At 46.2% G+C, this 144,179-nt stretch overlaps 7 protein-coding genes and 1 long non-coding RNA gene across 8 annotated transcripts; 6 read left to right on the forward strand and 2 right to left on the reverse strand.

The window, feature by feature from the left end:
- The first annotated feature begins 630 nt into the window (after positions 1-630).
- Positions 631-17,360, forward strand: LOC118227514 (mucin-2-like). Its single transcript, XM_035418053.1, has 4 exons — positions 631-1,408; positions 1,802-4,968; positions 6,299-6,360; positions 17,219-17,360. The coding sequence occupies exons 1-4, from the start codon at positions 631-633 to the stop codon at positions 17,358-17,360; spliced, it is 4,149 nt and encodes a 1,382-aa protein (XP_035273944.1).
- An 817-nt stretch (positions 17,361-18,177) lies between these two features.
- On the forward strand, positions 18,178-18,801 carry LOC118227515 (threonine-rich protein-like; the record flags this gene model as incomplete). Its single annotated transcript, XM_035418054.1, has 1 exon — positions 18,178-18,801. A coding segment is annotated over one exon (624 nt), but the record flags the coding sequence as incomplete, so codon positions are not given.
- A 1,449-nt stretch (positions 18,802-20,250) lies between these two features.
- Positions 20,251-28,356, forward strand: LOC118227516 (mucin-2; the record flags this gene model as incomplete). The annotated part of the gene is made up of 6 exons (XM_035418055.1): positions 20,251-20,483; positions 22,760-23,174; positions 23,880-24,587; positions 24,777-25,553; positions 26,061-26,711; positions 28,333-28,356. Coding segments are annotated over 6 exons (2,808 nt in total), but the record flags the coding sequence as incomplete, so codon positions are not given.
- A 2,358-nt stretch (positions 28,357-30,714) lies between these two features.
- Positions 30,715-34,718, forward strand: LOC118228229 (mucin-2-like). The gene is made up of 6 exons (XM_035419577.1): positions 30,715-31,061; positions 31,233-31,294; positions 31,471-31,978; positions 33,349-33,413; positions 33,676-33,842; positions 34,324-34,718. The coding sequence occupies exons 1-6, from the start codon at positions 30,813-30,815 to the stop codon at positions 34,455-34,457; spliced, it is 1,185 nt and encodes a 394-aa protein (XP_035275468.1). The 5' UTR covers positions 30,715-30,812; the 3' UTR covers positions 34,458-34,718.
- A 2,039-nt stretch (positions 34,719-36,757) lies between these two features.
- Positions 36,758-63,079, forward strand: pcm1 (pericentriolar material 1). Its single transcript, XM_035420001.1, is given in 41 exon segments — positions 36,758-36,915; positions 38,997-39,116; positions 39,569-39,814; positions 40,247-40,540; positions 41,067-41,237; positions 41,691-41,789; positions 42,740-42,929; positions 43,374-43,483; positions 43,655-43,880; positions 44,925-45,105; positions 46,066-46,242; positions 46,425-46,576; positions 46,823-47,088; positions 47,272-47,390; positions 48,106-48,235; positions 48,682-48,810; positions 48,903-49,075; positions 49,409-49,588; positions 50,082-50,355; positions 50,590-50,735; positions 50,825-51,021; positions 51,474-51,637; positions 52,121-52,309; positions 52,311-52,476; positions 52,956-53,153; positions 54,325-54,381; positions 55,714-55,886; positions 56,151-56,288; positions 56,680-56,809; positions 56,891-56,983; positions 57,236-57,360; positions 58,081-58,215; positions 58,688-58,852; positions 58,966-59,025; positions 59,377-59,449; positions 60,056-60,216; positions 60,628-60,700; positions 60,802-61,016; positions 61,556-61,648; positions 62,178-62,301; positions 62,630-63,079. Coding segments are annotated over 40 exon segments (6,120 nt in total). The 5' UTR covers positions 36,758-36,915; positions 38,997-39,014; the 3' UTR covers positions 62,656-63,079.
- A 1,174-nt stretch (positions 63,080-64,253) lies between these two features.
- asah1b (N-acylsphingosine amidohydrolase (acid ceramidase) 1b) lies at positions 64,254-71,826 on the reverse strand. Its single transcript, XM_035419999.1, has 14 exons — positions 71,526-71,826; positions 71,135-71,181; positions 70,620-70,710; positions 70,137-70,223; positions 69,591-69,669; positions 69,420-69,494; positions 68,903-68,948; positions 68,548-68,692; positions 68,174-68,228; positions 67,776-67,857; positions 67,188-67,319; positions 66,676-66,799; positions 65,820-65,876; positions 64,254-65,706 (listed from the first exon to the last, which is right to left on the reverse strand). Exons 1-14 carry the CDS (start codon positions 71,598-71,600, stop codon positions 65,617-65,619), a joined length of 1,185 nt encoding a protein of 394 aa, XP_035275890.1. The 5' UTR covers positions 71,601-71,826; the 3' UTR covers positions 64,254-65,616.
- A 136-nt stretch (positions 71,827-71,962) lies between these two features.
- On the forward strand, positions 71,963-75,349 carry LOC118228468. The gene is made up of 2 exons (XR_004765499.1): positions 71,963-72,050; positions 75,111-75,349. It is a non-coding gene; the product is annotated as an uncharacterized LOC118228468 (long non-coding RNA).
- On the reverse strand, positions 73,076-81,530 carry frg1 (FSHD region gene 1). The gene is made up of 9 exons (XM_035420000.1): positions 81,349-81,530; positions 80,787-80,854; positions 80,449-80,571; positions 76,725-76,782; positions 76,510-76,624; positions 75,702-75,806; positions 74,932-75,023; positions 73,681-73,791; positions 73,076-73,404 (listed from the first exon to the last, which is right to left on the reverse strand). Exons 1-9 carry the CDS (start codon positions 81,405-81,407, stop codon positions 73,368-73,370), a joined length of 768 nt encoding a protein of 255 aa, XP_035275891.1. The 5' UTR covers positions 81,408-81,530; the 3' UTR covers positions 73,076-73,367.
- Between the last annotated feature and the right edge of the window lie 62,649 nt (positions 81,531-144,179).

Genomic DNA, 144,179 nt, shown 5'->3' on the forward strand with positions numbered 1-144,179 from the left:
TGATATTACAGGTGTTTCTAAAGTTTCAAAAATGTTAGCCACAATAACATTACTTGCATTCCAGCTGTGACCACCACTGCAACCCCTACCACAGGACATCCAACAACAACAGCTGCCCCCACAACTACTATAGCCGTAACCACAACCACTCTCCCAACTACTACTAAAGCCCCAACCACAACAGCTGTGCCCACAACAACTTCAGCCCCAACCACAACAGCTGCGCCAACTACTACCAAAGCTCCAACCACAACAGCTGCCACCACAACTACAGAAGCTCCAACCACAACAGCTGCCTCCACAACAACTTTAGCTCCAACCACAACAGCTGAACCCACAACAGCCTTAGCCCCAACCACAACAGCCTCTTCCACAACTACTTTAGCTCCAACGACAACAGTTGCCCCCACAACTACATTAACCCCAACCACAACAGCTGTTCAAACAACTACTGAAGCTCCAACCACAACAGCTGCCCCCACAACTACTTTAGCCCCAACCACAACAGCTGCCCCAACAACTACTAAAGCTCCAACCACAACACCTGCCCCCACAACTACTTTAGCCCCAACCACAACAGCTGCCCCAACAACTACTAAAGGTCCAACTACAACAGCTGCCCCCACAACTATGTCAGCTTCAACAACAACAGCTGCACCCACAACTACTTTAGCCCCAACCACAACAGCTGGCTCAACAACTACATTAGCTCCAACAACAACAGCTGTCGCCGTAACTACTTCACCTCCGGAAACAACAGCCACCCCCACAACTACTAAAGCTCCAACCACAACACCTGCCCCCACAACTACTTTAGCCCCAACAACAACAGCTCCCCCAACAACAACAGCTGCCGCCATAACTACTTCACCTCCAGAAACAACAGCCACCCCCACAACTACTAAAGCTCCAACCACAACACCTGCCCCCACAACTACTTTAGCCCCAACAACAACAGCTCCCCCAACTACTACTGAAGCTCCAACAACAACAGCTGCCCCAACTACTACTAAAGCTCCAACAACAACAGCCACCCCCACAACTAGTAAAGCTCCAACCACAACAGCTCCCCAAACTACTACTAAAGCTCCAACAACAACAGCCGCTTCCACAACTACTATAGCCCCAACCACAACAGCTCCCCCAACAACTACTAAAGCTCCAACCACAACAGCTGCACCCACAACAACTTTAGCCCCAACCACAACAGCTGGCTCGACAACTACATTAGCTCCAACAACAACAGCTGCCGCCATAACTACTTCACCTCCAGAAACAACAGCCACCCCCACAACAACTAAAGCTCCAACCACAACAGTTGCCCCCACAACTACTTCAGCTCCAACAACAGCCGCCCCCACATCTACTTTAGCCCCAACCACAACAGCTGCCCCAACAACTACTAAAGGTCCAACTACAACAGCTGCCCCCACAACTATGTCAGCTTCAACAACAACAGCTGCACCCACAACTACTTTAGCCCCAACCACAACAGCTGGCTCAACAACTACATTAGCTCCAACAACAACAGCTGTCGCCATAACTACTTCACCTCCGGAAACAACAGCCACCCCCACAACTACTAAAGCTCCAACCACAACACCTGCCCCCACAACTACTTTAGCCCCAACAACAACAGCTCCCCCAACAACAACAGCTGCCGCCATAACTACTTCACCTCCAGAAACAACAGCCACCCCCACAACTACTAAAGCTCCAACCACAACACCTGCTCCCACAACTACTTTAGCCCCAACAACAACAGCTCCCCCAACTACTACTGAAGCTCCAACAACAACAGCTGCCCCAACTACTACTAAAGCTCCAACAACAACAGCCACCCCCACAACTAGTAAAGCTCCAACCACAACAGCTCCCCAAACTACTACTAAAGCTCCAACAACAACAGCCGCTTCCACAACTACTATAGCCCCAACCACAACAGCTCCCCCAACAACTACTAAAGCTCCAACCACAACAGCTGCACCCACAACAACTTTAGCCCCAACCACAACAGCTGGCTCGACAACTACATTAGCTCCAACAACAACAGCTGCCGCCATAACTACTTCACCTCCAGAAACAACAGCCACCCCCACAACTACTAAAGCTCCAACCACAACAGTTGCCCCCACAACTACTTCAGCTCCAACAACAGCCGCCCCCACATCTACTATAGCCCCAACCACAACAGCTCCCCCAACTACTACAAAAGCTACAACCACAACAGCTGCCCCCACAACTACGTCAGCTTCAACAACAACAGCTGCACCCACAACTACTTTAGCCCCAACAACAACAGCTCCCCCAACTACTACTGAAGCTCCAACAACAACAGCTGCCCCAACTACTACTAAAGCTCCAACAACAACAGCCACCCCCACAACTAGTAAAGCTCCAACCACAACAGCTCCCCAAACTACTACTAAAGCTCCAACAACAACAGCCGCTTCCACAACTACTATAGCCCCAACCACAACAGCTCCCCCAACAACTACTAAAGCTCCAACCACAACAGCTGCACCCACAACAACTTTAGCCCCAACCACAACAGCTGGCTCGACAACTACTAAAGCTCCAACCACAACAGCTGCACCCACAACAACTTTAGCCCCAACCACAACAGCTGGCTCGACAACTACATTAGCTCCAACAACAACAGCTGCCGCCATAACTACTTCACCTCCAGAAACAACAGCCACCCCCACAACTACTAAAGCTCCAACCACAACAGTTGCCCCCACAACTACTTCAGCTCCAACATCAGCCGCCCCCACATCTACTATAGCCCCAACCACAACAGCTCCCCCAACTACTACAAAAGCTACAACCACAACAGCTGCCCCCATAACTACGTCAGCTTCAACAACAACAGCTGCACCCACAACTACTTTAGCCCCAACAACAACAGCTCCCCCAACTACTACTGAAGCTCCAACAACAACAGCTGCCCCAACTACTACTAAAGCTCCAACAACAACAGCCACCCCCACAACTAGTAAAGCTCCAACCACAACAGCTCCCCAAACTACTACTAAAGCTCCAACAACAACAGCCGCTTCCACAACTACTATAGCCCCAACCACAACAGCTCCCCCAACAACTACTAAAGCTCCAACCACAACAGCTGCACCCACAACAACTTTAGCCCCAACCACAACAGCTGGCTCGACAACTACATTAGCCCCAACAACAACAGCTCCCTCAACTACTACTGAAGCTCCAACAACAACAGCTGCCCCAACTACTACTAAAGCTCCAACAACAACAGCCGCTTCCACAACTACTATAGCCCCAACCACAACAGCTCCCCCAACAACTACTAAAGCTCCAACCACAACAGCTGCACCCACAACAACTTTAGCCCCAACCACAACAGCTGGCTCGACAACTACTAAAGCTCCAACCACAACAGCTGCACCCACAACAACTTTAGCCCCAACCACAACAGCTGGCTCGACAACTACATTAGCTCCAACAACAACAGCTGCCGCCATAACTACTTCACCTCCAGAAACAACAGCCACCCCCACAACTACTAAAGCTCCAACCACAACAGTTGCCCCCACAACTACTTCAGCTCCAACAACAGCCGCCCCCACATCTACTATAGCCCCAACCACAACAGCTCCCCCAACTACTACAAAAGCTACAACCACAACAGCTGCCCCCATAACTACGTCAGCTTCAACAACAACAGCTGCACCCACAACTACTTTAGCCCCAACCACAACAGCTGGCTCGACAACTACATTAGCTCCAACAACAACAGCTGCCGCCATAACTACTTCACCTCCAGAAACAACAACCACCCCCACAACTACTAAAGCTCCAACCACAACACCTGCCCCCACAACTACTTTAGCCCCAACAACAACAGCTCCCCCAACAACAACAGCTGCCGCCATAACTACTTCACCTCCAGAAACAACAGCCACCCCCACAACTACAAAAGCTCCAACCACAGCACCTGCCACCACAACTACTTTAGCCCCAACAACAACAGCTCCCTCAACTACTACTGAAGCTCCAACAACAACAGCTGCCCCAACTACTACTAAAGCTCCAACAACAACAGCCGCTTCCACAACTACTATAGCCCCAACCACAACAGCTCCCCCAACAACTACTAAATCTCTAACCACAACAGCTGCACCCACAACAACTTTAGCCCCAACCACAACAGCTGGCTCGACAACTACATTAGCTCCAAAAACAACAGCTGCCGCCATAACTACTTCACCTCCAGAAACAACAGCCACCCCCACAACTACTAAAGCTCCAACCACAACAGTTGCCCCCACAACTACTTTAGCCCCAACAACAACAGCTCCCCCAACTACTACAAAAGCTACAACCACAACAGCTGCCCCCACAACTACGTCAGCTTCAACAACAACAGCTGCACCCACAACTACTTTAGCCCCAACCACAACAGCTGGCTCGACAACTACATTAGCTCCAACAACAACAGCTGCCGCCATAACTACTTCACCTCCAGAAACAACAGCCACCCCCACAACTACTAAAGCTCCAACCACAACACCTGCCCCCACAACTACTTTAGCCCCAACAACAACAGCTCCCCCAACTACTACTGAAGCTCCAACAACAACAGCTGCCCCAACTACTACTAAAGCTCCAACACCAACAGCCACCCCCACAACTACTATAGCCCCAACCACAACAGCTCCCCCAACAACTACTAAAGCTCCAACCACAACAGCTGCACCCACAACAACTTTAGCCCCAACCACAACAGCTGGCTCGACAACTACATTAGCTCCAACAACAACAGCTGCCGTCATAACTACTTCACCTCCAGGAACAACAGCCACCCCCACAACTACTAAAGCTCCAACCACAACAGTTGCCCCAACAACATCTTTAGCCCCAACCACAACAGTTGGCTCGACAACTACATTAGCTCCAACAACAACAACTGCCCCCATAACTACTTCAGCTCCAGCAACAACAGCCACCCCCACAACTACTAAAGCTCCAACCACAACACCTGCCCCCACAACTACTTTAGCCCCAACCACAATAGCTGTCCCAACAACTACTGAAGCTCCAACCACAACAGCTGCCCCCACAACTACATTAGCTCCAAAAACAACAACCGCCCCCACAACTATTTTAACTCCAACCACAACAGCTGCCCCCACATCTACTATAGCCCCAACAACAACAGCTCCCCCAACAACTACTGAAGCTCCAACAACAACAGCTGCCCCAACTACTACTAAAGCTCCAACAACAACAGCCACCCCCACAACTAGTAAAGCTCCAACCACAACAGCTCCCCAAACTACTACTAAAGCTCCAATAACAACAGCCGCTTCCACAACTACTATAGCCCCAACCACAACAGCTCCCCCAACAACTACTAAAGCTCCAACCACAACAGCTGCACCCACAACAACTTTAGCCCCAACCACAACAACTGCCCCCACAACTACTTCAGCTTCAACAACAACAGCCACCCCCATAACTACTAAAGCTCCAACCACAACACCTCCCTCCACAACTACTTTAACCCCAACCACAACAGCTGCCCGAACAACTACTGAAGCTCCAACCACAACAACTGCCCCCACAACTACTTTAGCTCCAACAACAACAGCTCCCCCAACAACTAGTAAAGCTCCAACCACAACAGCTCCCCAAACTACTACTAAAGCTCCAACAACAGCAGCCGCTTCCACAACTACTATAGCCCCAACCACAACAGCTCCCCCAACAACTACTAAAGCTCCAACCACAACAGCTGCACCCACAACAACTTTAGCCCCAACCACAACAACTGCCCCCACAACTACTTTAGCTCCAACAACAACAGCAGCCCCCACAACTACTATAGCCCCAACCACAACAGCTCCCCCAACTACTACTAAAGCTCCAACCACAGCAGCTGCACCCACAACAACTTTAGCCCCAACTACAACAGCCGCCCCCACAACTACATTAGCCGCAACAACGGCAGCACCCGGAACTACAATAGCCCCAACTACAACAGCTGTCCCAACTATGACAGTAGCTCCAACTACAACAGTTGCCCCCACAACTACTTTAGCGCCAACAACAACAGCTGCCCCAACTACAACAAAAGCTCCCACTACAATGGCAGTCCCAACTACAACTACAGCACTGAAAACAACTGCAGCCCCAACTACAACTGCAGCCCCAACTACGACAACAGCACGAACAACAACAACCACTACAACCAAAGCTACCACTACACCTGCAGCCACACAAGTGTTGTCCCTGGTGTTCATCTCCTTCGACCCCTTCCAAGATGATTTGGCAAATCGTGAATCCCAGGCTTTCAAGTCCAGAGAAAAACGCATCAAGGATTCGGTGAGGCTTTACATTGCAGATAGTGCTGTCTTATATTTGCTTGTAAAAAAACAACCAAGCACATGTGTACCTTACATTGAGCTGTTGTTTCTTAGTTCAGTAATGAATACACCATGATTTAAAACAGTTTATGCCAATAGTTGTTAAATAACCAAACCTCTGTTTTCAGCTTGAACCCTTCTTCAGACGTTTTTATCGTTCCTTCTTCAAACTGATCATCATACGTTTCAGGTAATGTCAGATTGATCCATTCTTTGTCTAAGAATTACTGTTTGTGTGTGTGCGCATGTGTGTTTGGCTTTGTGTCTGTTTATGCATTCGATTTTCTGGTGGGTGTGAGTACATTCATCTGCTAAGATCCAAACCATGTGTAAATCATTACCATATGTGATTGACATCTGCATTCTTTTCTAGGAGAGGATCCACAATCACAGAAACAGAGATGATTTTCTCTAACACAACTTCAGAATCCCCGCCGACCGCAGAAAACGTGACCGATGTAATGATACAGGCAGTAGAAACATCAGCTGTCCCGGGGCTCAACATTACTGCCAACTCTATTAATGTCACTTCAACAGCAATTACTGCAGCCCCTACTACAACTACAGCACCCACAACAACCACAGCACCAACAACAACCACAGCCCCAACTACAACTACAGCACCGACAACAACTGCAGCACCTACTACAACTGCCGCCCCAACTACAGAACCCACAACAACCACAGCACCAAGAACAACCACAGCCCCAACAACAACCACAGCCCCAACTACAACTACAGCACCGACAAACACTGCAGAACCTACTACAACTGCCGCCCCAACTACAGAACCCACAACAACAACAGCACCAACAACAACCACTGCCCCAACAACAACCACAGCCCCAACTACAACTACAGCACCGACAAACACTGCAGAACCTACTACAACTGTTGCCCCAACTACAACTACAGTACCCACAACAACCACAGCACCAACAACAACCACTGCCCCAACAACAACCACAGCCCCAACTACAACTACAGCACCGACAAGCACTGCAGAACCTACTACAACTGTTGCCCCAACTACAACTACAGTACCCACAACAACCACAGCACCAAGAACAACCACTGCCCCAACGACAACCACAGCCCCAACTACAACTACAGCACCGACAAACACTGCAGAACCTACTACAACTGTTGCCCCAACTACAACTACAGTACCCACAACAACCACAGCACCAACAACAACCACTGCCCCAACAACAACCACAGCCCCAACTACAACTACAGCACCGACAAACACTGCAGAACCTACTACAACTGTTGCCCCAACTACAACTACAGTACCCACAACAACCACAGCACCAAGAACAACCACTGCCCCAACGACAACCACAGCCCCAACTACAACTACAGCACCGACAAACACTGCAGAACCTACTACAACTGTTGCCCCAACTACAGAACCCACAACAACCACAGCACCAACAACAACCACTGCCCCAACAACAACCACAGCCCCAACTACAACTACAGCACCGACAAACACTGCAGAACCTACTACAACTGCCGCCCTAACTACAGAACCCACAACAACAACAGCACCAACAACAACCACTGCCCCAACAACAACCACAGCCCCAACTACAACTACAGCACCGACAAACACTGCAGAACCTACTACAACTGTTGCCCCAACTACAACTACAGTACCAACAACAACCACAGCACCAACAACAACCACTGCCCCAACAACAACCACAGCCCCAACTACAACTACAGCACCGACAAACACTGCAGAACCTACTACAACTGTTGCCCCAACTACAACTACAGTACCCACAACAACCACAGCACCAAGAACAACCACTGCCCCAACAACAACCACAGCCCCAACTACAACTACAGCACCGACAAACACTGCAGAACCTACTACAACTGTTGCCCCAACTACAACGACAGTACCCACAACAACCACAGCACCAAGAACAACCACTGCCCCAACGACAACCACAGCCCCAACTACAACTACAGCACCGACAAACACTGCAGAACCTACTACAACTGTTGCCCCAACTACAGAACCCACAACAACCACAGCACCAACAACAACCACTGCCCCAACAACAACCACAGCCCCAACTACAACTACAGCACCGACAAACACTGCAGAACCTACTACAACTGCCGCCCCAACTACAAAACCCACAACAACCACAGCACCAACAACAACCACAGCCCCAACAACAACCACAGCCCCAACTACAACTACAGCACCGACAAACACTGCAGAACCTACTACAACTGCCGCCCCAACTACAGAACCCACAACAACAACAGCACCAACAACAACCACTGCCCCAACAACAACCACAGCCCCAACTACAACTACAGCACCGACAAACACTGCAGAACCTACTACAACTGTTGCCCCAACTACAACTACAGTACCCACAACAACCACAGCACCAACAACAACCACTGCCCCAACAACAACCACAGCCCCAACTACAACTACAGCACCGACAAGCACTGCAGAACCTACTACAACTGTTGCCCCAACTACAACTACAGTACCCACAACAACCACAGCACCAAGAACAACCACTGCCCCAACGACAACCACAGCCCCAACTACAACTACAGCACCGACAAACACTGCAGAACCTACTACAACTGTTGCCCCAACTACAACTACAGTACCCACAACAACCACAGCACCAACAACAACCACTGCCCCAACAACAACCACAGCCCCAACTACAACTACAGCACCGACAAACACTGCAGAACCTACTACAACTGTTGCCCCAACTACAACTACAGTACCCACAACAACCACAGCACCAAGAACAACCACTGCCCCAACGACAACCACAGCCCCAACTACAACTACAGCACCGACAAACACTGCAGAACCTACTACAACTGTTGCCCCAACTACAGAACCCACAACAACCACAGCACCAACAACAACCACTGCCCCAACAACAACCACAGCCCCAACTACAACTACAGCACCGACAAACACTGCAGAACCTACTACAACTGCCGCCCCAACTACAGAACCCACAACAACAACAGCACCAACAACAACCACTGCCCCAACAACAACCACAGCCCCAACTACAACTACAGCACCGACAAACACTGCAGAACCTACTACAACTGTTGCCCCAACTACAACTACAGTACCCACAACAACCACAGCACCAACAACAACCACTGCCCCAACAACAACCACAGCCCCAACTACAACTACAGCACCGACAAACACTGCAGAACCTACTACAACTGTTGCCCCAACTACAACTACAGTACCCACAACAACCACAGCACCAAGAACAACCACTGCCCCAACGACAACCACAGCCCCAACTACAACTACAGCACCGACAAACACTGCAGAACCTACTACAACTGTTGCCCCAACTACAACTACAGTACCCACAACAACCACAGCACCAACAACAACCACTGCCCCAATAACAACCACAGCCCCAACTACAACTACAGCACCGACAAACACTGCAGAACCTACTACAACTGTTGCCCCAACTACAACTACAGTACCCACAACAACCACAGCACCAAGAACAACCACTGCCCCAACGACAACCACAGCCCCAACTACAACTACAGCACCGACAAACACTGCAGAACCTACTACAACTGTTGCCCCAACTACAGAACCCACAACAACCACAGCACCAACAACAACCACTGCCCCAACAACAACCACAGCCCCAACTACAACTACAGCACCGACAAACACTGCAGAACCTACTACAACTGCCGCCCCAACTACAGAACCCACAACAACAACAGCACCAACAACAATCAATGCCCCGACAACAACCACAGCACAAACTACAACTACAGCACCAAGTACAACTACAGCACCGACAACAACTGCAGCAACTACTACAACCACAGCCCCAACTACAACTACAGCACCAACAAACACTGCAGAACCTACTACAACTGCCGCCCCAACTACAGAACCCACAACAACAACAGCACCAACAACAACCACTGCCCCAACAACAACCACAGCCCCAACTACAACTACAGCACCAAGTACAACTACAGCACCGACAACAACTGCAGCACCGACAAACACTGCAGAACCTACTACAACTGCCACCCCAACTACAGAACCCACAACAACCACAGCACCTACAACAACTGCAGCCCCAACTACAACTACAGCACCCACAACAACCACAGCACCAACAACAACCACAGCCCCAACTACAACTACAGCACCGACAACAACTACAGCACCCACAACAACCACAGCACCAACAACAACCACAGCCCCAACTACAACTACAGCACCGACAACAACTACAGCACCCACAACAACCACAGCACCAACAACAACCACTTCCCCAACTACAACTACAGCACCGACAACAACTGCAGCACCTACTACAACTGCAGCCCAAACTACAACTACAGCACCGACAACAACTGCAGCACCTACAACAACTGCAGCCCCAACGACAACTGCAGCACCCACAACAACCACAGCACCAACAACAACCACAGCTCCAACTACGACAACAGCACGAACAACAACTGTAGCCCCCACTACAACCAAAGCTACCACTACACCTGCAGCCACACAAGTGTTGTACCTGGTGTTCATCTCCTTCGACCCCTTCCAAGATGATTTGGAAAAACGTGAATCCCCGGCTTTCAAGTACAGAGAACAACGCATCAAGGATTTGGTGAGGCTTTACATTGCAGATAGTGCTGTCTTATATTTGCTTGTAAAAAAACAAACAAGCACATGTGTACCTTACATTGAGCTATTGTTTCTTAGTTCAGTAATGAATACACAATGATTTAAAACAGTTTATGCCAATAGTTGTTAAATAACCAAACCTCTGTTTTCAGCTTGAACCCATCTTCAGACGTTTTTATCGTTCCTTCTTCAAACTGATCATCCTACGTTTCAGGTAATGTCAGATTCATCTATTCTTTGTCTAAGAATTACTGTTTCTGTGAGTGTGTGTCTGTGTGTGTGTGTGTGCGTGCACAGGTATGTTAGTCTTTGTGCCTGTTTGTGCATTCTTTTTTTCTGGTGGGTGTGAGCACACTCATTTGCTAAGATCCTAATCATGTGCAAATCATTACCATATGTGATTGACATGTGTATTCTTTTCTAGGAGAGGATCCACAATCACAGAAACACAGATGATTTTCTCTAATACAACCTCAGATCCCCTGCCGACTGTGCAAAACGTGACCGATGTACTGCAGGAGGCAGTCGAAAACTCAACAGTCCCGGAGCTCAACATTACTGCCAGCAGTATTAGTGTCAGTGAAACGTTACCCAGCTCCACGACAACTGCTGCCCCAACAACAACTGCAGGACCCACTACAACCGCAGCCCCTACTACAACTGCAGCTTCCACAACAACAGCAGCCCCAACTACAACTACAACCACATCGCCCACTACAACTGCAGCCCCAACTACAACTGCAGCACCGACAACAACTGCAGCACCCACTACAACTGCAGCCCCAACTACAACTACAGTACCCACAACAACCACAGCACCAAGAACAACCACTGCCCCAACGACAACCACAGCCCCAACTACAACTACAGCACCGACAAACACTGCAGAACCTACTACAACTTCCGCCCCAACTACAGAACCCACAACAACCACAGCACCAACAACAACCACTGCCCCAACAACAACCACAGCCCCAACTACAACTACAGCACCAAGTACAACTACAGCACCCACAACAACCACAGCACCAACAACAACCACAGCCCCTACTACAACCACAGCACCGACAACAACTGCAGCACCTACTACAACTGCAGCCGCAACTACAGCACCAACAACAACCACAGCACCAACAACAACCAATGCCCCGACAACAACCACAGCACCAACTACAACTGCAGCCCAAACTACAAGTACAGTACCGACAACAACTGCAGCACCTACTACAACTGCACCCCAAACTACAACTACAGCACCCACAACAACCACATCACTAACAACAACCACTGCCCCAACAACAACCACAGCCCCAACTACAACTACAGCACCGACAACAACTGCAGCACCTACTACAACTGCAGCCCAAACTACAACTACAGCACCGACAACAACTGCAGCACCTACAACAACTGCAGCCCCAATTACAACTACAGCACCCACAACAACCACAGCACCAACAACAACCACTGCCCCAACAACAACAACAGCCCCAACTACAACTGCAGCACCAACAACAACTGCAGCACCTACTACAACTGCAGCCCCAACTACAGCACCCACAACAACCACAGCATCAACAACAACCAATGCCCCGACAACAACCACAGCACCAACTACAACTACAGCACCAAGTACAACTACAGCACCGACAACAACTGCAGCAACTACTACAACTGCAGCCCAAACTACAACTACAGCACCGACAACAACTGCAGAAACTACTACAACTGCAGCCGCAACTACAACTACAGCACCCACAACAACCACAGCACCCACAACAACCACTGCCCCAACAACAACCACAGCCCCAACTACAACTGCAGCACCGACAACAACTGCAGCACCTACTACAACTGCAGCCCCAACTACAGCACCCACAACAACCACAGCACCAACAACAACCAATGCCCCGACAACAACCACAGCACCAACTACAACTACAGCACCAAGTACAACTACAGCACCGACAACATCTGCAGCAACTACTACAACTGCAGCCCAAACTACAACTACAGCACCGACAACAACTGCAGCAACTACTACAACTGCAGCCCAAACTACAACTACAGCACTGACAACAACTGCAGCACCTACTACAACTGCAGCCCAAACTACAACTACAGCACCAAGTACAACTACAGCACCCACAACAACCACAGCACCAACAACAACCACAGCCCCTACTACAACTACAGCACCGACAACAACTGCAGCACCTACTACAACTGCAGCCGCAACTACAGCACCAACAACAACCACAGCACCAACAACAACCAATGCCCCGACAACAACCACAGCACCAACTACAACTGCAGCCCAAACTACAAGTACAGTACCGACAACAACTGCAGCACCTACTACAACTGCACCCCAAACTACAACTACAGCACCCACAACAACCACATCACTAACAACAACCACTGCCCCAACAACAACCACAGCCCCAACTACAACTACAGCACCGACAACAACTGCAGCACCTACTACAACTGCAGCCCAAACTACAACTACAGCACCGACAACAACTGCAGCACCTACAACAACTGCAGCCCCAACTACAACTACAGCACCCACAACAACCACAGCACCAACAACAACCACTGCCCCAACAACAACAACAGCCCCAACTACAACTGCAGCACCAACAACAACTGCAGCACCTACTACAACTGCAGCCCCAACTACAGCACCCACAACAACCACAGCATCAACAACAACCAATGCCCCGACAACAACCACAGCACCAACTACAACTACAGCACCAAGTACAACTACAGCACCGACAACAACTGCAGCAACTACTACAACTGCAGCCCAAACTACAACTACAGCACCGACAACAACTGCAGAAACTACTACAACTGCAGCCCCAACTACAACTACAGCACCCACAACAACCACAGCACCCACAACAACCACTGCCCCAACAACAACCACAGCCCCAACTACAACTGCAGCACCGACAACAACTGCAGCACCTACTACAACTGCAGCCCCAACTACAGCACCCACAACAACCACAGCACCAACAACAACCAATGCCCCGACAACAACCACAGCACCAACTACAACTACAGCACGAAGTACAACTACAGCACCGACAACATCTGCAGCAACTACTACAACTGCAGCCCAAACTACAACTACAGCACCGACAACAACTGCAGCAACTACTACAACTGCAGCCCAAACTACAACTACAGCACTGACAACAACTGCAGCACCTACTACAACTGCAGCCCAAACTACAACTACAGCACCTACAACAACTACAGCACCTACTACAACTGCAGCCCCACCTACAGCACCCAGAACAACCACAGCACCAACAACAACCATTGCCCCGACAACAACCACAGCACCAACTACAACTACAGTACCAAGTACAACTACAGCACCGACAACAACTGCAGCACCTACTACAACTGCAGCCCAAACTACAACTATAGCACCGACAACAACTGCAGCACCTAGTACAACTGCAGCCCAAACTACAACTACAGCACCGACAACAACTGCAGCACCTACAACAACTGCAGCCCCAACTACAACTACAGCACCCACAACAACCGCAGCACCAACAACAACCACTGCCCCAACAACAACCACAGCCCCAACTACAACTACAGCACCAAGTACAACTACAGCACCCACAACAACCACAGCACCAACAACAACCACAGCCCCTACTACAACTACAGCACCGACAACAACTGCAGCACCTACTACAACTGCAGCCGCAACTACAGCACCAACAACAACCACAGCACCAACAACAACCAATGCCCCGACAACAACCACAGCACCAACTACAACTGCAGCCCAAACTACAAGTACAGTACCGACAACAACTGCAGCACCTACTACAACTGCACCCCAAACTACAACTACAGCACCCACAACAACCACATCACTAACAACAACCACTGCCCCAACAACAACCACAGCCCCAACTACAACTACAGCACCGACCACAACTGCAGCACCTACTACAACTGCAGCCCAAACTACAACTACAGCACCGACAACAACTGCAGCACCTACAACAACTGCAGCCCCAACTACAACTACAGCACCCACAACAACCACAGCACCAACAACAACCACTGCCCCAACAACAACAACAGCCCCAACTACAACTGCAGCACCAACAACAACTGCAGCACCTACTACAACTGCAGCCCCAACTACAGCACCCACAACAACCACAGCATCAACAACAACCAATGCCCCGACAACAACCACAGCACCAACTACAACTACAGCACCAAGTACAACTACAGCACCGACAACAACTGCAGCAACTACTACAACTGCAGCCCAAACTACAACTACAGCACCGACAACAACTGCAGAAACTACTACAACTGCAGCCCCAACTACAACTACAGCACCCACAACAACCACAGCACCCACAACAACCACTGCCCCAACAACAACCACAGCCCCAACTACAACTGCAGCACCGACAACAACTGCAGCACCTACTACAACTGCAGCCCCAACTACAGCACCCACAACAACCACAGCACCAACAACAACCAATGCCCCGACAACAACCACAGCACCAACTACAACTACAGCACCAAGTACAACTACAGCACCGACAACAACTGCAGCAACTACTACAACTGCAGCCCAAACTACAACTACAGCACCGACAACAACTGCAGCAACTACTACAACTGCAGCCCAAACTACAACTACAGCACTGACAACAACTGCAGCACCTACTACAACTGCAGCCCAAACTACAACTACAGCACCTACAACAACTACAGCACCTACTACAACTGCAGCCCCACCTACAGCACCCAGAACAACCACAGCACCAACAACAACCATTGCCCCGACAACAACCACAGCACCAACTACAACTACAGCACCAAGTACAACTACAGCACCGACAACAACTGCAGCACCTACTACAACTGCAGCCCAAACTACAACTATAGCACCGACAACAACTGCAGCACCTACTACAACTGCAGCCCAAACTACAACTACAGCACCGACAACAACTGCAGCACCTACAACAACCGCAGCACCAACAACAACCACTGCCCCAACAACAACCACAGCCCCAACTACGACAACAGCACGAACAACAACTGTAGCCCCCACTACAACCAAAGCTACCACTACACGTGCTGCCACACAAGTGTTGTACCTGGTGTTCACCTCCTTCGACCCCTTCCAAGATGATTTGGCAAATCGTGAATCCCCGGCTTTCAAGTACAGAGAACAACGCATCAAGGATTTGGTGAGGCTTTACATTGCAGATAGTGCTGTCTTATATTTGCTTGTAAAAACACAAACAAGCACATGTGTACCTTACATTGAGCTGTTGTTTCTTAGTTCAGTAATGAATACACAATGATTTAAAACAGTTTATGCCAATAGTTGTTAAATAACCAAACCTCTGTTTTCAGCTTGAACCCATCTTCAGACGTTTTTTTCATTCCTTCTTCAAACTGATCATCCTACGTTTCAGGTAATGTCAGATTCATCTATTCTTTCTCTAAGAATGACTGTTTGTGTGAGTGTGTGTCTGTGTGTGTGTGTGTGTGTGTGCGTGCACAGGTATGTTAGTCTTTGTGCCTGTTTGTGCATTCTTTTTTTCTGGTGGATGTGAGCACACTCATTTGCTAAGATCCTAATCATGTGTAAATCATTACCATATCTGATTGACATGTGTATTCTTTTGTAGGAGAGGATCCACAATCACAGAAACACAGATGATTTTCTCTAATACAACCTCAGATCCCCTGCCGACTGTGCAAGACGTGACCGATGTAATGCAGGAGGCAGTCGAAAACTCAACAGTCTCGGAGCTCAACATTACTGCCAGCAGTATTAGTGTCAGTGAAACGTTACCCAACTCTACGACAACTGCTGCCCCAACAACAACTGCAGCACCCACTACAACTGCAGCCCCTACTACAACTGCAGCTCCCACAACAACAGCAGCCAAAACTACAACTGCAGTACCCATTACAACTGCAGCCCCAACGACAACTGCAGCACCCACAACAACCACAGCACCAACAACAACCACTGCCCCAACAACAACAAGAGCCCCAACGACAACTGCAGCACCCACTACAACTGCAGCTCGCACAACAACAGCAGCCTTGACAACAGCGGCAGCCCCAACTACAACTGCAGCCCCAACAACAACTACGGCACCCAGTACAACTGCAGTCCCAAGTTCAACTACAGCACCCACAACAACCACAGTGCCAACCTCAACTGAAGCACCACCAACAACAACAGTCCCAACTACAACTGCAGCACCCACTACAACTGCAGCCCCAACTACAACCACATCGCCCACGACAACTGCAGCCCCAACTACAACTGCAGCACCCACTACAACCACAGCACCAACAACAACCACAGCCCCTACTACAACTACAGCACCGACAACAACTGCAGAACCAACAACAACAGCCCCAACTACAACTGCAGCACCCACTACAACTGCAGCACCAACTACAACCACATCGCCCACTACAACTGCAGCCCCAACTACAACTGCAGCACCCACTACAACTACAGCACCGACAACAACTGCAGCACCTACTACAACTGCAGCTCAAACGACAACTACAGCCCTGACAACAACTGCTGCCCCAACTACAACCACATCGCCCACTACAACTGCTGTACCCACTACAACTTCAGCCCCAACTACAACCAGATCGACCACTACAACTGCAGCCACAACTACAACTGCAGCACCCACTACAACTGCAGCCCCAACTACAACCACATTGCCCACTACAACTGCAGCCCCAACTACAACTGCAGCACCCACTACAACTGCAGCCCCAACTACAACTGCAGCACCCACTACAACTGCAGTCCCAACTACAACTGCAGCACCTACTACAACTGCAGCCCCAACTACAACTGCTGCACCCACTACAACAGCAGCCCCAACTACAACCACATCTCCCACTACAACTTCAACCCCAACTACAACTGCAGCACCCACTACAACTGCAGCCCCAACTACAACTGCAGTCCCAACTACAACTGCAGGACACACTACAACTGCAGCCCCAACTACAACTACAGCACCGACAACAACTGCAGAACCAACAACAATAGCCCCAACTACAACTGCAGCACCCACTACAACTGCAGCCCCAACTACAACCACATCGCCCACAACAACTGCAGCCCCAACTACAACTGCAGCACCCACAACAACCACAGCACCAACAACCACTGCCCCACCAACAACCACAGTCCCAACTACAACTACCGCACCGACAACAACTGCAGCACCTACTACAACTGCAGCCCCAACTACAACCACATCTCCCACTACAACTGCAACCCCAACTACAACTACATCGCCCACTACAACTGCAGCCCCAACTACAACTGCAGCACCCACTACAACTGCAGCCCCAACTACAACCACATCGCCCACTACAACTGCAGCCCCAACTACAACTACAGCACCTACAACAACCATAGCACCCACAACAACCACAGCACCAACAACAACCAAAGCCCCAACTACAACTACAGCACCGACAACAACTGCAGCACCTACTACAACCACATCGCCCACTACAACTGCAGCCCCAACTACAACTGCAGCACCCACTACAACTGCAGCCCCAACTACAACTACAACCACATCGCCCACTACAACTGCAGCACCCACTACAACTGCAGCCCCAACTACAACTACAACCACATCGCCCACTACAACTGCAGCCCCAACTACAACTGCAGCACCGACAACAACTGCAGCACCTACTACAACTGCAGCCCAAACTACAACTACAGCACCGACAACAACTGCAGCACCTACAACAACAGCAGCCCCAACTACAACTACAGTACCCACAACAACCACAGCACCAAGAACAACCACTGCCCCAACAACAACCACAGCTCCAACTACTACCACAACTATAACTACAGCACAGACAACAACTGCAGCCCCTATTACAACTGCAGCAGCTAATACAACTGCAGCTCCAACTACAACTATTGCCCTGACTACAACTGCTGCTCCAACTACAACTGCAGCACCCACTACAACTGCTACCACAACTACAACTACAGCACCCACAACAACCATAGCACCCACAACAACCACAGCACCAACAACAACCACTGCCCCAACAACAACCACGGCCCCAACTACAACTACAGCACCTACAACAACTACAGCACCTACTACAACTGCAGCCCTAACTACAACTACAGCACCCACAACAACCACATCACCAACAACAACCACTGCCCCAACAACAACCACAGCCCCAACTACAACTACAGCACCCACAACAACTCCAGAACCTACTACAATTGCAACCCCAACTACAACTACATCGCCCACTACAACTGCAGCCCGAACTACAACTGCAGCACCCACTACAACTGCAGTCCCAACTACAACTGCAGCACCCACTACAACTGCAGCCCCAACTACAACTGCAGCACCCACTACAACTGCAGCCCAAACTACAACCACATCTCCCACTACAACTGCAGCCCCAACTACAACCACATCGCCAACTACAACTGCAGCACCCACTACAACTGCAGCCCCAACTACAACCACATCGCCCACTACAACTGCAGCCCCAACTACAACCACATCGCCCACTACATCTGCTGCCCCAACGACAACTGCAGCCCAAACTACAACCACATCGCCCACTGCAACTGCAGCCCCAACTACAACTGCAGCGGCCACTACAACTGCAGCCCCAACTACAACAGGAGCCCCAACTACAGCTGCAGTACACTCTACAAGTGCAGCCCCAACTACAACTGCAGCACCCACTACAACTGCAGCCCCAACTACAACTGCAGCACACACTACAACAGCAGCCCCAACTACAACTGCAGCACCCACTACAACTGCAGCCCCAACTACAACAGGAGCCCCAACTACAACTGCAGTACACTCTACAAGTGCAGCCCCAACTACAACTGCAGCACCCACTACAACTGCAGCCCCAACTACAACTGCAGCCCCAACTACAACTGCAGCACACACTACAACTGCAGCCCCAACTACAACTACAGCACCGACAACCACTGCAGAACCAACAACAATAGCCCCAACTACAACTGCAGCACCCACTACAACTGCAGCCCCAACTACAACTACATCGCCCACTACTACTGCAGCCCCAACTACAACTGCAGCACCCACTACAACCACAGCACCAACAACAACTACAGCACCCACAACAACCACAGCACCAACAACCACTGCCCCACCAACAACCACAGTCCCAACTACAACTACAGCACCGACAACAACTGCAGCACCTACTACAACTGCAGCCCCAACTACAACCACATCTCCCACTACAACTGCAACCCCAACTACAACTACATCGCCCACTACAACTGCAGCCCCAACTACAACTGCAGCACCCACTACAACTGCCGCCCCAACTACAACCACATCGCCCACTACAACTGCAGGCCCAACTACAACTGCAGCCCCAACTAACACCACATCGCCCACTACAACTGCAGCCCCAACGACAACTGCAGCCCAAATTACAACCACATCGCCCACTACAACTGCAGCCCCAACTACAACTGCAGTACACACTACAAGTGCTGCCCTAACTACAACTGCAGCGGCCACTACAACTGCAGCCCCAACTACAACAGGAGCCCCAACTACAACTGCAGTACACTCTACAAGTGCAGCCCCAACTACAACTGCAGCACCCACTACAACTGCAGCCCCAACTACAACTGCAGCACCCATTACAACTGCAGCTGCAACTACAACCACATTGCCCACTACAACTGCAGCCCCAACTACAACTGTACCTCCCACAACAACCACAGCCCCCACAACAACTGCTGCCCCAACAACTACAGCACTGACAACAACTGCAGTACCCACTACAACTGCAGCCTCAACTACAACCACACCCCCTACTACAACGGCAGCTCCAACTGCTACTACAGCACTGACAACAAGTGCAGTACCGACTTCAACTGCAGCCCCAACTGCAACTGCAGCACCCACTACAACTGCAGCCCCAACTGCAACTACAGCTCCGACAACAACTGCAGCCCCAACAACAACTACTGCACTGACAACAACTGCAGTACCCACTACAACTGTAGCTCCATCCACAACAGTTGCCCCTACAACTTCTGTAGCTCCAACCACAACAGTTGCACCCACAACTACTGTAACTCGAGCTACAACAACTACCCCGACTACAACTACAGCACCCGCTAGAGCCCCATACATTTTGTACCTGGTGTACGTCTCCTTCGACCCCTTCCAAAGTGATTTTGGAAATCGTGCTTCCGAGGCTTTCAAGAACAGAGAAAAACGCATCAAGGATTTGGTGAGGCTTTACATTGTTGTTAGTGCTATCTCTTTTTTGCATGTAGCAAACCAACCCAGAGGAAAAATATTTTGCTCAGGATAGTCTTTTCTTTAACTCTTAAGAAAGTAGTAAGATCTCAATTGTACATCTTTTTGAGATCACTTCAATCTGAATTGTTGCTCCTAAAACCCCCTTTGGAGAATGGATATGGAATTGAGATGCTGGTGTTTCTCATGAGGTCAATATGAGAAAACTGAGGCATATTTGAGGAGAATCATGAGATCCTAGGAGTCATAGCTGAGTTTTCTTCGTGCTCTTTCTCTGATCTCATGGTCCCATGTTCAGGAGACTTATTTAAGATCATTTAGAGATCTCTTGTTTTGATCAGAGTAAGACATAAATCAGATTATAAGCAGTTGTTTCTCTTGAGTTGAATTTGAGATGTAGGAGAAAAGCCTTTGTATTAAAAATAGTTCATTTGTGTTTAGGAGAAATGAAAGAAACAACTATGAGATCTCTTCTTGGATTTTGCTTTCCTATGGGAACAAGCCCAAATGTACCTTGCAATGTGCTGTTGTATTTTAGTTACATAATGAATGCACAAATATTTAAAACAGCTTGTGATAGTACATTTTAAAATAACCAAACCTCTGTTTCCAGGTTGAACGCGTCCTCAGGCAGAGATTTCAATCCTTTGTCAAACTGATCATCATACAATTCAGGTAATATCAGAATCATCCATTCTGTGTCTGGGAATTACTGTTTTGTGTGTGTGTGCGTATATGTTTGGCTTTTTGTGCATTTGTTCATCAGGTGGGTGTGAGCACACTCAAACGGTAAAATCCTAACCATGTGTAAATCATTCCCTTATGTGATTGACATATGTGTTTTTGTTTAGGAGGGGATCCACAATCACAGAAGCAGAGATGACTTTTTCTAATACAACATCAGAATCCCCGCCAACTGTGCAAAACGTGACCGATGTACTGTTAGAGGCAGTTGAAAACTCAACTCTCTCGGAACTCAACATTACTGGGGACCCTATTACTGTCAGTGAAACATTAGAAATTCCAACTACAACTGCAGCTTCCACAACAACTACAGCTCCGACAACAACTACAGCACTGACAACAACTGCAGTACCCACTACAACTGCAGCCCAAACTACAACTGCAGCACCGACTACAACTGCAGCCCCAACTACAACCTCATCGCCCACTACAACTACAGCCCCAACTACAACCATATCGCCCACTACAACAGCAGCCCCAACTACAACTGCAGTACCCACTACAACTGCAGCCCCAACTACAACCACATCGCCCACTACAACTGCAACCCCAACTACAACTGCAGCACCCACTACAACTGCAGCCCCAACTACAACCACATCGCCCACTACAACTACAGGCCCAACTACAACCATATCGCCCACTACAACTGCAGCCCCAACTACAACTGCAGTACCCACTACAACTGCAGCCCCAACTACAACCACATCGCCCACTACAACTGCAACCCCAACTACAACTGCAGCACCCACTACAACTGCAGCCCCAACTACAACCACATCGCCCACTACAACTGCAGCCCCAACTACAACTGCAACACCCACTACAACTGCAGCCCCAACTACAACCACATCGCCCACTACAACTGCAGCCCCAACTACAACCACATCGCCCACTACAACTGCAACCCCAAATACAACTGCAGCACCCACTACAACTGCAGCCCCAACTACAACCACATCGCCCACTACAACTGCAGCCCCAAGTACAACTGCAGCACCCACTACAACTGCAGCCCCAACTACAACCACATCGCACACTACAACTGCTGCCCCAACTACAACTGCAGCACCCACTACAACTGTAACCCCAACTACAACTGCAGCACCCTCTACAACTGCAGCCCCAACTACAACTGCAGCACCCACTACAACTGCAGTCTCAACTACAACTGCAGCACCCACTACAACTGCAGCCCCAACTACAACTGCAGCACCCACTACAACTGCAGCCGCAACTACAACTGCAGCACCCTCTACAACTGCAGCCCCAACTACAACCATATCGCTCACTACAACAGCAGCCCCAACTACAACTGCTGTAACAACTACAACTGCAGCACCCACAACAACTGCAGCCCCAACTACAACCATATCGCCCACTACAACAGCAGCTCCAACTACAACCACATCGCCCACTACAACTACAGCCCCAAGTACAACTGCAGCACCCACTACAACTGCAGCCCCAACTACAACTGCAGCACCAACTACAACTGCAGCACCCACTACAACCACATCGCCCACTACAACTGCAGCCCCAAGTACAACTGCAGTACACACTACAACTGCAGCACCCACTACAACTGCAGCCCCAACTACAACCACATCGCCCACTACAACTGCAGCGCCAAGTACAACTGCAGCACCCACTACAACTGCAGCCCCAACTACAACTGCAGCACCCACTACAACTGCAGCCCCAACTACAACCACATCACCCACCTCAATTGCAGAACCAACTACAACTGCAGCACCCACTACAACTGCAGCCCCAACTACAACCATATCGCCCACTACAACAGCAGCCCCAACTACAACCACATCGCCCACTACAACTGCAACCCCAACTACAACTGCAGCACCCACTACAACTGCAGCCCCAACTACAACCACATCGCCCACTACAACTGCAGCCCCAACTACAACTGCAGCACCCACTACAACTGCAGCCCCAACTACAACCACATCGCCCACTACAACTGCAACCCCAACTACAACTGCAGCACCCACTACAACTGCAGCCCCAACTACAACCACATCGCCCACTACAACTACAGCCCCAACTACAACCATATCGCCCACTACAACTGCAGCCCCAACTACAACCACATCGCCCACTACAACTGCAACCCCAAATACAACTGCAGCACCCACTACAACTGCAGCCCCAACTACAACCACATCGCCCACTACAACTGCAGCCCCAAGTACAACTGCAGCACCCACTACAACTGCAGCCCCAACTACAACCACATCGCACACTACAACTGCTGCCCCAACTACAACTGCAGCACCCACTACAACTGTAACCCCAACTACAACTGCAGCACCCTCTACAACTGCAGCCCCAACTACAACTGCAGCACCCACTACAACTGCAGTCTCAACTACAACTGCAGCACCCACTACAACTGCAGCCCCAACTACAACTGCAGCACCCACTACAACTGCAGCCGCAACTACAACTGCAGCACCCTCTACAACTGCAGCCCCAACTACAACCATATCGCTCACTACAACAGCAGCCCCAACTACAACTGCTGTAACAACTACAACTGCAGCACCCACAACAACTGCAGCCCCAACTACAACCATATCGCCCACTACAACAGCAGCTCCAACTACAACCACATCGCCCACTACAACTACAGCCCCAAGTACAACTGCAGCACCCACTACAACTGCAGCCCCAACTACAACTGCAGCACCAACTACAACTGCAGCACCCACTACAACCACATCGCCCACTACAACTGCAGCCCCAAGTACAACTGCAGTACACACTACAACTGCAGCCCCAACTACAACCATATCGCCCACTACAACAGCAGCCCCAACTACAACCACATCGCCCACTACAACTGCAACCCCAACTACAACTGCAGCACCCACTACAACTGCAGCCCCAACTACAACCACATCGCCCACTACAACTGCAGCCCCAACTACAACTGCAGCACCCACTACAACTGCAGCCCCAACTACAACCACATCGCCCACTACAACTGCAACCCCAACTACAACTGCAGCACCCACTACAACTGCAGCCCCAACTACAACCACATCGCCCACTAAAACTACAGCCCCAACTACAACCATATCGCCCACTACAACTGCAGCCCCAACTACAACTGCAGTACCCACTACAACTGCAGCCCCAACTACAACCACATCGCCCACTACAACTGCAACCCCAACTACAACTGCAGCACCCACTACAACTGCAGCCCCAACTACAACCACATTGCACACTACAACTGCCGCCCCAACTACAACTGCAGCACCCACTACAACTGTAACCCCAACTACAACTGCAGCACGCACTACAACTGCAGCCCCAACTACAACTGCAGCACCCACTTCAACTGCAGTCTCAACTACAACTGCAGCACCCACTACAACTGCAGCCCCAACTACAACTGCAGCACCCACTTCAACTGCAGCACCCTCTACAACTGCAGCCTCAACTACAACCATATCGCCCACTACAACAGCAGCCCCAACTACAACTGCAGTACCAATTACAACTGCAGCACCCACTACAACTGCAGCCCCAACAACAACCATATCACCCACTACAACAGCAGCCCCAAGTACAACTGCAGCACCCACTACAACTGCAGCCCCAACTACAACCACATCGCACACTACAACTGCAGCACCCAGTACAACTGTAACCACAACTACAACTGCAGCACCCACTACAACTGCAGCCCCAACTACAACTGCAGCACCCACTACAACTGCAGTCTCAACTACAACTGCAGCACCCACTACAACTGCAGCCCCAACTACAACTGCAGCACCCACTACAACTGCAGCCCCATCTACAACTGCAGCACCCTCTACAACTGCAGCCCCAACTACAACCATATCGCTCACTACAACAGCAGCCCCAACTACAGTTGCAGTACCAACTACAACTGCAGCACCCACTACAACTGCAGCCTCAACTACAACCATATCGCTCACTACAACAGCAGCCCCAACTACAACCACATCGCCCACTACAACTGCAGCCCCAAGTACAACTGCAGCCCCTACTACAACTGCAGCACCCACTACAACTGTAACCACAACTACAACTGCAGCCCCAACTACAACCACATCGCCCACTACAACTGCAGCCGCAAGTACAACTGCAGTACACACTACAACTGCAGCACCCACTACACCTTCAGCCCCAACTACAACCACATCGCCCACTACAACTGCAGCCCCAAGTACAACTGCAGCACCCACTACAACTGCAGCCCCACCTACAACTGCAGCACCCACTACAACTGCAGCCCCAACTACAACCACATCACCTACCTCAATTGAAGAACTAACTACAACTGCAGCACCCACTACAACTGCAGCCCCAACTACAACCATGTCGCCCACTACAACAGCAGTCCCAACTACAACCGCATCGCCCACTACAACTGCAACCCCAACTACAACTGCAGCACCCACTACAACTGCAGCCCCAACTACAACCACATCGCCCACTACAACTGCAGCCCCAACTACAACTGCAGCACCCACTACAACTGCAGCCCCAACTACAACAACATCGCCCACTACAACTGCAGCACCCACTACAACTGCAGCCCCAACTACAACCACATCGCACACTACAACTGCCGCCCCAACTACAACTGCAGCACCATCTACAACTGCAGCCCCAACTACAACCGCATCGCCCACTACAACTGCAGCCCCAACTACAACTGCAGCACCCACTACAACTGCAGCCCCAACTACAACCACATCGCCCACTAAAACTGCAGCCCCAAGTACAACTGCAGCACCCACTACAACTGCAGCCCCAACTACAACTGCAGCACCCACTACAACAGCAGCCCCAAATACAACTGCTGTACCAACTACAACTGCAGCACCCACAACAACTGCAGCCCCAACTACAACCATATCGCCCACTACAACAGCAGCTCCAACTACAACCACATCGCCCACGTCAACTACAGCCCCAAGTACAACTGCAGCACCCACTACAACTGCAGTCCCAACTACAACTGCAGCACCCACTACAACTGCAGTCTCAACTACAACTGCAGCACCCACTACAACTGCAGCCCCAACTACAACTGCAGCACCCACTACAACTGCAGCCCCAACTACAACTGTGGCACCCTCTACAACTGCAGCCCCAACTACAACCATATCGCTCACTACAACAGCAGCCCCAACTACAACTGCAGCACCCACTACAACTGCAGCCCCAACTACAACCACATCGCCCACTACAACTGCAACCCCAACTACAACTGCAGCACCCACTACAACTGTAACCCCAACTACAACTGCAGCACCCACTACAACTGTAACCTCAACTACAACTGCAGCACCCACTACAACTGCCGCTCCAACTACAACTGCAGCACCCACTACAACTGCAGTCTCAACTACAACTGCAGAACCCACTACAACTGAAGCCCCCACTACAACTGCAGCCCCAACTTCAACTGCAACACCCACTACAACTGCAGCCCCAACTACTACCACATTGCCCACTACAACTGTAACCCCAACTACAACTGCAGCACCCACTACAACTGCAGCCCCAACTACAACTGTAGCACTCACTACAACTGCAGCCCCAACTACTACCACATTGCCCACTACAACTGTAACCCCAACTACAACTGCAGCCCCAACTACCACCACATCGCCCACTACAACTGCAGCACCCACTACAACTGTAGCCCCGACTACAACAGCAGCACCCACTACAACTGCAGCCCCAACTACAACTGCAGCACCCACTACAACTGCAGCCCCAACTACAACTGCAGCACCCACTACAACTGCAGCCCCAACTACAACCACATCGCCCACTACAACTTCAGCCCCAACTACAACTGCAGCACCCACTACAACTGTAGCCCCAACTACAACCATATCGCCCACTACAACAGTAGCCCCAAGTACAACTGCAGTACCCATTACAACTGCAGCCCCAACTACAACTGCAGCACCCTCTACAACTGCAGCCCCAACTACAACCACATCGCCCACTACATCTACAGCCCCATCTACAACTGCAGCCCAAACTACAACCACATCGCCTATTACAACTGCAGCCCCACTTAAAACTGAAGTACTGACAGCAACCACAGCCCCAACTTCATCTGCAGCACCCACTACATCCCCAGCACCAACCTCTACTGCCGCAACAACAACCATACCTCCAACTACAACTGCAGCAATGAGAACAACCGCAGCTCCAACTTCAATTGCAGCCCCAACTACAACTGCAGCACCTACTACAACTGCAGTCCCAACTACAACCACATCGCACACTACAACTGCTGCCCCACCTACAACTGCAGTACCTACTACAACTTCAGCCCCAACTACAACCACATCGCCCACTACAACTGCAACCCCAACTACAACTGCAGCACCCACTACAACTGCATCCCCAACTACAACTGCAGCACCCTCTACAACTGCAGCCCCAACTACAACCATATCGCCCACTACAACAGCAGCCCCAACTGCAACTTCAGTACCCACTACAACTGCAGCCCCAACTACAACCACATCGCCCACTACAACTGCAACCCCAACTACAACTGCAGCACCCACTACAACTGCAGCCCCAACTACAACCACATCGCCCACTACAACTGCAGCCCCAACTACAACTGCAGCACCCACTACAACTGCAGCTACAACTACAACCACATCACCCACTACAACTGCAGCCCCAAGTACAACTGCAGCACCCACTACAACTGCAGCCCCAACTACAACCACATCGCACACTACAACTGCCGCCCCAACAACAACTGCAGCACCCACTACAACTGTAACCCCAACTACAACTGCAGCACCCACTACAACTGTAACCCCAACTACAACTGCAGCACCCACTACAACTGCAGTCTCAACTACAACTGCAGAACCCACTACAACTGAAGCCCCCACTACAACTGCAGCCCCAACTTCAACTGCAACACCCACTACAACTGCAGCCCCAACTACTACCACATTGCCCACTACAACTGTAACCCCAACTACAACTGCAGCACCCACTACAACTGCAGCCCCAACTACAACTGCAGCACCCACTACAACTGTCGCACTCACTACAACTGCAGCCCCAACTACCACCACATCGCCCACTACAACTGCAGCCCCAACTACAACTGCAGCACCCACTACAACTGTAGCCCCAACTACAACTGCAGCACCCACTACAACTGCAGCCCCAACTACCACCACATCGCCCACTACAACTGCAGCCCCAACTACAACTGCAGCACCCACTACAACTGCAGCCCCAACTACAACCACATCGCCCACCTCAACTGCAGCCCCAACTACAACTGCAGCACCCACTACAACTGCAGCCCCAACTACAACCAGATCGCCTACTACAACTGCAGCCCCAACTACAACTGCAGCACCCACTACAACTGCAGCCCCAACTACAACCACATCGCCCACTACAACTGCAGCCCCAAGTACATCTGCAGCACCCACTACAACTGCAGCCCCAACTACAACTGCAGCACCCACTACAACTGCAGCCCCAACTACAACTGCAGCACCCACTACAACTGCAGCCCCAACTACAACCATATCGCCCACTACAACAGCAGCCCCAACTAATACTGCGGTACCTACTACAACTGCAGCCCCAACTACAACCACATCGCCCACTACAACTGCAACCCCAACTACAACTGCAGCACCCACTACAACTGCAGCCCCAACTTCAACTGCAGCACCCTCTACAACTGCAGCCCCAACTACAACCATATCGCCCACTACAACAGCAGCCCCAACTGCAACTGCAGTACCCACTACAACTGCAGCCCCAACTACAACCACATCGCTCACTACAACTGCAACCCCAACTACAACTGCAGCACCCACTACAACTGCAGCCCCAACTACAACTGCAACACCCACTACAACTGCAGCTCCAACTTCAACCACATCACCCACTACAACTGCAGCCCCAAGTACAACTGCAGCACCCACTACAACTGCAGCCCCAACTACAACCACATCGCACACTACAACTGCCGCCCCAACAACAACTGCAGCACCCACTACAACTGTAACCCCAACTACAACTGCAGCACCCACTACAACTGTAACCCCAACTACAACTGCAGCACCCACTACAACTGCAGCTCCAACTACAACTGCAGCACCCACTACAACTGCAGTCTCAACTACAACTGCAGAACCCACTACAACTGAAGCCCCCACTACAACTGCAGCCCCAACTTCAACTGCAGCACCCACTACAACTGCAGCCCCAACTACTACCACATTGCCCACTACAACTGTAACCCCAACTACAACTGCAGCACCCACTACAACTGCAGCCCCAACTACAACTGCAGCACCCACTACAACTGCAGCCCCAACTACAACCAGATCGCCCACTACAACTGCAGCCCCAACTACAACTGCAGCACCCACTACAACTGCAGCCCCAACTACAACCCCATCGCCCACTACAACTGCAGCCCCAACTACATCTGCAGCACCCACTACAGCTGCAGCCCCATCAACAGCTACAGCACTGACTACAATTGCAATGCCCACTACAACTATAGTTCCAACTAAAACAGTTGCCCCCACAACTACTGTAGCTACAACCACAACAGTTGCCCCCACAACTACTGTAACTCGAGCTAAAACAACTACCAAGACTACAACTAAAGCACCCGCTAGAGCCTCAAACATTTTGTTCCTGATGTACGTCTCCTTTGACCCCTTCCAAGAAGATTATAATAATCGTAATTCCCAAGCTTTCAAGAAAAGAGAAAAGCTCATCAAGGATTTGGTGAGGCTTTACATTGTCGTTAGTGCTTTTTTGTGTTTGCTTGTAGTAAACCAACAAGCCCATGTGTACCTTACAGTGTGCTGTTGTTCTTTAGTTACGAAATGCCTATACAAATACTTAAAACAGCTTGTGACAGTACTTTATTTTAAATAACCAAACCTTTGTTTCCAGCTTGAACCCCTCTTCAAACGTACATATCCATCCTTTGTCGAACTGATCATCATAAGTTTCAGGTAATTTCAGATTCATCCATTCTGTATCTGAGCATTACTGTTTTTGTGTGTGTGTGTGTGTATGTGTTTGTGTGCGTGTGTGTTTGGCCTTTTGGTTGTTTGTGCATTTGCTTTTTGGGTGGGTGTGAGCATGTGTAAATCATTACCTTATGTGATTGACGTGTATTTTTCTTTAGGAGAGGATCCACAATCACAGAATCACAGATGATTTTTTCTAATACAACTTCAGAATCCCCGCCGACTGTGCAAAACGTGTCCAATGTAATTTTAAAGGCATATGCAAACACATCTGTCTCGGGTCTCAACATTACTGACAACTCTCTTAATGTCAGTGAAACGTTACCCATTCTCACGACAACTGCAGCTCCCAAAACTACTGCTTCAAGCACAGCAACTATGGTACCTATAACCCAACCTGCTACTGAATCTGCAACAACAGCAACTACCCGCAGAACTACTACCACAGCTACAACCACAAAAACCACTGTAAATCCAACAACAACATCATCAACAGTACCACCAGTGCCACCAGCCACTGCTCCAGCTACTGCTGCCTCTACAGATCCACCTATAAAGGAGGGTGTTCTCCTCCTGTCGTTTCGACTTTTTAGAGGTTTTACCCCACAACTGCAGGACCAGAGCTCCTCTGCGTTCCTGGTCCTGGCTCGTAATGTCACCACAGAGGTAACCGGTCATTGCTCACTTTTGTTTGTTTCTTTTCTTTTTTTTGGGTCTCCCTTAAGGCAGAACTTGTCTGAGCTAAACATGTTTTTCAAATTGAAATGCAGTCTTTTCTTCCACTGTGCCACAGCCAAATAGGTGAACCTCATTCAGAACATATATATAGAACAACATAACATAGAATAATACTGTATACAGCGATGATGTCTGGCAAATGTGCAGTATGAATCATAGATCAAAGAATTCAAGAGATTCTGTTTGCAAAAGCAAAAGCTGTAATTCCCCATTTAAGATCTCAAATGCACTTCTTTGAGATCAATGCTTGGTCTTAATCTCTAAACTCACTTGGCCACTTTCAGAGCAAATGGTATTGAATTAAACAAAACATGAGTGTTAAATGTTTCTTTATAAATGCAGTTTGATTGAAACCACAATGTTAATTTATAACAACTGGCTTGAGGTGAGCGCTTTTTTTTATATTTGATAATGCAATTGAATCAAACCAAAATGAATCAGATTGAATAGAGTTGCTTTGTTTTGGTTTGATTCAACTGCATTATCACTTTAGTGGTTTTGTGATTTTGACTGAATCCAGCGGACAGGTTTACACTTACATTCCAAATACAGAGCCCAAGATTCAAAAACCATTTGTCCTTAACTTTGATACTTAAATGTGATTATATATATATATATTTTTTTCTTTTCAAACACTACATGTTCAGCAAGTTCAGCAAATGCCAAAGTGAACTGTGCCAGTAAAAACCACTTAACTTGCAATTCCAAAGGACAAATATTGACTGAATCTCGGCCAGATTAACGTGACATGAAGTGTGGTGAATGCAGAGCACATTGCAGACATTACCAGCATTATCAAAAGTGTGGTTGCAGTATTAAACATCTTTAAGGAAGGAAAGATGATTTTTTAAAAACTTCTTTCCACGAATGCTGCTATTATATTTGACTATACTGAAAGTTGAGAGGGAAATAACATACAATTTGTTTTGTGTTTTTTTGTGCCATTTGCAAATTTATTATTATTATTATTGTGTATTATTTGCAAATCAGTTATAACAGCTTCTTTTTGAGGATGTGCTGCATGTTATGGGTGAGATTTTTGTTGCTATTAAGTTTAAGTTTGACACCCAGAATTGTTTTTTTTTTTTTTTTTTTTTTTACAAAATAATGTAGCTAAAACAAACATAAAATACTTTCATTCTTTCTGTATAAGAACATAGATGTAAAGATATTCAATGTCATCTTATGTTTTCATTTCATTTACTAGCAATTTATTTGCTTAAATATACAAAGCAAACATGATTAATAGTTGTATTGTACTAACTTGCATACCTTTATGTGTTCTTATTTTTCTACAGTTGAATCGTGGATACCGGAGGGCTTTCCCTCTAACCTTCCTGAGAAGCATTGTAATAGCTTTCAGGTAAGAGCAGAAGCTCCTTTTATTGGCTACAGCCATTGCCAAGGTGATGGGACACTTAAGCAGCCACTGCCCCAGGATGAGATATGGCATTTTCTACGAGTCGCTTTGAGATTGTGATTCCAGAAAGACCAAGAGGGCATCTAACCTTTCTTTTTCCCTTCCCTCTGTTCTTTCTTTTCATCCTTCTCTCCCTTTGTCTTTCCCTCACCATCACTCCCCCCCCCCACCCCCCTTTACTCCGTCATGACCCTCTCATGAACAGACGTGGACCTTCTTTCATCCGGGTGGACACCACACGAGTGGAGACAAAGCTGATCTTCAAGAATCAGTCTGTGGTTCCAAACATTACCATCGCTGTAAAAACCCTTGTTCAGGCCCTCGAAAATGCAGTTGTCTTTTTAAACATCATCCCAGGCACCATTAATGCAGGTCAGTTCATCTCTGTTCGCATAAGTTGCATCATACTTACTTACCCCTCTTCTACAAAGTGTGAACCATGCATATTTAAAGTGGTTCTGGTGTATTTTGGTCTTATTTATATATGTAATGCTGATCCTTTTATTTTATTTATTGCTTAATTCATTGCCATTACACCTTGCACGTTCAACCTCATCTCTGTGCTGCTCACACAGGATTGTGATAATAATAATAACAATAATAATATTATTAATAATAATAATAATAATAATAATAATAATAATAATAATAATATTATTAACAATAATAATAATAATAATAATAATAATTATTATTATTATTATTATTATTATATTGGCTTAAATTTGGCACAGTACTGTTGATATACATTCATTTTGCAAATACATCTGTTTTCAGTATTTTTGAGTAATGCAACAAGCTTTTGATATTTATTAAACAAAACACTCATTGTTCATCTTTTTTATTTAAACAGAAATTGACGGTGCCACCACTACAGCAAGCAGTGCCATGTCAACAAGCAAACCCCAGGAAGTCGTCACTTTCCTGTTTCCTCTTATTCTGGTCATTTACTCTCTGTCAACGAACATGAAGCTGCTTCAATTTTAGCCAAAAAAATAACAACCTTTATGCTTTTTGAAACATGATGCAACATTCTATGAGAAAAAATGGGTTTTATTTATGTTTATTTTTCATTTTATTCTGTTAGGTTTCTGTCACTTAAATTACCTACCTCGTTTAAAATGGTGAGGTTGTTCACAATTGCCTTTCTTAACTATTACTGTCTAGCCAAATAAATTTTTGTGTACTGTGATTTATTTAAATGAACTGAAGGCTTATGAAAAGTATGTTTAAAAACTATTTTTGAAAAGATGATTTCTATTATATAAATAAATTCTATCATATATTTGCATGATATTTGCTTCAGGCTGTTTTCTGAAGTTAGACATTATGGATGGATGAACAATGTTTACTGAACTCCAGCCATTGGTACTGGTTGGGGACAAATCAAGAAATGGCCTAAGGTATTAATAACCATCAGTATTTGAAATGAGAGATCCTGGTTCTAAATGACGAGGTTCATTTACTCTTTAATGAGAAATTAAAGTTTTAAATTCTTTATTGGGACTTGACTGGAAGACCAACGAGTAAATAGTATACATGCTGTCCCCCCACCAATGATACAATGTTGTCATCTTCAAGTTCTTTTGGGTGGGGGACAATTACTTCCCTTACATTGGTGGTATGAATACAGTTAAAAGTCCAACCAACTGAAATTAGTGAACTATTTGCTGATATGTTTTTTTTTAATAATTGTTTTGCATTCGCAGGCCAAAAATATTTTTTAAATGATTCTTGGCAAAAAACAAACAAACAACAAAAAAAAAACAAACAAATACATAGAAAGCATTCTGCTGAGGTTGGCTTGCATTGGAAACACCTGGTTTTCAGTGAGTGGGGTTCACTGTGGTCCAAAAGATACAATTCTGATTAAATCAAAATAATAAAAAAAATAGCAAAACTAATATCACATATGCAGAGTATGGCAGAATTAAAAAAAATCACAGTGGAATTTTGAAAATTTTACTGTAGATTCCTGAAAGGGCTGAATAGTCCAAGACCTACAGTGTTATGAGTTTGTCGCCACCTTGCGGTAGACATGCATAAGACTACAATGCGACAAACAAACGACAGTTCAGTGGAACGAACGAGCTGATGAAGACCGATGCATAGTCACATACCACCCACCCCCCACCACACTTTTTATAGGCCTACTGTATTTCATTCTGTTCCTTTCTCAGTTTCTTCAAATCTCTTTCCCCTCATAACCCTCCCTCACTCCCTCTATGTCATATGAAGGGAACAGTCCGTGATGAGCTCTAGTGCTCAGTCAAATCCATATTGGTAGCAAAATAGCAATGATGAAGTATCATTAATTCCACTTGAACTTGTTATTTTGTTGTGCCAATAGTGAAGGGGTTAAGTATCAGACCAACGTAATTTTTAGTATTGAACAAATCATAGCCCTTTGCCTGTTTTGCTAGTACAGTCAGTATATATGTTAATTGGTAGTGGCATGCAACATTTGTTTATAACTACAAAATAAATGTGAAAAACAGTGTCCATATATGATCTTCAGACAATACAGTACAATGCAAAAGTATTTATTTATTTTTTTTCTTGGCTCTGTACTCCAGCACATTGGATTTGAAATGAAACAATGAATATCACAGTGAAGACTGTCAGCTTTAATTTTAGGATATTTATGTTTACATTGGGTGATCCCTTTTCATACATAGCCCCTGTTTTCCCAGGAAGAGGTGGTGCATCAATGTTTAAGGAACAATAGCAATGGGAAAATTGACATGATATCATAACTTTAATAAACATTGCATCCTGTAGAACAAGTGCAGCAGCCCATATATTTTTCTTACATTTTATTTTAGCATTGCTAATAATTTACTGAATATAAATTAACTATATATATAATTATATATAAATAAGTTCAATATACCAGTAGCAGTAAAAGACATTCCAGTCATTCGACTCTATGTCAGAAAAGAAAAATTGTCACCTTGACTTTGTCTCAGCATACATGAATTTGGCCAGGAGCAAAAAAAAAAAAAAAAAAAAAAAAAAAAACTCATTTTAGGTCGAAATTCTTTTCTAGGCTGCCTCACAACCTCTCAAAAAAGGTCCGAGATACTAAATAGTTCCCCGCCGTCTGAGCTACATCATTAATTTGCAAGTTTTTTTTTTTTAAATAACGTTTTGCCTTAAAACTGAAATATTTGTGTACAGAATGTGTCTTACTAACATATGAACATACGATTTAAAGATGTGTAATTAATGCTTAATGTTTGTAAACCGGTAACTATTGGTAACAGCCATATCTTTCCGCATGCTTGCAGTGAAAGATGGCGGCCGATCTAGAGTTATGACATACAGCACGTTAGCTGAACAGGCACAGCAAGACGTTTCGAGAGATATATACATCTTCGTCTGATCACACTGTGGGATTTTATGATCTAGAGCTGCAGCCTGTTTTGTTTATATAATTAACTAGGTAATACATTTCACATTCGTACTTTATGTCAGCTTATTAATGCTAGCTAGCCAGCCAGCCGTTTGCGTCTGTAACGTTAGCTTACAAGCTATCTGCTAGGTCGCTGTCTACCTATATCGCAACTTCCAAATTCGATATCGCTACTGTGGCAGTTTTGATTTCAGGAAACACACCTCACTGCATTGTGGTCTGCCTCCACCGTAGCTGGTTAGTCTATATGTTTTTTTTATATTATGTATGTTATTAATAGAAATCGTATTCCGTTGTCAGGTACCAGCTCGCTCTATGGCTAGTGATCTGCACCGTTATCGATAGCTAATAGCTATCCTCTAACGTTACAATAGTGACAGAATGAGTGTTGGGGATTTGTGTAAACTATTTGGCTGTAGTCTACAGCTTAAATGTGCGTATGTTGTTGATGTGAGCTAGTCAGGCTATAAAATTAGGTACCTTATCGGCACACTCTTAATGGGAACGTGCTTGTCGTGTAAAAATAGATAACGTTAGCTAGCTGGCTAACGTTTTCTAAGAGGCCACATATTGTGTGTGCGACCCTCTGTTAACTGAGTCAGCATTAGCCGACATATGCTTTAATGAACTTTAGCTAGGCAGTTTAATTAACCATGTACCACATCTGCTGTAGGGGCGTGTGTGTTTTTTTTGGCGCAAGGTTGTAGTCTATTTGTTTGACGTTAGCTAACCACCTGAGAAGTTTTCAACAGACTGGCCCAGCAAGGGTTACCATGGTAACGAAGGTCAGCTCCCAGCAACTTTCCGAAGTGACATTGTGTATTATTAACCGGTGCATGTCGCTGAATAAAGTTTGTTCTCTTTTTGTTGAGTTATCTTGTTATAACCAACCATCAGTGCGAGTGGCAGTGCTCTTTCCCATCGACAGTCGTCACCATAATTGATGGAATTCTTGATCACACACTGAACATTGTGGTAACGTTAAGTTCACCAGTGGAACTATCTTACTTAGCCATCATTCAACCTGTTGAATCATGCGAGCTAGATATTCCAAAAGAGACGAAAATGACATGCAGAATAATTTTGTTCTTCGTGTTTGCTAACAAGAATCGATATCCAAGTAGCTAATTTAAGTGGCTAGCATCGTAAGTTAGCTGTCTCGTATAGCGTTAGTTTCGCCTTCGCTGGCGGGTAGTCTGGGACTTCATTGTTCCTTGTAGCTCATGTTAATTCAAGTTGGCCGTGGGTCACCGTTGGTGGGAGGCCGTTCTATTGTTTGAAAAGTTGGACTCGGTTGCTGACTGTTAGCTGTCGAGTTTGTGAAGTGGAGGGAATTGTGGTGTTTTACCGGGAAAACTAGCGGGATTATGAGCAACAGTGCCAGTTAACGGTACAAAGAGAAGGCTAAATAGCTGTTGTTTGTCGTCGCGTAGCCAATTTAACGTTTATCCATAACGTGCAGTTTATTGGGAAGATAAGTACATTCGATTGAGACGCGAGTTCTTCAGGTAAGAAAGTTATACCAGGAGGTCAGTATATCTAAACGTGGCTTGATTGGATCAATTTCACGCAGCTATGTTACTGCCGCGCTGACTTGTTTACTGTTTACCTCGTGTTTTTTTAATGTATTTTTTTTGGAATCGTTGTTTGTAAGGCAGATTTATAAATCGTCGATTTAGTTTAGACGTTAGCCAACTGAAGTAGATGATAAAGCTGACTGGATATATGTAGTTCATGGCTGTGTACCAAGCTTTCATTGACTTGAAAGGTTGCAGTGTTTGCTGTCATGGATTTATAAGATGAATTCCCACAGTATCAGAATGCTGCTGTTTTCGAAGTGGCATAAGTTTGCTAACTCCTGTTACAACATTAGTTGCTCGATTTGATTGTAGAAGTCTTTTGTGTTGCATTAAGCCCTGGGTGTTATGATCTCAAAATTGTTCAATTAACAGATTTACAGTTGTATTTGATTGCAGCCAAGTTATTTAAGAGTATATTAACGTTGAGCGCGTGCATGTATGTAAACAGTCCATCAGTAGCTACCGTTTGGCATTATGGTCAGCATGTGCAGAACACTTGTCACTGGTTAATGAGGATTTTATCCTCGACAGGTGCAGGGTGGTTTGAGGATGGCAACAGGAGGGACGCCATTTGACGACTGTGCAGATGATCAAGATCTGCCGAACTGGGCTACCAGCAACGGCAGCCTAGAAGACAGGTTAAACAATATGGTAATAACATATGTATTGGAGGGGTCGGTGTGTGTTTGACTGTATCATGACCTTATGAAGTTTTATTGTTTTTTTCTTAATGTTCTTTGCATGATACCATTCATTATACATATTGGAAATTGTAAAAAAAAAAATTGGTCTTTGGAAATGTATGGTACTTTGGTGCATTTTAATGATAAAATATAAGAACAGCCAGTCAAAATGCTGACTGACAGAAATGTTTGTGCGGTAATATATAGCCTACTAATTTCAAGGTAAGGTGTCTTATAGCTCTGTGTTTACTCTTAGTTGATCACCCTACTAAGCTGTAATAATTAAGACACTTGAGGTTGAACCGTGTGCATGGGTTGTGGTTCCACAGGAAGTATTGGTGTACAAGGTCTGTTCTGAATGTGTATTTATTTATTTATTTATAATTAGCATCTATAACAGGAAGTTTGTGTCTTTCTCAGGACTGGGGCGCCCAACAGAAGAAGGCCAACCGGCCCTCGGAGAAGAACCGAAAGAAGTGCGGAGCGGCGGTGGAGAGCCGGGTGACCAACGACATCTCGCCGGAGTCCACCCCGGGGGCGGGGCGAAGGCGGGGCCGCACCCCCCACTCCTTCCCCCACGCAAAGTACTCGACGCAGATGTCCGTGCCGGACCAGGCCGAGCTGGAGAGGCTCAGGCAGAGGATCAACTTCACCGATTTAGATGAGGTGGGTCTGAAATCCTCACGTTCCCAGCATGCCGTTTGATGAACTGGGCGTATAAGATGCAGCCCAGCTTAAGAGCAGTGCTGTTGAAATCACACCAGGGCCTACTCAATAATATGTAATATTCTTAAAATGCTTGTCGGTTTGCCATACTACACAAGCCAAATGTGAGCTTTCTATGTTTATATCAGACATACTATAAAATTGTGCTTGCAGATCACATAGGCACACACTAGAAATGTTATACTGTAGTAGGATATATTACTGGATTTGAAGGTGTAAACATCTGACTTGGTGTGTTTTCGTACACCTCAATGTCACACCTTAATCTTAGCCTGCCCTGCTCTACTTGGAATTATGAACTGCATCTGTAGTACTTCATGAGGTTAATGTGAGAAATGAATGAATATGCATTTTATCAAATGTGCTTTACAGAGAAGCATTGGGAGTGACTCTCAGGGGCGAGTCACAGCTGCAAACAACCAGAGACAGCTGGCCGACACCAAAAAGGCCTTCAAATTTTTACCGCTCCACGTGAACACGAACAAAAGCAAGGAGTCATCTGCCGCGGCCCCTTCAGCCGCAGTGCCACCGTCCACCAGCAGGGGCGCCAAAAAGCAGACCCTGAGCTTGGACCTGGCAGCCTGCGATCTAAGTAAGGAGGGCAGCAGGACAGAGCGAGGAGCAGGGGATGATGGGAGAAGAGAACCAGGGATTGACAGCAGCCAGGTAACCTTTGACCTTCTTTGATTATTAAAAATAAAAAAAATAAAAAACTTTCTGTTTGCCCATATAGTGTCTCTGGAGGATTGTGCAAGAGTTAACTGGGGGGGGGGGGGGGGGGGGGGGACATAAAACATATTTGACTTATGCTTTTGCCGAGTGTTTGATGTTCAAAAGTCAAGATGTCCCAGAAAACGCGCTAGCTGTGCTGTTGGCTGGTAGTAAAATGATTCCCCGTGGAACAACTTTGCACAAAGATGATTTTAAGCGAGCTCTTTAACGAATCAATACTGAGCAGATTCCAGGGTCTGTGAATCGGTGCTTGTCCAGTTGACGGGTGGATCGCCGCTTGCACGGGGCGAACCACGTCCCTTAGAGATCGGCACGCTCGTGCGCGTTCTGCGCGGAAAATCAGTACACAAAGATCAAGCCCGTTACCGAAGGCGGCGGAGAAATGCGCGGGATCAGCGCCGAACCTGCCGCGGCTGTCCGTGCCTAAAGCAGAATGTGTTGTGCTGTATGCTTCCCTCAGGTCGTCAGCAAGCTTGTTCAGATTAGGGAGTATATTGGCAAGGCCAGCACCATAAGGGACGACCTGGTGGAGAAAAACGATATCCCCGCCAATGTCGAGCGTTTATCGCACCTAATAGTGCACCTAAAGGAGCAGGAAAAGTCCTACTTGAGATACCTTCAAAAGATGTTGGTCAGTATACCGAGATTTCTTTTTTTTTTTTTTTTTTTTCCTATGCATGGGGGCTACTAACCAAAATGTGTTTTCATTGGCCGTTCTGAACCCAAACATTTTATGGAACGACGATTATTTCTCTGTCCACGCTGCGCTTCCTGTTCGCACGCTCGTCATGCTTTTACAGGTCTGTGTTGCGGTTAAGTTGGCATGGCCTCATTTTTGCCCTGTTTTTGTGGTTCTCCCTCCCCTCGAGCATGCCATTGCCAAAATCATCTTCACTATTTGCTGAATTTAATACGTTTTTTTTTTTTTTTTTTTTTTTTTTGCCTGGACGGCGCTGTAACACCTTGCAGTCGTGAACGTTTAACAGTGGAGCGAGGTTTGCAGGAGAACATAGCTGTTCGCCCGCTGCTGATGTCATCGCGGAAACGAGCCCCCAAGCTAACGTTCTCGTACCGCTCTCCGCAGGCCGGACAGAACGACGAAGACGAGGTCCGCCCCATGGACTTGGCGGCCGAGAGCCTCTCCCTGAACGTTGAGGCGAGGCCCGAGGGGTCTGCTGCTGTCGTAAGTGGGGCAGTCCTGACAGCCAGCCTCTCTCCCAAGCACCACACCCAGGGCTGGGTACCGAACCCCGGCACCGCTACAGCCACAGCTCCCATAGGCCGGTGCCTACCTTACTGAATCGCAATGTAGATTTCGGTGCCACACGCCTCCACTAGCTAGCGTTGCACTCAGTCGGTCGACTCGGTCAGCGACAGCAGGTACCGTTAGCGAGCTGGCTAACGTTAAACTCGGTTAAAATACGAAAAGCGAAACGTAAGTGTAAAGCATAATTTAGACAAATAAAACATTAAATTGCTCAGTTTCTTTGCCGTTGCGTTTAAAAAGACATGCTTATTACTGTTTGCTCTTTAGTTTAAAGAAGGTATTGGTTCAGGCATCGCTACCGTTTTTAAAAGTGTTGTTTTTGCACCAGTGTTGGAAAAATCTAAACGATAGCGATCCCTAGCAACCCTGTGTGACCCTGGTGTGCTAGAGCCATGTTTCCCAAACTGGACTTTGGGGCTGGTGTGAGTCACAAGATAAATACTGGAAAATATAGACTTGTATTTCACACACTTCACACTGGCATTCACACCAAGCAAATGCAACATTACACAAGGTGCATATGTTGGGAAACCAGTTTTGACATGCTGCAAATGTTTGTTGAGCTGTTCTAAATAAGAGGGTCACAGGAACTATATTTGCCTGTTTAGTGGGTCCTGATTTTAAAAAAAAACCATATAAATAAAACATTTTGACTAAAAAAAATTGTAAGTTCGGTTTGACAGTCAAAACGGATGACTTTCTTAAATATCTTTTAAAAAAAAAAAAAAAAAAAAGGCGAGAATAACTAAAAGCACCTAGTGGTCGACGAAAACGTTGTTTCAGGATTGGTTCCCTGGAGAAGGTGGTGGGGTGCGGGGGGGGTCTTTTTTGGACGTGGCTTCACTAATTGTCACTGCGTGTCTCAGGGCAGGGCCAGGCGTGCGGGGGCAAAGGAGGAGGAAGAGGAGGAGCTGGAGAATCTGCGCAGGCAGCAGGAGCTGCTGAAGCAGATGCTGATGCAGCAGGAGCAGCTGCGCGCTCTGCGCGGCCAGCAGGAGGCGCTCATGGCCATGCAGCACGGCGCCCCGCGGGCGGGCGCGGCCATGGACGACACGGGTGAGGCTCCCCAGCGCCGCTGGTGACATGCTAACACACGATGAAAGTGTGTGAAGTGAGAGCACTCGGCCTCGTGCAGGTCCTCCCTGCTCCCAGATCTGTGGTGAAAAGGAGTTCTCTTTCTCTGAGATAAAATCCTGCTGAAATGAAAAAATAATTAAAAAAAATAGCTGTTACATTATAGCCCACACCTAGCCTAAATAGTCAAAGCTATGGCAAATATGTTTTGTTTTTTCCCCCCCATTTCAGGGTTTGTACAAAAAGAACATGGCAGGATAATGTCTGAGTGAGAGAGATGCGCAAAGCCAAATGTTAATGAAAATGAAAATTGAAATAGCTTTTCAATTTTAACATGTATAGATTTCTGACTGCCTGTTTTGGCAGTATGGTGCTCGCTCCTGTCGTGTTTACCCTTAACTGACTGGTTTCTCTCCATGTCTCCAGTGATAACAGAAACGACAGGCAGTGTTTCTGGCCTCAGCATCACCTCTGAGCTGAACGACGAGCTGAACGATTTAATTCAGCGTTTCCACAACCAGCTTCATGACACACAGGTAGACTGGATCTTGGTGATTTGATTTTTATTTTGCTATTGTATTTATGAGTATTATTAGTATCAGTTGCCCAAGTCACACTCACTTTGTCACTGAATTTGTTTGGAGGTCTGCAACCTGCTGTGGTAACTTGTATAAGGAAAGAGCTTCACCACACATGTTTTTTGCCAGACAAAGGTGGTTCCAGACAACCGGAGGCAGGCGGAGAGCCTGTCCCTGGCCAGGGAGGTCTCCAGATTGCGGGCGCCTCCTCCGCCCCGCCCCCAGCCCGCCCCCGCAGCCGTGACCAGCGCTCGGCTGACCAAGCTCCAGGAGCTGCAGGACAAGAAGGAGACCATGGACAAGATCCTGGAAGAGCTGCACACCCTGAGGGACCACACGCTGAACAACAGATCCTGTGAGTGCTCTTACACTGAGAGACCACACACTGAACACCTTACTGTGAGTGCTCTTACACTGAGAGACCACACACTGAACACCTTACTGTGAGTGCTCTTACACTGAGAGACCACACACTGAACACCTTACTGTGAGTGCTCTTACACTGAGAGACCACACACTGAACACCTTACTGTGAGTGCTCTTACACTGAGAGACCACACACTGAACACCTTACTGTGAGTGCTCTTACACTGAGAGACCACACACTGAACACCTTACTGTGAGTGCTCTTACACTGAGAGACCACACACTGAACACCTTACTGTGAGTGCTCTTACACTGAGAGACCACACACTGAACAACAGATCCTGTGAGTGCTCTTACACTGAGAGACCACACACTGAACACCTTACTGTGAGTGCTCTTACACTGAGAGACCACACACTGAACACCTTACTGTGAGTGCTCTTACACTGAGAGACCACACGCTGAACAACAGATCCTGTGAGTGCTCTTACACTGAGAGACCACACGCTGAACACCTTACTGTGAGTGCTCTTACACTGAGAGACCACACGCTGAACACCTTACTGTGAGTGCTCTTACACTGAGAGACCACACACTGAACACCTTACTGTGAGTGCTCTTACACTGAGAGACCACACACTGAACACCTTACTGTGAGTGCTCTTACACTGAGAGACCACACACTGAACACCTTACTGTGAGTGCTCTTACACTGGTGGTGGAGAGACCATGGGTGAACAACAGTGTTTGCTTTTGCCCCGTACTTGCATATCACATGGTGTATATAACATTTGATCATGAGTGTATGTTGCAGAATGTAAAAATGCAGTCCTATAACGATGGCCTTTTTCCTTCCTGCAAAATAATTGTGTGCGCCTTGCATTTAACTGATGGCTATGGGCTTTGGTCCTGACCTGAATATTAACCATAAATGCTGAAGTCAGTGGCACCCATAGTGTAGGTTTATGGTCGTGTACTGTAGAGTTGCATGTTAAATGGGCGTCTCTTGTGGCTCGCCTTGATGTGCCGTCAGATGGAGGGATGATGTCCAGCTTCTGTCAGCGAGGGGCGGAGCCGAGGTCCTCTGTGGAACGCCCCTCTGCCGTCAACAGGGAGCTGAATGGCCGCGTCGGCGTGGTCATCAGACATGACCCCGCCCCCTCCTACCGCGAGCCGCAGCCGGAGGACGGCGCCAACCCCCCAGATAAACTCAGGTATGTTGGTTGGCCAGTTAATCAGTTAGCGACTGGTTTCCAGGCGATCGATCATTCGGCTGGTAATCAGTCAGTCAGCTAGCGTATCAGTCGACCAGTCTGTCAGATGAAGATGCAATCTGTTAAAAGCCCCAGAAAACAAAAATTAAATCAATCAAGAGGCCACACAGGCAGCCAATCACCGAAAAGTAAACAAGGTTGTCAAACTAACCACTCGTCTTTGTATGTAAGAGATTAAACTGAAAGCTCTTGACTGCTTGGCAGAAGTCTTCAGTATTGGCTGTTTGGGAGAGGATGTGCTTTGTAGGACCAGTGAGCTAGTGCTATGGCTTAGCACTTGGCAGTAGAAAAGGAGAGCTTTCCTACAGAGAGAGGAAGAGAAAGAGGAAGGGATTTCCCAGTCCTCATCCTGGCCTGGATCAGAGTGCTCTCTCCCAGGAGCCTTGTGACCCACTTTCACACTTAAATTTAGGCAGCCCCTTTTTCCCCTCCTCCTTAGGGAGTCATCACTGACTGAACAGAATGTGCTGAACCTAAAAATCATTAGATTGAGCTACTGTTGTCCAGTTTATAAGACCTTACTTTCCTCCACAGTAAATTGTCTGGGTAATTTATTTTTGGAATTTAATATGTTATTAAGTTCTTTGTAAATGTCTGTTTCTTTAAACTGGGGCTAATTTTACATGGTAAGGTAGCCTAGGCTAGCTTCCTTGTTATCGTTTGTGTGTTCTCAAGCATTTCTGTCTGTGTGGGTTGTTGAATTATTTTGTACTTCTTTCTGGGTTATTCTGTTAAGTATATGAAGGTCATGCATTTCTTCCTCTATTATATACAGGTCAAAAATGTGTGTATATATATATATGTATATGGGTTATTCCATTCTCTGACTTTGTGGCTCATTGAGAGTCCATTCTGTGACCGTGTCACTCATTGTGTCTCCATTTTGTAACACTGATGCAGGAAGCTGAAGGAGGTCCATAAGCGGCTGAACGAGCTGAGGGAGCTGGTGCAGTACTACGAGCAGTCCTCCGACATGATGGCCGACACCGTCAACGAGAACGTCAAGGAGGAGGACGACGACACCGAGGCCATGTTCGACTCCGAGCAGGAGAACCCCGGGCCGGTCACCAACATCAGGCGAGCACTCGGCTGGGGGGGAGGCTGGATCATGGCGTATCCGAATGCGGTCCGGTGTGGGCGCAAGCGTTGAGCGGGAGGTCTGGCGTGTAAAAAATGATTGTGTGGAATACCAGGGGCTCTGTGCATTGAACTGGGTGCAACTGAACCGCTGACCTTTGAATAAATGCGTCTTTCCTCAGAAACCCTCGGCATGCTGGGAACTGGGTGGACGTGAGCGGCCTATCTGGCTCTCACGGAACCAACAACCGGGACGGGAGGCTGAACACGGACTGCGAGATCAACAACCGCTCTGCGGCCAACCTGAGGAGCCTCAGCTTCCCCTCTGCCATAGGTGAGACGGGCCAGTCCGTCCCAGAGCGCTGAGTAAATCCCGGAACAGCTCTTTCTGCTTAGGTCCATGTTCCAGATTTGAGAGGACTCCGGGTTTTACTCAGCGCGGTTTTCCAGCTAACCCCGTAACCCTGCTTTGTGAAACAGGGCCCTGTTCTTTACTTATTTAGGAAAAATGTACGGTCTAGCCTGTAAGTCTTCACCTGCGGACTCTCTGGTGACCATGGCGACACTGTGTCTCGTGCAGAGTGCCAGTACAACAGGTACCACCCCTACAACGAGGCCAAAGACGGCAGCGAAGACGAAGAGGAGGAAGAGGAGGAGGATGATGAAGAAGAGGAGGGGCTGGTGGATGAAGAGGAGGCGCGGGAGAGGGGGCCGGGGAGCGACGGCTCGGGTTCGAGCCGCAGGAGCAGCCTGGCCGAGGATCCGGAGCTGGAGCACAAGGTCCGCCGCCTCCAGTCCGCCAAGCAGAAGCTGAGGCAGCTGCAGGAGCTGGTCGCCATGGTGCAGGTGAGGCTGGTTTACCTGGCAACCCTTCAGCCAATCCCATCGGTGCATTAATGGGCCTTGTGGCCGCTGTCACGGATGCTAACAGCTGTGTGATGCTAACAGCGGGGTGTTTATGGGGTTGCGCTGCAAACGCAGCAGCCTCAGCCTGGTCACTGGTGTGTTCGTCCGCTTTTTCACCGCCAGAGCGACGACACGGACGGGACCACGGCTAACGAGGAGGAGGGGCCGGTCCAGCAGCCCAACAACGCCCGAGCGTCCGTCGCCAAACCCCAGAGGGACCCCTCTGCGACCGAGGCTGCCAGGTGAGCCACCGCCCTGTGCTTGGGTCAGAACCGGGCTCACGCTTCACTGCGCTTTACGCTCACATGAGTCGTACTGCTATACCTTTGTCATGCATGATCATTGCTTCTGTTTTATGTGAACCTATGCAAGCCTATTTCAGTGAGCAAAATTCTGTGCATTTTGTGTTTTAGTGCATTTAGTTTGTGCTGAAATGCAGCCTTCCCTTCCATTCTACTATGACTCTAATATGTGGACATTGTAATTGTGGAGCGGATACAATTTGGTGTGTTGGTTGAGACCTGTGGTGTGACAGGCAGGTGCTGTAGAGCGGATACAGTGTTGTCATGTTTGTTGAGACCTGTGCTTTGCCCGTGGTGCAGCAGGGGGCGCTATAGTGTAGATTGTAGGGCTGTCATGGTGGTTGAGACCTGTGCTTTGCCCGTGGTGCAGCAGGGGGCGCTGTAGTACAGATTGTAGGGCTGTTATGGTGGTTGAGACTCTGTGCTTTACCTGTGGTGCGGCAGGGGGCGCTGTAGTACAGATTGTAGGGCTGTTATGGTGGTTGAGACTCTGTGCTTTACCTGTGGTGCGGCAGGGGGCGCTGTAGTACAGATTGTAGGGCTGTTATGGTGGTTGAGACTCTGTGCTTTACCTGTGGTGCAGCAGGGGGCGCTGTAGTGCAGATTGTAGGGCTGTTCTGGTGGTTGAGACTGTGCTTTACCTGTGGTGTGGCAGGGAGAAGTTCTATCAAGCCAAGCTGAAGCAGCAGCAGCGGGAGCTGGAGAGGCTGCAGGAGGAGCGGCAGCGCCTCTCCGAGATCCAGGGAAAGATCCAGGACCTGCAGTGGGCCTGCCCCGACTTTCAGGTACGGAAGGTCTGTCCCCTGACTTACAGGTACAGAACACCTGCCTCCATCTTCCAGGTGCAGCACACCTGCCCCCCGACTTACAGGTACAGAACACCTGCTTCCAACTTACAGGTTTAGAACACCTGGCTCAACTTACAGGCACAGCACCGGTCCCTGTCCTGCTGGTGCAGCACTCTCGAGGTCAAAGGGCGGGGTCTGCTTATGGGCGTGTGCAGGTGGGGGCTTTTGCAGGTGCATTTCAGTGGGTTGGATTATGAGTTCATGAGTTATGAGTGTGTTGTAGTGTGTGTGTAGTCTTATTTTCTGTATCACAGTTTAGTGAGGCAGTGTTGTATTGCTTGCTGGTCCTGGTCTTTAGGGACCAGTATTGGCCGTCTCCAGTGAGTGGTAATTATCCTGGTTAGGTTGCCCCATTCTAATGGAGCGTTTCCTGCCTCTTCCAGTCGTCCATGTCCAGCACGGCGAGCCAGGCCCAGGGCCCCAGGAAACCCCCCGAGGTGGCCTCCACCCCCAGCGCCGGCGCCAGCGGAGCCCAACCCGACCCCCCGGAGGAGCTCGCCCCGGAAAACGAGGTAGAGGCCCGCTGGCCCTCTTCGCGGCTCGCAGGCGCAGCGCTGCCCTCTGCTGGCAGGGTTACGGAGTTACGCCCCTCCTCCGCTTTCAGCTCTTCTCGGAGATTCGGCGGCACCAGATCCTGCGGGAGGAGCTGAGGCAGAGGAGGAAGCAGCTGGAGGGGCTGATGGCCGAGCAGCAGAGGCGGAGGGAGCCGCCTGACTCCGCCTGCCTGGCCCCGCCCCCGGCCCTGCCCACCCAGCAGCCACTGAGCAGGGACGAGAGGTGAGCGCGGGGGGGGTCTGTGGCATGGGAGGTTCTCTGGGGTGGTGTAGGGAGTGTAAAGATTTGGATTTTGTTGCAAGAAGGAATATACTCGGAGGTCTTAGAATCTTAAGACTTAGAATCTGTTTTCAGAAACTCAATCTTGAGACTTGTTGCCTAATTTAGTACTCAGAGGTCCCTTAAGACTTGGACTCTGAGTGAGGTATGGTGTAAAGGAGTGTGAGGATTTGGGATTTGTTGCAGGAAGGAAAAACAAGTTTATAGGACTCCTTTCATCTGTGGGGGTGGTGTCGACGGAGATCGGTGTGATATAAATTTGGGATTCCTCCACAGGACCATGGCCACATGGGGCGGGTCCACACCACGCCACCTGGAGGAGGAGGAGGACTGCTACCCCTCAGAAACGGGGGCTGAGGAGGAGGAAGAGGAGGCAGACTCCAGCTCCAGCGAGGACCTGCCCCTGTACACCAGCCGGACCCAGGCTTCCTTCAGCGGGCGCAAGTCCAATGAGAGGTTTGTGAGGAAAGCTCCAGCCTCTGGGGGTGGGGGGGGGTGGGGCTCATTCCGCTGGTGTGGAATTAGCCGTAATGTGGTGGCTCCAGTCTGTTTCCATTAAACACCGCTTTGAGAGGATCACTGCCTTTACTGTGCTCTAGTGTGATCTAGTTTGATTCTGAGAGAAATGTTTATAATTAGCATTTGATGTTCATGAAAAAAAAAAAAAAACTGCCTTGTAAGAACTGTTGGTAGATTTTTTTGTTTGATACATCGAATTTGACGCTTTAAAAAAAATTCTGTGAACTTTTAATTATTTAAATATTTCATATTAAAAAATATCAAATATAAACTTGACAATTTCAAGCTCCAGTAAGAAATTCTGTTCTCCAGTGTTTAATTGGCTGTGTTTAATTTACTCTGATGAATTACTCTGGTGTTGCTGTACGTGGGCAGGTAAATGACATCTGCGCTGGTGTAAACGCTGCCTCTTCTTTTGCTCCTGTCTCAGCGGTCTGAAAACCTCGAACCCGTACCCGGCGGGCGCCGTCCCGGGCCCGTCCTCCAGGGGGCGGGCGAAGGCCAGGAGCAGGCAGCAGCAGCAGCAGCAGCAGCAGGGCGGGGCCGAGGGCGGGGCCGGGGGGCGGAGGCAGGAGAACATGCGCTGGGCCTGGGCACGCTCCCCACTGGAGGGCCAGCAGCACTGGCAGGAGCAGGTGACCCAGCTGCAGAAACAGCTGGAGTTCAGCACCGTCATGTGCCAGACGCTCCTGCACGACCAGCAGGTCTGTGACCCCTCCGAGGTTCAGAGAGCTACGCTGCGCTGTTCACACATACGCATGTTCTTATAACAGTCCTTTTCTCTATCCCCCTCTCCCTCTCTCTTTATCCCACTCTCTCTCTCATTCTCTGTATGTCTCGGTCTCTCTCCACTCCCTTTCTCACCCTCACCCTCTCTCTTTCTCCTTCCTCTCTCTCTCCCTCTCACCGTCTCCCTCTCTCTCTCCCTCCCTCTGTAGTCTCTGTCCTGTTTGCTGCAGTCTCTCCTCTCCACTCCGTACAGCGTCATCCCCAGCAACGTCGGCTCCCCGCAGGTGCACATGGTCATGCACCAGCTCAACCAGTGCTACACGCAGTTGGCGTGGCAACAGAACAACGCGCAGAGGTAAAGACGGGCGCGTTTGAGCGCGAGCGGTCCCTGCGCCGCAAGCCTTTAGCCGCGGCGCGCTAACGAATGCGGAACCCGGTTTGCAGGTTGAAGCAGCTGCTGAACGACCTGCTCCTCCAGCAGCAGCAGCAGCAGCAGTGCCAGCCCGCGCAGCAGCGCGGCCGCCCCGCCTCCCCCGGCACCTTCGCCCCGCCCTTCCCCATCCCGCCCGGCGCTGTGGGCCTGCCCGGACTGGCCGGCTTCTCCCCGTCTCTCCTTCCCTCCGGTACGGGCCCTCCTGGAGGTGCGCGTCCTCGCTGTCGGTGCCCTGATTAGGGCGGTGGTGTGTTGCTATGAGACGGGAGGAGACGAGGGGCAGTTCTCTCAGCACGGTTTGCAGGGTACCGCAAGGCTTCTTAAAGCCTGCGCATTGTTTGGTCTTTCATACTTTAGTGTGCGTGCAGGCCCTACTCAAATACAGGAGTGTAATTCACACTCGTATTAGGCCACTGGTTCTCAATCTGGTGGGGGGGGGGGGGCGTGCAGTGAGGGTTCAAGGGGGCGAGGGGGAGGGGAGGTGGGGTGTTCAGAAATGTCCTATTACCAAAGAGGGTCCTGACTGGAGAAGCGCTGTATTAAGTAAATGGGAGGTGCCCCGTTAAGACGGCCCTGTTTCCTGCAATTCGTGCTGAAATGTGTCCGTCTCCTGAGTGGCGTGCGGTGTGCCAATCCTTCGCTCTCCCTCTCTGCGCTCAGGGTTGGGGTTCAGCCCCTTGTTCGCCCCTGATTTCGGGCAGGCCGCCGCCCAGCAGCAGATGGACCACAACTCCTCCGCCCGGACGGAGTACATGAGCTTCCCCCCGCCACCGCCCCCGCCCCCCCCAGCAGGACAGGACCGCCGCCGGCGGAGCGGACAAACGGTAACCCCCGACTACCAGGCCCCGCCCACAGATTCTCTGTAGTAACTAGATCTGCAGCTCCTGAGACCTGTCCATCCTCTTGGCTCCTTTGGTGATTTTCAAAGTCTTGAAAGTCTGCTCTGCAGTAAAAGTGGGACATCATCACCCAAGTAGGCCACTTCTGTTTATCTTAAAATTTAAATAAAGAACGCACGTAGAACACCTTGGTCTTTTCAGTAGAATATGAGCTGGGGATTATTTCTCGTTATATTTAGTGTCTGCCTTTCTGTATTTGTGTATTGTTTCTGTTACATTGTATTTCTTGCTCATTTCGCTTTGGAGCTAAATCTTTAAGTCTGATAATGTTGCCATATTGTAGGGAAAATGCAAGCAAGTTTATGTCATTTCAGGCATGCTTGTAGTGGCAGTGTTCCAGTGTGTGTGTGTCTGTCTGACTGACTGTCTGTCTGTCTATGTTTTTATGTCTGTCTGTCTGTCTGACAGCACGCAGAAAGGGGCAGAGGGAGGGGACCAGGCGGGCGCAGGCCGGCCGAACCCCGCCCGAGCCGCGAGGGTGGAGCGGCGCCCCGTCCCGGCAGACGGGGGCGCCCGCCTCCGCCGGACCCCCGAGCGGGAGGACGAGGGGTCCCCCTCCCCCCCGCCCCGGGCCGGCAGGACCCGGCTGTTCCACCCGGAGTCCCTGGAGAGCCTGAGCAGCCTGCCGGACCCGGCCGACCCCACCACCATCACCAGAACCTTCCGCTGCGGCAGGAAGGCCTCCGCCCAGGCCAGCCTGGCCACGCGGGACAAGACCCCCACCGCCAAGAGGAAGAGGAGCAAGGGCCACGCCCGAAACGCAGGTCCGTGTGTTTCTGCATGCGTGCACACACCCACACACTCTTCGCGCATGCATTTCATTTACATACGTACACAAACTTAAATTACCCTGCATGTAAAGTATGTATACAGCAGATGACGGGTCAGAATGTGGTTGAAGTATTGCCGGTAAAAATAAAGCCGCATTTTTTTCTGCCTCAGACAGTGACAGGCAGTTTGTGTTAAACTGGGTCGGTGTAAAAGGACGCCTGTGTGTTAAACTGGGTCAGTGCAAAGAGCAGAAGGTTTTTGTAACTGGGGCAATATAAAGATATACAAGTGTATTAAACTGGGTCGGTGTAAATGATGTGTGTTTCACTGGGGCAGTGTAAAGGGATGTGAATGTTACACTGGGGCAGTGTTAATAGATGTATGCTGCTCTGGTGATAGTGTTAAGCAGCGTGTGTTGAGGTGGGTCAGTATGAAGCGCAGGTGTGCTGTTAAACTGGGTGTTGGCGCGCAGGGGACATTTCGGCGGAGTGCTGCCCCGCTCCCTCGGCCCAGGGGACGGACAGCGTGTCCAGCGCCAGCGAGTACGGCCGCGACCCCGCCCCCGCCCCCCTCGCCAAGCAGCGGGAGCAGAAGCGCCTGCTGGACAGGCTGACCCAGGAGAAACTGGACAGCAAGATCAAAGTGAGGCACGCCAACGAGCCGTCCTCAGGTGAGCCCGTATGTTAACTACAGCACAGGGCTAATGTTCACTACAGCACAGCCGCTACAGCACAGGGCTAATGTTCACTACAGCACAGCCGCTACAGCACAGGGCTAATATTCACTACTGCACAGCCGCTACTGCACAGGGCTAATATTCACTACAGCACAGGGCTAATGTTCACTACTGCACAGCCGCTACAGCACAGGGCTAATATTCACTACAGCACAGGGCTAATGTTCACTACTGCACAGCCACTTCAGTACAACACAGCACTAATATTCACTACTGCACAGCCACTACAACACAGTGCTGATATTCACTACAGCACAGCCGTTACAGCACAGCACTAATATTCACTACTGCACAGCCACTACAGCACAGTGCTGATATTCACTACAGCACAGCCGCTACAGCACAGGGCTAATATTCACTACAGCACAGCCGCTACAGCACAGGGCTAATGTTCACTACTGCACAGCCACTTCAGTACAACACAGCACTAATATTCACTACTGCACAGCCACTACAACACAGTGCTGATGTTCACTACAGCACAGCCGCTACAGCACAGGGCTAATATTCACTACTGCACAGCCGCTACAGCACAGGGCTAATATTCACTACTGCACAGCCACTTCAGTACAACACAGCACTAATATTCACTACTGCACAGCCACTACAGCACAGTGCTGATATTCACTACTGCGCAGCCACTTCAGTACAACACAGCACTAATATTCACTACTGCACAGCCGCTACAGCACAGGGCTAATATTCACTACTGCGCAGCCGCTACAGCACAAAGCTAATATTCACTACAGCACAGCCGCTACTGCACAGGGCCAATATTCACTACAGCACAGCTGCTCCAGCTCAGGGCTAATATAAACTACAGCATGGCTGCCACAGCACAGGGATGTTCACTTGGCACAGGTATTTAGCAGTAAAATATTTCTACTTTTTTTAACATTTCATTTAAAGATTCAGTTTTTCTTTTTTTTTTTATCATTTCCATTAAGGTTTGTCTCTGTGGGGCGAATGAGCTGCACAAATGTAAGCTTAAGGCTTAGCGGAGGAGAGAGCCTGTCCCCTACACTGTTTGATTAGTTTTTTTTTAATCCGTGGGTTTGGTTGGGTTTTACGTTGTCACCCTTATCTGTCCCCTAATTCCTCACAGCGTTGGCTTGGAGCGCACCACTCCACTCTAACAGAAACGCATGCACTGAAGCAGCAGGTAAAGCCCCACCCGCCACATCTCCGCAGCCAATCAGCAAGCACTGTAGCGCCTCTCTTTTCCCCGGGCTTTCTAATGGGGTCAGGGTACCTCCTCAAACCTGTGCACGCCTTACTAACAGCCTGAAACCAGCTCCTAATCCTAGCCTTAGCGAGAGTGAGAGAGCACATTCTGCACTCACGTCTGCTGGCACTCCACCTGTAACACAATGCTATCGGAGAGGGCTCATTTAAGTGTAGCTGTGGGAGGTGAAATGATTCGGGTGAAGGACCTTTCCACTGTACTCCAGTTATTAGGATTTGAACCCACAACCATCTTCTCTGATTACAAACCCATTTCTGTAAACTCTGTGCTGCAGTATTTTTCCTTGTGAGACTGGGACATATTTTTAACTGTTTATTAAGACTTTGTGTTTTGTTTATGTATGTGTTACTTAAATTATACAATGTGTGCTTATCTCTGAGTTTTTGGAGTTGGACATTGCTGAAGTATTTCCACTTTAAAAAGGTCTAAAAAGGCTGCTCGGTAGCTCACTCAGTGAATGCATGTTTCAGAGAAGAACACAAGTTGACTTCTCTCCCCTGATCTGGCAGCAGAGGGCGTACTTGAGCACACTCGTGCATAGTCCAAATTCAGGTGGGATTGGAGAAAAAAAGTGCAATTTCCCATTTCTGGCTCCAGGAAAGAGAGCACTGAGGTCTCCACTGTAACAGTACACAGAGTGCTCCTGCAGAACTAATTGCTGTTTTCTGCACAGAAAGCCACAGTCATTTTCAGAAACAGACTTATTTAAAATGTTAATGCTAACGAGGTCTAGTCACATCGTCAGGCAGTAAAAAAAAAAAAAGAACACCACTTCATCGTGATGGGAGTTTTATATGAGTGTTTCCTTTTGCTTTTTCATTACTTTAAAAAATAATTATGTAAATAATGCAAAGGAAGACAAAAAAATCCCTCAAGTAAAGCTCCCATCATGATGCAGTGGAAAATAGCTGATGAACATGATCCAGTGGCCTGGTTTCTTACAGCTTTCTTCCATTTGAAAGTCGGAGCTCCACAGAACTGAGTCTTTCACTACAACGAAAGGCTGCTCTGTATTAGAGTTTCCCAGTTCGTCTATTTGGAAATAATCATTTCTGGAAAATAATAAGCTGCTACTAAATTATTGAAAGGGTTTATTATTATCCTATCTAGTTTTTGATATACATTCTTACCCAGGGGAAAGGGTCTGATCGTGACAGCTATTCAGTTTAAAATGTGAAATGCGACAAACAGGAAACGGTCTGTTTTCAGGCGGGAAAGTGTGCATTAAGACATGCTCTGTCTTTGCAGACACCAGCAGCGACTTCTCCCTGTTCGAGGCCCTGCGGGAGACCATATACGCGGAAGTGGCCTCCCTCATCTCCCAGAACGAATCCAGACCGCACTTCCTCATCGAGCTCTTCCACGAACTCCAGCTGCTGAACACGGACTACCTGCGCCAGCGAGCGCTCTACTCCCTGCAGGTACGGCCTGCGATTGGCTGTGTGCGCGTGCATTAGCTCCTGCGCTATGGCTCTCTTCCATGTAACACAAGAATAAAATAAATGGAGAGGTACATTTACACAGAGGGAGCAGAGAGTTGTGCAGAGAGAGATGGGATTGGTGGGGGGGGGGGGGGGGGGGAGTTGTGGCTGTGTGGAGTTACACTTGTGTGCTTGTTCATTATAAGCTGTGAGCGTTTTTGGGGGCGGAGATTTAACCCATGCCCCTCCCTCTGGGTCCTGCAGGACGTGGTCACCAGGCACCTGACTGACAGGGACACGGCCGGAGGGCGGCCCAATCCGCTGGGCCCGCTGGCCTGGGCCACCGCCTCCAACTCGGAGCTCACGCCCAGCGAGCCGACCAGCAGGGCCACGAGCGACGCGGTGAGGAGCAGCCCGTTCATAAGCACGCCCCTCAATGCCCTCCTAAAAACACCACATGACCTTAAACAGTTTTACTGGGGAACACACTCCCCATCACCCTCTGCCTAAAAATTCTTATGACCATGTTCAGTTCCAAATATTCCCCAAGAAAAAAAAAAATCTCCAGATGTAACTTTGTACCAGCTATCAAATATAATCCCTGTAAGACCTGGGATGAAGTGATTTTCCAAGTAAATATGAAATGTTTTTAAGTGGATTAGCGTGTATCCCAGCTGAAGCCAGCGCTCTTGGTGTTTGTAATTGAGTCCTTATTTGAGAAAGAGGGGTGTGTTAATGCTTGAGTGTATGTGCTCAGGTCAGTTGTTCTCGCTCATAAATGCGCTGTCTTCAGGATGTTTGCGAAAAGACTGCCCGGAACAACCTGAACCCCGTCAGGAGGCTGAGCAACAGAGACGCCGGGGACAACGAGAGCCCCCTCTCCACCTCCTCCAACCTGGAGCCCTTCGCCAGCGACGATCTGGGTAAGCGTGGAGGACGAGGAGGAAAGAGCGCCATTGTACCGCTGACTATATTTAACGCGCGTTCCTCCTCCCGTCCTGCAGGGGACACTGTGATCCACCTGGACAGGGCGCTGGCGAGGATGAGGGAGAACCAGCAGAGCGCTGGGGACGACTCTGTGCCAGCATCACAGGAAGGTGCCGTACCGTCCTCCTCCTCGTCTGCACTGATGGCTCCGTATTGGACACGTTACATCTTACCATTCAAGTGTCAGTTGTTTGTATTCATGATGCCAAGCAGGGACACGGCATCCATTTTGGTTGCATGTCATTTGCTTCTCACTTAAACAGTACAGTGTAGAAGGTCAGTGCACTGAAAATATCTATTTGGTACTGAACATATCGCAGTGTTATGTTCCGCATTGTGACAGTGTCTCCTGGTTTTTGAAGGTGCCGGTGATGGGTCCAGCTGTTTGGGACATGTGCCCGGGGATGCCCGTTGTCCGCAGGTCGACACGGAGCAGCTGGACAGGCAGATCAAAGCCATCATGACTGAGGTCATCCCGTTCCTGAAGGTGGGGGAAACTGACCCGGAAGCACAGGATTTACACTTCCTGTCTGGTTCTCAAAATGACCCGAGTCTGTGCCACTGCCCGTCTCCAGAACAGTGAATAGATCTCTGCCGGTACATGGTGTTCGCTGTTGCACTGATTTGTTTAATTGCGTTTCACTTCTTCCTTTGAAACTGAGAGAGCATGGCTGAATTGGAATAGCGCTATTTGTATTCCAAGCAAGATGCCTAATCTGAAACCCTTAAAAAACAATTTCTTCAGTTCATTTAAATTCTAATGGACTGGCAGTGAAAAAACGAGGGGGTTTAATGTAGCATCCTTGGCACTTTGTCTCTTTCTAGCGCGATTGAAGCATTTTAGCATTCGCTTCCAGCGCAAGATGTCAAAATTTCAGCAGCCCGAGACGTTTTTAAATACGTGCCCATCCCGTGCTTTAAACTAACATCACTGCGTCCTTAGCTGTTGTGTTCACTTCAATCACCCGTTCTTCAAGGCAAAATGGGTCCCTTCCACAACATCCCTGGAGTTGTTTTATTACAGAAAGCACCTATAACCCCATTCATTTCCTCCGAGTAGAGGCCTCAGCATCCCTGTTGTTAGACTGACGTGTGCGAGGCCTGATGGGGGCAGCTGTAGTGTGTAGACGATACTCGGGCGGTGCAGCAGGTGGGCCTCGGTGCGGAGCCGTGTCTGACGCGTCTGTTTTGGGCTGTCCTCCCGCAGGAGCACATGGAGGAGGTGTGCTCCCCGCAGCTCCTGGGCTCGGTCCGGAGCATGGTGCTCTCCCTCCTGCAGCGGGCCAACGAGAGCAGGGAGTTCATCCGCTTCCTCCACCGACAGCTGGACCGCATCCTGAAGGTCAGTCCTTACAAGCACTGTTACAGTCACTGATACAGTTATTACTGAAACTACTAGTGCTACCATTACTAGCACCAATATTGCTGTCTACTAATACTGTTACTACTGGTGCTACCGTTACTGCTACTGTTACTACCACTAATATTACTACCTGCTATTACTGTTACCACTAGTGCTACCATTACTGCTACTGTTACTACTACTAATGTTACTACCTACTATTACTGTTATGGCTACTGCTATTACCTCTACCATTACTATTACTACCTCTGTTAGAACTTCATATCATTAGTACAGGGTGTCATCAATTATTTTTCAACGTAGTTTTGCAGGTTAACCGAGGAGTATTTGCTTTTAATTATTGATTCCAGGTAATTCAGATGACTTGATGCAGTATGGTACTGTGGTGTTTGGCTGTGCTGTACAGTAGCAGAAAGCGGGCCTTTAGCTGTACTGTGGTGTTGGGCTGCAGGAGAACCTGAGCAGGATGATGGGCAGGATGCTGAAGGAGTGTGGGGAGGACCTGCTGGTCATGATCTCTGAGATCCTCTTCAACGAGCTGGCCTTCTTCAGCCTCATGCAGGGGAGAGCCGCCAGAAAGCCGGACCCCCCAGCCGTGAAACACACTCGCTCTGAGGTGTGTGTGTGCGTGTGTGTGTGGGAGGGGGTTGTCTGTTTCTTCCCTTGTGTGATATAAAAAAATTTTTTTTTTTAAAGAATATGAAGTACGGTGCTCATCTTGTCTTGCAGGAGAGGAAAACCGTTGAGGGTGAAGGGTCCTTTTCTGCAGTGTTTAGTGATGAAGACAAAGTAAGTGACTGTGGTTTATAGTAGCTCTGTCTGTTTGAAGTACGAGCCAGTCAATATCCTATTTTAGGATATTGGGGGACAATGATGTCATTGGTTATGAGCCCAGAGTCATCGTGAGGGAGAAGACACATGGTGGTCTTTCTATTTGAAATTCACGGGCACAACTGATGTCTTGGAAGATGGACTGTTGACTCGTGCCAGTGCAAAAGCTGATCCTTAGCAATGCGGCTGCTCTGTTGAATAACATAGGACAAGGGCAGGTACACTGGTGCCTTTAGACGTTTACCAAAATGCAAACGCAGGGTGTAACCTCTGTACACGAGTCTTACCCTGGGACTTCCTGCTCTGCAGGACAAAGACGAGGCCGAAGAGGGAGCTGCACGTCACCATGGCGATGGAGACGAAGCTGGGCATGGTGAGGCCGGTGAGGTGTCCCAGAGAGGGCTCTGTAGGGGACAGTGAGGGAGGGGGGCTCTGTAGGGGACAGAGAGGGAGGGGGGCTATGTAGGGGACAGTGAGGGAGGGGGGCTCTGTAGGGGACAGAGAGGGAGGGGGGCTATGTAGGGGACAGAGAGGGAGGGGGGCTATGTAGGGGACAGAGAGGGAGGGGGGGGGGTCTGTAGACAGCTCATTTTCCAAGGATTTTCTGGGCTACTTTTTAAATGTGAAGCACTTCATAGACCTGACTTGTAACTCACTCACATTTATTTATACTCAAGATTATCCACAAGGGGGAGCTATTAGCAATCAAATAGCTGAGCTGGGTGACGCTTTCAGGGATTTCTGCTGTGTCAGCCTGTGCTGCGCGTAAAACCACTCTTTATTGTTTTAGCACTTCTGCTAGGTTGTGGAGATGACCACAGGCACAGTACCGGGAGGTGCTACATAAGAGCGGTGCTTCGTATCAGTGACACTGCGTGTCCTTGTTTGCTAATAAAGGGCAGACTGAACCAGCGTGGAGTTGTTTTTAATGGCACAACTGCCCTGAGGTGCTCTGTGTTTACGATGCTTATTCCCTGTTCACCGATAGGCCTGCTGAGAGCAGAGAGCCAGGCACGTAGCAGCTGCAGCAGTGAGCAGGCGGAGCAGCAGGATGAGGAGGAAGAGGAGGAGGAGGAGCTGAAGGCCGAGCGTGGGGACACCCTGGCCTACCTGCAGGCCTGCGGCAGTGCTCCGCCCACACCTGAGCAGGTGAGATAGACACGCCCCTCTCTGAGGCAGACTGCTGTTGAACCACACACTCTGTAGACCAGCAACATACTCCCGATTCTGAACACAGCGAGCTCTGTCTCTCTGCCGCAAAAGCATTGCAGTTCGATGGGCCTTGTGAAATTCAGAAAGGGCTGTGTCCATGGACACTGGGCTCACCTAATGTTTACAGACTGAAGTACAGCAGACAGTCGAGTTGGTGTAAGGAATGTGTGGTTAGACTCAGGATAATGGTGAGGAATCGATGTATATGGAGTGCTTTGGAGATGTCAAAAACAGGTCAGCTGATGGGTTTACTAGTTTAGTGTGTGAGCAATGCCCACTCTTCACAGGTTTCATTCTGGGCTAAGTGCTGGGTCTGTGTCACGATTGTGTCTTACTGTGTTTTGGCAGCTGTCAGTCCAGGGGGCAAGGAGGGCATCTGGAAGTGGGAAGTGTGGCCTGGAGCCTGCAGGAAGCTGTGATGGTACGTGCTGTAAAGATCAGTGCCAGTGAAGAACACTGAGGCAGGATTCATGTGCAGAAAGCTAACAGTTACCACCCCCCCCCCCCCCCCCCCCAAAACAGAGGTGAGAATGGTCCAGTCTGAAACCATGGAGGTGGCGTCTCCCACGTTGAAGGAGAGGGGGAGTGGTGACCTGGGAGCTGCTGAAGGCCAGGCCCCCCAGGATGAGGGCGAGGGCAGGGGGGCCCCCAAAGCACCCACCGAAAAAGGGTCGTCCCCTGAGGGCTCGGTGGCCTGCAGCCCGGACACGGACTCCCCCGTCATCGTCAATGAAGACGTAAGCAACCCCCGCCCCCCCTCACTCCCCCCACTGAATTTCACTAAGCCCAGGGTCCTAATGCAGAGCGAACTTCATGTGCGCACACACACACACACACACACACACACACTACATCAGCATTAGAATGTTCAGTTAAGAACGTTCTAATTGCATATTTGTGATCTCACACCTTAAAATGAGTGCAGGAGTTAATGTAGGGCTGTGCTGATAGCATGGGGTACTGCTGGTCTGCTGTGCACTGGGTTGGGCTGAAGTGCGGTGTTCTGTTTTGTATTGAATATTGAAACTTTAAGATGCAGTAATTTTTGAAATGTATGTTTAATGTGGTCTTGCTTTAGTTGACAAGAGTTCCCTGGGGATGAGTAATATCCATTCCCTTCTTTTCCATTATAAATGTGCTCCTCCTTTTGTCGTATTTGTTGTATTGACTCGCGTAAATGTGTTTTTGGCGAATTCAGTCGAGGGTGGCTTGAAATGTTTAAGCGCATTTTAAGTACCGGGGGGGTTGAAACCGTGTCGAACGTCTGCTCTTGCAGGAGGTTGGGTCTGGGAATTTGAGCCAGAAGTCGGACGAAGATGATTTTGTGAAAGTGGAAGGCGTTCCCCTGCAGCTCTCCACTCTGTGTGAGGTATGCATTATTAACCAAACGCAGGCTTTGGGCCTTTTTAAAATGAGAAACGATCCGCTCTTCTCCTTTCAGATAACCGTGTTTTAAGCAAGGTTACCGGCATGGATTGCAAAGGTCTAAGCAAGACATAAGTAGTCCCATTACACTGTCAAAATTTGCTATAAAAAATGTAGTGGCTCTCAACCTTTGGCAGATTACATAATTGTGCAGCTTGATTTACAGAATAATAAAGCCTTTTTTATTGCTTTATGAGGGGAGGGAGAATCATGTGACACTGCAAACCATCTGAGTGGGTTTTTATGTTTCATTTTTTGTAATTGAACAGGAAAATAAACAGGCCATCCACTTATCCACAGATGTGTGGGTTGAGAAGCACTCATCGAAACGTTCATTACGTTCATTAATTACGGAAATCCCTGGACTTCGGTCATAAGTATCCTATGGTTGTTTTTATAGTGTAGAAGCTGTGCACGAATAACCTGTTCCTCCTCCTCCTTCTCCTCCTCCTCCTCCTCTTCCTGATCTAAAGGCCGAGCTTCGCAAGAGAATCGCAGAAGAGCAGCAGAACAACAACCTGTCGGTGGAGATCATCAACGGGAACGTGGATGGGCTGACGGGGCTTGTGGGAAACACTCAAACCCTCAAAGAGCCAGGTAGCCAATCCGCTTTTACAGTCCGTGTCATTTCTCCTTATTGGTGACTATTAAGCGTAGCCTCAGGTCATGTGTGGCATGGCTGTCCTCTACATTTGGGACATTAAGTGGTATTTTTCATTCCTAGGTGGAAGTGTAGTGTCGCTGAGATCAAATGGCGTTGTTTCCAATGACTGCTTCTCAGGCAATGCATTTAAAATTTCTATGGATAATTTAGTCAGTGGTACTTGTTTTGATCACTGCTTTATTAGGGTGAGTGTCATTTGTTGTGTTTTGAATGTGCATTTTTTTTTAATTTGGGGTTTCTGTGTTAATTTTTCATTTGCAGAAACGGTTGGAGCACAGAGTGCATGAAGACGGTCCTCACTTTGTGATGTCATTATGACAACTGAGGCACCCCAAGGTCTTTGGGCTGAACTGAATGTCCACACTACGTTTTCTTTCCCCCTCATCCATTTTAGCAACCACCAAACTGGAAGAACCGCATTGCGGGTTGAATGAATAGCGTTAGCCGTGTGTTCGCTCGAAGAAGAAACGCCCATTTAATCCACGCAACACTGAAAATGTAATTAACCGTAAGTGACTGATTAGCCTGCTGTAGAACCCCCCGCGATGCCTGTCTGTTGTTGTCACGGCGAGGGGAAAACGCGGAAGAAACTTCAAACGCTTTTCGATCGTTACGTTGTGCGTTTTACGATTGTCGCAGACCGGGTGACCGGCTGTCCAAAAGCAGTCCGCTCTCAGCCCTGAAAACAGTCTAGCCTTATTTTTTTTTTTTTTAAAGCGCAACGCTTCAGGGAAGCTAGTTGAGCCCGGAAAACGATTCTGCTTCCGTAGCGCCAGTCCACTGCACTCCGGGGCCCTGCCCGTTGCGTTGCAGAAGTTCAGCTGCACTTTAGTTTCCATGACTTTGAGCACTTGAGCTGAAACATACTAGCAGTTGCAGTTCCGAGAAACGGCTCTAATGAGTTCCTCATTGTTTTAGCCCAGGTGGGCTCAACCACACTACACCCTCCCCGGCTCGTACTCTCCCACTGTTCTCCACCCACCCCCACCCCCCTCCTGCTGCTGTTCTCTGGCCTCAAGTGCTGTTTTTAGTGTGTCCATTTACATTTTTATCATAGATTTTAGGCATGTTGTCATTTCCGTGGCTGAAATTATCTCCCTTTTTGTCTCTCTTTTTTGTGTTGAAATAAAAAAAAATGTTTACTATGGAAGTTTTAAATAAATTCCCTAATTGACTTTTTTTAAGGCTTCAAAAATTTTGCCTTTATTTCTTGTTCCAGCTTTTTATTTTTATAACGTAGCGGGTGATTTCACGACGGTTCGACAAACCTGCACACAAGCTTGACATTTCTGGTTTCACAAGTTGCAGTAATATGACAACCGTGATTTATGTGCTCAAAATCACATTCCCTGTTTTATTTCAACACGTTCAGCCGTTTGCCTGGCTTTGTGCAAACCTGCAAATTACATCCGACTGTCATGTCCGGACACTGCTGTACCAATCACAGCACATTAAAACAAGAAGTAGCTCGAGGGTTTTTCAACATGGACAAAATTGCCTTGTCTACTTTATCACCTTTTCACTGTTACAAATGGGTATGAAAAACGGGTTCATTTTTGTTTGTGTGTGTGTGTGTTTGGGGGGCTGACATTTCATAGTTGGGCATTGAATCCAGACAGACCTGGAGGCCCACAGGGTGATCAATACCTCACTAATCAGATGTACGGCACGACATAACAGTGGTTCCCTAACTTTTTTTTGGCCAGGCCCCACTTGGCTCATGGGAAATTAAATCTCACATGCACACACAGCTTGTGCTGAGCCTTTTTCCTTCGACTCTCACCCAGGGGCATGCCCCCCACTTTGGGGGAGTCCCTGTCATAACTGCATTCTATAAAATGATTCATTAAGCTGCAGTCTTGACAATCCAATCACAGGGAACACGGTAGTTTGAGCAATATTTTATTTTTCCAAGTAATGCCTGTTCATTGAAAACATACCTGCAGTACAGTTTAAAGGCTAAAGCTCTGGGTTAGTTTTGGTCACCCAGGAAACACAGAGGCATTCATGGCATTGACACACACAGCTGTCAGTCTCACAGGAAGCAGCTGTTCCCATAAGCCCTCAGATTCTGTTCCTCACAGACATCACATACATCTCAACACAATCTACATACAGTTTCTGATTCAGTACTCAAAGTAAAAAAACGGAAAAAGACAGGCAGATAAGTGCAAACTTCAATGGAGTCGTTTCACCTTTTTAGGGATCCAGGAGGTACTGTTATTGTTAGAAAATGTTGGGCAAAAGGGTACTCAAGCTCTTCAGATGGCGTTACTCTGCATCATTTGGAAATGGGCCTCAAAAAATATTAGCCAAGTTTCCATATTGTCAGTATTCAGAAAATACAAGAGTTTCCAAATTGTCATCAGTGCTGAGTGTCTGCGTAATATGATTTGAAATAACCCATCTGTTTTGATTAGCAATCACTTGAATTTAATTCGTAGGAGAGCATGGTGTCTTTCCCTTTAAATGTGCAATGTGTCGTAAGCTCCATGAATTTCATATTTTCTTGATTTCATTTTTTATGCACACTGCCATTTTACCATTTTGACAAGCTGCATAAATTCATCCTAATGGAAACAGCGCTAGAGCCTCATTTTTGAGATGGATTTGTTTTTATTGTAAATTATTCCCTAGCACCCTGGTTTAATAGACTACAGAGTACGTTTGTTTTCCTGACACCAGTGTACTAACTCCTCACTGTGAATGCCTGCATTATGAATGTCATTTTTTCAAGCCATTTGAAGTTACACTTGTTCTCAAAACAGTTACTTTATATTTTTATTTTTTACATTAAATAATCCCTAAATTTGGCTATATTGTTCAACATACCCAGAGCTCAGTTTAGTAACGTTAGAAAATGGAGGGAGATCCCAGTTTTTAATGGCTACATACATCCACTGTACTGTCACGGTGTGACTTCCTATTGGACAACTGTTATCAGAATGAATCCATAAACTCCACCCCCAGGGGGTTCTATCCAATGAAGGAAGAGCTCTATGCAGAATCCAAGTCTCCGAGAAATGCAGGTTTATATGCTAGTGGTTTAAAGGTTCTGCTGAGCTTGTTCATTTTGTGGCGGTTTGAAGTGGCACAGTGGAGGGGTGGGGTTTTCCACCCCAAGCACTGTTCCCAAATCAGCCGTAAAAAACCCATTATTGTATTACCCAGCTAACTGTAGTGGTGTTGTGTGCAAGGTCAGCTGATCCCAGGTCAGTGCTTGGGGCTCCATGTGTGGGGAGCGCCATTCACCAGGGCATGCAGGGGTTGGGACAGTCCCGGATGTAGGACTCCAGTCTGCCCTTGGACACCTCCATCAGGGTGGTGTACGTGGTCAACTGAAACAGGAAGCCAGGGAAAGGGTAGAGTATCAAAATCCACAAAGCAGGAATCGCAGCATTACAGCAGGACATTACAAGCAAGCTCGTGAGATTTTGGGACCACAACTCACCTTGTTGAGGACAGGTTTTGTGGAAAGAACATCGTAGATGGTCTTAATTGAAATGTTCTACAAAAACAAAAGACATTTAGGCAGATTTAGGATAGTTATCCAGGCTGGAGGATAATGGAAAAATCATTCCTTTCACATTTGAATACAAAATTACCATGGAAACAGTAACCGCCTAATCAACATTGAATTCCCTTAATACCTTCAAAGGCACCCAAAACCACCATTTAAAGTTTATTTGAATTAAATGATCAGTAAGTAGATCAGTATCCAGGCTTAATGTTTGGTTTTCTGGAAAACTCGAGTGGCGTTTGAGAACAAACACCTGGCAAAGGGGAATTGGACCTGCTTTACCCAGCATGCATCTACTTAAATGTGCACTTAAGGTACTGAGGAAATTTCAGCATGCAACAGTCCCTGGAGCACAGGTGAGCATTCATGGTCCTGTTTTTCTACACCCCCACCTCTTGATCAGCCCAATGATTGACAGTTAATGTACAAATGACAAACAGGATCATTTGGGCCTGAGAAGCTAATTTACAGCACGGCCTCTACCCCAGTTCTGGACAGCCACAGGACGTGCTGGTTTTCCTTGTTTCTCAGCATGTAATACAGCAGTTGATTATGCAGTTAATTTGCCTCACCCGTGTTTTGGGTCTGAATTAGCTATTCATTATAAGGCAAAATCAAACATCAGTACACCCTGTGGCTGTTCAAGAGCGGGGACGAATTAGAACAAAATCCTGCCTGCCCCTTTGGCCCTGCAGTAAATTAATCTGAACGACCTCTTTCTGACAATGCTCAAATTAATGTGAGCCCCCCCCCCACCACCACCCAAAGCCTGTGGCCATGTACTCACTGCCTGCATGGTCTGGTTCATGCATTTCATAGCTGGAGTCCTGCGGTCGTCCAGGAAGAAGGGGTCCTTCCAGTGGTCGTAGTTGGTCTCCAGCACATACCACCTGTTCTGCTTGCGGTCGAGCCTTAAAGAACACAGAGGCCCATCACACTGAAGAGCTTTGTGATCCCTAATCCTTAGAAAGAACCCATGGTCAAGACCTCATCTGGCCACCTGCTGGGCCTGGTGTGTAAAGATAGCCATTCACAGACTAAAAGCATATTTCCTGGACTCCGGAGAGATTGTTCCCGCACAGACCCTGCTGAATGAAACCCACCCTCCCTGGGAAGCGCTACAGCTAGTGATGCGCCACCCGCCTTGGCTGCTGGCCAATCCGGAATCAGTACCAGAGTGCAGGGGGTGTATCACAGCAGTAAAACCCTGAGTTTGAGCGGGACGCTCCACCCCATGGCCCGTGGACACGCCCCGCTGTTTTAACCATGCCCCGGGTTGAGTGTGCAGACTGAACTCACTCCCAGATGTCCAGGCTGAGCACTCTGGAGCGGGTGATCACACAGCCCTGCCCCGTCTGGTTCCCTCCCAGGATGAAGTAGGCTGGGGCCAGCAGCTTGGTCTGGGCCAGCCTGTTCTTGGCCTCCTCGTAGCTGTGGGTGGAAAGTGAACCAGAGAAAAACAAAGCACACCAGTTATTTCAAACCTTTTTTTTACCAAACACACCTGTCTGCTTCCCTTTTCAGTTCCAACCACAACAGCAGCAACAAGACATGAGAGCTGTCAAAAGACCTTCACTGCATAACAAAATCCCCTGCATTGCCAGTTATTCAGAACATGGATCCTACAAAGATGAATAACCTTATATATGCTCAAAACATATATAGACCAAAACAAGATCTTGCCTTTTAATTATTAGTGATAGGGAAGGATTCCTATGAAATAAACTAGAAGAAAAAAAATGAAACTATTCATGCCTTGAATAGTTAAACAGACAAGAGGACTGAGGACCAGGCTACTGAAAAGCATGTAGACTGCTACAGGGAAGATGTGGTGTAACCTTCAACCACAGCACAAACTGATCTGTTTCACTGAGATGGTACAGGTACCTGGTAGCATTCTCCAGAACCGACCGTGTGAGGAAGCTCATCCACATCCCGTCCCTCTTTCCCAGAATCCACTCCAGGATACCTGCAGGAAGAGGGTGTTTCCATTGAGACGGCCCCCCACTGCATTATTCACGCCGTGTTTGCATACCAGCTCAGAGCGAGCAAAAACACAGGCACAAACAATATATACCCCCATTCCTGCTCCACCCTCTCAAAAAATATTTTGTGCGTTGTCAAAAACAGTACCCATGATGTGAAAAGGGATTTAAGGGGGTTTGTCGAGACAGCAATGCCTTTGAATTTTAAATAAAAATTGATTTCCAATAATATTCCACTTCTGGGATATTCCAACAGAAAGACATGGTTTTATATGCGTCATTAAGCAGGACAAGGCTCACCGATGTACCCTCCGTCAAGGCTGAAACGCTCGTTCATGGTGAGAGTGAAGGTGTGCTGTGAGAGAAAGGCAAGGTAAATGTTCTAGAACTGAAGGAAGGATAAATGTAATGTACTGGAACAGACAGAAGGGTAAATGTAATGTGCTAGAACAGAAGGAAAGGCAAATGTACTGAATCGGTCTTTACCGATGTTGCTCTACAGCTGGTGAAAGACGCTTCTAAGTCAGTGCTGAAACATTTATTAAGACATATGAATAATAGTACACCATTGCGACCTGCAATCCAGAATCAAACCTGGCCCGGATAATACATAAAACACACACACACACCGAGTAGTCAACAGGTGGCTCAAGGCCCCAGAAGGCTACACTTACCGGCCTGATACCGGTCAACATGCCCACGTATCCAGCGAAGTTGGTGGATTTGAAGACAGTCCGATTGTTTCGTGTGAAGTCCACGTTCACCACGAGCGGCTTCAGTGTCTCCGTTATTATCCAGGACCTATTCTTCGAGTCCCACCTGTGGCATTATCAAGACAAACACGCCTGACTGGCACTGAAACGGCATCAGCTACAGCTGTGACTGATGGCATCGATGCATGTATGGAGCCTTTGGATGCAATTCATTGAAAATACATGAATTGCAAAAGAAATGTAGGATGAATAATTGTAAGCTTTTTTAAACCAATAAACCCTCATTCTTAAGCAGGCCAATATTTTATATGCTTACCCCATGAACAATCCAAAGTCTAAATTCCGCCCATGGAACAAATTACCTGAAAGACAAAAAAATGAAATGTAAAAAAAAAAATAGATAGTTATAACCCTGTACTGGTGCTGTTTCAAACACATGAAATGCAGTGGTTGTTTCTGTTTTTCCCTGGTTCACAACCATAAAACACTAAAGAAAAAATGAAAGGTGGATTTAAAAAGAGGCACACCCAATGCTAATCATTGATCTTTTAAATCCTACCAGTTACTTTTAGTCCCCTTATATTTTTATTACGCATTTGTTTTGGCAATGCCATAATCCAGGGTAATGTATGAAACTGACATACATTTACACTTAAGTACACCTACCAATGCAACCCAGGATAATTACCTTGCATTTAGGTATGTGAAACAGCAGAATCCATCACATATTCAAACCACTGGCCCACTAGTCAGGTTCTGCTCATAACCCATTACACCACACTGCTACAGGTTTTAGCTTTGAGATGAGATCACACAATGTGGGAGAAGCTCACCGTTCGCATCCTCTGCAACCAGCGATGTGCACACTGTGAAGACCTCATAGAAAATATTGAACAGGACAACTTCTCCTGTAGGACAAGGGGGGGGGGGGGGATGATATTATACAGCATGCAGGCTTTCATTGTTTTTCATATTGTTCATAGGAGTTCCGCGTGGTGTGTTACCCAGAGCAACGCCGGAATCCTGGGCGATTCCCTTGATCTCCTCATTGAAGGGGTAAGGCAGTGTGTTCACGATCAGAGGCTGGGGAACAGAGATTCGTTAAAATTAAAGACAAACACCTCCTTCATGAGAGTTCACCCAACAGGCCACTATCGAAAGTATTGGGAGGGCAGAGTCGCGATAAGGGACATTCGCGTATGACAGGGCATATGGGCTGGAACTCTTCAAAGGAACAAACAGCAGCAAAACATAGGGGAGACTCTTGAGACTTCATGAGAGCTTGTCCTAACAATCCTTTGTGAATCCTCCTTAAAAACCCCACTTGATTTATTCCACCATTATAATCGAAAATAAAAGCCAGTAATGAAATTTGGGACACGAAGCCTCAACTAATTGAGGTGTTCATGTTTGCATTATAATGTGTAGTTTTACCAGTGATGTGTAGGTTACAGCTATAATCTATGGAAACAAAAGCACAGAAACGTGTTTGCGAGAACAAAAAATTCCCTTGCAGGACTAAGAACTGCATGATAAAATGAAGCCCTCACCAGATCTCTATCCACAAGTTCGATTAGTTTCCCACTGGGAACGAAGGAGTTGGCCAAATCTTTGATGGCCTGGATCATGGAGACCAACTAAATTAAATAAAATTTTGTTAGTTACTGATGAACACAGATCAACATTCAAGCTTCTCCTTTCACAGTTATTTACTCTACATATAAAGACAGTCAATTTAATTAACAGGAGTCAAATTTAAACCTCTGCTTCATGGAATTGCAGTATTTTAATTACATACAGAAGGCTATTCAAAAATTAGTATCAAAACAATGTAATTCAGGGAACACAAAGTATTCAATCAAATTTGTATGTGATTATGTATGCAGTAATCCAATTCCTCTATTTGTTTAGCAAACTCGGTGAGTGTGATTACTGAAATATCAGTAAACCTGCGCAACATATTTTAAAATTAAAGGGCAAGACTTGCATGAAAGAAGGGAAATGATGTGTACAACTACAACTAAACTACTTACATTTGCTTTCTTGTCAGTAATTACTTCGGTCCATCGTTTGCTGGGGGGTAAATCCAAGTCTACCGTATACCAGGTGACCGCACCTTTGAAACTGCAAACAGTACTGCACTTTAATGTCACTGTCACACGTATTGTACTAACCATTCTATTTTCTCTGGACATAATTACATCAACTGTTCCCTTTCTTAATCATAATCATTACAGAAACTACTACTTCTCACAGCTACTAGTTTACGTAATTTGCCAATCATATTCCCTGAGAGCTCGGGCTTTAACTTGGCAAAGTTTAAGACACAGGAGCATTCTACAAGAGACTGTCATTATGATGACTGAATGGTAACAGAAATTATCGCTGCAGAATGCTTCATACATATGACAGTCACTCTGAAAGTACTAGATGTACCACAGCAAGCAGAAACACGCCTGTGTCATTACAAAACCGTAGTGTGGGAAGGTTCACACTACTGCAGTTGATATGTCACTTAAAATTCTGTAATAATAAAAAGGAGACATACGTTGGACCTCTTGGTGGATACATGCCAGAGCGGCATTCCTCGGTGTACTGCAATCAAGAAGGATATTTAAGATAACAGGTTAGATTACCGTTAGTTGCCGGGGAACTTAACAAAATAGCACCTGTATTGATAACTGAATGCTCGTCAGAAAGTGCGACTGTAACAACAGTTTATGCAATAAGCTAGCTAGCAATCCGGTTCACTAAATAATACATAAATAAAAACGAGACAAGCTACTGCGTGATGAAAGTTAGTCAGCTACTGAGAAAATAAGTTACCTAGCTAACTAGCAAGAAAAGCTATACAAGCAATGTGGCCAATGGGCCACTTAGTAAACTTAAGTGTAATCACAACAGCAAGCTTGCTATTAGCCAAACGGAAAACGACATACCGGAGGCACATACTGCGTCGATACTAGCGTACAAAGAAAACCGAGGACGAAGCAACATATCAAACCGCTGGCCATTTTTGTATGTTATCGATAGCCGCAACTAAAGTTAGCGAGCTACTTCCCTTAGTTCCACTGATTCAACAAACAAGGAAGTATTCAGTAACATCGTCTCGCTCGTGACTTTCAACGCTAATGGAATGTACCTCTTTCAAACAGGGGGCCCTAAAGGATTTGTTACTCATATTATATTCCGAATCAGTTAAGAATTTATTTGTTCGACATGTCGTACTTGGAGATAGGCAAAGATAATCAACAATTTAAAGTTGACATTAACGTTTAAGTCTCCTTTAAAAAAAAAAAAGTTATCTCTACCCATCTCCTCCCCCCTCATCGGTAGGATCATGTGGTCTACTCAAAATAAATAAGGAAGTGAAATGGAAACATGTGATTTCGATCTTGCTTGTGATCTAATTATTGCAAAACAGCCTGGGATGGTGGTACCAGAGCTGGTCATTGGGGTGAAAGGTAATTTTAAACATTCCAGTTTATTTCCTCATTAGCGTTCCTTCTAATGAAAAGGAAGGGCTTCACATAAGGATGGTGTGGTGTCATCAGGTGCCTTTGATGTGCTATATCTTAGAATGAACAAGTCCGTGTATTGTCATTGCAGCAAAGCCATATCCCCACATAGCACATCGTGCTGTATGGAGATAGCGCGGTGGTAGGACAATAGGTCACCCAAGTCTCGAGACTCTCAGTGCCTCTGCGTAAATAAGGTTAAAGTGCGGCAAAATACAGCTTGTGAAGTTCCAAACAGCTGTCAAATATACAAGTGCTGCTTCAATTATGCCACTGCGATATTTCAAATTGTACCTGTTCAGCTATTCAGTAATAAATACCATTCACTGACCAAGTTTCCCCTATGCACAATAACCTTTAGAACTTTTTTGAACCTTTATAAAGTACAGGTGCTTGCCTTATTTTTCGTTCCTCTGGCAATCAGACATGAATGTGATCATTCTGAAGGGCATGCCGAACAGATGAAATTGTGATTGGCTGGATTAATTCAGTACCCCCCCCCCCCCAATCTTCCCCACAATGTCCTGGCAGTCTTCTGCAACAGCTCTGTGCAGTCTCATATTCCTGTAGGTCCGCAATTTTATAATCATTGTACGCTGCTCAGTACAGGCCCTCAATAATTCACCAAGTCTCTTCATTGGCCACTCAACGTAATATATAACATTAAAATAATTTCCCCCCCGATGCAGTCGCCCCTCACATATGGCATTCTGTTATCTGGGTTTCACTCCACTTGAGTTCAGCAACAGGATGAGAAAGGATCCATTTTTTTCTTTTAGGGTTCAGACATCTTTAAAGGATTGATTCTTAAGTGAGTCAAACATCATGTGCTCAGTGATTGTAGAGCACTTAATGCTTTAGTTTGTTTGGCGATCCTTTTTCAAGATCAACATTTTTCTAGCAGTCCCACCTACGGGTAAATGACTAAAGGACTGCAGGGATAGTCACCCTTTCACAACATGAAACTGCTGTTGAATAACCAGTAAACAATTTCATTTATTTAAATCTGGACAAAATGATGTAGACAGCACTCAAATGAACAAATTATGACATGACAAAACTGTTCATAAAACAGTCTACTTGTTCAAACACTTGTAATAAAATACATATATTTCTAAAGTAATATTCTGAAAACTGCATGAAACATGAGTTGGGAAAACAAAACAAAAATAAAAAAGTTTAATAGAAAAAAAAAAAAAAAAAACTGGCAGCACTGTCTTAAAATATCTATCAGACTTCCTTGGCCAAACAGTCACCATATCCTCATTTGCAGTATCTGTCAGCCTTCATCTTGGCTCTCCTGTTGACAAAAAAAACACGCAGGTGGTAAATTTTCAAAAATCTCAAATAATTTTTTTTACAAAGCTATTTTTGTATGTTCATCCCCCAATCCCCCCCCCCCCCCCCCAATTTACAATGATGAGTTCTATTGGTCAATTTGTCCTCTGAAGCACATACAGCTCGCTGCCTCGTGCTGGCTGTTCCAAGTCAGCTGACAATGCTAGGTTACACATACTGGGGGACTGCGAATGAGGCAGCTACTGGAGACACAGCACAGGCCTTCATTTGAACGTACCGATCTAATAAAGCTTCGTGAAACTTCCCGTCCGTCCTTGCCTTCTTCAGCGTCTCGCTGTCTCCCTCGTTCACTCTCAGCCTGCGGTCCTGGAAACTCTGGAACTTCTTCCTGCCAATCAGAATGCCCGGTTAGGCGAAGCGGACGGGCGAGTTTCAATGTCCCTTAATCAGTGTTCTCTGAGAGAAGAAATCTTTTCTTTTTTTAACTATGATGATCACTTGTGTGGGGGAGTTAAAAGCCCTTCTATTCCAGGACGAATGAAAAGAAAGAAACTGAACGGTATTAGTTGCCATTGTTTGGCTGATTTCAGATCATTTTAAAGAAAGTGCGCTTGATAACCCTAAGTGTCTGGTGGAGAGCCTGACGTGGGCAGGCTGAATGCCTTAATCGCACTCACTCCCGGACGCGAACGCGACAGCGCGTGTGGAGAGCGCTGTCTTTTTTCCGAGGGACTCCAGGCGTACCCCATTACACCCGCTCAGTTTCCGGCTCGCTCGCCTCGCCTTCACCGCACGGGTCAGCCCGCGTCGGCCCGCGCGCTTTTAGAAAGGGACGGGCAAACGACGCGCGGCAAAGCAGCGCGGCGCGAGGACCGCCATTATCATCACGCGAAGCGACGGGGAGTCATTTAACATCACCCCCCCCCCCCCCGCCACTCTAAGATGGATGACGCCTCCAGAGCAGTCATTACAACGCCTTGAATTAAATGGCCCAGAAACATCCCGCACACAAAAAAAAAGGAGGAGAAAGAAAGGAAAGCTCTAGCGGGAGCCTCGGTCCCTGGCACGTCCCGTTCCGTCTCTCTGTCCCCTTCCACTCCGCTTTAACGGACTTCACGCCTCCAGAGTGGCAGTCAAATGACAGGCAGGGTGCTATTTAGCCGCCCAATAATAAAAAACAAAAAAACTAAAATACCCTGAGGACAAAGCAACGCATTCAAGAACCTTCAGGGAATTCATGCATTTTGAAATATATTTAAAATTGGCTTCTCCTACTCAATCAGAAATGAAATGCTTTGTCTTTCGTGTAACCTTTGAAATCTCTGTAAAAAAAAAAAAAAAAAAACTAAACAAAAATGAATGTGCTTACCACACCTAATCACAGTATATTCCATCGTTATTAAAAGCGAGAAGGCTCTGTGTTGTTTCCATGTGGCATTTGATTCATTAGACTATTGCACTATGTCAATTTGCTTACATTTATTTACTGGGCTTATGAAATTGGTCCAGGTATATGATGCATACGCACACATAGTTTATCTCACAGTTCTTCACGTTTCCCCGGTCTTCGTCCGCGATGTCGTCGTTTCTCTTGATCTCCTGCTCAGCACAGGACCTGATCTGTTGGGGGTGGGGTGGGGTGGGGTGGGGGGGGTGGTATGAGTCAGGTGGAGGAGAAACTCTATTTTTTATTTTTTTATGCTTCAGATGGAATCCAATTCCAAAGGTGTGGACAACCCTGGAGACACTCAAGAGACGGTCCCACAGGGAACTGAACTCTGGGACAGATACAGTCAGCAAGAGAGGGCCCGTCCGCAAAAACCCAAGGGAGGAAATCTGGCAGAGCTTCCACAGGAAATCAATGAAGTGGTCACTTACAGGTCTTTACATGAGGACAAAATCCTGTAAAAAAAATACATATTAAAAAGCTTGCCATTTTCAAAATGGCTGTCAGGCTGCCGTTTGGCTTTCTGCATGGGAAACAGATTAATGCACCCTGTATTGCCAAACAGGGAGAGAGCAGCATAGGAAGACCTGATAGTGGCAAGCTATCTGGCATGAGGACAGGGAGAGCCAGACGTGGAGCCCTTCCTCCGAACCTGCAGATACGTGTGCAGTCAACATTTCATCACAGGTAATGAAATCGAGTAGTGACGGGTGTCATTAGCTGCAGCAGCACGTAGACAGGCTTTGCACTCAGAAATGAATTCTAACAGGCTCCGCCTGCACCCCGCCCTCTGCCGACGATGCGTTGCCGACCGAATCTGTTAAAGAGGCGGCCGCACGAACGAGCGTCACCTTCACCATCTCGTCGTCCCCCGCCGTCTTGCTCCCGGCGACGATGTCCCCGCTCTCGCTGTAGGAGATGAAGCAGCTGTTGGCCGCCATCAGCGCCATTTTACCCTGCGGAGGGAGAAACCGGGAGACCCGGGGGGGAGAGGTTCAGTGCTCGGCCCCTCACGAAAACCCTCCGTTTCCTGAGTGATAACCCGTTGCAAGCCTCCTTCGCTAACACGCGCGGGGCGTAAAGAGGAGAAACGTTTCCTCAAATAACACAAAATCACAGGAAACATTTTCGTTTGGTTGACGAAAAAGAGCGACCCGGGATGACGCCGACGCGTAAATGGAATCTGCGCCAAAACCGCTAATTAAGTCTCGCCAGACGGATGAGTAACGACGACCGGCCTGCTCGCGCACCATAAAAAGAACAAAAGATTTATATTTTCGTTCAAAGAGGTATTTGCATGAATGAAAAGCTTTTATTCAGCGTCACAGGCGGTGCCGGAGGACCGCTATAAAAACATAAAATCCAGGCCGCTCGTTATGATTGACGCAAGCAGAGTCGTGAGAGAAGGCCTAGTTCCACATCTCATTTCTTCTGGTCGAGCATCGCTTTCTCTGAACATTAATAGTATCTCGCGGCTGTTCATTTTCAAAAATGAGCTCCTGCGCTTTCTGAATTAGAAGACATGAGCTAAATGGGAGTTGTTTCTTCCAGAGAACAGCCCAAAGTCCCTCCCTTTTGTCTGTGCGAGGATATTGCCAGACCTCATTCCGAACGCTAGTTTTAAAACATTCCCAGGTTTTCCGGAACAAACAAACTCACGTCCTGGAACACGGGCTCCCACTGTTCCCGGGAGCCGATGGCGTCGGAGCGGCCCACCACCGTGCCCTCGGAGGTGATCCCCAGGTATTTCCCGTACCCCGACTTCAGGGCTATCCTGCAAGGTGGGGGGGGGGGGGGGGGTTAGGTTTCAGTGCCTGTGTCCAAAATAATCAGACAAAAAAAGATACCTCTCGTTGCCACTAGGTGGCACTCACCTGGAGTCAGAGAGCTTGATGGCGGTAAACTGCTCCGGAGGATCGGGGCCTTCATCATCTGAAAAATTCAAATGCATTTTGTTGCCGTTTCATCTTCAATGCTGACATTTTAACCCAATGAGCCTTCAAAGGCCGTTCTGTCGGTCAGGCTGTTCTTTTCCTCCTGTTCCTCCTGGGTAAAAGCAAGCCCAAAACGTCTCCCAGGTCACAGGAGCAAGAAGCACACCCCAAGCTGCCACCATCACAGGAAGTCATATACAATCCCCCTCTCGCACAGCTGCTCGTATGACTAACCAGCGTGAACGTAAAACACATAAGGGACACTACCTGTCCAGAGTGGCAGCATATAAACATGGTACATGCATGTCCTGTTTCATAAAATACACAGGGCTTCAGAGACACTCACTCACTCACTCACTCACACAGCACTATTATAAAAATGACAAATGAATCTAAATGAAGAACACTTGGCAACACAAAAAAAGAAAAAATAATGTAACTGTCTGAAGTGTGAGCTGCATCATTGTTTTTTTCACGTCTGAAGACTTGATTTCAGAATAACACATTTTCATTACCAGAATAACGACTCCCAAGCCTGCTTAGAACAACCCCCCACGGGGCTGTTATCTCTATCTGCCCCACTGTGGGCTCAGACGAGGAGTGAGCCGGCAGTTACCCTGAAGTGCTCATTTCCTCCCAAAACAAATGTCAAAATGTGCAATCTTGCCGAATGTCTGCCTGCTTACCTCGTGTGACCCGCTCATTTCGATCAAATTTCACACAACACAGGTCCTGACACGCTAAAGAGACTCACAGAGCACTTCCCAAGAGCGTACAGAGCACCAACGCCACTTACAATAAATATACCGGGGAAAACGGGCAGGAAGAAAAAAAGAGTTTTTACACGATAAAAAGAGAAAAGAATGAAAAGTGACAGCATGAGAAATTAGCTATTTAAACTGAGCGGCCTCGATAATGAAAAGATATCCTGATGCGTTTCATCAGCAGTCATAAACACTAAACCTATTACGTAGCCTACGCGATCCGTCCTTCAGAGGGCAAAAGGAAAAACACTCACAAAAAATAACTGTCATTAGCATATAAGGTTCTTTAGATAAAGCACCAATGGTGGCAACTCCCAGTTGGACGTGTTACATTACAGGTCTTCAGCTTTAACATTTATGTCCAGGAACTAGAGATTACGTAGTCATTTTTTGTATGTGTGTGTGTGTGTGTGTGTGTGTCGTGTTGTGTGCATGTGTTTGTGAGAGAATGTGTTGGATTTAAAACCTCCTTTAGTTTATACATCGCACTCACATTCTCTCACCACTCCACTCTACTGCAGTGGCCAGGAGTAACAGGCAGCCCCAGCCTGGTACCATCTGTTGGGACAGCACAGTAAGGCCAAAGGGGCCCTGTTCATGCTTAGCGCCAGAACCTCCATTACGGCTCAGCATTCTCAAGCCCCACACTTCACAGAGAAGCACGCGCACCACGCCAAACTCACGGGGACCGACCGCGAATGGGGTGGGGGAGTGGGTGGCAGAATCAGAAATAGAGCCAGCACAATGACGCTGTATTAATTTTCATATTTAACGCCTACGCCAGAGCATGACTTGTGAACATATGCCATTAGTGTTCACAGAAACAGTGCAGGACAAGGATTACAGCATTTGAGTATTTCCTCACCTGAAGATCTGAACCAGTGACCTGCTTGACAGTGAAATGGCCCAACCACTATACTGCACTGCCTTTAAAACCCACCCTCCTGCTTAAAGGAACATGCAAGAATCCTCAGCCAAAATGAAGACCATGTGATCACTAATACGACATCTTTCCTTTGGGGATGACACTGGCACCCTCAACATCAAAACAGTCGCTCCATCTCCAACATGTCACCATGTATCAAACCTGTCTGAGAGCAGTCAAGGAGAAAAACATGAAACTCAACTCCCCAAAGACCACAGTACACACACAGAAAAAAGACAGTGGATACCCCCTGCTGCCTTTTTAATACAGCATTTCTGCTTCATCAAACCTAGCTTAACTGGAAGAGACAAGACACTTAATAAATCCATGCTCTCTTTATGCATGCAAAAAGGATAAATCACTCCCAAGTCAGAGTCTCTGCAGACAGATATTGATAATATTTATCAACAATAATTAATGCAAAAAGACTGGAGCTAATGCCTTTAAGCACACTGGATCCATCCCTTCTCTCCTGGGTCTTCTTACCTACCGTGAACGTTATATAACATCACCAGGGCAGCTAAGCTGTAATAGTTTCTAAAAGAACTTAACGGCTCCACGAGTCGTTCAGCATTTTCTGTGCCCATCCTGCCACATTGTGCCCGCGGACCGAGTCGCGGACGTGCCAGCGCTCGCATTACGACGCCCACGGCTGGCGTCTCCCGGGCGTCGGTTTCCAGCCCCGACGCAGGAAATTAATTACTCCTCCCGCTCGCCGTGGGCAGCCGAGTGCCGGGGTCAGCAAATGGCGGACAATGAAGCCAGGAAACAATTATACCAAATCAGTTCCCTCAGTCAATATGCGCCCCTCGCCCCCTGAAAAAAAAATGCACGCCGTTCATGCTGCCTTGCGTTTCACAGAGCAGTCCATTAGCAGAAGGGGAGGGCTGGGGGTCGTTCCAAAGCGAAAGAGACACTCCAAGCTCTTGGGATTCATTAAAATCCTGAACAATTACTGACAGGGTTCCATTTCTTCCGAGCCAATAGTGTCAGATTTCGTTGTCAGATAATGCCAATTTTTCTGTTTTCATACTGTTGTATTTATTTATTTTTTTAATAATCATTCTCATTTCAGAAAGGACGGCTTCAAAAAATAAATAAATAAATACAAGAGGATGAAAAAGGGAAAGTGGCATGATCTCATTTGCAATGCAAAACCATTGCTGCAATAATCCCAAATCACTGAACATTCAAGCAAGCAGAACAAAATCCTCTTAAGAGAAATTATATTGTTTTTTTATTTTTTATTATACAGCCGAAATACTTCAAAAAGGTTTGTCTTCACACATTTTGCCCCAAGCTGAGATTTGCAGTAGTAACATGATTGGGACTCAGTTATGCTTCGCATCACATTCATTGAAGTCAGTCACAATACAGACCCCTTTCAAAAGAAGTACAAATAGAAAAATAAAATTGTACATTCTTAGGGGTTTCAGTGACAGTTAATTTACTTCTGTGAAAACACAGCATGATTACACCTCTCCCTTTTTGTAACCTGAAGTTCCTTCAACAGAATTCCGTAGTTCTACACCTTAAATAAAGACCAGGACTTGTGTGTATGCTTGTGCTCTACAGGTGGACAGTTTCATCTGCCAACAGGTGGCCATTTATATCTCCCTTCAGTTTTGGATGAGTGGCTAAACCACAGGCCTGACTCACAGTGGTTGTCAGAAGTGGGCTCCCAAGGACTGCCTCCATCGTTTACCCCCAGGGAGGAAGGGTTAGCACAGCTCTACTTAAATGGGCATGCATGCGTAGTGTTCCTGCAACCAACTGCACATGAAATGCAGTACTACAGTGTAATGAATGCGCAGCTCACCTACGAGACTGCAGGGTGAAAAAAAAGCCGGCTATGTGCACTTCGAATGATACACGTGCTCGCCTCGTACTACAGGGCATTCCGTTTTGGGAGAACAGCGCTTTCTGAACCTACACGGTCAAACACTGAAAGACGAAGAGTGGCGTATCTCCATACCTTTGTGAGGTGCGCCTACAGTGAACAGTCCCGTGTCCAGAGCGTGTACGTAAGAATAATTCTGCATCTCGATGGCAACTGTTCCAGTAATTTCTCCAAAATTACGAACTGCCCACCACCGACCTTGAGGGAGAAAGAGAAAGGAAAATAAATAAATAACCAGTTAATGATGGTCTTCACGTGAACTTATAAAAGCTTGACTCCATCAGATTGCAATATCCAGCAACAACTGTGTGATGCGCTCGTCCATGGAAATGCTTAAGTGACTCAGCTACAGCTGGACGGTTTAGTCTGTATAGCAAAATAAAAAATAATGTACCGTTAAGGTACAGTCTCACCAATAATGTCATCTTTATCTGCTTCATCTTCCCTCTTTCTCTTCTTGTCTTTGTGCTTCTTTTTCTTTCTGAAGGTAATGACAGACAGAAAAAAATTAACATGAAACTTACGGATTGCTTGACATGCATTGTCTGTTGACATTGACAATGTATGAGTAATCGTAATCATAATTAGTTTAATAACAATCAAGTGGACTAGCACACTATAACCCTAGCTGTCAAAATTCAAATAATGAACATAATACTTCCTATACTGTGTCAGCCAGCCATCTAATTAACTGTGAATTTTCTAAAACAACGTTACTCGTTGTTCCATGAGAAAGATTGTGAGACTTCGAAGCACCGCAGCTGTCAGCGAAGTACAGCTACTTTGATTAACATAAATATATCACGGTAACCAATTGTTACGGCTCGTTAGCATGCGAGTTAGTGAGACATTTTTATCATTAGTGGGTGCAAACGTTATTTTTGCCAACTAGCTAGCCAACATCCACGAGTTACAGTAGCGTGCATATTAGCTAACTAGCTAGCAATATTTCAGTCGATATTTCGTCCGACTTACTTGTCCTTTAAACCTTTCAAGACAAGTTTGGTAGATTTCACGTGTGAGTACTCAGTCATTTTTAGCACTGTGTGGATTTATTTTAAACGATTATTAGCGTCCAGGGGATCCTTCCTCTCCAATAATTTTTACCAGTTCTCTCCCACATGAAAACAGAAAACAACTACATTGAAAGATGGGGTCCGACGAGGGACAATTTAGTTGGTGAGGTGGGGGAAAAAACGCTCAGTGTAATCTTGCGCCACTCACTGTTCGGAGGTCAGTATCTACAGGCATCAACCCGTGCTCGCTGTTAGGTAACGGAATGTAAGGAGTTTGCTTTCATAGTCGTTCGGTAACTACTTGTATTTTTTTCAAACAGCATACTTAATGTAGAATATCGATTTATTTAATGTCATATTTGATTCAATATCATTATACACGACAAAATGTATTCTTGTTTTAATTTCAAATGAATATATATGCCAGCCTTGATGGAAGTCAATAATTTCGCTGCCCACGAATTCAACTAAACTGTCTCTGGCGATGTGCATGCGAGTGGAAGCATCGCAGCTTTCCGTCTGATCTTATCTTTTTTTTATGTTTTTGCTGGCAGTGGAAATGACAAAGCCGACAAGGTCAATGTACTGTGAAAACTGCATTAATGGTAGAACATTCAAAATAAACTGAGCATCAAACAAAGAAGTTTCTGTGACACATGACTGGGATATAGGGGCGACATAGCTCAGGAGGTAAGTTGTCTGGAAGTCGGAGGGTTGCCGGTTCAAACCCTGCCCTGGGCGTGTCGAAGTGTCCCTGAGCAAGACACCTAACCCCTAACTGCTCTGGTGAATGAGAGGCATCAATTGTAAAGCGCTTTGGATAAAAGCGCTATATAAATGCAGTCCATTTACCATTTGGACAACCTGAAGGCATAAAGATTCAGACTTGTACCTGAGGGGTAAAAAAAAAAAAGAAAAAAGAAAACTCCACAGTGAAACAAATCAATTCTTCAACACTCGACTCAAAAGAAGGGCCATTTTGTGGCTTCAGGTGGTGGTGATTTTAATCCCCCTCTCCCCCTCCACCCCCCTATTCTCTAAAGTATAATTTTCGTAGCCAAGATTAACTGGAAATGAATGATGCCACTTTGTCTAACCTCTAACATTCTCCACAAAGCCCTCTTTTTGAAGTCTTGTCTCGGCAAAGAGACTGGCAGCATGTAGGTGTGGGTGTCTTAACTGTAATTGAAATCACTTTCACTGCCACCTTTTTGTCTCAGCAGGTGGCTGAATGAGACCATCGTCTGGAATGAAAGCTTACATAAGTTACTTGTTCACCCATCATCAGCGCAGAAGTTCAAAAGCAGGGCTGGCCTCCCATTCTCAGTCATTCTCCGTAATGTCACGTCACACGATGCCACGTCTCTGACTTCTGTTCTCTCTGTTTTCTTATTAGAGCCATTAACCTGCTCTGCAAAGATCAACCTCATAATGGAGGTGTGCCATGAAATGAATCATTATGCAAATGAGATCTTATTAACAAGGATCGACCCTTTCAGGAAACCTCTGATGGGAGGCAATAAATCATTTTGTGACGCTGTCAGCGCAGAAAATTAATTAGACAAAAAATAATTTTAAGGCGTGCCCTCTATTGCCAATTCTTCCAGGGGAGTGAAGCACCTTTAAGAGGTGAACAAGAATCATGACCACTTAATAAAAAGTGAGTTGAATATACCTACACAGCTCAGTGAATTTAATTTAGTTCCTTTATCCGTACCGACACACGGTGTGTATTCATTGCAAGCATATCATTGCATTGTGCAATTGTACTCTTGAGCTTGATAAATATTATCTCTATTTTGCAAGCATAGATCAGTTGTATAGTTGGGTAACAACATAGTGAGGTCCAGATTGTTGATCTAACATGTTGTTAACAAATCTTAAATTGAAACCTTTATGGAGCCATTTCTCATAATTGGTAATTAATGGTTAAGGTGTGATCTTTCAATGGGCTGAATTCTCAGCTGAGCATGCGGCTTCAGATTATTACTGGGCTTTGTAATCATGAGTAGCCTAATGACAGTAATCTAACTATTAAATATTTACTAGTGTTACTGCTATTGCTGTAGCTGTGCTATAGCTGCAGCAACTACCACTGTTTTAGATTTTGATATGGTCTTAAACTTATCACAAAAGTATACTGTTTTCCAGTAAGATACATAATGTTCGTATTCTTACAAGAAAAGTGACTATTAAAAATAACCATTGGTAGAGCATAGTCAAAATTTTACAAGGTCTTCCTCCAGCATACCTTTTAAAAGTTATTTTTTCTTTTCTTTATTGGGTTAAGGAGTCATCTGATTACGGCTCTTGGGTATTTACGGCATTAGACTTTTGACTGTTGATCTTCTGGGAAGTGGTTAATAATTCGGTAGTGTGAAATTCTCTGCTACCCTTCCAGTTGTCTGCGTGTCTTTGTTGTTGGGCCTTGTCGGACAACCCTTTTGTGCTCCATTAGCTGCCTCCCAGCACTGAAACATCTTTCATTATCATTCTTCACTCAGAATCGCTTTCCCCCCGGAGACTCACAGAATAATCCACAAATGTTTATATTAGTCTGGGATGTTAGTCAGTCACACAATCAAACTGTACTTGTCACAGCACTCTCAAGAGTTGGCACAGTTGTGCATTTTGATGCATAGGGCTCATTATTTCAGATAATCAAATAACGCCACTGTTTTCAATGGTTTTTGTTTTTGGTTCCAATTCTACCTGTCTAAATAGCTACTTGCTGCAAAAAAATTTATATACACATTTATAATAATCAATGATTGAAAAGATTTGTAAGGACAAATCAATGGTATGACCCTGCTAAAAGGCAGTGTCAACACAGTCAGACAGGGATGAACCAATGGCATCTGAAAAAAAAGAAGATTGTTAGAGACAATAATAAGGTATATAGAACATCTTGGAAATGTAATTACACATTTTCCCAAATCAATAATGCAGCTGTCAATAACTTCGGTAAAATAATTTGGATAAATTCTGAAACAAGATTGAAATATTATTTTACTGTTTAACATGAATAACAAGACAATACCTGGTAGCTGCCAATAATTCCATTGCTGCAGAAAGAAGTGTTTCTTCGTCTGGAATTATTCACATACCATTAATCCATGAAAGAAGAAAGTGTATAACTACTGACATTAATTTTATTCCAGAAAAAAATGAGATATTGCACCCACATCACTGACCTAAATAGCTTGGCTGACATGCTCACGTTCGTTTTTATATTGTATCTTAATATCCTCCGTCCTTACTGTTGAGTAGAACAACAGAACTTAAGTGAATAGGTGTGATTAAGAGCGGGCACACATTTGCTTTTAAGTCAATACGCTTAGGGCTTAACCGATGGTAATTAGAGAATTCGTTGAGACGATTAATATTAAGCAATGGGACCATTGTTAAACAAGAACAAGTGAGTACAGCGACCCCACAGCGCTGGGAGGAGGGAACTCTTGGATAGAACAGAAGTCCGGAATTTCTGCAGGTGCTATTTATGAGCCAGCACAGTTAGGGGTACCAGGTGGCTGCCAATATAAAGCCATTCCCTGAGAATCCAAATCCTTAGTAAAAGTTGTTAAATTACAGCGAAGGGGGGGGGGGGGGGGGGGGGGATACTATCGCTCTATCCGCTCATTTCACATGCGACAATTGAAATGCACCTACTTCCAAATGTATTGAATATCTTGCAGAATGTTTTTAGATAATCTACTCGTTGTGTGGCAGGAGGCACAGTATGTGTTGCCCTGAGGCATGCACCGCAGACTCGGTAAGCCTGTTAAAAAACCCACAGGTGAAAGCGAGAGAAAAAGAAAATCAATTTATCTGATTGCTTCATTTTGAGAACTGAATGATTAATTACACAATCCCCTACAAGTGTTGAGGGGAAAAAAAAACTTTTGAAAAAAAAAAACACTAGTTAAATGAATTCCTAGAACTATATGTGTTCCTGCCTGAGTCTCATTCTGTACTGATAAGATTTGATAGAGCCCCCCCCCCCCCACCACCACCACCACCACCCCCCACCCCACCCTTGCCTTCTGCTCAACCACAGAGTGGAACGTCCTCTCGCTCCTGGGTTTGACAGACGGTCAAGCCGGCCTCGTGTTCACGGTGTTGAACAGAAGAACAGGTGAGGGATGAGTGACAGAAGAACAGGTGAGGGATGAGTGACACAGCTGAGCTGCTGCTCTTCGGTGACGGCGGCTGTCTTCTCTCTACTTTTTTTCTGTATTGACACGGATCATTCCCCCGTAAGTACGCTGCGCCCTGTGTCCTGGATTTAGGCCTTAGGCTGTGCGCTGAGTAAACCAGAGGTGATCATCCGGTCTTCATATATAACCGGGGGGCTATAATTCTGGAGAACAAGCATTTTGCTGATTTTTTTAAAACTGGAAACTGACTTTTAAAAATTAGTCTAGGTGCTACAGTCATTTAGAAACTGTATGTTTTTTTAAAAGACAGTAAACAGACAGTGGATTCTCTAGTTTGACAGACAACCTACATACCGGATATAAATGAAAGCTATAGCTTGTATGCGTTATGCTGCAAAGCCCAAGAGTTTTCAGAAACCAATTGCCTCAAAACTTTTGTATAGGGCAGCAAAATCTGTTCAAATATGCACTGGTCTTAATTTTTTTATTATTATGTTTTTAATGGAGTCATAATGACTTATTCCATTATAGGTGAGACCAATTAATTGATTTATTAAGGTTGCCATTAAGGGTTTAGCAGAGTGGCAATGTGAACTGGCCTTCAACAACTGAGGTACAAATTTAATTGAAAATTAAATGCAGTACTACAGGCTAACATAGCCTCTTTGTACCTTGGCCTACTTACCTATTCTTTATAGGCTACTCACGTATGAAAGCAAATATTGCATTTTTTATTTTTCTATTTGAAAAATACACTTTTCATTTGAGTACTTGAGAAAAAAGATTAGATTTATTTCCAATATGCTTCTGTAGTGAATATAATAAACAGCTCAGTACCAAGTGCCCTTCAACACACATGTTCAACACGTATGTTCTGTGTTATTATCTTTTGCCTGCCTGTCTTCCCACCTCATTCCAACCTCTGGCAAGTGAGCGGCACCCCTGAACTCCGCCCCCCTGAATTAGAGGACCGGTGTAGCCATGGACCTATGGATTTTAGTGACTAACTGCACATATAAAAGCGCTCTGTTCTGTTCATTTGATAGCACGGTCAATTTTTCATCGGGGGCTGAAAATAGAAACGGAGAGGGTTCCCTGCACAAATTAACAGCCGTGAAATTTTCTTTCTTCGCCGTGTTGACATCAACAGTCTCCTGTGCTTTTCTGCCGACCACGATCACCAAGACCTACGACACGGAGACCCCGTACAATAGAAGCTGTCGATCTGTTCATGTAGTTTTTGTTCCATAGAATGTATGGTTCACGATTAGCCGAAACATTGCTTTCCAGTGCAATTTATTACAAAAGTAGCTTCACTGTGATTATGTGCAACCACTGACAAAGGAACTAGTCATCAGAGATCCGTATAAAAAACATATATATCTCTATATCTCTGGAAAGTTTGAAAAACACATTATGGGTCTTTTCGGCACTCCATTAGGGGAGCATTGTGTATATCTTGGGATCGATCAGGAACAAGATAAAATAGAGATGTTTGGTGCTGCTAAGAGGCTCTACACCAAAGACACAAGGTCACGGTGACATCATCATGGATTGCAAACCGCAGAGCAATCCAGAGTGGGGGACCGAAGGAGTGCTCGAAGCCTGGAACAGCAGTAACATGAAGCTGTTTAGGAACTGTAGTCATGAAAAATAAGTTCTCCCTCAGAAACAAGTTCTCCCCCCTTCAAATGCCATTGTGATTTGTTGTGCACTATGTCACAAAATCGCTGAATCTGACTTTCCCTTTAAATTGTGACATCATAATGAAGGGGGGAACTTAAATTGTGACGTCATAATGTCAGGAGGGAAGTTCTGAGGGGAAACATATTTTTCATGACATCGGACTCAAAATCCAAATGGCTGCAGGTTTGAATCCCATGTGGGGCAGTGCCTTTGCATCCTTGAGCAAGGCGTTTAACTTGAATTGATATAACAGAAGGTGCATCAGGCTTATAAATGGATAATTTAAAAAATGGAGGCAGGCAAGTTTTCCTGGAAAAGGATATGCACAAAGCCAAACTAGAACAGCACCTCCCCCACACACACACTCATATAGGGCTATATAATTATTATTATGTATGTACTATATATTTTTTCCTTTCCTTGCCACAGCCAGTACTATACACATAGTGCTATATACACACACTCACAAACACACACACACACACATTTATATTTATAGTTAATCTCCTTCTCTCTGATTACTTTTGAACACCCCGTGCCCAAGCTTCCTGAACACAGTGATCAGGCACATCTAATTATCCTAAATCATGTGCTGCGGCGTGTTCTCAGCGTGCTGGGAGGCCCGGGGCCCTAATCGAACCCCGTTCAGCCAACGGGAAGAGCATATGGCAAGCATAACAACAAACACACCTGCCGCTCCGCGCTTGGCACAACCCCCTCCCCCCCCGCCAAATTACCTCTCCGCGGGAAATCGCCACCGCTCTTTCACCGGGAGCGCTTTGATAGCACTGTCCAAACCCACATCCTCCCTCCCCCGCATCCCTCCCCCCCCCTCCCCGCTCCCGACCTGAATGGAATGCTGAAAACACACAGCTGGGCTTTCAGGAGTCAGACAGGAAGGTGCTGCTCAATTCATACGCTTCGTCAGAAGGACGATAAAAAATAATGAAGACCAGGGGCTTTTACTTTGGTGAGACGGTTGTACAGTCTGTAGGCTTTTGCCCTGGAGCTTATAAATCTTTTCTTCACATTTCTTCCCACTCTTGGCTTCATGTGTAATTGATATAATAATGGCGGCGAGAAATGTCCCACAGTTACATATGACATTTAGTTGGGAGGAAAAGATGTGAAAAATTGAAAGAAGTCATAACTGATAATTTAGATGCTTTTCCTTTCATTTTTACACCCTCTCTCTCTCTCTCTCTCTCTCTACCCTGCCCGCCTTCACCCCCCCCCCCCCCCCACTCCCAGGCAGGTGTCAACTGTGTGAAGTGCTCCATCGCACTTGGCACTCTGCTTGTCCTGCATTATAGCATCCCAACCCCCCCTCCCCCCCAAACCCCAACACACAGACATACTCCCTCCATATTCTTTCTTTTAATTTTTTCATTTTCCGCTCTCTCTCTCTCTCTCTCTCTCTCTCCCCCCTCAGCACTGGAGTATCTCTCCGTTTTGATCTGAGGATCAACCAGACAGGTTGCCTGTGCAAATTCTTATCCTGATGCCAACGAGAACTGATTCAAGAACACAGTGACTGCAGCAGTCCCACGGCACCCATGTGTAAAAAAAAGAAAACGAAATTAAGCCTGGAATTTTCTCTCTCTCTGCCCAGTAATTTCCAAACACACTTCTTTGAGAGGACGCTGCAAGTCCCCGACTTGATTTACCACCATAATAGGAAATCTGACTCTGGCTCAGTGCTGAATGCAAAAAAAAAAACACCAAACAGAAAACAACATTAATTATGAAAGAAAAACAATTTCCCCTCTCGCAATAATACATTTTTACGTCCCCCGCTCGGATTGCTGTGCCTTGGTTTGTTTGAAAACAACAATCGCTTAGCAACACCAGGCCATGCTGTTATGTTCCATCTGCAGCAAATATCGAAGGATCCTCATTTCTCATATAAATTGCAGATTTTGCACCAGCTCTAATGAAGATGGTATTACAGAAACTACTGAATTATTTCTGTGCCCCATTTGTAATTTTCGATGCACTGCTTTTGTTCAACATGGAGTTGTTTTTATGTCCAGTAGAGGGCAGTATACACATGTAAAAGTCTCGTATGGAAACTGCAGAGTGGTATTTAGCTGTGGTATGCTCACTAAATTGAGTTAAATTATAGAATTAAAACAGAAAAAGGGGATGATTTTTAAAGAATCTAAACGGAAGAATGGATGGGTTAAATTATGTATGATAAGTATCTCGAAATACATAATTTAAAGAAGGAAAAGCTCTTTATTTTTTTGTGTGGTATGATGCCACTGGGCTGTGGTCGTGTCTGATCTCCAGTGAAACCGGGTTTAAGACTGCCACACAGAGTCCACACACAGAGAGGAAGTTTCTGTCTGTTTCCATGGTGCTTGGGACAGGTGCGCGGTGACACACGATGGAAAGGAGCGGGGCTCTGCTTAATTATGCGTGAACAGGAAGTGGGCAGGGACAAGGTCCTGTGAGTCTGTCCACAGTGCCTGGCTCGCGGGCTTGAATAACGGTCCAGAGCTGCACTCAGCCTCCACCTGCACTGTTAGAACACAGCACTTCCCCGAAAAGCCCTGGTCCTGGAGAGCTACAGGGTCTGCTGGTTTTTGTTTTCACCTTAAAATCAGCACCCAATTGAGATCCAAGACACCAGGTGAGTTGAGTTAACGGTGTAATCAACTGCTCTAATTGATTCATAGAGTGCAGAGTCACCATGAAAACCAGCAGACCCTGTAGCTCTCCGGGACCAGGGTTGGAAATCACTGCCCTAACGTCTGGCTGAGGCAGGCTTCATATTCACTTTATCATTTTCTTAAATTCGGTGCATCCATTTCTGGAGTGCAAAAGGAGAAAGCCAGAGCATAGCATTGCAAGCTATCCCCTCCCATTTCTCTTTTTTTCTTCCTTTTTTTGTCACATTTCAAGCTCAAAACTACAACTCATGCGCATTGTCTGCCACTGTGTCACAGAGAAGAGGTTTTAAAAAAAATGAAATTTAAACCTCCGCATTCTGCATTCGTGTCAGTAGATTAGAATCAGAGAGATTCACATTTCAGTTGCCGTGAGACCGGCGTGGCCGTAAATCATTCGTCGATTCGCCCGTTTTGCTTGACGGATGTCGAGAAGACGCAGACGCTAGCGCTGCAGGCGGCAGGCCCGAGCAGTCTTTTCCTGAGCTGCGCGGCGGCAGGCTGCGCGGCTGCGTGATCCGACGTCCTCTGTGGTGCGTCCTGCCCGCTTGGTTTAGGGGGGGGGGATCTCAGTCAGGTGGAAAGCACAGCGTTTTTGGCTCTACATCTGTCACTTTCAGCCAGGCTGCTATGCCCTCTCCTTCATACAAACACCTACAGGCACGCGCACATGCGTGCACCCACTCACGCACACGCTCCGGCATATCCACGCATGTGCACACACACCTACACACACACATATGCTCAGGCACATGCACACACACACACACATGCACATACACATATGTGGAATTCTGCCAGTTTCTTGTGCATACTGAGCCTGCCTGCCAGTAAGCAGTGTGTGGCACACCTTCGCTATGACAACTTGTGACATGCATGCACACACATGCATTCACACACGCAGACACACACAAATACTCAGGCACACACACACACACACACACACACACATGCTCAGGAACATGTGTGCACACGCATACATGTACACACACACACACACACACACACACACACACACACACAGATAAACCCTTGCATCAGACCCAAACCCCTCTCCACTACAAAACACAGACAAGGGCAAAGCAGGATTAATGATAGTGTAGCCTCTGCTCCTGGCCTGGTCTGTGTATGACGCTGGCTCTGGGAGGTCGCTAAGGTAACCAGGCACCTGGCACAGTGGCCCTTCAAGGAAATAAAACTTGTTTGGGTGCTCAGGACCCAGCATTAGTGATGGAAGAATGGGGTGCTGTTAAATCAAAAATAGGCGGGGTTACAATAAAATTAATTCATTTGAACCAATCATTGTCCTTTGCTGTGGAGGGCAAAGCTTCTTTATTGGCTTGAGCACGTCAGTGACTGACAGCTACAGTAACACATTATGAGGTTCATGTAACCTAACTCTCCCATCACTACAAAGCACTTATACTGTTCATCTGCCTCTTAAAGGGCCACTGACACGCTGTATGCTTGGAACGTCAGGCTTTTTCTGGGTTCCCTTTTCAAATATTAACTGAAACTAGCTATTTTAAGCACAAATTAGATTTTCTAATTGTGATTGCAAGGCAAACCTGCCTGTATTTCAGAGAACACTTTGCTTGGTGTGCTCGTGTACTAAACAGGGACTTTCATGCATTTTCATGTGTAGTGGTCTGCTTCTGTGTCTCACCCAGCTCATTTCTGAGCAAAAGCTGTGTTTTCACACAGGGACAAGAGAGAACAATTACTGTCAGTTCATCCTCGTCATCACCTTCATGCTCACCACCCTTTCATTATCACCCCCCAACGCCCCCCCCCCCCCTCCGCCCTCCCCCACTCCAGCCCACGCCCATCACTTACCAAGCAGCCAATACTGGGGATGCGCATTCATACTCGATAAAATTCTAAAAATATAAATCTGAGGAGGTGATGAGAACAAGCTTAGGTGCCAGCGCTGAAATGGGATTGCGCGTAATAAAAATGGACAGTCTCCACGCACCGCTCCTATCTAAACAGAACACATTCCGCTGATAAGATTCTGTCCCAAAACAGAAGGGGTTTTTCTGAGGCAATTGAGGAAGGCTCTGTGCTGGGCATTAACTATAATGAAATGAAAGACTGGCTCTCAGTGCAGTACAGTACCCCCCCCCCCCCTCCTTCCCCCCCACCACCCCGTCACATCCCCCACCCCCGTCCTCCACACACCCACGCATCCCCGTGTTTCTAACAGTTTTCCTGTCCCCTCCTGAAGACACAGACGAAAGTGAAGACTGCAAGCGATGCTCAGCCATGCTTAAGACATCATTCTGGATGTCCCCGCCCCCCTTCCTTTCCCATTGGTGGAAAAAACGGTGTCCTGGAGCCAGTCAATCAGCCATTGGAAACTGAGGAGACGCGTGGCCTGCCTTCACCCAGGTGACTTCTCTTGTGTGGCTACACCTGTGCTCCGCCCATCACAGGTTGTCATAGCGAAGGTGTGCCACACACTGCTTACTGGCAGGCAGGCTCCGTATGCACAAGAAACTGGCAGAATTCCACAGAGCCATCATTTCACTGTGTGTAATGAGCCATTATGCTTCATCCATAGTACGCCGCCAAAACAAGTGTTGACTGGTAAATTAGTTTACGTGGCCTACATCCAGCTCGGGAATTTTTAAAAATCAATTCCCCTGTAAATATCAGGGTTTGGGACTGGATTGGGTGCAACACACTCAAGTGCACTGTGCTACAAATAAAAAGTGTATTTATGCGTACGATTCCTTTAACAGGTACCCTCAGGCTTAAACTTTGGACAGCACACTGACATACAAGTTCACACACTGTACAGTACTCAAAAAAATGTAACCGAGAAATGTAAAGCGAGCGTTTTGCTGAGTTAAAACCTAGCCCTTGTTGAGCTTGTAGACCCTCACCCGTTTGATTCAGTTTAGACCTCGAATGGTAATGCTGATGCTTCTTTGGCCCCACTTGGTGCGAGCGAACACAGAGACAGATTTCTGCCCTTCAGGAAAACAGCTCTACGGTCCATAGTACCCAATGACCTCACCAAGGATACACAGATCTCGCTCAGAGAAGTCTCGAACCCTGACAGATTTTTCCAAAAGATACTAAAACCTCAAAGACGTGGCGCGTGTCCTCGGGACCGGGGGTTAGGGGACCCTCTGGCAGAATGTGCACGCATGCTTGCACTTAGCGGTAAAAAATCGATAGTGGCTGGAAACAAGAGCGTATTTCACTCTGTGAGTTTATGCAGCTCTATTTCCTAAACAGCCTTGAACACTCTGAGTGCTGTGAGAAAAGAACAAAATGACAGACAGACTCTAATATTAACCTCAGCAGGTGAAGTTGAAAGATTCCACTTATGAATGTAATCTTTGTTATTGAAACTAGATGAAAGATATTAGTATTACTGCGACGGCAGCTGCAGCTGCAGCAGCAGCAGCAACGGCAACAACAACAACTAAAACAACTAAAATTAAAACCTTGGGATAAAAAAGGAATTGTTATCACTGGCATTGAAAATTGCTCACCCGCTGGTTTAAAAAAAAAAACTAGCAAAAACAACCAGCTGCTGATGAAGATGAGCATAGCATCCTGCAGTAGAAGATGCTCCAAAGGAAGCCAAAACATTAACTGTGAAATTCGGGAGAGAGCCCAGTACGCCGGCGCCACTAAATCACCGGTCTTGCCAATTCGGCACCACGTTGAGAAGAAAGGCGCTCGCCTCCTTGCGTGCTCCAGAAACCGTCATCCTTTTGAATGTTTTTGCCGTGACAGGTAATAATCTTACATGAATTACGCGTCGCGCTTGGGGGAAGGGACGTCAGCGTCGCCAGGGTGACTCTCTCTCTCCTGCCGTACCTCAAGGGACCCGTCAGAAGGAGCCTTACGGTTTCGCTGACAGAACCTTCCTCCTCACAGAGCCGTCGCCTGCGTTCCTCTTCTGGCTACGGCTGAAATCGGACGCGAGTCTCGGAAACCAATTAGCGTCCTCTCATACCCCATGCTGCTCGCGTAAGTCGCGCCATTAATGCGGTTTCCATATGAAGATCCTGCCCGAGGAGTAATGAAGATGAACTGGGTGGCCTGCGAAAGAAGACACGCGGCTCGCACGTTCTCTCTCTCTCTCCTGCTGTCTGTTTTTCTCTCTCTCTCTCACTCTTTCTCTCTCCTGACAATTGTATGTTTTTAGTGTAAATTAGCTCGTTAAGAATATGGAAATAATTCCACAAATACATTAAATGTGTGCATTCACTTCATCACATATGTTTTAACTGGCAGCATTTATATTATTTCACAGCTTACCCGTAATTAAGGAATCTGAATTGATGAACCATTCAAAACATTCAAAAAGCTGGACCACCCAAGTTGGACTTTCAAAAGCAATCAAAAATCTGAGTCAAATCCAGTCAGATGATGGTGAATGTTTTTTTTTTTTCCCCACTCTACTAGGTCATTCATAACATATGCATTTCAAGCCCAGAAGCTTGTTGCCTTAAGTACCATTCTTATAGGCCTACTGCATGAATGATAGTCCTGTTTGCATTCTTTTTTTTTTACAATTGTAAAGCAATAGCAGTAGACTTATGACCTCTACCCAGAGGATCCATGGAAAACAGTCCAAATGTTGCAACTTAATTATCTGTCAAAACTGTTGTGGAACAAACCGAAGAGGTTCAGTCAGACACCATTATTATTGTCAGATATCATTATGGTTCATCCTAACGGCCAGAATCTCCTAATACCACTGTGTCTAGAGAAGAGCATCGCGTACACAGGAAGGTGAGCTGTAATTAGATGTCATTACATCACTGATGTGGAGGCACCTGAGATGATTCGTTCAGCCTGTCGTCACTGTCAGTTTGGTTAAGGCGTTTTCCCCTTAGCGCTATCTGTGGAGGGGCTTTGGCTCGACGGGGTCTGCAGCCTGGTTTGCTAATGAGCGTCACTGTGAGCGTGGCTGTTCTCAGTTTTAGCGCTCGCTCGCACATGCACACGCACATGCGTGCGCACGCACACGCACACACACTCACACAAACACACATTTGAGTACTCAAAGGGAAAACGAAAGGCTATTGTTATGTTCTGTAATCACCATGGCACCGTACCCTCCCAGCAAACATGCATGCAGGACCCACTGTGGAGCCCCAGCTGGTGGCAGCTGCCCCCACCGCCAGGGTTTTGCACGTCGGCACTGCAGTGATCTACAAGGGGACGATTGAGTCGAGGCACTCGAGCTGAGAACGGGCTGTTCCAATAGGTCAAAAAGTCAGAGAATGGCCCCGCCTCCAGTGGACCGTTACAGTGTCGATTCGCTAAGCGCTGGGGTACCGGCTGCTGGAGCCGGCTGTGTTCTGGTAGGCGACTGCGTGCTGGGATTCACACAGGAAGTGCAGACATTCCGCACTCCACTGCTATCCATTGCAGACTTCAGCCTTCACAGCAAATTAGACCCTGAGGCTGTGATGACATCACATGCCTACTAAGGAGAGTGAAATAGATGATCTAGTCAGGATGTGACATCAAAGCACGTTGACCTTGTCCTCATACGCTGTTATTTCCGCTCTCAAAACCAAAAGATGAACCAATCTTAACAAGTATTTTATTCTCATATTTAGACTTTAAGATTTTATTTCTGTCACTTTTTTTGCTAAATCAAACAAACAAATTGCCAATGAGGTCAGACATTTCAAGATTTGTCAATGGGGTAAGACAGTTTCATTTGTGCAAGTACAAAGTAACTTAAAACAAGCTAATATGATCTGCATGAAAGAAAAATATATGTTTTGAAGTCTTGTTATAAGACAAACACTTATCAAGCCTGTCTGTTTTTGTGGTATTAGCAGGCTTTGAATGATGATCAAATCACCATTTAATTTCAGACAAAGTAATGCTCGGTTAACAATTTAGTGAAATTTGTCTATTGGGTTATTATTCTGTATTTATCTCAGGCAGTGCTCACAAAACAAAGGACAAACTAAGAACACTTCCCTGCCCCATCAGAAGGTTTTGTGCTTCTCTGTGGCTGATAACACAGCGACAGGTGAGGAGATAAAAATACTCTTTTCATTTTTCATTTCACAGAAGGAAAAGGACAGTGATAGCGAACGGAACATAAATCCTCGCTGCTATTTTCTAGCCATGATGTCACCGTCCAGCCCCCACCTCCCGGACAACACTTTTAACTTTAGACAAGGTTCCTTGTTTTTCATGTAGCTTAACGCAGATAGTGTGCGTTCGTTAGCCTGACAGTCCCTCTAGCTTGGAAATGAGGGTATTTGAGAAACGTCGCATATTTTATTGTCCCTGCCGACACCTGTGATGTCATCTCAGATACCCCTGTAATCAGTTCCGTTTATAATTAGGATTACAGCCCGCGGAGTTCCTCTACGGACTCTCAGAGGGGCCAAAATAGGAACTGTGGCTTCTCTCCACCTGTGTTATCGCCCCTGCCAGCACAGGGGCAATAACAGCGGAGCTGTCCTCTGACTCTGTGTAATGAATCCTTATCCTGCATCCATAGCAAAGCATGAAAACATGAAAACAGGCTGTGGCTGGCAGATTTCAGGGTGATTTCTTTTGGGCCTTTGAATTTAAAGAAATAATAATCCAGTACAAAATTATACATATTTGTCTCCAATATACACCAATAGATAATATATGTTTCGCTCCGTATGCGGTTTCAGTATGCTTCTGTGGTGCAGTAAATGTCTTAAATTCGTTTGAGCTTTAAATCACAGCTTTGTAGCTTAGAGTAGACCTCTGACCCGAAGCACTCAATATCACAGATTGCACATGAAACAATGTTATGTCTGCCTCTGGGACATCGGGGTAAGGAAATGACCAGATTTCTACAGGCTTTAGATGCTGTAAAATAAAAAAAGATCCTTTGAGAAGCTCATGAGAGAGGAAATATGTATTCATTTTGGATTTTTATGCCTCACCTGCCCTTGGCTACGTTAGCGTTGATGACTGCACGTTTTAACGCTGCGTTCCCAACGCCTCGAGCTTGACAAAACCGCATTGTTACAAAGAAAAGCACATTGCTTAAGAAAGAGAGCACTTGCTGAAAGAGCACTCAGTGGCTTATTTTATAGCTGCAGTAATGTGGATATTCTGAAACCAGCACAGATATCTGAATGTCTGATTTAAAAGTATGAAGTTCACAGGTACGATGCCACCAGTAATTGTTAACTTCTAAATTGTGCAGAGTAAAATTGGCATCGACTCTCTCTCTCTCTCTCTTTCTCTCTCTCCTCGCTCTGAAAAATGCATCAAATAAGCATCGCTGTAATGAAGGTTAAAAGGGTTAATCTGCAGCCCTCCCACACTACTTAGTCCTGTTTATTGAGGTCGATCCATCTTGCTCTCTGATGCAGGCAGCAGGGATTGCACTGGGGATCCCACACTTGATACTCTGTTGTTGTCGGACCGCTAATCAGCATAAGAGAAGCAAAGGGGGGGTGGAGGGGGGGGGAATGAATGCCCGTCCCGTCGTTCGTAAGGGTGCGAGAGAACGCTTTTCGGCGAGGTCGGTCCGGGGCCGCGCGGGGAACTCGCGTTTCGATCGGCGGGCTCGGAGAAGAAAGGGGCCTCTGCTCGATGGCCGCTGAGCTGAGAGAGCATTATTATTCATGGCGCGGCGGAACAAAAAAACCGCCGACGTTTCAAAAGGAGGAAGGAAAGCAAATGCCGTCTCTCTCTCTCTCTCTCTCTCTTTCTCTTAACTCCCGTCACACTCGCTCTCCTCCTTCCTTTTCTTTCTCTCCCTCCGTCTCAGAGGAGGATTTGCCCTCGGTGTTTCCGCAAAGTTAATCAATATGTCGACTTTTCAGACACACGGCGCACCCATGGGTATCTACCCCCCACACCGCCCCCCCCCCCCCCCCCCCCCCCCCCCAGCTTCCCTTTCAGTTATTTTCTCCAAGCCCAAACTATAGAGTGAAACTTCACCGCTAAAAGACCCAGGGAACAACCCGAGCATTTGCACGTTTGCAAGAACCATCATTTTTGTTTTTCAGGGGTCAGGTGCTTGCTTTTGAACCCTAAGTACCTTTCAGCGAGCACGGAAGCGCTTGCTGAAAAGTTTCGCTGAGGACACTAGCGTCTGAGTTCCTGCTCTCCCATATTTCATATTCACAGCGCCTGCGAGCTTAAAAGAGTCAATATCAATTTCACATTCAGGCCAGATTCCAGTTTTTGAATCCTTTGTCTTCATTCCAGGAAGGTTATTTTTTTCCCCCCTCCCATCAACAGCAGGAAGTGAGGCTACGGCCTGTCTCCTTGCAACCAGAAGCACTTGGCTGAGCTGAATTTCCGACGGCAATGCCCCTTTAATGTTCTGCCAAAACGTAACGGGCTCATTTAGCCCTCGCTAGACGAAGGATCTGTCTGAACGGTGTAATATTCTAATTTGGTATTTCTGCTGTGACAGAATAAACCGGGGTTTTTGAAAGGTTTCTGAATTCATTTTGCACGGGCAGACCTTCGACTCCTCAACTCCTGGTGGAAAAGAGCAAAAAAAAAAAAAAGGAAGTCAAGGGAGCAGGATGGAGGGGGTGAAAAAGAAGGAATTATGGGAAATAAACAGAAAGGTTTGACGCGGAGATGGCGTGGAAAATAAAAAGGGCCTCGCCTTCGCCCCGTTTCCTCTCCCAGGCCTCGCCTCGTTCGTTTAATCTGGTCTGGCTAATTACAGACCCCACTTTCCCCTCACGTTCCTGCCGCTCACCCGTCCGCCCCACCGCAGAGCGAGACGCACACATGCTGTTCCTCTTAAAATGTTAAATCTGTCTGCGGAAAGGAAGAAGAGTCGTGGTTTCCTCCCCAAGTGTTTTCCCTCCTCCGGCCAGTAGGGGGCGCTTCACCTTCCCTCCCTCCATCCACTTGTCTTAACTTGTTTGTGTTATTCTGGTTGGATTCAGCTTCTCAGAATAGGAACCTGTGTTTCTAACCCCCCCCCCCCCCCCCCCCAGGTGGCCAGATGTCAAGATTGAGGTGGTAATCGCGACTCATCCGCCATCCTGACCAGAATAAACAAAAGGCCGCATCTAACCTGCGGACCCTTGGGGCGTGCTGGCATTTTGGGTTTGAATTTACATACTTGCAAGTGAAACAAGATGAGTCTATTTCATTTTAGTTGATAACGAAATCAGTTTGTGACCCAGCTGCAGACGGGGAGGGAGGTAGGTGCTGCCTACCGTATGCTGATGACCCTCTTGCTTTTGAAGTCATCAAGACTTTTCCTCAAACCCTAAGCAAATCTTTGATGCTTTGGATCATACATAATAGGTGTTTAAACTGTACAATGTAAACAAAATATTGTTGAAAATGTATTGTATTTTCTTAAACTGACATGCTTTTTACTATTTTATGTATTTTGCAATATTCTCAAGCACGTTCAAGTACTTCCAAGCATGTTTTTTTAAACACAATATTAAATGCATGTTTCACTTTGGACTGGAATTTGGATGCCATCCTTATGATAAGCACTTTGCAGATGGCTTGTAGAGCAGAAAATTGGCATTAACTAAGTATTAAGAATAAATCATGGTGAACAGGAGAGAGAGAGAGAGAGAGAGAGAGAGAGAGAGTGAGAGAGAGAGATGCTGCTTTGTAAAGAGCAAAGTAACACACAGGCCAATTAGACCTCATAGTTCACTGTGATGGGGATGGTGATATCGCCTACGCACAGTGGGCTCCTCTCTGAGTCTAAATCAAAACCTCTCTTTGCCGCCGGCTGTCCCTTTGTAGTTCGGCAAGTCCGGGACAGAAATTCAGTTGTGACTTTATTATGACAAAAAAAAGTATCAATTCCTCTCCTCCCACACTTTGCCGAAAAAAAAGAGTTATAATGCTCTGTTCTTTTAGAGGGCATCACGTTCCAGAATTTGCCGTGCTTTGGGTCGAGGGACGGGCATGGGTGCATTACGATAACCACTCCAGTCCGTTCTGCAGATTTTTACACGCTGCCGAGACGTAACTGAACGATCATGGGGAAGGTGAAGAGTAGAAGAAAGTTAGTGATGATAACACAGATGGCAACAAAAATGGCAGCACCGTTATGATGAGGAGAGTGATGGAGAGAGAGAGAGAGAGAGGGAGAGAGAAAGAAAGTCCATTACAAATGTCCATTTTACTGCACACAATTTAGAATTTAACAATTATTGGCACTAATGTACCTGGAAAATAATAATAATTTTTTTTTTTTTTTGGGGGGGGGGGGGGGGCTTTTCAGCTTTATTGGACAGGTTAGTGTAGAGAGACAGGAAGAACGGCGAAGAGAGAGGGGGAAAGACATATGGACTTGAACCGCCGGTGTCGCGGCTCATAACGAGCATGCGGACAGTGCTCCACAGGCTACGCCACGAGACACCCCTGTACCTGGAAACATTTAAAATTACACATCCAGGTACGTGCGGTGGCTTCAAAATATCCACCATCCACATCATCGCCACGGCTACAAAATATGTCCTTGGATGCGCTTTCAGCCAATGTTGCGGGGCCCGTGGGTGTTTGCTCACTTCCTGGGAAAGCATCCAATCAGGAAGGGAGAGCAGATGGGTGACCGCAGAGGTGGGGAGCAGGCCGGCAGGATACCTGTGAAAGAGCACGAGCATCTTGTTCGAGCTCCGGGCCTCAGCAGATGGCATCAATGCAAGGCCGCTGCCAAGTCAGAGCGGCACCAGCAACTGCCTGCAGAAAACTACACACGTACCGTATTCAGTGCGACACGGGGAGACAATACCAGCACAAGCACGTCACACGAGCAACATAACGCCAATTCAGTGACGCTGGTGAACTACACCAGTCCGCACTATACAGCCACAGGGGCCTGAAACAGATTTGCAAACCTTGAAGATTTTATTTTTATTTCTTAGCACTTTAAAGTAACAGAGAGACATAGAGGGGGGTAGGGGAAACCCAAACTGTTTTAGTGCTGTAGTACACTGTAGCAAGCTTAGTTTGAGTAATCATAGATTGAGGACATATTATTATTATTAATATTTTGAATATGCTAAAACACACTCCCTGTTGCCTTTCTGTCTTTCTGTCTATCAGCCCGTACATTCACAGGCTTTTAAATGGATTTATCTGAGGGGATGAACTGACAATGCAATAAGAACTGTAAAATTGAAAAATGTTTGGGGGATAAAATGTAAAATGTTCTCTGGTAAGGTAATGTCTGCATAAAGTTCTGTACTGTAAGCTCATAGTTAACATATCAATTATTCTTAAAAAAAAAAAAAAATCATGTAAACGATGTGACAGTAGTTAATTTTGGCAGATGTTGGGTTTCTGCCGTTCAGGGTGTCACAGGCGATGTGCGGACGTGTGTGGCTGAGCCGGCTCCTATTCTCCCCACTGGTTTTTCCACACGTTGTCATATCAAAGGTTAAGCCGGGTTTGATCTAACTTTAAAGGGGCAGAGGAGGCGAGGAGGGGGGTGGGGGAGGGTGAGGGGGGTGGGGAGGAATCCGCGCTGAATTTCAAACAGCAGCGTTCTCCACGGTCCTCAGCCGCCTCGGCGCGGCCACGGCAAAGGCCAAGCTCGCAGCCGACTTCCTGCGCTTCCCGCCTCCCAGCTGAATTAAGCCTTCGTAATGACTTCATAAGCACACGTAAACGCCGCTGCCAATCAACACAGACTGCCCGTGCCGGTAGGGCCGTTCTTCTGCAGTTACCGTGGAGATAGCCCGAGTCCCCCGATGCTGTTCCATTTAGTATCATTTTTTTAATAACCTGGGCGACCTGGGCCTGTATTCATGAAGTGTCTCAACGGGTACAGATCAAAAATAAACTTGGCCTTTTTCAGCTCATACTGGATGAGATTAACATATGTGTAGGGGAGACCTGCTCCAAGGTTAGCACTTCCACTCTGAAAAAATAAAAAAAATAAAAAAATTCCAGAATCCAGAATGCAAACTGTAGAAAGGTGCCCTTCTACAGGAGCGGCACGTTCCGTTCGGCAGTCAGGAGTCTGAAATAAATGAGGGGTTCTGCTGGATGACAAAAGAACATCAGAGACCGGGGTGCCGCGACACCTCGCCTCCCTTCCCCCAGTATTCCGGAACGCTGAGGTCACCTCGAACCCCGGAAGAGCTGTCAGATCCCGACGTGCCGGAGACGGCGTCCGTCCTTCCAGGGAATCGGGAGGACGAATCACGATTCCGCCCGTCTCGCCCCTCATTAAAACCTGTGATGGGTTCCGGGGTCGGAAAGGGGGAGTCTTGTTTACCGATTGGTCGCGGAGTGACGCATGTGTTGCCGCCTCGACGACGTGGCCTGGGTTTGGGCTTCGACGAAGGAGAGATTAACCGCAGCGCTCTGCAATCAATGATGTGGTGTCTGAGACGAGCCACTCTGTCGGTGCATTTCTGTCCATTAAAAAAGAAAATAGGCCAATCAGCTTTTAGAAGCCATTGATGCAGAACGTAGCTGACGGGTGCACACCTACAGACACACACGTACACTCGCATAAGCGTACGCACGCATGTCAGGCAAACGCACATGTACGCGTGAGCACGCAGGAACATGCGTGCACACACACATGCCCACACGCAGGCACATGCAACACACGCACGTGCACGTGCGTGCACACACGCACGTGCACATGCATGCACACGCTGCATACTCTGTTCGCTGTTCTAAAAATGCTTTCAGCCACTATGTAAAGATACGATATTGAGATGCATGAACACAACACGCAAATGTTAAATCATTTCAGTACAGGGCGCAACATAAACAAACGCGTAATACATCATAATTTATCGCGCATTGGAAACATTTACATATTTATATTGCCAACATTTGTCAAGCCAGCGGATGCATACTTGAAAAACAGAGGCGCATTCTTTATAATTAGAAGCATGCTTCCTGAATGTCATGAATGTATAAAACATGCAGATGATGCCTGATAGGCCCTGTGTGTTTAGGATGGCTGTGTTAAAATGCATTTACCCAGAATATCCACATAACAAGTATATGCAAAAGACACAAAAATGCCATCAATTCATGCCAGAGAATAAAAGAAACCCTATCATCCAATTATCACTGCAACTCTCCTGCCAAGTCAGAGATTTTATTTTTATATCTGGGTAAAACATTATGATGTGCAAGTTAGTTGGAGATAATGAATGAGGATAAACAGCAGCGACAAACCCTATATAAACAGTAGGAAGGCATTTGTTAATCTAGCTGTTTATGTGGCATCACAGCACACGGATCTCTATGGTAAAGTAATCAGGCTGTGGATCTCTTTCCCACGACTGGTCTGTGGAAGGTGGGGAGCCACGATCGTTGATCTTGCAGCTCTGGACCTCAGTTTTTAAGTTCCTCAGTTTTTTTCCCCGCTTTTTTTCCTGAGTTGGCAAAAAGCCTCCTTCCGCTCCCTGACCCTTTGAGATGTTTTATGGAATGCTGGGAAAGCCTCGGGGTAACGGCGAAAAAAAAAAAGCGTTGACGTGGAAACCGGCCACACGGAAACATTCACGCGCGGGAAAAAAAAAAACGATTAAAGGCGCATACTACAGAACGTCTGTTCCAATAAATTAGGCGCAAAGTGACTTTGGCAGGTTCCTTATCGGCTCAATTTGTGTTCTTTCACGGAAAAAAAAAAATGCGGGACGTAGATACCGAACTGTGTGTTCACTCTCATCGTCGAACCCCCTGCACCCCCCACCCCACCCCCCCCCCACCCCCGCCCCCAACACGCTCGCACACATCGTGCTGCGCGTTCTTTCCGGAGCCTTCCGCGGCGTTATTTATTACCGCCATATGAAAAGCCGTCGCCCTCCGCCGTGCGCCGCTGCGAGCTGTTTTCAAAGCTGACCTTTAAAAGTTCACGTCCTCAAAGAAACTCGAACCCCATTATTGAGAGTCATGCAACAGGAGAGAGAAAACGCCGAGGAATGAAAGCTAAATATCTCCACGGCATCCATTCACCACACCAAACCTGTGGCTGACCAATTTGTATTGTGGGGTTGAGGGGTTGGGGGGGGGGGGCACAGAGTGACCTATGGGGGCGTAATGGTGATTGAACTCCTTTTGACTCCTTTTTACAATTCCCTCGACCCCCGAGCGGCAGAGATCGTGTGAATCTACATTACTGTAATCATTTCCGCTCTGATGTACGACAGACATTCCCTTAGTTAATATACGAGGCCCCGGCTTGGTGTGGGGCAGAGTCATTAGTCTCTGCGGGTTTGACTGCAGATCCCTCTCCCGGTCCATCTAATGTGCATTAAATACATCTGCGGGTAATTAAATCAGCGCCAAATGAACCACAATGGGTCCATCTCGCTTCGCTGAGGGATAATCATTCTCTCTTCGGCTCGCAATGCGTCAGAGGTAATGGTCTTTCCCGCCTCAAAGGAAAACATTAGATTGGCTGCAGTTAAAAAAAAAAAAATTCTCTAACAAGGAAAACAGAGTTTAAAATATAAATAAATGAAAATAAATAAATATATATATATACATATTTATATATGCAATGCAGTCTATATGTAAAAATGTATATGTAAAAAATATAATATGTTTTCCCCAAGTTTGTAGAGAAAAATAATAAACACAGGGAAACATTACAAAAAAATGTATCTGTTCACTGGTAGCTTCGAAACGCTCTGTGTTCTCATTGCTGCCTCTTTTCACGCGTGGAACTGATGCCCAGCAACGTGGGGCCGCAGCGCGACCTTCGCCGCGTCTCAGCATGTCGCTCGCACACAAGGGCCGTCGCAGGCCCCCGCCTGGACCCGCCGAGCCGCGCGCGAACGCAGGATGAGTCACCGGGGTCGCGCGGGGGTCGGTGAGTCGCACGCCACTGCGTCCCCGGCCCTGATTGAGGCATTGGACCGGGCGGGGCTCGGGGCGGACGGGGCTCGGGGCGGGGATCATGTGCATGTCCAGCACCTGTGCCCCCCCGTGAATGGAACCTTCCGGGTGATTCAGTACCCCGCGGACCCGCGCAGGGCCGCAGACGCACTCCGTCTTTCGTTCTGGGGGCGTGGCGGTTCACGGTTTTTTCGCGGTTCGCGGTTTCTCACCGAGCCGTGACATGCACACGGTTTCAGTTCCGCACCGCTGCCTTTTTTTTTCCAGCTTAACTGTTGTCAAGCACATGCTAATTTTTCACGTAACTGAATTGATAATATTGCCCTGCTATGTGCACCGTGTAACCTCATGCTCATGCGGAAGAGTAACATGATGGAAGTGCAGTATAATGGTTAGGGAACTGGGTTTGATCCTCCGAGGATGTGCTTTTAATTCATTCAATTACATTTTATTTGTATGGTGCTTTCTACCAAGACACTGCCACGAAGATGCTTTACAGAGGAAACAAAGGAAAAAAACAGGCCCGAACCTCCAAAAAGAGAGTGGTTGAGATAAAAAAAAAAAACTCCCCAGTGGGAAGAAAAACACTGAAACGATGGCGAGTAAAGACTCCCCAATAGGCAGGAATCTCATGGGGAACCCAACTATAGAGGGGGAGCCCCGTCCTTTGCTGGCCATCCCGATTACCAGGTGGGCATTGCCATCGTAAACTTGCACACTGTACTTATCCTGAATTGCTGTATACAGCTGTATATAAATGGATTGCATGTAAAGAATGTATGCTGGGTATACACACACACACACACACACACATATACACACACACTCAGAGGACATAGAACGCATAGGACCCAATCAAAAAGCCATTGTTTTGGACCACTAATGCTTTCAGAGTATTCATATTTGTTGTTGAATCTTCGCTTTGAGTGTACGGTTTTGACTTGTGTTTGACGTAAAGTGTCCTTAATGGTGTGCTAATTGCAGCCTTGTGATTGCTCAAGAATGCTCTCAGCAATAAAAGTTTTTTATATGATTATCAGCTAATGTGCTGTGAATTTAAATAAAACACGTTCCTGTAACCTGTTTTTCTTTTTATGTTTTTTTTTTAACTTATCCTCCTGAGACCCTGCAGAAAAAACTTAAGTACTTTTCTTTTTTTGACAAGTGTCTTGCATGCTGCAGTGAAAATATTTTCAAGAAATATTATTTGTTTTATGTTTATTGAATGCTCCTTTTAGTGTAGGTTTTAGTACAGTAGAATATATGGTTCTTGAGATTGAAACCCAGAGACCTGTGCAAAAATGAATTGCCAGGTCTTAGGAGGTTACAAATACGAGACCCACGGTACTAAATAGGCGCTGACTGAAAAATCGAGAACCAAACCGCGGAGCTAGTGAATGGTTACGCTCAATCTTTCTCGCGGTATTGTGTTTGAGGGTACGAATGACGGAAGGTGGGGGTGAGAACAGGATGGTAGCATACAGAGTGCTAAAGAAAGGAAATTCATATTAGATTATAACTTTTTTTTTTTTTGGGGGGGGGGGGGGGGGGGGGGGGGGGTGGTGATGTCCTCTTGGAAGGGCACGTGGCACAGACACGTTTGCAGCAGCTCCAACAAATGTGTCCCGGTGGAATAAAAACGACCGTATTATTTTCGAGTATTCTCAGTATAAATAACAGCGGGCCCCCTTCACTGTGCGTAGGGCTTATGGGGGGGGGGGGGGGAGGGTGGCAAATTGCACCATTTGTCTTTGGTTTCGGGGTTCATTCGCTCCGGCGGCCAACGGCCAACGGCCGGGACTTCATACCTCTTCAGCACCTTTTTATTTTAGAAAAATGTTTTCCCTGTGATGGAGAGTTCACCCACGAGGGTTTTTTTTTCCCGTGATGTTAATCATTACCGAAATCACTCAACACCGCATCGCTTCAGCCGTGTCGATGGCGGTGGCAGCGGCAGCGGCAGCGGCAGTGCTAGCAGCAGTACAAGAGTGTAAACTCTTTGAAAATGAACATCCAAGGATTTTTTATTTTTTTTTCCCAATTTCACTGCCTTGGAATTTGCAAGGGGTACCTGACATAAAACACGAAGTTGCAAAGTTACACAAGACAGTTGGCAAACAAGTTACAAACATTAAAAGGGGAATGCGACAGCAGTGTAACAGTAATTAAAAAGCAGAGCAGAGGTTAGAAACAGGAGCATATTTCAATCACTCATTACATGTTTGAAGTCAGCAATTGAAAGTAATTTGTCGAGTTTTAGATTTCTTTGAAGACTGTTCCAACTGTAAGGTATAAAACATCTGAACCCCAACTTTTCAAAATATCTAAAGGATTTTGATCGTTTGATGGTTTTTTATTATTATTATTTTTTTACGTATGTAACATTCATTCTACCTCTTTCAAACTGTTACTCAATAGCTATTTTTACTGTCACCACCGGTGAGGTTCACTGTTGAACTCATATGACACCTCATCCTTCTGTACGTTTGGGCCCAAGTTCCTGCTTGTTCAATTATACCATAGCAGACTAGCTAATGATTATGCAGCTAAAGCTTGCACGCAAGAGGGGTGCATGTGGCGTGGCAGATCCAGCTGGCTCATTTTCCCAAAGTCGCTTGATTTTTCTGTTGTAGGGTCCCCCGTACAACCGCCGCCGTCTCTCATGACTTCGAGCACGCCCGCGTCTCGCGGCGCGGAGCGAGTTCTCCTTCGCGGCGTCAAACGAAAAAGAACAAAGAAAGCGCAGCACAAGCGCACGAGCGACAACAAAGCGAAAACAAACAGCGGGCGCGTCAAAATCTGAAACGCTAACCGCGAAAACGACAGCGCAACAAACCGAACGCGCGTCGCCTTCCTGCTTGGAGAGTCTCGCGCTCCCCGCTCGCCGAGTCCTGTTGACATTTTGTGGAAAGCTGAAGGCTGAGCGAACGACGGAGTTGTGAATAATAGATGCGTTAGGTTCATCTTTTTTTCAAAGGTGCGGGAGGAAAGAAGGCTCAAATGCGGAGGCCTCTGGGACTTCGGGAGCACGCGTGCGCCTACGAAATCGCGGTCGTGTCGTCCGACCTGCCGCGGGGCAGTCGCGAGTCACGTGGGCGTGAAGCGCGATGCTAATTAACTATGCCTTCAATCCGAAAACAGTCACCCAAAATGGGACCTGCACACAAAACCAGACGTTTCGGAATACATCACCGAGCCTTTGAAATGTTTGGCCCCTGTGTGAACACTGCACACGGTGTATTAAATGCCATTGGCATTTTACAAGTGCAAACAGTATGAAAGCACACAGACAAAATATTAATTACATATGAAGGTACACTGCTGCAGAGAACAAAGGTAGTTGGGCAGATTCAAATACAAGTGCTATGGCTCACAATATAATAATAATAATAATAATAATAATAATAATAATAATAATAATAATAATAATAATAATAATAATAATAGTAGTAGTACTACTATTAATAACAATATAATAGTAACAAGAATAATAATAATCATCATCATCATCATCCTCATCCTGCAATGTGGCAGCAGTGGCGCATAGCTTGGCTTGCATCCAGGGGGGTTGCAGGTTTGAGTCCCAGGTGGGGTACTGCCATCATGCCCTACAGCAGGACACCCATCCCATAGTTCTCCTGTAAAATGTTCAGCTGTGCAAATGCACTCTGTGTAAGCGATTTAAGGGTGTCAGCTAAGCAAATAAACCTCGATTTATATTAGGATGGCTTGTATATTTTTGCTGTTCAAAAGACCATATTGTTCCATGCCGCATGAGGTTTAATTGAATTTCCAAATGATAACAAATTGAGCCGTTTCTTGCTTTGAGTCGGCTGCAACAAATGGCTCTTTCATAAACGTACAGTCTATCTCTCTCTGTGTGGGCCGCGGCGTTGTAGGAATCGCAGGCGAGCTCCTCTGTGCGTAATCTCACACTGTGACATGTGGGAACATTCCTCCTAATTCCTCCCAATGCAGGGCCCTAATCTAATAACACCGCTGTAATTTATGAAGAAATGTGAATCATAGCTGGTAATGAAAAATACAAAAACAAAACAAAAAAAATCTTGCTGATTGCCTTGCCTTACATTTATCTTTAGGATTGTTGAGAAAAAAACAGTCATCAGGAGTGTTGGGATAAGAAATATTTATATCTGGAGAGCAGACGGAGAGAGGAAAGCCATCATCCTGAGCAAACCAGCAGGACGTTGCTTCAGTCATGATAAAACTGTGGGAATATGCTGCCCCGAGTGTATTGTGTGATCCCTTTCTTTCACAGCGCTTTTGTAGAAAGAACTATGGCGTGAATGTTACATATAAAGCAAATTAACATTGAAGACATTGGTCATAGTGAAATTATGATAGATGACTGTGTGCGTGTGCGCTTGTGTGTGCGTATGTGTGGATAGGGGTCAATTGAGGGTAAAATTAAATGTAGATGTTCTCAATCGAATCATCTGCGACTAAACGCTTCCAAATGATGTTTGATGTAGTGGTTTCTGATGGGTGAAATAGCCCAACGGGTCTGAAGCAGGCTTTTCAGTGGACCCATGCGCTACACGCTTGTTCCGAGGTTAGTACTGGGCTACTAGTGCACTAAAACTGCTCTGCCCTCTAAAGTTCCCCCATGCAATCTGGTGTACTTTGTATGCCTCCTCTCCCCCTTCTTCACTCATATCTTCATATCTAAATTTCAAGCCATTCGCCGCCTCCCCCCCCCCCCACACACACACACCAGCTTCCCAGAGAAAATATTTGTGGAGTCGACGGCCAGGCCACGTCAAGCCCCTGTCACCTCTGTCTGTCGTTTGTGCATTATCTAAAAAAAAAAGAACTCAAAAAAAAAACCTGTGTCTGAAATGAAACAGGATGCAATCTCTTTTATTTGCCAACCACCCCCCCCATCCCCCACCCACCCCCATTTTTTCCCTCCTTTTATCGGCTGTCCTCTAAGACGCTCTTCAAGGGTCAGCTGTTAAAGGGTACTGCCAGCCTGGCTACGATGGTGGTGTGCGCAACAAAAAAGACTTAAAAAATTTAAAAAGGAGGGAAGGCACAGCTGCGGGAAGACCTGGCCATCTGTTACTGTTTAAGCACATCTGTATTTGGGCCCGCCCCGGCGTGTTCACCGCCATGCGGGCCCTTCTGTTTGACTCGCTTCCTGAAGACTACGCAATCCCAAAAGCACGCGGGCAGGCGGGCGGGGGGACGGGCGGCCCAGCGGGGGTTAGGGAAACGGGCACCCGGGGCAATTCTCCCGGAAAACCAAAACCCAGAAAAAGCTCTGGGTTTGACCTCACCCAGTCTCTGCCCACGGCGGTTCTGCTGGAAAATGGAAACCCTGGGAAAGCGTCGGTTGGACCTCCCCAGTGTTCGCTGCTCTCTGTAACCCAGGGCTGATCTGGTCATCCACAGTTGGCAGTTCTGTAGCATCGCTAAGTCATACGCTTTGAACCTTGCTGTATTGTCGCAACACACACACACACACACACACACTCCACAGATGTGTAAGGTCAGCTGGTTCAGGGGCTGATATAACAGCATTATTATAAAAAAAAGAAAAAAAACACACAACAATAGCGCTAAAGTATAATGCCACAGGTTGTCTTTGGCAAATCTCTTAATCCTTTATACAAATGAACAGTTGTGAAAACAGGGAGGAATGTAAGAACAGGTCTGCTAACAGACTTCTCATCAGCCGGCAATACCATGTATGGATTTTACAGATTTTTTTTCTATCTTAGCTATGGGACACGGCTCAGATTTGATCAAGATAAACTGCTGTATGATGTAAAGATCCAACCACGGTTCCGCTCTGTGTCCCAACCCCGCCAGGGTCTTTTGTCATTGGACGGATTACCAGACGAATAAAAAGACGAAAAGAAGCTTGCTGTTTCCGAGATTACGCCTGACCTGCTTTTAATGACAATAACATTTATCCTGCCGGTTTGGATTTAAAAACACAGCGACCTACATATAGCATTTCTACGGTGGCCGTGAAGGTCAATCCTCGGAGAAATTTCAAGGGGCTTACAGACTTGGCTGGGAATAGCCTGGGGGAAAAAGGGTGGAAAAAAATGGGGAAAGTTCCGGTTGCTTTTATCGCTCTCTCTCACTTCTGTCACTCCAGGGAGGGGATGTACGAACTGAGGCTGGCGTGCACGTCTTAAAAACGGCTGGGATCGCAAAAGGCTTGTTGTCAAGGGAACGCAGCCATAAATTCTTGATGAATTCCTCGGTCTTGCACTGGCAATAGGGCAACTTACCCATTTTGGGGGTTTTACCAATTTACAGCAGGCTTACTGTTTATTGCTTCCAAAGAACTCCTCTGTTTTTCTCCTAGGAAAGTGTACAAGCAGATAACATTGTATGTTCCACTGTGTGGAGTGGAGTTCACAGCACAGAGGTTTTCAAATCGACAAGAAAAAATGATCAATCTTTTTCCAGTCAGTAGAGAAAGCTTGGCTTGGATTTAGCCTTTTTCGAATAAATTTTTGGCATGGCTTTCACTGACAGAATGGAATGAATGTTGCACACTTTCAAAAAGAACAGGCTTTTTTTTTTGGAAGGATACGGTAGCGGTGTGAACTGAGGTCCCGTGTGTGACCTCCCTTCGTCCCGCCATCTGGTCCTGAACTTCACTACTTACTGAAGACGGAAACCGTAAAGAGGCTTTTATACCTGTAATGCAACGACAAATTAAATCATCATCCTCTCCATCTCCTCAAGGCTACTGTGGCTTGAAATTGCCTGGCTGCGGTAGCATGTCACACTGAGTGCCTCTCTCTTTTTATTTTACAGTTTGGTTAAATCGACTGCCATTTCAACGGTGAAAAAAGCCCTCCTACATGCCAGAGTATACTCTACTGCTAAGTGCAATACTAACTGTAAAATACACACAAACACACGCACATACACACTAGCGCACACACACACACGAGTGTGCACACACACAAACACATGCTCATGTGCCGCACACACAGTGTGTAATTCCCTTTGAAACACAGCCATGGCAACCAGTGGCCTCCAACCTCTTTGGAATGGGTCAATGACAAAACTGCTGAACTGGTGGAGACTAGCTAGCTATAAGGCTCCACCCCCCACCCCCCTCCCCCCATTTTGTGAGATTCCAGTAATCTGACAGGCACTATATAGATATTATCCAATTACTATTGTTTCTATTGTGAAAAGCCATCATTATGTACTGTATGCTCAGAGGAGGCCCTGGGTGGGGGTTCCTGGAACCTGTGTATCATATTTTACGTTCTGGCTGTTATCAGAAAGAGAGGTGAGGGAAAGCCTGCTTGCTGAGGTCGATGCCACTTCCACTTTCTTTTCCCTCTGAGGACAGGAGAGGGTTAAACGGCGATACAGCACGGCGCATTCCAACCCTGCGAACCCCAGACCGTGTTCCGTTTCGGAATTCCATTATTCACACTGTCTGGCTTGGCCGCTGAGCTCCGAGACCAAAGTTTATTTTTCCATGAAGAGGGGTGGGGGTGGGGGGGAGTCGGGGGGGCAGAAGGAGATTTAGGCTTCTGCCTCGGTTGCGTCCAGTGATGTCCAGCGGCCGTGGTGATTGACAGGTCAGCTGAACTGGGGCTACGCTCCAGACGGGGCGGCGAGAAGGAGAGAAAAGTCCCGCCGCTGTTTCTGGCTCACGAGCCTGGTCTCTAAGCGCAGGCGATACAAACGGGACGTTCCCTCCCTGCTAACGAAAACAAACCCAAAAAAAAAGAGAGGAAAAAGAAAGCGTGGGACACGGAGAAAAGAGAGGAAATTCAATGAGAGACAAGGAAAACGAAGGAGTGAGAGACGGGCAAGGGAGAGAAAAGGCAGAATCTGTGCTAAAAGACAGGAAAGAAGAAGGAGAGAGAAGCAAAGAAAGACTGTGGGGGTTGGTGATAGGGACTAAAGATCATGTTACGATATTTCTGGCCCCCTAGGATGATAGTGGTTTACATACAGCACACCAATAGGTATACACAGTATCACCCCACTGAAAAGAGACAGAGACAAAAAAAAAGTGTAAAGGAAATTTGGTTGATCTAAGTTGCCTCAGTGTGCCTGGATGTTGACTTGAACTGGGACTGACTTGCTGTGGACATGAATTGATTAAAAGGGGACTTGAACCAAAAGGGAGTCAAACACAAACAGAGGTGACAAGGAAGACCATTTGGTTAATGTGATCAGCCTCGGTATGCATGCATGTTGATCTGGGACAGACCTGCCAGAGTCCCAGAGACATGGAAGTACAAGGGGGCGGGGGTGGGGGGGTGGAGGGGGGGGGGTGATAGTCTATCGGAATATTGGTACATTTTGTTCTGGGAAAGTGGTATAAAGCTGGTGCTAGAACAACACTATATTGTATTTTATGTATTGTAATTAACCCGCGTTGCCTTTACCCTATATTTAAAAGAGAAAAAAACAGTTTATTGGTTTGTTAATAAATTGTTATTGATCTGAACTTTGGAACTGCAAGTTGTACTTTACAAAGGACCAAATTCCGACAAAATAAAAAGAAAGAGAGAGATGAAAAGAGGTGGTAAAGTAAGGGGAGGTGTGGAAAGAGACGGGTGACTCTATTGAACGAGAAAGTCGGGTCCTAATTCATCACAGTGCAGTCGTCCTCCCATACTTAAATGTCAAGATCAATGGTCTAATAGCCCTCTTCCGCACTGTCAAGCTCATGCTCCATTTAGACAATGAAATTATCTTCAAAGCGACTGCCTATTAGAATCACTGATGAAATAATCAACCCCAAATGACCACAGCTGTACATAAATAACTGCTAGGAACAGCGAGCCATGGATACAAAGAAGAAGAGGACGCAAGTGGGGATGGCTGAGAGTCACTTTGTTATCCTACACTATTAAGGAATATGACAGTTTTGACCTGCTACACATGCACTTCACGTGGTGACACCTGAACTCTCAGGCTCTCCAACTGAAACGTAATACTCGCCAGTTCAAAGTGATCACTGGTTGGACTTACAATGGGCCAATTTACAGTATACAATTTACAGTACAGAAACATGCAAGTCACATAGAGAATTCATTACTCACAGATATCTATTTTTAGATTTGTAGTTCGTTTTTTAAAGCTGTCAGTAATATTGATCATTCCCAGCCCCCTCCAAGGTCTGCAGGGACATTTGACTCGACTGTGGAAATGGATTTAACAATGATGAGTCTCTCTCTCTCTCTTGGCCTCTCTCGCTCTCTCTCTGGACCTTCATGTATCCTGCTATCATTATACACTTGTTTTATGAACAGAGCTATAAAAAAAGTTTTATTTTCAAAAGAAGCTTATAGATTTTTGGAAGGAGTGGCACATATATCTTACATGTTGACCACAATGTTGTTAAGGAACAACCTTTCCAGCTCGGTGGCCCAAACCCGACCCCCCCCCCCCACCACACCACCTCCCCTAACCGCTTCAGCCCATTGGCTGCGGTTTTTTTTCTCTTCATCTTCTTCATCGTAACAGCACGAGACAACCCACAAGCACTACTCTGTAGCCTAGGATGCTATCAGAACAAAGCAGGTTGGTAATCAAGGCAGAGGGCCCGCAGGCTGGCCATTATCTTCGCCTGTAAATTTCCTGATAAGTGTTTCCATGGCGAGGTGGTAATTGAGCGCAAGCTTCAGACGAATCCATAAAGCGGCAAGGCACTTTGAAGTTTGGGCCTGCCTTTGACCTGTGTTTACTTTGCAAAAAAAAAAAAAAAAAACATCTTTTTAAGATTGAGATTAAAACATAAGAAAAACAAAAGTTACTGGTAAGTACCAGACAAGATAGTCTGCTCTCATAGAGGAATTGATAGAAAATGTATTGACTTCTGTGTGAAAAGATTTTTTAGAAAAGCCTGCAAATAATTGTCAAATTTTTTTTGGCAACTAACAGGCCACCTATAATTTTTAGAGGGCCAGTGTACAATCAAATTTTCAAGGGTGCCTCTTTGAAAGGTTCATCAAACACTTTGGTGGCCAGTCAATGAGTGAATGGCAAGGGACTTTACCAAGCCTGAATTAATTTAGTTTTGTTCTTTGTCATCAGCTTATCCTGCTTTTACTTTTGTTTTTGTGTTTTTTTTTTTTTAAAGTACATTACAGAAAAGGTTCCAGACAAAAAGAGAAACCATCTTTAAGGAGCCTGACTTGAATATAAATTAGTTATTTTCACTGAAGAAAACATGTAGCTATACAAAAAGCTAAAACTAAAGCAAAAAAGCTAAAGCTATCCCATTCATTATTTTAAGCAATGTTCAGACAAGTAACTTATTCAAGGGCACCAAAGCCACATCTCATATAAGAATAAGGCTGGCGCTGTTAAATCTCTGAGCCATAATCACTGCTCCACACAGGATCAAGTGCAATCCAGTAACAACCGCACTGCTAAAAATGACTATGAATAAAATTTGCCCCCGGAAGACAGGGCAGCTGGACAGAACAAGCGAACATCAAATCCAACCAGACGTGTCGTTCCCAAAATTTGGAAGTTTTTTTTGTTTTCCTGTTTTCCTGAGGCCACCGCTGGGAAGCATTGCCCTGGTTTTCCCCCAGAGCAGGGCTCTTCTGACTTCTGTGGAGGAAGCTCGGGTCTTCTTACCTGTTCCGGGCACAAGGTTTTTAAAAAAAATTTCTCCTCAAGGTGGAACAACTGCTGGCTCAGCACAACTGACCCAATTTCATCACATCAGTGCCCTGTTACCTGCATAAAAAGTGTGTCACACTGTTTGGGAAATAACAGCACACACACACACACTCACGAACGCACACGCACGCACACGGAAACACAGACACACGCACACACAGAAGCGCACACACATTCACAAAGACATACACCTCCACTCCTGATACAATAAAAGGCTCATGTGATTCAAGGACAAAGGAGGGGTCTGTGTGCTTTGATCATGTTGCATGTGTACTGATATTTCAGGTCTGAAGGACGTGTACATTGCAAAAGATTACAGTACGGGGAAGAGCCAGTTGATCCAGGTTTAAACCATTTCACCTAACAAAGAAAGGGAAAAAAAATAAGACACTGATTTCTGTAGGCTGTAGAAATGAATAGTGACTAATCCCTTTATGTAATTTAAACAAGTCACCAAATGCAAAATTATAATCTCTGCAGTGCCTACTGATTGGGCTAGCACTCATATGCTAACATATTTAAGCCTATTTTCCATCAAACTGCTAAGTCTTCTGTCTCAGAGGTATGTATCAAAACAATTTTCACGGTTTTTGATTCCTAACTTCCTACACATTTTTCATATAATTCCCTTCACTCTCAAACACAGTCTTAATTAAAAATTATATCTGCTTACATTTTTTTTCCCCAGAAGTAGCAAAAAGGGGACGTTGGTTTTATGAAACAGTGTTACAAGTGTGATTCTGTAATATTTTACAGTTTGTGTTCCACACTGGGAAAAATATCAGGCTAGTTATTTCTGCTGATATTTGAACATACTTTCTTCCTCTCCCCCCAAGTACTTCTCAGATGAAACACGCACAGCCGAAACCAGGCCATATTCTTACGACTACAACATCTCCCTTTCCCATTAAAAATGGTAATCTGATTTTTTTTTAAAAACAGCCACAAAGAAAATGAAAAGCAGAAGATTGCGATTGACTAAATTAAATTGCTAATAAATACGGCACGTTGCTGTCTGACCTCCATTATCCCTTCCTGTGCTGGGAATAATTACCGCCATCACACATGGGCGTGAGCTGAAAAACCGCCAAGATCAGATGCTTGCCGGCTGGGTAACTGCGCCTCTGCTACGTACGGAGTTCCTGCCGGGTCACTGAACGTGAAATCTGCTGACTCGTGACCGCCTCGCGTTTTCATTGGCCGGCTGGCACGGCGGTAATTGACCCGCCACCTCGCAGGTCTGCCTTTGCTGATGGCCGCGTGCCTGCGAAGCGGACTGCCCGCTGGCCCCCCACCGTGCCGGGGCAAAAGAGAAGGGTCTAGAAGCCGTGCTTAGCGCTCGTCAGCGTCGTCCATGCGCTATAGCGATAACTTAACTAAGCGATCGAGCTGCTTGTTCTGTGAACTCTCCCCCCCTCACCCCCACATTTGTTCGATTAAACTTTTTTTTTTTTTTAACTGGTCAGAAAACACACTTGTACATGTGTCTAAAAAGTAGGCCTCTTAGTAGGCCCATGCTGTTTAAGTGTGTTCTGTGTATATTTTTAGCACAAAAACAAAGTTCCCAGAACCACATATTTTATAGACCTGGCACCTCTTTTTCATTATGTGTTAATTTGTTTTTACTTATTTTTTTGATTTAGACATTGGTTCCATCAGTGGGTTAACTAGGGGTGGAGATTTGGTGTTCGCATGTGTTGGCGCCTCGCTGCGGTACCTCTGCCTGCGAATCGTACCTCTGCCTTCCCGATCGACGTTCCGCAAACACAGCCGCACAGCACCGTTTAAAAGGCTTAATATGGCTGAATGCTTCGGCTGTTTTGCATAATTGAGGTTTGCAGAAAAATAATAATAATTCAAGGCGTGTACCTCCAGGCTCAGGTTGGGAGAAAGTTAAATGAAGCATGAGCTTGAGCAATTTATTAAATCCACTGAAATATACTTTAGAGTAATCCTCTTTGCAATATTAGAATGTTATCACAAATATGCCCTTAATGGTAGGGAATATGGGAGAGGATTTGTGTATGGATGCGCTTGCACTTTATTAGAAAACACACACACACACACACACTCACACACACACACACACTACATTTTGAATTGCATATAAGAAAGAGCTTGAAGTCAAATAAGGAGAAGTGGCTAGGCTAAGCTCTCCATTTGCCCTAGTCTTGAATAAGTCCATCACTGTGTCCAGGTTTGCCTTGTGGGATCTCTCGCAGAAGAAAATGGGATGTTTTTGCACCTGTTATACCAGGAAAAAAAAGTCAATTAACAAACCACCAACAGTGGACGGAAAGCATATTCAACGTCAGTACCAGGGACATAGCAGTGACAGTGCTGCTTACATTGTGTCACACATTTGTAGGCAAAATGACTAAGTGTAGAACATGTCTGTGTCACAATGGTGAGTGAAATTTAACACTCGCAATAAGCAAGTAAAATGACATGAAACTTGATGGTAATGCAGTGTAGCCTAATTTAAAGGCATACAAAAAACAAACAAACAAACAAACAAAAAGAAACAACCATGTCAGCTGTCAAAGTTGCATAAGGGAGACACCACTAACATGTTGGGGTCAAAAGAGAGTGGATCATTCCTAAGTTATTCATCATCGTTGCTCGATGACAAAGACGGCATTTAACCTTCCCCCTGTAATTTGGTTTCTGCTATAATTTAAGAAGGCTATATCACTGCACAGTGACAAATATTTTGACATCTTCAAAACCCACCCTACTTTAACTAAATCATTATTTCAGAATAATCCGTTTCTGTGAATTGAGATATTAAGTTGCTCCGAGAGATATCGAAGTCGAACTGTGACTCATTGCCTCATGAGATAACTACACAAAGACCCATTTTGGAGTTAAATACAACTGAGAAGTGAAACAGTAATAAAATGTAAGTAATCCATCAGAGAGAATTAAATCTGGTGCAACCCTCACTCCGCTAATGTCTTATGAAGGCCGATCTAATGGCCAAAATGTCACCGTGCTCGCTAACGATTTGAACACGGATACTCGTCACTTGATTTGCGTCAAAGCTTTCATGAATCAGATGTTAACGTGGCGTGGATAGCATTCACAATCACAGCTGTTGCGCATTAAGCGAAACAAACTCTACTTAGTATCTCTTCTTAGCGGATCAACACCTTGGAGTCGCAGACTCTTCTGTAGATCCTGTTTGCTCGTCTCATGCAGGCGCAATTATGTGCGTGAAGAAGGAGGCCTGCTTTCTAGCACAGTGGTCTCCAGGCTCATCCGCATAGGGCAGGTGTGGACGTGAAGTGTTTTTTGTTCTAACCTAGTGCTAAAACACCTCGTTCAACCAATTACCCAATTGCTGTCTTCAATCAGGACTCTGATGAATTGAATCAGGTGTTTTTTTAATGCTTGATTTGAGCAAACGCCTGCACCCACTACGCAATCCCCTGTTCCAGCATCAGTGTGAAATTCAGTGATGAAAAGCAAAGTGACAGTGAATGTATGTTTAATCAACCCTGGGGTAATTTCCTTATGTCTTGTCTATATAATTCATCTCTTATAACACCCCAGGCTGGTCATATTGCCCTTCCAAATTTAAGGATATTTCAAGCCTGTGGAGTGGCAGGCTGAACAGCTGCTGGTACGTTAATGAATGCATTTTGCATTTATTCACATACCGTTCTGAAGATACGGAAAGACTTTGGCAAGACTTGCAAGATGTTCTGCACGGTCCATTTAATTTACGACTTGGTCTGGGATCATCAGTGCAACACCAGCAGTTCTCCCGAGGAATCAGATCATAAAAACAAAACTCCTCTTCAAATGGTAAGTCAGATTTCTTTAAAGTTTAGTAATTCACAATCTTTTATCCCAGAGAGAATAGTGTCCTGCTCCTTTCATTCCCAGTAGATGAAATTCATTAGTGGCTTTTCTGTCCCAGCAGACTGAGAGAGAGAGAGAGAGAGCATTCCTGTGTTTAATATTTAGGTTGTGTTTACAGATGTAGCCTTAGCCTTTTTTCAGTTTATTAAGGAGATTTTATTTGAATTCTAAAAAAAAAAAAAAAAAAAGCTAGATGGGATTTTTAATAAATAAATAAATTTAAAAAGCTTTAGTTTTTCTTCAAAAGAAGTACACAAAAGAGGTTGCATTCAATCCCCCACCTTCAACCTAAATTGCAGGTATTCAGCCATAAAATGTGGGCACACTATGCAAATGGCCATTAGTGTAACTGAACGGAAGCTTGCACTAACATTGGCCATTTCTTAGGCTCCTGAGTGTATGCTTCCCAACTGGGTGACAGGTTTATACCACTCCGCTTTAAGGCACCGCAAGAAAGAGAGAAGGTTTGCTTCTGAAAGCTAAAAGGTCTGTCCATTAGCCAGCACGCTAGGTAAAGGGCATGCGTTTGAGGCGTGGCTCAAGGGTTTAGGCAGAAGCAAAACAACCGGAATGCAAAGACAGAGTTAAAATGGCGGGCGTTGTGGACCTCATAAAAGCAGCACGCTCTATTAATGTCGCAGTCTGTTTCAGTTTCCTGAGCCGCAAACGCCAGACCAGCGGAATTAAGCCCTTAAAAATGCGAGGGGGATTTTTTCTCTCTCTCTCTCTCTCTCTCTTTCTCATCAGCAGCGCGTCGACATCCTACTCACCGCCTTTGTCTCTCTTCGCAATAAGCGCCAATTGGCGTCGTCGAGAGCGTGTGTTTTAATCGCTTGCGGTTCATGAAAAGGCCTTGTGCTTAAAAAGAAAAGAAGAGAGCATTCTCCACTCCCCCCCCCCTTCCCCCAGGTTTAAATGCAGCTCAGAGATGAAACGGGATTGCTCTGCCGGTTCGAGCGCTCCTTCATTTCACTGGCATCCTGGCGTCTGGCGCCAGCCTCTCCTACCCACTGCTGGGTTCTGCTGCGTGACAACTTACTCCCAATCCTTAGAGAGGCGCCATGACCAACCGTCTTGAGAATACTGGAGATTTTTGGTGCATTGTACGTTTTTCACCCCCTCCCAACCCCCTTTTTGAATCGGCAGGTCTCTCTCTCTCTCTCTCTCTCTCTCTCTCTCTCTCTCTCTCACCTGCATAAGGAGCACTGTGTCATGCGCTCTGATTCACTGGCTACTCTAAACTGTTCCGGCCACATAGTACTACAGGAGAGAGACAGCACCAGCGAGAGGAGAGATGCATATCTTTGCTCACAACAGCTGGGTGTCTTTAGGCACCCAGTGCATCGCTAGGTAGAACTATAGGAGCATGAGTGGCCCTGGCTTGCTCAGGCCAACCTTACCCTTTAGCACAATGAGGCCAGCTATGTCCACCACTGCAGGTTCTCTGCCATGGTTAGCTAATGACATAGCCAAGGTTCTAGGATGCACGTTTGAGGCCCAGCTTGTGCTTGTGACTAACACCTTCAGCGCTACTCTAAAGTTTGTGAAAGCACACCCACACAACGGTTAAAATCACTCTGCCTCCTAATGTTGCTCTTTGGCAGTAAGTTAGTGGAACATGATTCTCAGAAAACTGAATAAAGGCAGAAGAAGAAAGAACACGGGGGAAAGTCAAACTGGGTGAATTCAAAGAAAGGTGTGCAGGATGTGCGGCATGATTTAGGCCCCAATTCCACCGGAGGCGCTAACTTGCCAGACCCCTCTATCTCATTCAGCTCAAAAGTCCGTAAAAAACAGATCTGAAATTTCCCCGGTGGCTATTTGTACCAAACCTGCTCCGGCGTCCAATTCAGCGCTCGACAGCCTGTTTTGGCAGTGATTCATATTTCCCTTTGCCCACAGAGTCCGGCTTGAATGATTACGGATGGGCCGCTTCTGGTTTCCACGGTAACTTAGGAGCTATAGGGGAAGCTGTCGTCAGCTGCCCGCTAGGCAGGGGGCAGGGGGTGGGGGGGGGGGGGGGGCATTGGGACGGGGATGGGGGACAGGAGAAGGAGCAGCAGAGCCTGGTGAAGGGGGTCCCGCTGTGGGGAGGCTGGTGGCAGGAGGTCCCCCTGCGGTCTGTCTGAAGACGGCGGATTAATCCATCCTGATATCATCGTGACCCCCCTGAGGGAGAGAGGGGCCTTGGTGCGATCTTGTGCCCAAGGCTAGGCTCAGACGGGGGCCTTAATCAGCTTTGGACGAAGATCAATCGAGAGCAGGCAACGGTTTAAGCACCCTCCATCCCCAAAAAACTGCGACACCTAATATCTCTGCGACCGACCAGTGAGGTCCTCTGATCTGGAGATAAATATCTGTCCCTTTTCCCTCTGCCTATACCGTGACAAAATGGATATTCCCCTGGATGTGGAGGCCTGGTAGTTTGCTTCAATCCTCAATGGAGGTCAGTTAAGATATGAATTGTGCAAAGGTGTTTGCAGTAGTGACTTTATGGCTTTCAGATAAGTTCATTGATTGCACATAGAGGCTTTGGATAAGCATAGATCTAAGCACATCTATGATGTAATATTGTATTATTGCAGCGATGTCAACAAACACAATGCTGCATATAACATAACCTTTTCCCCTTTCAAAAATGCAAAGAAAGCTTGCCATTGATTGTCAAGAAAAAAGAAACCAGTACAGTTCATATACAAGATAGCAATTAAATTATTGTGTAAAAATAAAGAATATACAGAGAAAAGTGATAAAATAAATGGGTGATATGTACATAGATACTACATTAAAATGTGATGTCATAATAAATACCTGTCACATGAACAGCGAGAGTAAATTACAACATAAGAACATAGCACTCTGTAGATTACAGCAGCCATGTATTAAGTAAAATTAAAAAAATCACAGTGAAAATAATTAAACTATCAGCTATCACAGAGGTGGTCTATAAACACACATTGTTTGTGAATATTATCTTGTCTACATCTTTTGAACTACCCATTTGTGACTACAAAGAGAAATGAAGCAACCCTAAAATAGTCTTATAGCACGACGGAAAGCAGTTTTCATACTCGTGTGAGGCTCCACTGCCCCTTTGAAGCAAAAGAAACTGCCATTACTACCAAAATCTATAGCTTCTTTAGTATTCGTCCCTGTGTGCTCTTATGTGTCATACCACAAGGCATGCTGGGCATTTTCATCTTAGGAGGCAGTAGCTCCTGTCCCCTCCAGGTATTTCAGTTTGCAGTCCACAGGTAGAGAGCATTGAGCGATTTTTGTCCACTGCACCCCACATAACATCTGAAAAGTGTTATTACCCAGAAATGAGCTCCCACCGTTCGCCCGTGTCAGAGTCGACCGATATTTTTATGCCCCTTTTCAGCTCTTGTTTTAGTTTAACAAGCACGGGGACGCCGGAGGAACTCCACGAGGGGACGTAAGCCCGCGGTGTTCTGATTCCGAGCGCGTTTTCCTCTTCCCTGACCAGCCCGTATCCTGGGCAGGTACGCGCACGTCTTCACGTTTATGCGCTGGAACGGTCCCCGGCTGCCATGGCTACGGGTTGTTTTTTTTTTTTTTTTTTTCTTGTCTTGTTTTCTTCTCAGACTTCACAAACAAGCTGGGGGTGAACAGCGGAGTCACACAGATGATAAAGTTGCGGCCCTACTGTAAATCTTGGGCAGTCAATTAGGGTGTGATTAATTTGGGATTTGCGCTTCTGCGCTCCTTGATTATAGGCCCGTGATGAATCATCTCCTATCCCTGCAGCTCTGTCTCATCCAATTAAATTAGAGAAGGCATTTTCTAATTAACTTTTGGGTTAATTGCTCCTCGAGGTCCTTGCTAGCTGTTGGCTCTCGATCACATGGTAACAGTTTTTTTTTTTAGGATTTGAACCAGCCAAGATTGCCAGTGTGATGCAGACACTTTTGGAGTTAATACTAAACTCTGCTTTCTGCTGATTAGACTGGGTCCCACTAATGAAAAATGGCATTGGTTTTTCTTTCGTAATTGAATTCGACCCATTACACCCATACAATATCAGCATTGTACTGTAATGCTGAAAATTGGAATCGGACTTCTTAGCCAGAACATTTCAGGTTTTGATTCACTATTAAGAGTACTGCTGCTGAACATTTGAGTCAGAGAAGGTAGCCGAACTGCTCCAATTATAATCCAGATGCATGCATGAGCAATATGTATATATGACAGCAGGAGGCTGGGCAATTTTATGCAGAGTCCTGTTCAGGTGATTAGCACAAGGAAACAGCCATGAATTGTTCGTGGAAGCGTTCTTACACACAGCTTACGATCAAATATGATGAATGAGGCCCATTGATTATAAATAGGCCTTTGAACCTTTTCTCTGTCATACCACATTTTTGTATTTCTGTGAATGACAGTGATGTTCTCTACTTCTGTATGCTGCTCTGCGTAACTGTCAAGTGATTGTCGTGTAAGGCCAGACAGTTCCTTATCATCTCATAGCGTCTTAGAAGCCTTCAGGAACACAGATATAGCAGCGTCGTCTCCTACAAGCAGGCATTGCTGAGGTTGACTGATAATCCACCTGTTGCTTTTTGCCTTCAACAGGCCTGTCGCAGAGGCCACATTGGCTTCTGGAGAGAACAAGATGGCTAGTTAGCGATCACTTTTGTTCTGTCTGTTGTCCACTCACCTCTTAAGGCCGTAGCCAGTCTTGCCGCAGTTTTCCTATCACCCTCTGAAAAGACTGGACTCCAGTGGCCTCACATCCCCAAGTACGCAGCTGAGGTTAATTGGAAATTGGACCATGCGTTGTCTTGTCTTTTGAGACTGGCTGTACATGGAACATGCCGCTGTGTCTTCTGAGTGTTTTCTCTTCCTCATCTCTTCACCCGTCTTCTATCATTGCAGGACTGGCATTTTCTTATGTAAATTCTTTAAAAAGGTTTTTTTTTGTTTGTTATTTTTGACTTTTTTTTGCTTTGTTGAACCTGGTGATTAAACAGATGATGGCTTTTGCAGTTTTCTTTTTTATTCTCCTTATCCACTTAGTGCCTCTCTTGGTGGCCACTTCTTTCACTTTGCCGCAATAATAGTTTAAACAAAATAACAGAAAGTACCTTAGTAACCATAGTTACCTCCATTAATTTAGAAGAATAATTGGTTCAGTTAAATAATTATGGTCCTGGCTGGTAGAGGGAATGGTAAGCAGCACATTAGGACAAAGTTCTGTTTTTTCAACAGGTGCATGCTACTCCAAGCTATTTGCTATATACATTTTTTTTTTTTTACAGTTTATTGTTAACTCAAATCGCACAGCTGTGAGACAAAATTACCTGCTAATGATTACTGAATTGTGACTGATTTGAGATACAGTGTATGCTCATATGCTTACAAGACTGCCTGTGTCTAGTTGCAGCACACCACTGGCAAAACCTAAAAGTTAAAAAAAGAAAGAAAAGAAAATGAACAGTAACAGCCCATATAATCATGACCAACTGTGCCCATGTTCAGCTACATTCTACAACCACAGTGCACCGCTGAAAATGTCCATGGGTTAACCTTCATAAAGAAAAATATGTAATTTTACATGTTCACCTGTCAGCCTGATCCTCCAGAATTTACACCAGTTAGCGATTGCTTAGATAAATACTCTGGCTAGCTAGTGTTTTAGACTATTTCTTGTATTTATTCTTCGAATAAATAATGAATCCTTTTTTAAATGGCTGTATTAAGCTATAATTTATTGTCTGTCCAACAACAGCTTCATCACAGCATCATTACCGTACTGTACTGATAGCTAGGCATATCATCTCATTTCTACATACCCCATATACCCGACCCATAACTGAACTGCTTTCATAAAACATGCTTAACTTCTGAATGTAATTTAGGGTGAAAACGTGTTTTTTTTTTTTTTTGTTTTTTTTTTTTCAAAACGCCTTAGCATGAAAAAAACAAACAAACAAACAGATATTTTGCAAGCAGGCTGTTCAAAAGGCATAGCTTGGTTTCTTCTCTTCTTGGTGTATGTTCTTTCACTGGACAACCAGATCAATGAGTAGCAAAGCCAATGCGCTTGCCAGCGATAACGATAACACTGATCGATAGCAAGTGTTGGGAGTAGGTTAATGATTTATAGACCACTTACTCCCATTAACCTCTCATTACACATAAGGGCATCCATTTAAGTCCTGATAAATATCTCCTCTCATTGCAGACCCTTTTATCCAGCTCTTCACATCAAAGATTTAGATCATGAAAAAAAAAAGAAGAAAAATGGTTGTCTCCTTTTTTTTAAGTAGTGACAAAGTTGGGGCTCTTGTCTTTTCACCCGTTACAGATAAGGACAAAGATTCTTTCCATTAGCGGCCTTCGTACCTGTTTCCCACATATGCCATAGCTATTTTTACAGGTGAAACATTACATTACATTATAGGCATTTAGCAGACGCTCTTATCCAGAGTGGCTTACAAAACTTTTACATAGCATTTACACTGCATCCATTTATACAGCTGGATAGGTACTGAAGCAATGCAGGTTAAGTACCTTGCTCAAGGGTACAACGGCAGTGTCCTACCCGCGAATTGAGCCTGAGACCTTTAGGTCACGAGACCAGTTCCTGACCCATTATACTACACTGCCGCCATATTGGGCATATTAGTCATCACTGGCCACGTGTGTCCTGCTGTTGCACAAACCACATTAAAATCAACATGCATTTATGCATCTCGTAGCTAGTCCTTACAACTGGGCCCTAGCTGTAAGAGTAAAGGGAATGCTTCCGTGTGTATTCACGTCTGACGTTCTTTTATCTCACAGAATCCTATCCTGAGCGATGTACTGAGCGCATATCATTAAGTTTGATTAGCACCTGGATGCATAAAGCCTGATGTGCTAAGACATTGAGTACGTGTGAACCTTTTAGCGCATGAAAACTAATAACCCAACCAATGACTGGTGCAGATCACTGGTCATGTTATTGGTTTTGCGTGTGCTAAAAGGTTTCGCACATGCTAAAGGTCTCAGTAAAGCAGGCTCTTAATGTGTTACAAATGTACAGTGATGTAGATAAACGTCACACAAAAATGCCTATAGGACGCACATTAAACCACCTTTTAAAGTCCCCTCTTATCCCCCAAAGCACAACCTTGTGGATCAAGTCAAGAATTGTCAGTCCAATTGCCCCTGGTGCACAAACACAATATACTATTATCATAATGTCTAACAGTTATTTTAAAACGAATTTACAAAGTACTGATGTGTACATACAATATATGATTACATGAAATGTTTCATAATAAAATATTGCTCACTTCATAGCAAGGCGGAAAACGATGTCACTACTATGTATGCTAATAGTAAGCCGCTTTAACATTAAGCAGACTACGTTAGTGTGAACTGAAGCGGATGAACATTTACATTTACATTCAAAAGATGCTTTTATCCAAAGCGACGTACGACAAGGGTACGATGAGGATGAATTGTGTTCGCAGTTGAATCTGCATTGCACGATGGCCATGCAGGGCTGTATTGGATCTCTGGGGTCAGTTGAGGACCTGGAGTTGTACCCTGTCCAAAAACCCAATCTGAATTCCCCCCACCAGCCATTCCATTTCATCAGCCTGTTGAGACGGCTCCTGATGACCGGACTGGACGTGTCCTGTGAGCCTGACGCGCCAACGCCACGAGCGCGGAATTTAACACGGAATTTAACGCGGGATTAAACGCGTGGCGAAAATGAGATTTCGGCGCGGAAGCGTGCTGGCTCCCCCGCTAACGGGATTGTTCAACCGTCGGTTCCGGTGAATGGCGTCGCCGCTCTCGCTCTCGATCGGCGCCCCCGAGCGCCGCAGAGCGACAGCGGGCGACTCGGCCGCGGAGACCGGCGAGGAACGGCCCCCGCAAAGCGCGTAAAGAGCAGCGGGGAAACAACAACTCGGGGGGGGGGCTGTTCTCGGCTGAACGCGGGCTGAACTCAAATCTCTTTTTCCCGTGGAGCTGTTGATTTAAACACGACAGCTCATTCCGTTTCGTTGTCCCCGCTGTATTTTCCGCAGACTTCGGGCACGTTCGGGGTCGAATGTGCCGACGATCGTGACTCCTTTGTTTGTGTGATGAAATTCTGAGGGTACGAAAACAGAAAGAAGAAAGGAGCCCTGCGATGTAATGAACGTCCCGAGACCGGCGTCCCGTATTGAGACATTAGGGATTCTAATTTCGGTCGTTTTTCTCCCATTGGCCACAAACGTCTGCCGCTACGAGCCGGCTTCTGAAGCGCTTTTTGAAGCGGCTAATGCTGTCCCACCGGGGGGTATTTTTACACAAGGCGCTGACTTGTTAAGGCACTCTAAACATCCTGTCAATACCCCGAGCCTGTTCTCAGCAGCCTCTGTTCTGAAAAGTGTACACCGTCTTCCCATATTATCCATTTATGAGCCTATCTGTTATATTAATAATCTGTTAGACGTTCAAAAGGCCCGGCAGCAGAGTCCTGCTGGTTAACTGCAGCTAAAACCTGCTACACCACACTGAGGCAGCCTGCAGGAAGCTCAGCAGCCTGGGAGCGGGGGGGGGGGGGGGGGGGTGCATGTTGGGGGGCTGGTACGGAGGGGGATGGGAGAAGAGAGAAGGGAGAAAGAGAAGATGTAGAGGACACACCACTGCCTCCTGAAATTTGTGCTCTTTTTAAATTATTTTCCCTTTTTGGCTGGCAGGTGTCCTGTTCTAGGCAAGCGTACGGTTTTGCAGTTTTCCTATTTCCCACTACTGAACCTTGCTGTTTCTTTTTTTTCCCTACTCTAACAGGAGAGATGAGGTATGAAAAATAATGTCTCTCCTGGGGCTCAAACCAGCATGGCTACCCTTCCCCCAGCTTTCAGGATGTACGTAAATACAGCGCTCTCACCTTCACAGGTGCTGCTCACCTGCACCGCAAAACACCTGGCACAGAGTGTAAGGGAAGTAAACCCGAGCTCCCGCTCTCATTCGTGAAGTTTCGTCCCCCCATCATGGTGTTGTAATTTTGGCTCTTTTTTACGGACTTTATTTGTCTGGGCGCGGAACGAGGCCCGGCTTCACCGAGAGGCTTAATCCCGCGCGGGCCGAATTCGGGTCTGGGGAACGCGGCGGACACAGAACAGCGACGCGGAGGCGCGAAGCCGAGCGCGGCGGCCGCCGTAGCGCTCCGGTTGTTTCCTGCGTTTAGCCTGCAGTCGACCCTCGGCCCAAAATCCCGCTCGCGCAAAACGAGTTTTCAGACTTAACCTAATCTTTCCCGAAACACATTTCCTCCGTCGTTGAACTGCCGCCACCGCCGCCGCCGCATTCCGAGGATTTAAACCTTTTTTCATTTGCTGGGGACAGTGTAATTTGATGATGATCCTGCAATTTATTATCACCTAAGTTAGCCAATAGGGTACTTCACTGGTAGTTATACTACAGGCTTTTCCTTCATTTTAGTGGCGGAACTCACGATGATGTATAATAATGTATAAAAAAAATATGTAATGCTTGCAAAAATGTGTTATTCAAAGTTGAAGGACAGATTTGCATAGCAGTTAGATGGAAGAACCACCATCACCATCATGTCACCAGCTCACATGGAGACATGTTGAAATTTTTGCGCAGAACATTATTTTGAAGATTCTAAAACAGATGCAATCATTTATAATTACTTGAGTGAGGGAGCTCATGAAATTGAGGTTGAGTGCATTTTTTTGTTTTGTTGATCAACATCACCATTGTCTTTCAGCTGAATGATTTTTAAAAGCTACAGCATTATTGTGGCACAGATGCACATTCCCTAAAGGCATAAGTTGATTATCTGTTGTTGTTGGACAAGGACATCGGTGTGGATGTCTATATATATATATCAGCAGCCATGAATTTAGCTACCTTAGAAATGGGTTATGGGAAAAGGGGGGGGGGGACACCTGACACAGCAAGGAAAAAAAAATCTGCTGTCAATCAACAGCTGCTGCTCACACGGTTAGACAGGCGAGCTCCAAAGATATCATTTTGCCGGCGTTCTTGGTTATGAACCTTTGATCTGCACAGGGGGAATCCGCATGCCTTTCATTCTTCTGCACTGCAGGGAGGGCCCGCCCTTCGCTGTCTGTCTTACAGTCTGTTTCATTTGCTCTTTGTCATGTTCTCTCTCTCTCTCTCTCTCTCTCTCTCTCTCAATTTCAAATTCAATGTGCTTTATTGGCAGGACAGCAGGACAACTACAGTCATAATGCCAAAGCAGCACATGTAAGACACCAAAATTACTCTGTAATCAACCTCTCTCTCTCTCTCTCTGTCTAGTTCATGTAGTACCGAACGCCCTTTCCCGGAGAATAAGTTCCATAACTTCCTGACATTATCAAGCTCCTTGGTCATTGGTCATCAAACTCATAATACCTGCCCACTGTTCCAGATATACCCGAGAGCACGGGGTGTTTCTAGCGATGCTTAAGATTAAAGGCTTAGCCCCTGCAGGGAGGTCTAGAGGGCAACTTCCACCGGGACAAGCTTGCTGAATGTCATGCGGTAAATGTCGAAAAACATCTAGGACTGAACCAAAAAAGACCCGGCGCTCTAGAGCTCAGGCCACGCTGGTGCAAGTGTTTCAAATTTAAAATGCCCGCTTTGGCTTCAGGCAGTGTAGCCATCCCCGCCTGAAGCAACGATGTGTTTCCAGTCAGGAGATTCGGAAATGTTGCTTTCCATCTTTATTTCTGGTTTATAGAATATGTATCTCCCAAAAGAGACAGGGAAAAGAGTGAGAGCTAAAAGTTCATTTTATACACAGTAAAACAGTAACAGGGGCTATTATCTGATGCTTACTTCACCCATAATCAAGGAAGACGAACCATTAATTTAAAAGCATGTGATCACTGGCATTTATTTGCTTAGAAAACATCTGTTATACCAGCTGAGCTTCATAACTGCATTGATATGGTGGGTGTACGGGATCAGCTAAGCAATGATAGATATGTTCGGATCAGATTTTCCGTTTGTATTATTTCCTCAACTGGCTTGGTAACAGACAGGCCAGGAAAGAGGCTAGGAAGGATGAAAGCGCAACAGCAAATGCGATAAGCAGTGAGTCACCCACGGCAATGAGGGGATACTGCAATGAGAGAGGCTTGCAGGGATTTCAAAGGCCCACTTCCTGTGGTGGTCCCTGAGACGAGCGGCGAAAACGGGAGGAGGATGTAGCGGCCGCCTGTCCATCACCCCACTCTCGGTTTTTTCTCTCTCTCACCCTGTTTGCCCCGGCGGGAATATAACCAGTGGGGCGTTTTACAGCAACCCCCCCCACCCCCACCCCCCCGAGCAAATATGGTCTTTCTGCGGGTTTTTAACCACTTCCCCGACAGACGGCTGTAAAATACAGAGAGCGCCAGCGTGTTATGAAGCTTATTTGATCTTTGTGGAGGGGGGGCAGGGTGTCGCATAAATAGCCATGTGTGGTCCACACGCCCCTGGTTTTTCTGAGTCTTTTACTCGGTGTGATTTGAGGGTCAGAAGAGGAGATCTGGCAGCCTTGAATACAGTTTGGTCTGTGAGCTGTGAGATTCTTTCACAAGCCACGGTGCCCATTGATGCATTCCTGAAAAAGAGACAGTGCAGACACGCATGCATGCACATACACTTGCAAACACACACACACACACACTCTCTCTCTCTCTCTCTCTCTCTGCTTCAGCATATTCTTGGATAGCCTGACGGCTACATTTTGTCATCTTAGTGACACGTGCCATGTGCATCATTGATTATAGCACTAGGTCTGTCACTCATCTATAGCGTATCGAATGTGTTAAACGATCAAAGCTCAGGACTCAGGCAACGTTCGTTATAATGATCGCCAAAAGTAATGCGCCAGACTGGTTGTGAAGAAAAAAATACACTTCTCTTACATTTGTTTTTAAGTTATGGCCAATCTCTGACATGGTTGCACTGTACTTCAAGGTTATCACCACGCATCTGGACACCAGCTGTATCCTGCAAATTAGTAGGCAGTTGGAAAATTGAATGATATCCAGCAACACTAGCGGGGATAGTGTGCAGACATTTTATGTTTAAAGCTTCTTGTAACACGTTTAAGGAACCTGCAAATGTTCTTTAGATGCATGACATTTCCCTTTCGTGCCAAGCTGAAATAATATACCCCTGTAAGCCTGCTATTTTCAACTGCCGTCAAACCACACAACTATTGGATTGAATCCTGTCAAAAGAAGCAGAATAGGACCCTGTTGGAGTCAAATTTCACTAAACATGATTTCATTTCTGTTTCTGGTTGCAAGCAGTGTTTCGAATGAAATTGCATCGGTTCCTTTTTAAGTTGGCGATGGTTTGTAATGGAAAGGACAGGATGCATTGTGGGAGAAATTTGCCCGATAAATGGCTGAACAGAACCATGTGATTACGGCTTCATGGGTGATTTGAAAACAGACCACGCATTCTGCAGGAGCAAACTGTTAAAAAAGCAGTTACGTTAAATTATGTTTATTCGGCAGGTACTTTTATCCAAAGCAACATACAATAAGTGCATACTGGAGGTCATTGGAACAACTACAAAATAACAGGTCCGATAAGGTACAATACTCATTATGTTATAATATTCATAGCAATGAACATCAAGTCCAGTTCACACAGTAAACATCAGAATGTCAGAAAGTTATGACAAGTCAAACTAGAATGAGGCATGACGACAAGATATGACAGAGTTACAACATCCAGATAACAATACAAGTGCAAAGATAAATGCTGGATGAAGATGCAAGTGTAATATGAAAGTGCTAGAGGATCACGATGGAAGGATACATGTCAAGTCTTCAAACCATGGCGGAAAATGGGCAGGGAAACATTGTTTCATCGAGGAATGGGGAATTTGTTCCACCTCTGGGGAGCTAGGGTGGAGAAGATCTGTGGCCGGGACGAGCGATAACATTTCACACGGACGGCAGGAAGTGCAAGCCGCCTCGCTGCAGCAGAACGGAGTGGTATCGATGTTTCCTTGACAATAGCCTATCAATTAACGCTCTTATTGAAAGAGCTTCCCTCTCTTCCACTGACACTCTAGCCAAAGTTTTTTGCTCTATTTATCACCAAAGAAATTGTATGTATCCAAGTATGTGGTGCATAATGGTGGGAAGTCAACAAAACACGTTCCTTGTTTATTTGTGTATTTTTCACCCAACAGTGTAAAATGTGCACGGTCTTGGATTTTCACTACTGATAAATGTATCATAAGATTCTGTTGAATTAATATTGTGATTTAGTGACACAAAATTAAATTTTCTTCCTAATTTTAGGACATGAGGTAATTTGCTTGTAGCTGGAATATCTTGACACACACATACACATGGGCACACACATACAGCCACACACCTACCCACCCGCCCACACACACACGCACACACACAGTTTTCACCATGGAGCCGTAAGAGAGTTGCGAGAGATGAAAATGTAGCAGCTTGCAGAGACGGAGAGCGCCAGGTGTGGCCGTGTCATTTAAATTCCATTTTCATCCAGCGGTGAAGAGCGCCGTGTCACTCCAAAGCGTCTGGAGAATTAGTCCGGCAAGGTGAATCCACCGTGCATCGCATACGCCGCCATTACTTTTACCAGCCCCCTCCCCTGCAAAAACCCGCTGTGCCTGATTTTGTTATGGGTGGGGGGAGGTGGGTGGGGGCATTACACCCGTGCCCCATTACGTGCCTCCATGGGTTAACTGTGACACGATCCCTCCGCCTCCCCCCAGGGTTTCCCCTCCCACCTGTGTCACCTGCTCCTTTTGTGAGTGATTAAAAAGATGAAAATTAAAGCAAACAAGCGTCAGTGGGAAGAGACTGGAGACCTTCCAGCATTTGAACAAACAATAAAAAAATCCCTGCGGGGGAAATAAAACAACCTGCCTCTTTCAGCACTAACTGCTGAGAAGAGAGGCGCGTGATTGATTGGATTTGTGTCTGCCAAGCAAAGCCAAGAAGCCCACCAGATTGTCAAGACATGTTATGCCCAACACCCTGTGTAATCAGACTCATCTAGGCAGGCTTTGAAATGGACTCCAGCCCTGGTTGTCTGGTGCACATCCCGCTTATAGGCAATGTTAAATTACACAGTGTTTTACGCCTCAGACGATCCTAATAGCATCAGCTCAGAGGCTCCCTCCCCCTTCAGCAGTGGGCTTTCCGCCAACCCTGCCTCGCCAATTACAACCGGCCCAACTCCAGTATAAATCATATTATGGAGTAGAACCTGCAACCAACCTAAAATCAATTTGGCACCTTTCATATTAAATATGTATGTATCTTTCTTTCTTTTTTTTTTTTTTGGTTGCTAGTGTGGAGAAAAACTTGGATTCTGGCCAAATTGAAACTGAAAATGAAGTGCAGATTCTTAAAGACGAATAAATAAATAAATAATAAATAGTACACCGTAGGCTGTGTTGACTAGTGCGGCCTCAGCACAGATGCCTGTACAGTTTTCCCCAAGACATGGGTATGCATTTCTTTATTTCAAAACAGATGGGCTTATTCCCGCTGTGAGCAAATGAAAATGCAGCAATAATAGACCATGAAGATCCATTAAAACAATGCAGCTGCTGCTGCTGGAGCCTGCGGTTTGCAGCACAATATATGCAACATTAAAACAAATGCTCCACGCACCCCCCCCCCACCCCCCCACACCCCAACCCCTCCCCTCCATCCAGATTAAAAATCAGATTACTGCAAACTACCATTAGTTCGTTTGTACTTTGCCTTTTTTGCCATTTGTTTTTTGCGTGTCAGACACAAATGAATGGATTCTTCTAAGCTCGGGGAAAAGCTGTATTTAACCTCAAAACGATCAAGCCCAAGAAGAATGCAGACAGCAGGGGAGCATTGTGCCAACACTGGCTAGCCTTATCTTCTGTCTTCTGCCTGACAGCATAAAGGCTCTTTTCTGCTTTGTCTAAGAGAGGAACGACGTTCTGAGCTGCATGTTCTGAGATGAAACGCTAGTCAGAGAAGTTTACGTGCCTAGTACTCAAAAATAAGCAATTTTGAGTACAATACATTTTCTTTCTTTTTTTGTTTGTTTACTCTTTAAAAGGCTCCTTGAAGATCTTAGGACTACAACGACAGTTATAGAAAGAGTTTCTATGGCAACAATGTAAACTTCCTTTCAGCTTGTCCTCCACTTTGTACTTCGCTTGAGTCAGCTGACTTGCAGGGAGTCACTGCCTACCTGTAGGGGGTCTGGCACCTTACGCCTTGATGCTGCTTAATCCGTTTCTCACTGTTTTCTCGTCTTTTGAAGAAAAGTGCCCTGCTGCAGTTTTGGCGATTATGCATTTGGGCACCTAACAGTTTGTCCATTCAGTAAGCCGGTGCTTACCTCTGTACACACGTAAACACGCTCTTCTGCTGACAGAATCAGAATGCACGCTGCGTCAGATAGGACCCCCCCCTTCCCTCCTTCCTCGTGGTCAATTTTCGTTTTGCTTTTCTCAAGCTCAAACCCTGCGGGGATGCTTAAATAAGTTATCAGCTGGCCCAGCCTCTCCCGAGTCACCCAGTGAAATGAAAGAACTTCAGATGTACACACACCCACACAAGCGTGCTCATTCATAAACATATATGCACATGCACGTCCGCACATGGATGCGCAATAACACGTGAATGTGTGTGGGTGTGCATATGTATATATGCACATATACGCACACATATGCTTGATACCCATATGTACACAAAACACACACATAAATACACACACACACACACGCACACACACATCAGTGCAGTGATGTTTTGGCTTCAGGTTGTTTAATTTCAATCTCCCCTACAAATTCATATCATAATTCTGAACGGTATTCTAAAACAGGCACGAGCTTCCACAAACAGGAAGTTCGGTTGTCAATTTGTTTTTCAAGATGGAAGGACTGATTGTGTTACAAACGGCGAGATGGGAATGTATCTCAGGAGATCTCTAAGCTCAAACAGCATCAGGATCTAATGAGAACTAAGAGAGCTAAGGGAGAAACTGCCTATCCTGAGCCCTGTGAATGCTCTCATTTAGCTTCCGGCTAAATGCGCTCATTATCTAAATTAACCCTTCCAACCCACACGCACGCACACACGCACACAAATACGAATACACACATGCACACACACTCATACACACACATGGACACACAACACTCTAACTTGCACACTTATATGCCGCTGAATGTTCAGAGCCAAATCAACTGGGGAAGTGCATGCAATTCACATTGGACTCATATAAACTATGTTTGAGCTAAATTATCCCTTATGTATTTAACACACATGAACATGGGCATACATGCACAAATGTAAAAAAAGATGTCAAAAAGATGTCAATAAGTAAGTCTTCAGAGCTGGTGGTAATGGGACTTGTTGCACCACCTTCACCCTGCATAAACCCGACCCACCACGTCTCTGTCCCATAATTCCAATCCTCCTATAATGTCTTGGGTGGGTGGGGGCTGGCTGCAAAAAAAAAAAAGAAAAAAAAAACAGAAAGGCCTCTGTTGCTGTTAGCAGCCTTGCCGTAAACATCCTTCCAGCTACTGCAATACTTCAAGGTCAACGAGGCAATGAACGTTTGTGGGGCTTGTAGTTTACTGACAGACTGGAGTTTGAGATAAACATTTTCTGACCCATAAGCTAGATGTACACCACACACTGTAGACAGGGGGGTGTAGAGGGAGGGATCTCACTCCATTTAGCTTTTTGCCTTCACATTTTGTGACTTGTTCCCATGATCAAGTACCGAATGGTTCATTATAATGCCAGACCCAGCCACCCCGCCCCCCACCCTCATGTGCCTCAATAAAATAAAAATAAACCTACTAAAGCCTAACCTCCAGTGATACATTAACAAAAAAAGGGCAAAAAATGGAAATCTGAAACAGAAGATGTATTTTGAGTGCAATAATTAGCAGATGTATGAATCAAGAAGAAGACAAAGCAGAAAAAGAAGAAAACACATTTCTGACCATTTTTTCTTTTTTTTTTGCATTATTGGCCAGCGAGCGCTGGACTGCTGCAGTGCTGTATATGCCCCTGGGATCATGTCTTGACGCAGGCAGGTGAAATTGCAAACTGCGTTTATCAGCAGTGACCTTTCAGCTGAGATGATTCAGGACCTGCTTAGCGCTCCTGGCCCCGCTAGAGCTGGCCGGCACCTTCCACGGCACGTCCGGGGCTCTGCGTGCGAGCGGCTCTCGGCGGGGGGGGGGGGGGGGGGGCTTCAGAGGTGTCCGCACACGGCCCAAAATAATATGCCAGAGAAGTGAGCCATCAATGTTACCGCACCGTAACTGGGGGGGGGGGGGGGGGGGGGGGTTCGATTAGATCCGCGCTTCGGCAAAACCGCTCGCCGCTTCCTCTCCGGGAAAGAAAGAACGGACACTCTCCCGCTCCGAAAACTTTTCCTTGTTGCGGTGGGCGGAGAGCGTCTGCGCGCGCGGACGGCATTAATACTTTAACACCGGCTTTAAAAAAAAAAAAAAACGCCTGAAACGATCAGAGGATAAAAGTCAATTCGGGAAGGCCAGTGAGTGGCTGCTGGGCAAAGCCGGGGGAGACTGGCAGAGGTCTGAAAAGCAAGGGGGTGATTATTTTCCTCCTTGCTCAAAGGAGATTTTCTCTCAAGGTTGACAGGAGGCTTCAGGGTTAGACAGGTAATAAATCATTTAGCCCCATTGAGATGGACTTTATGACCCAGAAAGCTGAAAACACCCAAGTGTTTGTCAGTAGGACATTTTTGAAAGTGTTCCAGGGGCAAAGATGCACACTGAGAGCAACAGACATGCAAGCGGGGCTTTCTATAACTTGTCAGAGAAATGCCATCTTTCACTACGAGGCAATGTATAACTATATTGCTATCTTTAGCCACTGAGAATGATCTTCAGCATTATTAGCTGTAGTCAGACAAGAATGGTGTAATATCAAGGCCAGCCATGACACATTTGGAGAAATGATGATAGATCCTGGAAATCATTAGTTATACTTTAAAGATTAAGACCCCTATTACTCAAATCATGATCTTCGAGGGCCGAGAACTGCTGGTTTTCCACCTTTCCTTTACCTGGGAGTCAGGCGTGAAGCACTCAGTAGCACTAACTGTTCATTTTATCACCTGGGAGAAAAAAACCAGGGCTGGATTTGGATTTGAGTATCCACAGTCTAGGCTGTAACAGTGACAGACAAATCTGTCAAAGTAACTTGTGGATCAAACAACTTAAGATGTTTGATTGTCTCAGACCTGGTGTTAAGTCAATCGGTGCACTATAAATCAACTTTTTGATCCATTACAACAATCTCCTTAATGGAAGGGGAAACAATTACCCTGTTCACATGGTTAAAAATTGCGATGACATACAGACCACCTCAGTGGTAGGCTCAGGCCCCTTTGTGAGGTAGCTAAAATGCTTTTCTCAGTGATGTCACCCCGCCTGAGCAGCACTACAATGATCACTAATGTTTCCAAGACCATGGAAAAACAAGTAAAAGCAGATCTGTCTGTTTTTCTGAAATAATGAGCCTAATACTTTTCTGCCACAAATTGTACGCCGTTTGTGGTTGTGAAACACTGTTTGTCAGCAAGCTGCAAACTACTCTTTTTCTGATGAAGTACAGCGCTCACGCACACACACACACAAACACAGCCTGTGAACAGAGTGATCGAAAAGAACTGCGCTATATTAGAAAGCTATAATAGATATCCCCACAAAAGTGTTACTGTAGTAGTTTTCTTGGATTTCCCCAAGCGCTCTCAGTTAACAGTGCTTCCATTGACACCTGGCAGAGTGCAGGGAAATTTGGCTCTGAGCTAGCGGATCCCTCAAAAGGAGCAATTTGTGTCTCTGAAACAAAACAGACAAAAGTAAATTCCACTCATTATGGATTTATTTGTTGATTTTCATTTCAGATGTGAAGCGTGATGACTCAATCACAATGCAGTGTGGAGCTTTCTGGACAGGAGCCTGCACATGCCTGGCATACCTTTTCACCAGTTTTGATGTTTTCCAGTTGTGACTCTCGACTCTTTTCATTTTCCTTTAGGGATTTCTAAAAAACCCAACCCAATTTCGAATGCCCTATACTACTTGTCGGGTCATTTTTTAATCATTGCAGTAACCTACGCCAATTTGAAGAATGCGGGGAAGCCAGCTGCTGATTCTGTTGACCCTGCAGTCCACCAACAGAGCTGTGCAGTTTCTGCATCTGCAACGGTAACTATCCACGCTAAGAGCAGGCAATAGCATGACTGTATTTAACATGTTCTTACACTGTAGAACGTCCCATGTTAATTCAACTCAAACAGAGTACATTTGGTGCAGAGTGGGATGTACTCCGTACAAATGTACTCTGTTGGAGTTTAATTAACACTGGACATTTAACTGCAGTTTTAACTTGGCTCTTCTGATGCACGCTTGCTGTAAAGAGCACTGGAAATCCATCTTCCTGGTGCCATGGGATTTTGTGACAGGTTCCTAACAATGTGCTGGTTTGTAAACTTTCAAAGCGAGAATTCCATTTCACATGAACATCCCTGTCAAAGCCCGAGCTAGTCTTTTGAGAATGACATAAAAGTTAACAAGGTATGTGCGTGGGAACGGGGAACTTTTCGAAAGGCTCAAAAAGATGAAGCATCAGCTTTGTCACGCTAGGAGAGAAGGCATTTCAGGTGCATGAGATGAACAAGCAGACTCCCCAAAAAAGACAGTTTTTGACCTTTTACAAGATCGAAGAATGAGTGATCTTTTTGTCACTCAGCTGGAAATAAGGCCGTTGTCATGACAGATTCTCTCGTGGGACCCTGTTTTGTTGAAATTTCATTTACACTTCCTCTTCTTTTACCAGGTAGTCCAATACCCTGGGCTATAATCTGTCCAACTAAAATGGTTATCTATCCGGTAAACTCCTCATTATTTCCCAATTACAATTTAGCTTAACATCTGTGTGAAAGTGCTTATGTTAAAAGTGCTATACAAATCAAATTAAACTCGAAAATGATGGTCATACTTTAGTGCACAGGCAAGGGTGTTTTGAAGGGGTTCACATAACACCTTTATTCTGTTCCCAGAACATTTGACAACAGTAAAAATAAAGAAACTTAAAAAACCGCCCATGATGAGATAGATGGTTCACGTATGCTGCCACAAAATCATATTTTCAATATTAATTTCACATAGACTGCCTATGGGAGTGGTGCTGTGGTTCTGAATGGTGTATGTTTTCTACATCACAAATACCGCCCGGTACTCTGTTTTGCAGCCTCTGTTTGTTAAACAGCGACTATTCCACATGATCAAACTTGAGAGGATAATGAGAGGTCATTTACTTGATTTTAAATGGCCCAAATGTCCCTTTTTTAAGAAGAAAATAAGTTAATAATTCCCCCCACGTGTTGTAATTCCTCAGATTATGTAATAAAATGAAAATAGTTGGGTGGATCACGTTAACATACATTGCCATTTGTCCCAAACTCTTTGTGAACAGGCTCTAAGCAAACAGTGTAAAATGGAGGGGCAGGATCTAGGGTGACCAGACGGCCAGATTAAATCAGGACAGCCCTGATGTATGAGCTTTGTCCCGTCTCCCGACAAATCGATGCCTATGCGGTTTGGCCTGACAGGAATAATTAGGCTGATGGGAAATTTTGGGTTTCTCAATAAAAACCCGATTTCACCTGATCATTTGTGAAACTATTTTTTGCCACTGTAGCGTGGCCTGGGGTGACTGTCTCTGGGGGCTCTAACCCACAAGAGCTTTCTGTCAACTCAGTGTGCATGGGCTTTATATTTCCCTCAATTAAAAAAATAAATTAAAAAAGGCATTGCTTTGTGATGGGTAACCATGACCACTAGTTTGCTCTGGAAAAGTAAGGCGTCTCATTTAAGTACTGACCCAGGACCAGGTTAACCTTTTTCCATGCAGCCAATCATCAAAGGTGATATTGATCTTAGACCCCGCCCCTAGAAACAACCTCCAGACAGTAATAAGGCTAGCTTGGCAGACATGCAACCTGAGTCTGGATTATCCTCATAGAAACCGAAGAGACAGTTTAACTACTGAAACCAAAGAGACAGTTTAACTAGTTTAACTACTGAAACCAAAGAGGCAGTTTAACGACCCCTGGATTAGTGTGACTGCAACATGAAAGCTGTGGAAAAGAGCTCAGTGTGTCCCATGGTGGGAGGCAATCGAGAAACACCTTGCCTCTGGGAGACACCGTGTAATGAATACTAAAAGTTGAAAATAAGCAAATGCCCTTGTCTCCAGTTTCTACGAAAAATCAATCCTGCAGTCCTGTCCGTCAGCAGCCGAGCTGCTGCTGTGGTGTGCATCAGTACTGGTGGGTACAGAATAAAATGTCTGTGCTAATTCAACTCTTAACTGAGCAGTCTAAATGTGAGCCCAACTGAGACCATTATGCACTCTGTTAATTATTGATTTAAGGCATGTGCATTAGGTCAAATGAAAGAAAGACTAACATTTTTTATTGTTGTGTTGACTGTAAAAAATCAACCAAATTAATCATTAAAAAAATTCAGTCCAGACAGTTTAACAAAACTTGATGCCTTTCTACACTTGAACTACTCTCCGCACCTTTTTTCGCTGTGGGTCAGCCACAATTACAGTCGTGGGGAGTCCGCTTGTGCGGAACATGGGGGGTGACGGACTGACAGTTGGGCGACCTAGCCTCACACTTGTAAAATCAAGATCGATGTCGCTAAAAGCCGAAGAAAATCATCCGAGGCAGAAGCCTGTAATCTGGCATTGCGTACTGACAGACTCGGCCAATCTGTTGCCAGCTGAGCAAATTTTTCATGTTGTGTTGCCCGGTTCTGCATTTCCAGCGCATGAAATTACAGCACAAGGGCGAGTGCGTGTTCTCTGTTGAATCACCTATCCCCCGGGTACCGGCTTGTTTATCCTTATCCTCAGGTCAGCCAGCTCACCAGGTTTTTGTCATCAAAGCTGAATCTGATTATATTATAAACGGGGACATGGGCTAGCAGCCATTGCAACCTTCTCGATTTTATTACTAAATGGCACCAGATTTGTAGGTTCATGATTGGTTAGCGCTCATATGGGAAACATGCCCTGGTTAGCATTTTTTATTTATTTATTTTTTTTGTGCTGTAAATTGTGCTGGTGGTTCAGCAGAGGGCAGCCTTTCCTCTGGCCCAAGCATATCCAATTCCCAAGGCATTGTGGGACCCTGTATTGCACAAGACGCCGAGCTTTGAGGAAGTATTAGTCTCAGGCCCTGACTCACTGTGCTCATTAAAGATCCCACGGCACTTTCAAAAAAGAGTACGAGAGATAACCCCCGGCGTCCTGCTCACACAGGCTTTGTGCTTGTGACCTCATAACGCACCCTCCGCAGCTGATTGGTCAATCAATCTCTTGTTTTCTCAAATCACATTGACTCCCCAACGTTGTCAATAGAAACCAAGTTTCTCAGCTGACCTTTCCAGTTAAGCAGAGGGCAAATGCAAAAGAACTTACACTGGCAAATTAAATGTAAGACACTGGCCTGCATTTCAATGTTTTTTTTTTTTTTCAGATGTTTCAATGTGACGAGTGTGAACACTGACTATGGACACAATGTGCAATTTACACTGAATGAGGAAAAGGGTAGAAAAAAGAGAAAGTGGGATACATAATCAGTTCATACTCTTGACCTTATTTTTCAACCATTCTGAAACAATGGAGGGTAAAAAAAAGAGACAATGAGAGAACATTGCAATTTGTACGCTGATAAAGAATATAATTTTCAGCCTGCAGTTCTAACCTAATAAGAATGTGTGACTACCTAACAATTCACCAGATGTATTCATGAAAATGAACCGTAAATTACCTTCTTCACACAGATAATCAATGTCATTAGCTGGCAGAGGAGGAAACTGCAATCCTTTTTCCCGGACATCAAAGGTTGTGATAGAAAATTAGAGTTTTTCAAGTTGTTTGGTGGCTGGAGAAATGGGGTTAGGGCCGCCGGAGAACATTATTCATACTTATTCCTGTAAATCGGGGTGCACAGCTCTGGTCGTGGAGGGTCAGTCTGCCTGCTGGTTTTTGTTCCAACCAATTACCTTAGTTTTAGTTTTCTGACAGCTCTATAAACTACGCTGGTTCACTCATGGGGTGCATCCCAATACTCAAAAAATGTATCCTTCTCTCCTCCACTACCACCTCGTCTCCTCCGTGCCCCAGAAACCAAGCTTTGTGTCCTCCCTCCCTCCAGTGTCCCAGTATTGGAGGAGACGAAGCTCACAGAACTGTATTGGCAAAGCGGCTTCAAGCTTGTCTCCTCTCCTCCTTTCTTCCTCATACTTCAAGGAAGGAGACGAGTGGTAGTGGGGGAGTGAAGGAAAGGAGGCGAGGAGGGAAAAGTATTGGGACGCAACCCTGTACTTCAGCGCATTAGAATCTGTAGAGTCTGTACACACAAATGTCAGATCAAGATGTGAAGCTAGCATAAATTCCTGAAAGGGATCAGTCCTCGTTGTGGACCCCTGCAGTAAATCTTTAATGGAAATTATACTAAAAAAAATGTAATACTCCTTCCAAATGTGGTGGTTAGGGATAGAGTTGATATCCGTCTCCTAGAAACCTTCATTATATCTTTGTCACGGTTATGCACTTGCATCGCCACAGATGGTTAGCGACCTTGGGGGTGCCCAAACATTCTAATCCTAAAATCTCCTCAGATTGACCACTCTGGCTCATCCATCTAGTTGAAGACATCCATATTCATTTACCCAGCAGCCACCACAGTGACCATACAAACATTCCAGCGCATGCAAACCATGATGTCATTAGACCACAAATCTACATAAAACCCTGCAAGAAAATAGCTAATTTTATGGTAAAATGCTGGCATAATTTTAGAGTACAAATAATGATAACAATATGCTAAGCAGACAGTAGCAGACTGTATATCTAACAAATCTTAAATGTATTACGGTGTTTCACTGTATATAATACAATTACATGCATTTCAGATGTTTACCATTTCGTACCTTCACTATTTCACAGTTTTATTATAAAATTCATAGACATTTTTACAGTGTAGAGCTATTAAGTAACTTATGATATATTGGGACATCCAGCCAAGTTACACCTCGTAAATATATACAGTTACAATATATATTTATTCATTAATAATTTGTAAGTACCCACAGCTCTATACTGCTTTTCTTTGGTCAGAGTCAGCACTGTACTACAATTGACCTTTTACTCTAATTTAAATACATTTCTCTCACTATACAGCAGGGATACTCAAATCTGGCCGTCAGGACCAGTAGCACTGCCGGTTTAATTGATCAATTAACTATCAGGTAGGCAAGAGAACCAGCAGTGCTACCGGCCTTGAGGGCAGTAATTAAGTATCCTTGGTATACAGGAACCATGTGGACCATGTGACAGACCGACTGCACCGGTCATCCAGTCATCAGCTGTCCACATTGCCCACATCATTTGATTCTCTCTCTCTCTCTCGCTCTCTCTCTCTCTCTCTCTTGGTTGTCTACATTACCCACATCACTTCATTCTCTCTCTCCCCCTCTCTCTTTCTCACACAGATCTCTACATTGCCCACACCCATTTCATATTTAATACATTTACTGTGTAGTGGGGCAGGGAACGGTCTGACCTACATTGTGAACAGCAGATGTGAATCAAGGTGAGGATCAAGGCTAGGCAAGCGCACACAGCAGTGCCCTCCCCCCACTACACACTCTCTCTTTCACTCCTCTCTCTGTCGCTCCTCTCACTGTCTCTCTCTCACACACACAAATCATGTCCATCCTCCCACAGTTAAAAAATTCAAAGGTCTGAACTGCTCACTTCCCCAGGGCTCACAGCTCACCTTTTAAAACATGTTAGCCACAATACTCTGGTTTGTGATTGACCCCCCACCCCCAACCCCCATGCCCCCAAGCC

Source organism: Anguilla anguilla, chromosome 5 (genome assembly GCF_013347855.1).
Source record: "Anguilla anguilla isolate fAngAng1 chromosome 5, fAngAng1.pri, whole genome shotgun sequence".
Lineage (NCBI taxonomy): Eukaryota > Metazoa > Chordata > Actinopteri > Anguilliformes > Anguillidae > Anguilla > Anguilla anguilla.

Excerpts from the sequence above, each read along its gene's own strand:
- asah1b (XM_035419999.1), bottom strand. The coding sequence starts at position 71,600 with ATGGCCAGCGGTTTGATATGTTGCTTCGTCCTCGGTTTTCTTTGTACG. Across the intron at positions 71,182-71,525 it reads CGACGCAGTATGTGCCTCCG|TACACCGAGGAATGCCGCTC; the intron begins GTATGTCGTTTT and ends TCTTGATTGCAG. Across the intron at positions 67,320-67,775 it reads GTTCTGGAGAATGCTACCAG|CTACGAGGAGGCCAAGAACA; the intron begins GTACCTGTACCA and ends TTCCACCCACAG.
- LOC118228229 (XM_035419577.1), top strand. The coding sequence starts at position 30,813 with ATGCCCACTACAACTATAGTTCCAACTAAAACAGTTGCCCCCACAACT. Across the intron at positions 33,414-33,675 it reads AGCATTGTAATAGCTTTCAG|ACGTGGACCTTCTTTCATCC; the intron begins GTAAGAGCAGAA and ends TCTCATGAACAG. Across the intron at positions 33,843-34,323 it reads CCCAGGCACCATTAATGCAG|AAATTGACGGTGCCACCACT; the intron begins GTCAGTTCATCT and ends TTATTTAAACAG.
- LOC118227514 (XM_035418053.1), top strand. The coding sequence starts at position 631 with ATGTCAGCTTCAACAACAACAGCTGCACCCACAACTACTTTAGCCCCA. Across the intron at positions 1,409-1,801 it reads TGCCCCAACAACTACTAAAG|CTGCCCCAACTACTACTAAA; the intron begins GTCCAACTACAA and ends CAACAACAACAG. Across the intron at positions 4,969-6,298 it reads CCATAACTACTTCAGCTCCA|ATGATTTGGCAAATCGTGAA; the intron begins GCAACAACAGCC and ends ACCCCTTCCAAG.
- frg1 (XM_035420000.1), bottom strand. The coding sequence starts at position 81,407 with ATGACTGAGTACTCACACGTGAAATCTACCAAACTTGTCTTGAAAGGT. Across the intron at positions 80,572-80,786 it reads AGATAAAGATGACATTATTG|GTCGGTGGTGGGCAGTTCGT; the intron begins GTGAGACTGTAC and ends TTCTCCCTCAAG. Across the intron at positions 75,807-76,509 it reads GGGAGCCCGTGTTCCAGGAC|GGTAAAATGGCGCTGATGGC; the intron begins GTGAGTTTGTTT and ends CTCCCTCCGCAG.